The sequence below is a fragment of the Pelmatolapia mariae genome, linkage group LG23 (assembly GCF_036321145.2).
Source record: "Pelmatolapia mariae isolate MD_Pm_ZW linkage group LG23, Pm_UMD_F_2, whole genome shotgun sequence".
In the NCBI taxonomy this organism is placed as follows: Eukaryota; Metazoa; Chordata; class Actinopteri; order Cichliformes; family Cichlidae; genus Pelmatolapia; species Pelmatolapia mariae.
Window position 1 is genome coordinate 48,168,707 of NC_086246.1, and position 144,179 is coordinate 48,312,885.

Consider the following 144,179-nt stretch of genomic DNA (forward strand, 5'->3'; position numbering starts at 1 on the left):
AGTCTGCATTCCATTATCTCCCCGTTTTTAATGAGTACTGGTGTTTGAATGATGATCTGTTCACCAGGTGAAGTCCGGTTGGCTACATGATATCTGAGGCCAGGAGAGAGGGCGGGCTGTTTAAACAATTTTTTTTTCCCTAATCAACACGATCATAACCCCAGCAGAACAAAGGCATGAATATCCATTTCCAAGGAAAAGGGTGAGTGCCCTCTCCATGCCCCCCTTTCACTCCTCCTCCTCTGTCTACTGTACTCGTTACCCTGGTAACCCCATGGGCAGAATGCAGATCAGGGGGACCAACGAAGCGGCCCCTTGTCTCCCCTCACAATTCACCCTGATGATGACTAACACTTTTGTTCATGGAGAGGGCAGGTGGGAGTGACAATACGCTTCAAATCATTGCCCACCCGAGATCTCCCCTTAGCTCTTCCTCTCTAACCCCCTCCGCCCTCATCTTCTGTCTTTCTTCCTTTTAATTTTTTCCCAACATCTTCTGTCTTTCTTTCACTCAGTCTGTTCCTGCTTTTTGTTTGTATTTTTCATTCTGCCATTTCAATTTTTTTGTCCATCCTTTCACTCAGCGATGACAGCGAGTCCCACAAAGCTCACTCACAGCAGATGTGGCAATGGTTTGTGAGAGGTCAGTGTTATCTAAACAGACCCATTGGGCTATTTGCTATAGCACCCTCCATCAGGCAGGAAGCTCTGAGGAATCAGCCCATCACTTCAATCAGCCACGACAGCATACAATGAATTTATAATGGCCGGATCAGGACGAGGAATGAAATCAGATGAGCACAGGGAGAAAGAGAGAGAGAGAAAGAAAGACGGGGACAAAGAGAGAGGTTTGTGAAAAGATGGAGAGCATGGGAGTGTAAAGCAAAGAGCCAGAGGAGGGTTCAGTTTTGGTCTGTGTCAATGACCACTATGTGGGGGAGTGTGCTGTTTGTATGTGGTCTGGAACAAACAAGTGATTGTTGAGGGGTGAGGAGATGAACTGTGACTTTGTTTGACAGTAGATTGTACAGTCTGCGTGAGGTTACAGTCATTCATGCTCTACAGTAAATGTGCACGTATTTGTTTGCACACAGTGTTTCTTTTTAACCATACATATATGGTAAAACATATGCATGTACAGGTGTGTACACTTGTGTATCTACTGGCCTGTGTGCAAAGAGAAGCAGTAACCTTATCGCTGTTTAGAGGGTAAGTACATGTGACAGTAGATTTACACAAACTCTTGATCAGTATCTTGACAGATTGTCAGATAATGACTCTTCACGCAGATATGGACAATTGCTTCAATATGTATGTTTTCTTGGCTTGTGTGCAGACAGCTTGGCTGAGAGCCACCATCTACAATTCATGGTCCAAAAACTGCTCATGGTCCAGTTTTAGCTTGGACTATCTGCAGAGAGTCTCCCCACTCCCCAGCACAGCCTATGACCTTTGACCACATTAACCGGTGCAGTCAGACTCATCTCTCCGTCTTCTCTTATCACCTGGAATCAAACATTAAAAGAGGGAGGGAGCCAGTGTTACTCATAAAGTCAGAGAAATATGGGCACTGAAGGGGGAGCGGGATAGATAATGACAGTAAGAAAGACTAAAAAAAAAACTAGAGTAACTATAATCAAAGTCTGAAAAGTGAAAAGGAGTAAGGGAAGCAGACAGAGGACTTGGATTAGTATAAGCTGGGAAAAACTGCAGTGGGCTAAAACATTAAGTATAGAACGAGCAGCATTACCACACTATAGCCTTATACACTCTTACTTCCTGTATCTCCAAGTTTGGCATCTAAAACAAGCAGGGCGGAGTTGAGCTGTAGACAAACAGGCTGTTTTACGAGTACCATTCTGCAATTACCTGTTACCTTGACTGTTGAGGTTTTAAGAGCGGCCTGGCCTTGGAGTTACCTGGATACACCTGGAGGAGGGCGATAAAAGGAGCTGGGGGTATTAAAAACACAGGGTGGGAATGAGCTCCTATCTGAGCAGCATGCACCCAAAACTCCATCTGTCTGTCTGCTGCGCTGCGACTGCTGGCGCCCACACGCTTACCCTGCCTATCTGTCTGTCTGCCTGCCTGTCTGTATGTCCTTCTGACTCTGTATGCTCTAATAAAGCCAACTTGGCTCAATAGTTTGATCAGCTAAACCTGTATAGGTTGCTGCATGCACACAAACGCACACACACGCACACACACGCACACACGCGCACACACGCGCACACACACGCACACACACTTAAAGATTTCAGGCAGATGGTTTGCTGATAGTGATGGGAAGGAAAATATTTGATGTCCCAAGCCTGGCCATTTAACATTCTCACCCCACGGTCTGACCTTAAAGACTGTGGATTCATGCATACAGCGTGCATGACTTTGTGTGTACGTGCGTTCTCGTGTGCTGATGGCTGTGTGTTTGTTCCCTTAGCTTTTAGCCCCAGTTAGCTAGTCAGACCCACACAACCCCATTCAGACAGGCGTGTGCACGCAAAAACGCGCACCGTCCTATTAGCAGGACTTATCAGAGCCCATTTGACCCCCACCTTCTCCCTGACCTCTAGCGCCATCCCTTGGGAGAGCCAGTCAGCAAGGCGAAAGTGGTCGTGGGATGAGGGGCTGCTACACCGTCTGACTGTGAGCAAACACTGATGGTCAAACACACAGCCTCCCCCACCCCTTGAATTCTCTTATCCACTAGTGTCTCCCTGCTCCCCTCTTCAGTGACATGCATTGCATCAGGTCACGTCACTAATTTCCACTCTAATACGACCTTAAAATATTGGAGTAGAAAAGTAGTTTTGCTGCAGGGCTTTAAAACTTTATGTGTACAAGTGTGGTATTTATTGTTTTTCTACCTACACTTGCTATGCATTAGTCACATTTGTTAAAAGTTAACACCTAGATGAATGAACAAGCTGTTTAAGTTTGTTCCCTATATATATCGTCAAATTACTCTCATGCAATCTGTCTTTATGTGCAGAGAAACCAAAAGCAAGTTGTTCCTCATTCATCTCCAGCAGACCTGCTGCCAAACTTACAGTTCACCCAGAATCTGCCACAGTCAACTGCCTTCAGCACAATCATAAAGCTATTTGTGCTGTCAAAACAAGTAACTGACATTGTATCGAGCTCTGGGGTCTCTTTGGAAATCGGTTTCTCTTAGAGAATGAGTGAAAAATGCAAGCCTTTTGCTCAAATTTCCATTGTGTAAACTTTAAACACAATACTTTCCTTTACATGTCAATCACATTACCAGTTTTTCCACCAATAAGTCTCCTAAGTTGTGTTTGATTGTGCCAAGTTTTACAGTCTAGATTAGGTGGATTTCAAATAAAAAAAGAAATTAATAAAAAAAAATACAAATCTGCTCCTGCAAAGAAAATAGCCAAAGTTAGAACAGCACAGATAGCACTCATTTGCAGGGTCTTTTCTTTTTGACACATCACCGTCCCGTGTTCTCCAGCAGATTGTGTCTTCTATTGAAAGCAAACAATAGGGTTCTTAATCAGCGGACCTTTCCCCCTTGCCTGCTCCTGGGTCAACTGATGGCCCACACTGCTTTGTAACAATTGAACGGCATAAAATATATGTTTATGAAAAGGAGAATTAATCACAGTGGGTATCTTTGGATAAAGTCATATTTGTTTTTTATTCCCTTTCTCCAGCTCTGTTTAGAAGAGCTTTCATGTGGCTGTAATTACCATATTTCATTAGCGTGTGGAGTGTCACCGCTGGAGCATCAAAGCGGTTGGCTCTTCCTATGTGCGGCAACCACTGCCAGGGAAGTACACAACTATCTGTTTTTTTCCCCAGAATAAATTCGCCCTCGCCTGTTTTTGAGTGCACTCTCTCCCTCAAGCTGCTGTCGATATCAAAGAGAACCCATTCCGCATGTGAAGTGCCCCTTGTGCAGAATAATAAAGCAGTGCATCATGGCAAAAAACTGTGAAACACAACACTCTCACCACCATCCTTCAATGCACACACAAGGACACACATGTACATATACACACGGACATACGAGCACACATGGTATTCCTCTTTCCTTTGTAACTACTTTGCTCTCCTTGGTACGCATTCACTCCTTCTACCTCAGCACTTAAAAACAAACTATTTTGTCTTACGGTGTGTTGCAGTGGAGAACGAGTAGTGCAACATATCAGTTTACTAGTCTCATAAATTACAAGTTTATTTCTATGCAGCACAATTAACAATTCTCCATTGTTCTTCTTTTTTAAAATGTATACATTTTTCTTACATTATATTGATTTTTATATTGGAATACAAGAGAAGAGACATTTAAGAGAAAGTTGTGTTGCCTTTATAATTATTTTAAATAAAAGAAAATAGTTTGATTTAGGTAAACCTTTGTGCTGTACACCAAAACAAATAAAAAGCTGTAGTGTTGCGATGATTATCCTCCTTCATCGCAGAGACAGTGACCAATGAAATAGCTTGATTTGTTTAGAAACATTTAAGCATGTATAACTTGTATCAACCAATTGATATCTGCCAGAGATTGCAAATGAAATCACAGAGTGTGTTCCAGAATAAGAAACTTTGGTTGGGTTCAACAAAGGAAAGAAGAATAACCTCATCCAAGCAAGATTTGAACAGTTTTATCTGATATGTCAACATTTCTTGTCACTATAGTTATAAATAAAATTTCAGCAGGCTTTAGATCTCTTTGGGTGATTGATTAAAATGAAAATATAAAGTCAAACCTTAGCTCTGTAGTATATATATATATGTGTATATATATATATATATATATATATATATATATATATATATATATATATATATATATATATATATATATATATATATACACATACATATATACACACACATATATATATATACATATATATATATATATATATGTATACGTATATACATATATATATATATATGTATATATATATATACATATATATATATATATATATATATTTTTTTAATAAACATCACCAGATGCCGTCTTGCCTTTAAGACTTGCACCTGACCCTTGTTAATGGAATACAAGGCCATGGGTTCAATCCTGCGGCTCAAAGTTACGCATCTTCAAGGGGACTTGGACAATGAGAGAAAATAATGTCTCAACCAGCACAAACACAGATGAGCTGCGAGTTAGCTGAGCTGTCTAAACAGCGCTGCTTTGCCTCCACTATCAGCAGGATTATCTAAAGGGAGAAGAGCTATCTGCCCTCGGGCTAAGCACGCTTTTGTTTTCCCAAAGCTTTATGGCTGCCCTCTGCTAGACAGAGAATCAAAGCTCTCTGTGAAATATGAGGTCACACTCACCACACAGGACATGGTTGTGGTAGACAGACGTTTCCAGTGACTCATAATTACAGATCTAGTGTTAAAAATTAAAAAACATCCTTCAGCAACGACCACACAGACCTGCTGTGTGTCACTGCAATGTACTCGATTGACTGAGAGAGAGAGACAGAAAGCTGAATGCGAAAGGCATCTGTTGTCCTGACTGTGTGATAACAAAGTCCTCCATGCGCTATTGCTGTGATCAGTGTGCAATCTGCAGCTCGACAGTGAAAGCAGCGAGGACTTTAAATGCTCTTTGAAGCTCCAGCTAGCTCAGATCAATGTTCTCCTTGGCTCCTGTGACTTCACTCTTTATTAGGTATCGATCAAAGAGGAGGCTTGTGACACTTGTACCTTCTGCCATTGTGCATTTTATGCTTTCAGCAGTTATCTTCACCACATGAGTAATTTACACTGCAAAGGAGAATATATACATCACCTACAGCATCGATGTCCGAGACCTTGAACAGAAGTTAACTAGTGGTCCCTTATTATGCTCCTATTTTTTTCTCCCTATCTGTCAGTGAGTTGGAACTTATCGGTGACCGTCTTAACGTCCTCTCAGGGCAAACGCGGCAGTTTGATTCTTAATCCTTTTACCAGAGGTGATTTTTAACAACTTCCTGGTTGCCTTTGAGTCAAGTCAATGGGTCTGAAGTCTGATACACTACAGGCTTCCTCAGGCGCACTAAGCCTTAACCTTGGAGCCCCCACCCACCCTCCCACCTCCCTAAGAGGCCTAGGCTAACAGGGAAGAAGATGGGGAGGGGGGCAGCGGGCAGGCCAGGGGGTGCCTGAGGTGTGCGGAGAAACCAAGGACCTGCCACATTATATGCTTTAACATGACTGGCAAATCCACCACGGTTAAACAAACTTAACCTTCATTTGTGAAACGGTGCAAATCAAAGGCCAAAAAACGACTTGTGCAAGTAATTACCACCGGGGGAGAGCAACAGGGCGAAGGATGGAAGAAGGGTGGGAGGGAGGGGTGGGATGGGATGAGGCAGCGGTGGTGGTGGTGGTGGTGGGGTGTGGGGGTAGGGTGGTCGGTTTCAGGGACGGACAGCAAGGCGTTAACAGGTTGAATGGAAGGAAATGGGAATCATTTAAGGTGAGGGGCATTTTTAATGAGTTTGCTCAGAAATTGATTTTCCACTGTAATCTTTTATTTATATGCGGCTGGCGGCGTGTGCCCAGCAGAGTGAGGGTCAGCCCTCAGAGCACCCTGTCAAGGCCCCCACTCCCTCAAACAACACCCCAAAGCCCAGGGAAAATGGTATTCTAGCTAAGGCAAATATTGTCCTGCCTTGGCTTACGGGGCGAAAAAGCTGTTTGTTCTAAAAAACTTGCTCTTTTTTCTTTTTAAAAAAAATTGCTTATGTGAAGACCAAGAGAAGGTGTAGGCTACCCTAAAAGGTAAGCGTGAAGTTACAATTAAAAATACTGTCTAGTTCATATTATTTTAATCTTTTAATTAAAGGTTTTTAAGTAAGATTTAAGCTGTATAAAGTACAGACATATTTGAATGATCATATTTTCATTTCTTAGTGATTTGTTTGTGAATAAATATCCAAAAAAAATTGTTTTATGTATGAAATTGGTCATATATGTTGGTCACTTTTTCAGACGACTGACAATAACTTATGCGAACACTCAAAATCTTCCAAATTTTATTGTGTTTTTATACAAATATTGAATTTACATGTTTTATTTTAAAAGTGCTCAGAAAAGTAAACTGAATTAGAAAAAAACTTTTAAATTCATGTTTTACATAATTTAGTTTATTTATTTATGTTTTGTAAAGTTAATGGTGCAACAATTATAGAATAATGTCTGGCAATAACAGGTTATTGTGGTCAGTAGAGCAAAAAAGTTTCGTTTAAATCTCTCTATTTTTTTTTAAAATAAATTAATAAATATTATAATATTTCTAAGAATAAATTTGGGTATATTGTACTGGGTGGTATCATTAACCTTGAATTAAAATAAAACATTTTATTACCACTGACTTAAAATTTACAACTTGACAGTTTGTTTTAAATTATTTATTACGTACCTGTATGGACTTTCTTAAGCCATTGTAACCCAGTGCCTGCCCGCCTCTGTGCCTATCTCTGTGCTCAGGCTCTATGCGGCCTCGAACCAGGTTTTTAGCTTTATGTGCTTTGTTGTTGCTCAAGTTTTTATGCGACTCTAGCGCCATTTAGTGGTAGAAGTGCTAACTGCAGCAGTGCAGTGCAGCCGCTTAGTGTCTCTAGAAGACAGAAGCATTCAAAATGCATAATTTAAATTATAAGACTGGTATGAGACAGAGTATACATATACTCTGACATCTGATAGGTTCTTTAAGTTCAACACTTCATGTTATTATTTTTTACAAGTCTCAGCTTTTCTTTAACTACTTTCACCGTGTTTACTCTCAAAGTGCTGCCTTGTTTCGAAGTAGACAATCTTGTTACGAACTCTGGGAAATGTTATGTTGAAGTAAAACTGAATTCCATGTAGATAAGCTCATTCAACATTATTTGTGCATTCTGGTCATCATACATAATTAAACTGGGGCATCATTAATGAAACTTGTCTCAGTTGCTGCTGTGAGAGGTCAGAGTGTGTGGCAGTTTCTGCTGAAAGTTGTCTTTTTAAAAATTATTATATAAAACAATGTTCTTCTGTTTTCCAACTTTTATTGCACTTGTAAATGTCCTTGTAAATCACACGGTCTTACTGCATTTACATTTGCTATGAGATAGCAGAGGAGGAAGCTGATCAGGAATCAACAGTTTGCACAGAATTATTTTGTTCCCTTGCACCCTCGCAACAAGCAAACATGATGAACTTTACTGATATTGTGAGCACTGCAATATAATACACTGCAGTATCATCATCATCATCATCATCATCAACAACAATTTTATTGAAATGAATAGTCACTTTGTCTGTTGCCAACGACTCCTTTAAGAGAAGTTGTAATCTAGTTAATCGCAGTATGTGACGACTGAAAGGGCTCTTATGTTTTATGGAGCTTAGAGTAAGTAAGCATCCAATTTTAAAATATTTCAAAGTGAAGCTTCATCATTCAAGCAGCTTCAAAAAGGGAAGTGATGGAGTTGGCTATTTCTGGTTAATTGTTAACACTCAGAGCTCAGCTGCCTCCGTATTCCTCCTTTTGTTAAAATGTTTAAATGTAGTATGACCTTTGATTAATGGCTAATATCCTTATTTTTGTTTTGTCCGTTGCTGTGTGATAATATATATTTTTCACATTTCTCAAAGTTGCATTTTCACAGTTACACAGTCCTGTCTGTGAGCTTTATAATGGAGACACAACTGACAGAAGACTCATTATGAGGTTTGTTTTCCCCATGTTTTCCTTGTAGTAGCCAGCAGGTGGCAGACTCAACTCACATGTTACTTGTTTCCTTAGTTAAAAACGTATAGTTCCACTATAGTTTCCATTCATTTTTCCAGATAATAGTCATATTTGAATGTTTTTGACAATTCCGAAATATACGCTTCATTAGATTATAACAAAAAAATATCCATAATTTCACACTTTAAATAAAGAACAGATGGTGGTGTTATAAACTTATTCTTAATCACACAGTTTATGTCTGCTGAAAGAAAGACCTCTTGATGCACTCGGTTAGTTTACAGACTGTATTTATTTACGTTTTATTTCAAAAAGCAAGAAAATATACTCTTTCTTCCAGAAATAATAAATATACAATATTTCTTTATGAACAAAATGCACAATTTACAAAGTGGCATCTGAGTGCTTCTCTGTGTGAAGGTAAATGCCTCACACAGTACCTTGTTTATTCAACTCATTTTTTTCACAGAGTTATAACTGTTAGTATGACCTATTCTCATTATTAAAGTCAGTCTTATTTTTCTACATAATATTACAGTTTTTATAGGTAAAAGACTCCAGCTCTTTAAATTTACAATTCTTCATTGTGCTATGTGTTTGTTATTCTATCTCAATACTTTCAGGAGGTTTGGACTTGACCCCACTGCAGTTCAACATAGTCCACGTTTTGCTTTTTACGCAGCACAGAGCTTATTCCACACATTATGAGACTTGGCAAGTTTTTAAAGACATTGGCATTTCAGCAGCCTGAAGCCGATCTCGCTGTATGGTGGAGACCGGATCGTTCCACGTTAAGACGTCTTATCCTGACTGAGATGTTTCTCCCTGACAATCACTCCTTGTTTGGCTTTATCAGGTACACTCCACTGCTCTGGTGTGGATGAAGTATTGTCCAATGTTTCTCATGAGGTAACACTTTCTTTTGGTCAGGAGGTGAACAATATGTGCGATAAAAGCCACGCTAAAGCACAAGACAGCGTGACTGTGCTGTGAGCTAGCTGGGCTGAGCTGGGGCTCGGTGAAGTGGAGGAAGGCGAACTGGGTTCTCGATCTATCTCGTAGATCTCCATCCGCCTGCGATGCTTTTGATAGGTCAGCGGAGGCTCCACTGTCACATAGCCATTGATTATCCTCACGTTTGGTGGTGGGGTAGTGCTGAAGAAAGGAGGGGGGAAAAATTAGGTTATGAGGAATTTAGCTAGACTGGAAAAGAACTGAGTCTTACATGATCTCCGAACAATCGCATGCATAACATTGGCTGCTGAATATGTACTGGAAATCTCATTATGGTCTTTTACTTAGGGACATCCAGAGTTTATTAATAATCTTCATCAAGCCAGTACAGTCCTTACAGACATTCAATTGTTAAAGGATTATTATGTTTTGTTTGAAGAGGTACAACTCAGCTGCAGCCAAACTAATCATAATAAATATCTCACCCATCTCCAATGCGAACCCACAGGTCACTGAAGAGACGGGGTCTACCGTGGCCACGGTGAGCTTTGCGTGGCCGTTTATGGCGTCCAAACTCCTCTAGCTGGCTCAAGCTGTCAGGGAGCAGCATGTGAGGCAGCTCCTCCCCTCCAAGGCCAGGCATAGGTTCTGGGTCCTCGAGCTCCAGCTCCATCTCTGGACTGGTTGGCCAGCTAATGGGAGATCCTGTGCTAGTGTCTGTATTCTCCTTGCTGGACCCTGCTGCTGCAAGCAGGTCTGGACCTGGTGCCCTGGAGCAAGGGAAGACAGGACAGACAGGGGATGGACTCAGTACTATTAATACTCACAGAAAGACTTTTACCCAAATATTAGATCAAAATAGTTTCTTTTTGTATTTCTGTACGGTTTCCCTAGATTTCCAGGGTGCTACCAGCCAGTGTTGTTGTTTGTGGTTTCTGACCACCCCATGGCTTTCCACTTACACGCCGTAACTTCAGTCAAGGACATGAACACCAGAAGGGCGTCCTTTAAAAGTTGAAAGATCCAGCAGACAACGTAAGAGGAAGTTGGAACTCTCATGGCAATATATTGTGCATCAGAGCTGACATTTGACCAAGAAGACCACCCAGAATCTCCTGTCTTCAAATATTTTTGCCATGCTGCTCTTTCTTCCAGCCATTACTCATACTTTCTTCTCTCTTGTTCTTTTCCTGTCAATATGGCTCGCATGTGACTTTGTGTTTCAGTAGAGCATCAAAAATATGTTTTACACATCATTCAAGACCTTTCAAATGAAACAAACAGCAGTAGAAATTGCATGCTTTAGTCCCGATTTCTTTTGAAATACTTATAATTAGTTTTGTCTCACCAGTCATGATCAATTTCTCGGTTTGCCTTTCTGTTTTCACAAGCTTCAACAACCTTGTCTCACCCAGGCCCTGATGGCTTGGTCAGTGCGATGATAGCTCCAGGCCTGCGGTCAAGCTACTGCACAGCCAAACCCAGCTCTGGGCTGCTCTGTCAGTCATATAATTGTGCCAGTGGGTTCAAAACACTCCAGATCTGAGGCTAACAGCTTTCATAAACACCTCTCATCCAGCCATCCTGTGGTGTTTTTCCTTGCCTGTCAGATCACCTTGTATCGGGGAGCTAGAAGTGTCAGCTTGCAGGCAAGTGTGTGGTCATGTGTGTGTGTGTGTGTGTGTGTGTGTGTGCGTGCACGCGGTAGACACAAGTGTTTTGTGACCACAGTAAGTCAGTCCACTTGTCAGCTTTTAAACCATGAACCACTGGCTGAAGCCCACAAGCCTGGAAACAGGATGGAGGGAGATAGGGAGGCTACATTTACAGCTGTAATTTGCAGTGAGAAGTTTGTAAAAAGCTCCAGCTGGAGGGATGAGTTGTTTTTACTGTTAGAAAAAAGACTGTTCTTGTTATGCCTTGTTTTTCCATTTTCACCCCGATTCCAGCGACTGCTCTTATTATTTTATAGGCCCATGGATCAAACCCTTAGGTGAGAGTGGAGGTGCTGTGTGCCAGTGATTGGGTCTGAACACTAACAGACATGAAGAAGAGTTGTAGAAGGCCACAGGAGCGAAGCCAAGACTCTTTCTGAGTCATGTATGTTCTGCATAATTGTAAATTTGACTGTGTGCAGCCCAGCCAATCTTTCTTTTTGCGCATCTCTACATTTATCCTGCATACATGCACGCATGTGTTTGTATGTTGCAGTGAAAGCAGACAGAACCACCACTCTGGCAAGTGGCCTTTGGCAGCCACCAGAAAGGGGGGGGGGGGGGGGGGGGCAGAGGCAGGCAGGTGAGGGAGTTGATGAGGTATCAAAGGATTCTTGCATAGCACAATTTGGACTGTATCTGCACTTCAATAAATCTGCTGAGGTTAAATGCCTCAACTCTCAAGAGAATTAGACGGATGTTGGGGGGGTGGGGGCGGGGGGGGGGGGGGGGGGGGCGTGGGGTGTCGATACAGATACATGTGGATGTGTATCTGTATCCCTGCCAAAATCTACAGTAAGAGTGCACAAATGTTCTGCTTCACAGTCTGCACTGCCATAACATTATCAATCTGATGCACATAGAAAATCACATTCTCTTTTTCTTTTTCCATTGAGTATCTTGTCTGGTTAGAAAAAGTCATACTTTTAACATGTAAAGAGTTTTAAATAGCTCTAAAGTGCCCGATTACTCAGTCAAAACAGGAATCATCCAAAACTCAAATTTAATTAGCGCAATTTATGTGTCGTCATCAAGAACTCCATAATGTCAAACAACTGCTTTTCTAAAGAGTAATCCAAGCAACCACTTATTTTTTCTATTTTTCAGCAACTTATTTTTGTTTTTGTCTTTGTAACCACAGTCATTTAATCAAATGACATGCTCCGTCATCTGTTACTGCACACTCTTGTCTGCTTACTCACTCTGTGGCTGGCTCTTGATGATCAGAGGGCATGTGGATTATCTCATAGCCCTCCTGCCTCAGGATGTCCAGCACGCTGTGGTTCCCCAGAAAGTGGCCTAGCAGTGAACAAAAAACAAAACAAAACAAAAAAACCCCAGAGGTCACAAAAGACTCAAAATCAGCTTATTGCGGCGCATGCATTTGTCTTCAAGAATAAATCTAGCCTGGATTATGTTTCATGGATATTTACTTACGTTGAAAGCACTCAATTATTATATAGCGAACAAAACTTCCATAAATTTTAGCTTTGTTTTCATTGTGGTGCTGAACATACCAATAACATGTTTGTGTGGCCCACTATCTGAACTCTTATTTTCTAACAACTGTAACAGACTATATCTTCCTAACACAGGCAACTATGAAATGTAAGCAAACCTAAAAGTGCTTCTATACATTCTAATGTCCAGATTTGTCCGACAAATACCAGAGAAACCGTGTCAGTCTAAATTTCTTGCATTTTCTTGTGGACTGCCTCATTAAGTATGATCTTTTCTCAGCCATGTTTTAGAGACACTAATGGATTTTGGTGACAGTGACAACTCAGACATAGAGTGAAGTGAAGAATCTGCAAGATAACAGGGATTGTTCAAATGAAAACTTGGTCTATCTATCGGGCACTCAACCTCTTGCCTCCCTTCCAGCCCTCTCTCACTTTCCATCACCTTGCATATGACTCCTTCAGTCTAACATCAAACATTCAGGCCCCAGCGGCATGCTGATGAAAGCTTTTTTTTTTCTTTTTTCTTTAATTTATCCCATCAGCCGATAATCCTGCATGTCAGTCAACCCAGCAATAAGCCATAATGTAGCCTGACATCACCCTCACCAACACGCACTCCCTAAGAGAGGAATTCATATTTGTGCGCAGACGTATACACATACCCACACACGCGCAGGAATTTTACACACTCGCACACCTCAGCTCTCTTATTAACAACACGCTGACAATATTCGAGCCTCTTTCTTGCTTTCTGTCGAGGCCTTCTGCTCCCACTCAGCTCCTCACCCCCTGCCAATTTTATCATTATAATGTTCCTGATCATTCCTGAAAGTCAAAGAAAGAGGCACGCGGTGTTACACTTTCTTGGCAGCTGAGTTCAAAGGCAGCGCTGGGATAGGCCGTGGAGTGAGAGGAGGCTTCTAACAACAGAGCGTCGGTGAGATCAGATGGGATTACACAGAGGGCCGAGTGTGAGTTTTTTGTCTGTGTGACAGTGGGTGTATGTGTGCTTGTGTGTGCTTGTGTTCTTCTTTTATTATACTTACATATTGTCATAAGAAGTGATGACATTTTCTCATGTTCATAGGCTTAAAGTTTTTATGGAAGAAAGGTACACTTCAGTACTATTTAAGTATTTGTTGAGTCAGTTCACATCCTTCAACTTTGACAACTACTGTGAAAAAGTCTTGAGCCACCCCTCATTTATTTATATTTTGCTTCCAAGGAGCCAAACTTCATTGGGTTTTTTCCTAAGTATTCTTGAGCAATACATATCCAGGCTTTCTTAAGCTATTTCAAAGTTTTTCTTTGGACATTGTTTGCTTTTTAGTTCTTTTTTTCAGTCCAGTCCTTGTGCCCAACCATTTTTAAGGGAATATTTTCATATTTGGTAAGCAATTTAACAGTGACCTGTGAATCATTCAAGCATAAAAAAGGCAACAGAATTAAGAGATGGACCAAGAGATGGAGTCTACATGTAACAATCATGCAAAGTTTTTTTTAATTTTGTCTTTAGATACATCCATCTTCTTCAATTGAGTCTATAAAAAATACAAAAGATCACACAGTTTGACAGACCTAGAATCTTATTTTTGCACAAGCAATTCAAAAACTGGCAAGGCTAGACACATGGGAACCAAAAGAAGAAGTGGCAGGACTGCAAAGGATCTACAGCAAATAAACACTGAAAGTCATGTCCTTAAGAAATACGGGGAAAAAAATCCAGCAAAGCTCTGACAGGAAACAGGGACAAACAGCTGAAGTGTGTGAAATTATACAAAAACTGGACTGTAAATTAGTGGCAATGGGTCTTAACGAGTGTTGAATCTTGATTTGAAATCTTTGGTTCAAACCGCTGTGAATATGTACAGAGGAGGTCAGGAAAGTGGCACAACAGTGAGTGTTCACAGTCATCTGTAAAACATGGTGGAGACTCTGTCAATGGGCTGGATTTCATCAAGTGTGTTTGGGATCTTGCCAAAATGGATGGAAAAACCAACGGAGAAAAAAACTGTCGGATTTTGATCAACCATATAATACCATCTACATGTTTCAATAAACAGCTGCACGTTTCCTCTTTTGTCAGCAACATACCGGTATAAAGAAATGAGGGATGGCACAAGACTTTTGCACCACCATTAGGTCAAAGGATAATTATACTGACAACTGGGAATATTTCTACACTTACAAAAGCCAACTGTATTGTTATTTGGTAATGTACCAAGATAAACAGATAATACTGTTGTTCCCCAACCGGCTGATGGCCACTGCTCCCTGAGCTTTGTTCTGCTGGAGGTTTCTTCCTGTTAAAAGGGAGTTTTTCTTTCCCACTGTTGCCATTTTTTTGTTGGGGTTTTCTCTGTATTATTGTAGGGTCTTTACCTCACAATATAAAGCGCCTTGAGGCAACTGCTGTTGTGATTTGGCGCTATATAAATAAAACTGAATTGAATTGAAAAGAACAGCATTCTTCTTTCTTTTTTCACCCTTTCCTTTAAACAAGATCTTGGGGCCAAAGTCAGCTTGTTCAGTGACTGCATGCTGACAGATTTAACCTCCTTCATGTCTGTGTCAAGCAGCTATTTCGTTAAACTCAGTGGGCTCGGGGCAAAGAAGAGCATGTGCTGTGTGTTTGCTGGGTGTGAGGTCAAGCTGACTGTTTCGTGTATTGTCTTGATTTCCTCTACTCTGCCATCATTCATAGCACACCTAGACAAAGTCGTGTATATTTATGCGTAACTTTGTTTGCATGATGACATAACAAACAACCATATGGGTTCCATTTTTACACTTGCTGTAAAACTGCCATTCAGTTTTCTGAGGAGGGAGAATTGGTTTGGATGCTAAACTTGCATCCACTGCTTAAACAGCCTACTGAGCAAGCAATATTTCTCACAATGAGAACCAACACTTATGAAATGTTGGTAACTTTCAAGTGAGGGACTGCACATTTCTTCATGAATTGGCACAGTTTGTTGAACAAACAAAACGTTTTTCCAAGTTCTTACAAATCCATTCTTTTGGAAAATGTTAATTCACAAGCTTTTCATCTGACAACAGTGGCATGTGCATTGTTTGTTTCATTGTAGGTTTGTGGTTCGTGCCTGTGTGTGGGTGAGTGACTGGGTAGAGAAATAATAGCTCTTTCCAAGCAGATGAAGGTGTGTGTGGGAGGCTGAGCTAGTGTGTTTGTTTGTGGAGTATTCAGACAGTAAACAGTGTGGTGCTTCTGAAGCACAGAGCAGTCTTAACAAACAGCTCAATTAGCTTAAATGTAATAAGAGGTCAGCTGACTCCTAATTGCTCCCCTGCTGTTTGTAGTGCTCGTGGGCTGACCGCACAGGTAGCTCACTGTAAACATGCCACTCTGTTTTAAAGTTACAGTACTTAGTGACACCCTGGCACAGAATATTAATCATTGCAGTGTAATGCTAGCTATTAATGTTTACTTTTCAATTTTTTACTGAAAGACCTTAAAAGAAATGTAAAAAAGAGAAAGCAATGTTTTTCTTTTTTCCAATGTCTTTAGCTGTCTCGCCCCCATCTGCACATTGTTTGAAGATACACATCTGTGAACAGTTCCTTCTTTTCCGTAATTACATTTTTTATGGTTATGTTCAAGCAACCAGAACTCTTGGATAATATTGAGTAAAGATTGTGGCTTTGGTTAAAAATTGGTAATGGCAGGTAAACATGTCCTCATGACAGAGGATAAAAATATTCTCTTTAATCAAAGGATATTTGATGCCTAAACACGATGCCTAACATATTGGACTGGACAGCCTTTTGCATTCGTTCATGGTGTAAAATCAATGTGGCACTGGAAACATTCCTCAAAGATTTTTGGTCCATTATGACGCAAAGTTGCTGTGGATTTGACGGCAGCAGATCTGTGACGTGAATCTCCTGTTGCGACACATACACACGATGGATTGAGATTTGGTGACTGTGAAAGTTATTTTATGTACATTAAACTACAGTAAAATGTAAGAAACCAGTTTGAGATTATTTGAACTTCGTGGCATGTTATCATGCTGGAAGCAGTAAATAGTGACCCTACCATCTGAACGTTGCAGCAGATTCATCAGAACAGGACATGTTTTTACAGTTTTCTACTGTCTCACTACTGGTGAGCTGTCTACATACACATACATACATAATATTATCAGTTTGTGGCATCTCAGTGTCTGGTTCTTAGCTGATAGGTGGCATCCATTATGGCTTTGTGCTGCTCTAGTTCACCCAGCCAAGCTGCTTACATCTTCATCACTTTGTAGATTTTTCTCAGTGTACTGTCTCAGTGTAAAGTCATACTTTAAAAATGTTTATCATTAATATTAACATAGAAGTGGAACACAGCTTCTGTTTTCATCATTGGCTTCATTGCACTCAAAGGAAAATATCCATATTATAATCCATATTATTTACCCTTCTCCTTGTACTCATACGACATAATGTTTACTTGAAAAAATAATGAATACTTGTTTCTTATGCATTTTCTTATGCATGAACAAAATGCCACTTTCATACATCAGTCGAGGCAGGAATTTTGTTTAAAGATTTAAAAATACACAAAATACATCTACAAACATAAACATTTACTAAATATTCCTTTAAATTCTTTTCCATATGGGTAGTATTTAATCTTCCAGTAGACAAGTTGCTCTGTCTACGACACAAAAAGAATAGCTTGTGGGAATGTGGCTTCAGCCCAACTGCAACCACTACCATATATCAGCCAACCACCTGCTGTCATTTCTCCAACACAGCAGATATGTGTTTTTCAAATATTTTATTTACTTAATAAATATTTTTTTTTAAGTAGGAGCAAGTTTTTGCTGTGTATACACCCTCTTACAGGGTGTTTCCCCTCTCGTGGCTCCAGAGAGCAGAGTTAATAAACCAGCAACTCCTTTATTTAATAACCTCCCCATCCTGATTTCCACTTACAGTAGCAATGACTTAATTTACTCCACTTGCACATTCACCTTTCTATGTTTACCACATCTGCCTCTATACATAGACCTGTCTCTTTATCTGCCACGTCCAGGCTTCTTAAGCATCTTAGCTTCCATTTTTCAGTTTTTCTCTTTTTTTCCTGCATACAAGTTTTTTTGGGCGGGATGCATTAGTGTGTTTTGAAAAGAAAAAAGAGATATTGCAGCATGTCTAGGCATTCACGCTCAATTTAAACCATGTCAACACTTGGTCTGCACACATCCTTCTCTCTCTTTCAGACCTTTCCCTATTTTCCCTTCCAAGTTAAACCTCACCGAGCCTCGCTTTATGCGTGATTCTCCATCCTTTCTTTCTATATGCTTTTGCACATCAGTCAGAGCAAAGAGACACTAGTAGCAAAGCAGGAAAAGCAAGGAAAATGGAAACACTGAGCAGTTAGGAATTTGACATTGTTTCAAGAATGCAGAAAGCGCACAGGAAGAGAATTATGTTATTTTTCAGTTTTTGCACAAACAAATGTGTTTGCAATTACTTTGTGTAAACAATGCAACAACTGATATGCACTAGTGGTTAAAAAAATCCCACATGGCTTACAAGCAGACCACCTCATATGAAAATTGCACAAAAGGAACACAAAGGAAGAGAGAAAACAAGAGAAGGAGAATAGAAATAGATAATTGGCAAGTGGTTTGAGGGGAGATGGAAAAGAAGGAGGAAAGGGTGGAGGACAGAGAGGACGATCAGAGGGAGAGAGGGATTGACGTACGCCCTCAACCAAGCAGAATGCCTGGTGGGCATAGTTGCTACATTATGGTCCAAACAAACACAAGCAGTTCCCTTAGAGCAATTTAAACAAATGGGTGATCAAGAAATTGGAAGATGAGTTAAAAAGAGAAGAAACGCGAACATCCAGGAGACATACCCAGTGAATGGATGAGAAAGAAAAAAGCATATTAGCTGACAAGGGTGTGTTCCACTTTTGGTTTGTTTGGAAATATGTTCCAGGATGAGGGCAAGCGCAGACAGAGATAATGTGGAAAATGTTACTCTCATCTTCACATGTTTGTAAATGTGTGTAGGTGTTAAATAGGTGACAAATTAAAGGAAAATATGTAAGGTGCTGGGCCACCATGACTCTAAGGAATAACTTCAATGCTGTAATAAAGTATGTGAAGTCTACTGGACTGAAGGACCCCCCCCCCCAGTATCCCCCAGTGTTTTGATGATGCTGGTGAAAAGCACTGTCTAAACATTACAACATCTCTCATAGTTGTTTTGTTGACTTAGGAAACAAAATTACGCAGAGCCAACTCTGGGGGTGGTGGAGCTGGGTGGCTCTGAGCAAATACTGTGCTGGAAGTGCTCCACAGGTACAGAAGAATATGATCTTAAAGAGGAGATAGACTAAACAGAAAGCTCGCTTTGCTTTTGTTTTTCATTGGTGGAGGATCTGAATTTAAGGAGCTCCAAATCTGTCAAGTTTGTTTAGATGTTATGAGGATGCTGACAATTTTCCCAGGAGAATGCAGCTCATGCTTCAGTGCTTTTCTTTCGGCATGCGGGCATCATGGGCATAAATACACACACTAGCAGTGCGATCTGCTTGTGCGTGAACCTGTGTGTGTTCGCATTCTCCCAGCAAGTTGTGCTCATATAATGTATATGTGTGCACCTGTTTGTGTTTTAGGGGAAAGTCCCTTTTTCCACTTTTTGTACTAAGACTATTTCCTTGAGCAAAATATGAGTAATGCAACAAAGATTTTAATAAGGTCGGCATCCCTGGGCTTCGCTGTGCATTCCCATCTACCGTTTAACAGGAACGGGATCCCTCTATAAATCACACAGCAGAATTTGAATTAACAGAGCGGAGCTACAGAAACAGCTACCCACAGTGTTCAGGAATAATTTCCTTGAAAACAGACCACGGCTTTTACATGATGTGTAAATTCCACCTCTCTTCTCAGGGAGCTCTGAGTTTCTAGAAGGAGAAGTAAAGGCAATCTGGAGCTCACCGCTCTCACCCATTCCTCATCTCCATAATGACTTCATTTCCTATGCATGCAGTAAGACGTCTGTCTGTCTTATTGCACTACACAGACACCCCGAGGTGTTATGAGTGACAGCTGTTGACAGGACTGTTAAAGGTTGAAATTCTGGTCATATACGGAGATCAAGAAAGTTTCAGGGATCAAATCCAGAGGCTGACCGCTGCATGCAGTGGGCTTGACACACATCCATGTTAGAGACTGGAAGGTTCACTCAGCTCAGTGGTTGAGTGTTTAAAAGCCATTCCTTGCTTTCAAATATTTAGACTGCCTATGCTTGCTGCTTAAGTTTGAAAAGCTCTCCTGGTGGGCAGAAAGTGAGAAGCTGGGTGTGGTGAGGAAAAAGTAGAAAAGCACAGAGAGTTAAAAAAAAAAAAAAGGAAGTAGTGGAAAATGTAGAAAACAAAGGCACAAAGAAAGTAAAAATCCCCCTGCTATTGACTGTTTTTGTTTCTGTAAGCTGTAGTCTCTGATATCTCATCGTACATACATGTAATGGAAGACGTGGCATTGTCTGCTCTAAAAACGTCTTTATGATGTCCATCTTTCACCTTTCACACTGGTTTGTTTTTCCCCTCTTCATCCATCAGTTAAAGTTACAGAGAGAAGGAATGATAATCTATAAATTATGATCTAAAGGAGTGCATATGTGTGTGCTGCTGGCATACACCACACAGACACGTAAGCTTAGAGATAAAAGAAAGTGTGCTGGCATGCTATTATGGATCCAGCTTATGACATGCATGTGAGTAAATGTGAGTGTATCTTTCTGAGTTGGATCCGTTTGTGTTTGCAGAAACCAAAGCATCACATCACATCAGGCCATCTGGTGCAGCACTCCATCACTCTCCTTCTTGGTCAAATAGACCTTGCACAGCCTGGAGGTGTGTTTGGGGTCATTGTCCTGTTGAAAAAGAAATGATGATCCAACTAAAGGAAAATCGGATGGGATGGCATGTTGCTGCAGGATGCGATGTGGTAGCCATGCTGGTTCAATGTGCCTTTAATTTTGAATAAATTCCCAACAGTGTCACCAGCAAAGCACCCCCACAATATCACTCCTCCTCCTCCATTCTTTCACGGTGGGAACCATGCATGTAGAGACCACCTTTTCTGTGTCACACAGACACGGTGTGTGGAACCAAAGATCTCAAATTTGGACTCATCAAAGAACAGATTTCCACTGGTCCACTGGTCCCATTACTTGTGTTTCTTGGCCCAAACAAATCTGTTCGGCTTGTTGCTTTTCCTTAGTAGTGGTTTCTTAGCAGCTATTTGACCTGATTTGCACAGTCTTCTCTGACCAGTTGATGTAGCGATGTGTCTGTTACTGGAACTCTGCGTGGCATTTATCTGGGCTCTAATTTGAGGTGCTGTGTGACTCAGATGAATGAATCCTCTGCAGCAGAGGTGACTCTTGGTCTTCCTTTACTGGGGCGGTCCTCATGTGAGCCAGTTTCATTGTAGCGTTTGTGGGTTTTTGCAACTGCACTTCGGGACACATTCGAAGTGTGAGCAATTTTCTAGACTGACTGACTTTCACTTCTTAAAGTAATGATGGACTGTCGTTTCTCTTTACTTAGCTGATTGGTTCTTGGCTCAGGCAAGACACTAATCCCAAAGTTATTCACTGTGACAAACAGGCAAATGGCATTTGAGATGCACCCATACTGGTGTGTAAACCCATGTTTCTACAGGTCTCTAAAACTCTCAGACAAGAACACAATTCTACCAAAAAGTACATTTTAATGTAGTGTTTTAATGTCAGTAGTGGAAAATCTTCTTCATCTTTCAGTTGGTCCCTTTAGGAGTCACCAGAGCAGATCATCTGCCAGTTTAACTCCTGCATGGCAGCCCCATATTCAGCATAGCCTATATCCCTCAAGTGCCCATGTCCAAACCCTCCCAATCTTGCCTCTATAACTATATCTCCATCTCATTATTAATGATTCCTATATTTCATTTGGCATAGATATGCCTGGCATTATGTGTCTGTCTTGTGACCCAAAATCTTCCACATCTTTAATCGGATCGAGATCTGGTGACCATAAAGGCCATAGAAAATAATTTTCTGCAGTAATGTTTTAATCAGATCTGTTATTTAGCTAGGATAACAGTGAATATAGTCATTCACCATGTAGAAAAACCTGCAGCATTATGAGTCTCTAAACGGGGACGTTAATATTCTTGCATTCCTGGGGCTACATAGTTTCTGTTGTGTGCATTTAGGTCAATTTTAACACTCAAAAGATCAAAGAAAGAAGCATTCACGTGTTTATGAAACGTAGCATTAAAGTCATTGGCTCTTAATAGGCAGTGGGATGTTCTTCCAGCTGCTAATGAAGTGTGTAATCTTTGAACAAGCTAATGAGCTATACTGATTTAATTACGATGAGAAATGCAGCCAGTGCAGTTAAGAGTTACCATAAGATGTTTTCACGCAAACTCACAGAGTTACATTCCTGAAAATTTACAAGACGGCATAACCTTACATGGATACAACAACAGAGCCTACTCTGTTCCTACAGCAGTTGAATGCTATTGTAACTGGTCACAGTTAAGAGATCCAAATGAAAAATGATCCTTGTTTAGTTCTGAATTGTATTAGGGATTAAAGTTATCTGGCTTTGAGGAGGAAAGACATAAGTATCCTTGTGCTCATCCACCAGATGCCCCTGTAAAAAACAACGTTGGCTTCAAGGACAAACCACGCGGACGTTAAAAATAAATTTAAATGTGTGCTAGGCCTAAACTGTCAGCAAGGAAGCACTTCTAATATCTTTCTGTCTCTATCTGTCTTCTCCACAGAAGAGAAAATACACACCCAACATCCAAAGCATGGCATGTCTGTCACTTCATAAAATAAATCCGCACTATGTGGAAGGAAAGACAGTATGAAGCAAGAGGGAGATAGACAGCATCAAGGAATGGTGTTGGTTTAATAAAGGAAAAAGAGCAACAGATGGAAAGGACTGACAGTGCAGACCAGAATGACAGAGGCAGAACAGAGAGCTGGGGAGAAAGATGAAATTAGAGCTATACAGACAGACTGGTGTGCAGGCAGAGACAGTCAGATGAGGGGAAGAGGCTGAGAAAAACAGATACGGACTAAGATGGGAAGAGCCACGGAGACAAAATGACATGCACGCCAGGCAGGCTCTCTCCCTCAGTCATCACTTCGACACCACAACACCACAAGTGACTGCAAAACACATGGGTCCAGTCTGCCTGCACAATGGGCTATTATAGGTCTGCACATCAGAACATACGCATAAAAATCAACTTTCAGCAAACAGATCCAAAGTGGCTTAGACTCCAAAACAAACAGTACTACATGTGGACTTTTGACAGTAACTGCTCGTTTGGGTGATAAATATCTGCAGATCATGGGACTTTGTGTCACAAACATAAACATACGTGTAAGTGTGTGTATGTGTGCAAAGTGGTGTCTAGGCCGTGGCAGCGTCAGGAAATTCCATGGGATGTTTTTAATAAGAACGGGCAGCGGCTGCCAGGGAACTGGCAAATGAAAACCTGCTGAAGCACACCACAGAGCTCGAACAACACACGGCCATGCTCTCACAGCACTCCTCAGCACAAATGATAACTCTGCATGTAGTCTGCTTAAGTGTATGTTTTTAGTTTGTGTGTGACTGAGAGGAAGGCGACAGAGAGTGCGTTTTGCCGAGTGAGTGATGGAAAATAGTTAAGGTTTGTATCTGTTTGCAATAGCAACAGACCAAGTATTCTGTGTGTATGACTTGTCTGTGGGTATGCCTTTCCCTTTATTGCTTTCATCTGGGGCTGCTGTGTCATTTTGTCCATGGGGGAAACTCTGATGCTTTTACTGATCCTTACAAAGAACTCTACGTCATGTTACAGTGGGTGCCCGTGATTGGTCCCTATTACATAATACTGATAGTAATAGTGAACAGCAGTGACCATAGTGGTGTTTAGGAGCAGGATGGGAGACGGTGAGGAGACAGAGGGGAAGAAGAGAGCATGATCAGTTCATTTAGACATAGTTACTAAGTTAAGCTAAAACTCTGTTTGACATTTCCCAACGGAAACCTCCAGAGCTGGAAAATGAAGCCAATGCTGAAGTGGGAATAACTTCAGGTCCACTTTGACGCTGGCTACAAAATGAAGGAAGTTAGTACACATATCTAACGTCTCAAAAGTATCTACAACAGGTAAAATGGAACTGCTCTAGAACATTTATGTGTATGTGAGTGGGAGACTGTAGACCAGGGGTGCCCAATCCCAGTCCTTGAGAGCTACTGTCCTGCAGCTTTTAGATGCATCCCTACTCCAACACAGCTGAATCAAATGGTTTGATTACCTCTTTAGCATGCCATCAAGTTTGGCAAATGCCTGATAACAAGCCATTCATTTGATTCAGGTGTGTCGGAACAAGGATCCATCTAAAAGCTGCAGGACGGTAGCTCTCGAGGACTGGGGCTGTGTCTCAATTCAGGGTATGCACGCTTGAAGTACGCATTTCAAGTGCGAATACGTCACCGCCACGCGACGACGGCTGTCCCAATTCAAAGGCCGTTTATCAATGCCCAAGTACGCGAGTACGTACTCGCGTTCTCGGTGAGTACGTACCCGCCGAGAACGCACGGGAGTACGTACCCGCCGAGAACGCGAGCACGGACTCGTGGGCCGTTTCTCAATTCTCAAGTACGCGAGCACGGACTCGTGATTTGTACAGTCGGAACACCAGCGTACGTGATGATGTCACAGGTCCGGAGTTTTTACTGACGTCCCCTCTTAATTTAACTGTAAGTAACATGTTATGAAGCTTAACTTTAATCACAGCCAAACCAGTTTACTCAGGAACAAATAAAACACTGAAATAAACCAAACATTAACATTTAGAAGTGATCTAAGTGACTTATATATCATTGTTAACCTCAGTAGTGAAACCTCTATTAATAAAAATAGTGTACATGTACATACGTGTACATACCTTAATAAAAACAAGCAGGTGAGATGTTAGAACGCTTTTATTTCTATTCTAGTGGACACTCAATACTATAGACAGCTGCTGGGGTTTCTTTAACCTGAGTAGTGAGAAGTCCGCGAGCGGTTTGGGGGGGGGGGGGGGGGTTGGAAACGATGTGCCGGGAGTCCGCTGTTCTGGACGAAATGCATTCTGGGATATTTAGCTGTCCCAAGTCTACACCGATGCATGCTCGATAAAACGGGCGGATCGAGAACACATCCGGGACTTTTTCGCGTTCTCGGCGTGATGCGTACTTCGAATTGGAACAGTACTTGGTCTCCGACTGATGACGTATCACGAGTACACGAGAACGCAAGTACGCACAAGTACGCATATTGATAAACGCCCAAAGTGTACTTCAAATGCATACTCCAAATGCGCCGTCGATTTCCCCAAATATCAAGCGTGGTCCGGTGCACGCTTCGTGGTCCCGTATATCCCACAATTCATAGTGCGGCGGTGGGTGTGGATAATTTTGCCGCAAAATACGGCAGAAGGGAGCGGCCGAAGAATGAACTGGCAAAAGTAAGTACTGAATATTATGTCACTTATTTATGTGCGAATGTTTAATAATGAAGAAGATTAAAACATTACTGTTGGCCACATGTCGGCAAAGTTATGTGACATTAGTGATGTTTGTACTTTCAGCGTTAACTTGGTTTTAAAGCCTTTACTTCTAAACATATATATATAGTCGACCTTAATCTTACAGAGAATGTGATGATTTTATGGATAATTAAAGTCAGTCATATATCCACAAACACAACAAGCTGAAAGTCAATGAATGATGCTCGGTTTGCAGTCCTGAATATGACGGCACAAGCAGGATTCACTGCACTGTTAATGTTAGCTATGTTATATTGCTGCCTCTGTTCGGTGGTGTCGAGCCAAACGGACTTTAACGCGTGTTTGAACGAGTTGTCGGTTCACTCGTTAAGCTGAAAGAAAGATGCTTTAATCACAGGAGTCACACATGTGTCCACTGTACCATCTGGGAACTCCTCTTGTTTAGCACTCGTAATAACACAAAGACTAAATCCTCCTTCTCTTGTGCTGTTTTGTAGCAGTGTATACACTTGAGACTGTCACCTGTCTGTCTGTCCTGCACTCTCTCTCTGTTTCTTTCTCTCTGATTGTGGAATAAAAGTATGAACATGTATTTATAAGTTACACTTGTGTTTGAATCCTGCAGCTTATCACACATTTGATTTCCATGTGTGACGACTGCAAGTGTCCAGAGTGAGGACAGACTGAGGGACCCACTGCTGCACATCATCTGTGAGGCTTTGCACCCCTGATGATCCACCAGGACAAACTCAGCAGTGTGTGAGGAAGAGGAAGAGCCAGCAGCAGCTGACAGATGGAGAGAATAGACAGACTGTTCCCTGTTTGTGAAGGACTGCTAGGAAAGTTTAAAATAACTAATTGTCTGTCCTGAATCAGTCTTATTAGGTAATGTTCAAATAATGTTATCATTCCAGTGTTTTCAGTGTGGGAGAAAGTACTCAGGCCTTCAAGTTACACACTATGAAAGGCAGCAACAAGTTTAATATTCAGAAACCTAAAGTATGTATCAGCAGCAGAATGGAGCTAAAAATAAATGTTTGTTTCAGTTCTATGAAGCTTTGAGTATTTTGGATTAGTAGCACTGCTGTGTTTGTTGCATCATATTGCTGTAATTGTTTATATGCTTTATATATTCTGAGGTAAGTTGATCTATAGTGTTACATCATATTCTATAAGGATGTTATGTGTTTGTTTACTTTCTGCCCAGTTTGACCCATTTAGCAGAAGTCAGCCTGTTTAAGGCTCTGATATCTATTCTGTATGACTTACAGCAGTTATGACGAGGAGAGGCACTGTTGAACCATGTGTGAAATAAATAAAGAAATGAAATGAAATGAAATGAAATGACATGGTCTGATTTTCTCACCCAATAAAGGAATATTTAATATATCAGTCTACTCTTCATTCTATCAGAAACAGTTTTCACAGCTCGTACATTTTCCTTTTTACACATATATGTAAGCATTGAGCCAAATGTAATAATGCCAACATATTAGACGAACAATATTTGTCTCTTATGTATAATACATCTATATATACACTGTCAAAGGTACTTGTCTTTGAGTGAAGATTTAAGGTGATAGGAAATATAAATAACTGCAACTTAAATCTTTGACCCAGAGTTCAAGCTCACTGCTGTAATATATCCTGTAATATATATATATACCATAATAATCTGACAATACATATAATATTGGCCATATTATATTTACATTACCACAGTGAGATGATTTTAGTCTCATGAACAACATTAGCTGATTGTTATTTACTAACTAATCTTAAAATGACTGTTCAGTACAGAAATGAAGCCCAACTATCATGTTTTACAGTCCCGTGGTCTCAGCCTCAGATACTCAACTAATCAAAGTGATGTCATGACAAAAATGAAGGACCAACAGAACATTTTTCTCCTTCATTTCTGTCACACACTGCTGTATGACACGTTTCTCGCGGTTAGTATCATGGTTGCTAGGCAACCTGAACAGCGCGACGAAGGCTAGACCGTCCCATTTCACAAGCCTCTCACTTCCGCACTTCCCGTACTTATAGTACGCACCGTCCGTAGTACGCGTAGTGTGCGTACTTCAAGCGTGCATACCCTGAATTGGGACACAGCCTGGGATTGGGCACCCCTGCTGTAGACTGTAGGCTATCAACACAATTCAGATGTTAGAATCAATACTTAGGTTTATTGTGCTGCTTTTTTTTCACTAGCTAACCAAAACCCAAAATTATTTTTCTTTAGACTGGGAAGATGTACTGTTTAGCTATGCTGAACTACCCCCTTCACATAGCTAGAACCAGCCTAGTTTAGTGCTGTTTCAGTTTGGAAGCTTGTTTTGGCTACTGGAAAAAAAAACCCAAAAAAACAGAATATTGCTATCCATCAGTCAAAATAAACATTTTGGGTTCTTATCTCAAAATTTTGACTTTGCTCAGTTTTGGGTTCTTATCTTAGAAGTTTGAGTTAGTAAATTAAAATTTTGAGATACCTAACTTGAAATTTTTATATAATTACCCCATATTTTGAGATAACTTTGCAAAACTTTGTGGATTTGTTTTCATTGGGGGAAATATATACATACTATAGTTACAGTAAATGATACATTTAATCAAAAAGACACAGCTTTAATCATAATCAATATGTATTGCCATTGAAAACAGGTTACTAATGAGTGTTATTAGTATATTATATGTCTACAGTACAGTCATTGGTTAAGAATCAAACAATGTACGTGTATTTTGTGAATTATTTATTTGGAGGTGTCATTATCAACCACCGATATCATAAAGTCTTGGCCCAACAGTAGGCTTCAGTGAGACAGTAAAACCTCTCAGTCAGTTTCTTTTATATTGCCTGGGATAATTTAATTATGCCTGCTGGAATTTATATAAATAACCTGAAAAATGTCCGTTATAACATGCACTCGCAAATGTGTGTGCAGAATTCAAAACTGAGAGCAGAGCAATAGAGGAAAAAAAATCTTTTTGCAGTTAAAAAAGCGTACATTTTATCCATAAAGGAACTTGTACTACAAGAAGGTGTAGGTGTGCAGTGAAAGCAAGGGCATGGGGGAGGCTGAGAGGTAAGGTGCTGAGCTGAGCAGAGATGGATTTCCTGACTGAACCACTTAATACACACATCGTATACTTTAATTACCCTGTGAAAAGGAAAAAAAATAACTATGACATCTGTAACTTTAGAGGGGCTTGACCTGAGAGGTGCTCTTGCTCGTTCTCACACAAGTTCTGTTTGTCCACTACATTCTAGACATAGTTAATGCTAGAAGTAAGTGATCCAAGGCAAATGCTGCTGAAAACGGCTCCTAGTATGTATCTGCTGTAAAGCATAAATATGAAAACACCCACTCGACATGAACAGACATGAGCACACATCATAGCTCTGTCAGAAACAGTTCCATGTTAAGATTATTCCATTTTGTCATCCACAAAAAAAATGCTGTGAAGTAAGGCATATAGTCCACTGCCTTCAGTTTTTTCAGTTTAAAACACGTCATGTTAATGCGAATTTTGAGATCTAACCATAAAGATTGGATTTTATGTGATCGCATTATTGCACGCCCACGTTTGGCCTGAAAGTAGCTGTAATTCATCTCCCTGGGCTGACTTTATTTTATATGTCTGGATAATCTTAACCCTCACACCCCCCGTCTTCTTAATTTCCCTTTATTACTCAAACTATGGTCTGTGGTTAGATTATAATTAGACCATAAGCAGAACACCATTCACAAAGCAGGCCTGCTCACCTCAAGAGGTTTTGAAAATCTTCAAGGGAAATGTGGGCAGGGCCAAATTTCTGGGAGCCAGTGTCGTCACTTAATACGTTCTGGCATCACTGAGTGATAAAATTTCATGTTTGGTTACAACCAGTGGGAAACTGGGACTAAAAGGGACAGTTACAGGACTGTAAAGACATGAGTCAATATCCTGAACACAGATATAAGACATGAGGATGTGGAAGCCTTCTGCTTAGAGCATGAGAAAGGTGGTTTGTTGCCTGAAAACAGAACTTAAGTCTTATTAGTTGTGGTCACTAGTAGCAGTATTTATGGCCTGTCACTATAAGAGTAAAAATTTGTGTGGTGATATTATTGAAATATTTCGGTGGAAAATATTTAATCTTCATAACGTTCTTTGAAACTCAATACTGAGTAAAAGTTTTGAGCCATCCCTCGTTTCTTTATATAGTTCACTGGGATTCTTAAAGGACATTCAAAGCTCTTCTTTTGATATTGGCTGCCTTTCGTTCTGTTCTCTGTCAAGATGATCCCACACTGCTTCAATAATGTTAAGGTCCAGGCTCTGGGGAGGCCAGTTCATAACTGATAGTCTTCCATTGTGTGTTTTTCTGCCCAAGTATGCTTTTACTGCATTGGCAGTGTGTGTGGGATCATTGTCATACTGGAAAATAAAGCTACTGCCAGTCCGGCACTTTCCAAATGTTAATGCACGGTGAATCCAAATTTGACGATACTTTTCTGTGTTCATACTTCCACCAATTTTGACAAGATCCCCAAAACCATTGGCTGAAATTCAGCCCCAAACAATGACAGAGCCTCCACTGTGTTTTATAGAGTGTAGTTCCTTTCTCCTGATCTCCCCAGCACATGTTGATGATGGCTTGTTGACAGCGACCCTTCCACTGAGACCTCAGTGACCAGTAGATGCATCATCTGAAGGGTCAGATTCATCTGTCAGGTCCTCAGAGATGCATCTGCTGGATTTTTTCTTCTACTGTAACATTACTGTAGTTGCCGATCTGCTGTAGATAATTTTTAGGCCCAACATAAAAAAACAAACAAACCAAAAAGCACTCATCTGAAAAAGGTCAGGTACAAGGACTGAACTGAAAATCAGTGAAAAAGCAGTCAATTTGCAAAGAAAATCCTTTAAGCACCTTTATAAAGCCTGGAGAGCTATTACCTGGAGAAAATCCAAAAAGTCTGGTCCCTTGGAAACAAAATATAAAAAAAGTGGGGGTGGCTTAAGACTATTGAACAGTATTGTATAACTTTGTGTCCTATTGAACTCCCCTTTATTTACACATACTATATTTATCTAAGTTTCAAATAGCATCTATGTTTTATGGCTTCCACTGTGCTAGGTTTGACAAATTTCTCTAAAAGTTAGTAATAATTCATCAAAAGTATTCTGTAACGGTGTGACGGATGGAACAGTCCTGTAAAATTCCATACTGTAATTACTCAGTATTTCCAATTTAGTGTCACTGTTTTTGAAGAAAGGATCTGTAGTACGAGCACATAATTAGCTGCTGCTATAATAAATCAAACACTAATTACATACAGATTGTGAACAGCAAATTGACGTAACATACAGCAGGAATTTCCTCTGCTCTTTCACATACATATATATGCTCTTCACGGACTGATACCTGTTTTTTTTCCAAAGCCTTGACTGAGACTTCTGTGTTTATTGTATGTGTGAGTGAATGTGCTTATTTGTACATGTTATAAAGTACGCACTTGTATACATGTCCACTAATCTTAGTGTATGCATGTTTGTGGAGTGTGTGTGTGTGTGTGTGTGTGTGTGTGTGTGCGTGTGTGTGTGTGTGTGTGTGTGTGTGTGTGTGTGTGTGTGTGTGTGTGTGTGGACCCTGCAGTCTAACTGTAATGGTTCCTATCACTTCACACCTGCTGTCACTTTGTTACACACAAGCCTAAAGCGTGCAGGTGACCTGAAACACATGTTCACCTCATATCTATCCAGGCCACGTGGAACACACTGGAAAGTTAACACAAAATGTTTAATAGAGACTAATCTTGAACCTAAAGCTGCATTAAAAATAAATTTTAATTGACTTAATAGACCAAACATGCACATTCACAATCGTGGCTTTAACTGTCCGAGATAATTTAAGACCCAGATTTTCCTCAACATCCTGGAAAAGATATATATATGTAATAAATAGCATTATTATATAGCATTAAAGCAGTGAGGGATGAATAATTTCAGTTTTATGTGCTGCAAACCAGTGTTTTACTCTTATTCAGAATTCTTGCTATGAACTGCTGGTAGTCTGTTTAATGTAAGCTGGCTTAGTCTGACACTCAGCCACACATGCTGACATATTTAGTTACAGATGGCTTCTTTACTGAGCACCATCATTTTCTCAGCACTGCCCCTCTGCTCATTTAGTTACTGTATACAAACTCACGTCGAGGAATTCCTTTGTGAAAAACACTCATTTTAGATGGTGAATTTAGAAATATGTGCCTTGGCAGAGGTTCACTCAAACGTTGGAAAATAGTTTTCACATTCTCTCACTCTTTTTCAATGTTTTCTATACACAACATAACAAACTGTGACAGGTAAAGTGAATGACATCTCTTTAAAATGCAATGTTCTGCTGAGAAAGCTTAGATCTACTTTAACATGTAACACCTGCCAAACTGCTCAGAAGTAGCTAAAGAAACAAGAAGAAGAGCCCAGAGATTGACCCCTACATTTCCTGAAAACCCCAATCCACAACCAAAAAGATGCATTGCCAACATCCTGTGCCAGACACCACAGGACAGCCTTCAGAATTCCCTGGTCCATGCCCTGAGGCTTCAAAGCTGTTTTAGCACCACAAAGGGATCTGCACAATGTTAGGCAGATGGTTTTTAATGATATGACAGACTGCTCTATATACCAGTCGTGTTGTGTCGGGGCAAGGCAGGTGGGCATTGCTTGCCCAATGAAATCTACAATTAAATATAGACACCATAAGTGTCTGCCATTGCTCTTTTGCATCCACCCTTTAAATTACTGCCATCTTGTGGTAACAATTTGTCTCATCTTTCCTCCGCTTGCCTCCAATTCCACTAGAATCTGTAGGGCATCTCAATTTTATGGGTGTTCCCCATTAACAGTAGCTTGAATTGGGCGAGATGAGAGATCAGCAGCTTCTTCTGGTTATTTGTACACTCACATTGTGGATAAACCTTTTCTTTAATGGATGACTGATGGGAGACTAAAATGCAGTATCTTTGCTTCTCTTTTTGTAAAAGTCACCACATGCCACTGATATATTTTTTTTCTTCATGTATGTACACCATTTATTATTTAGTAATATTACAGAAATTCCTTTCTCCACAGAGTCTGAGCACAAATACTAACTTACAGTGTTCAGCCACATCTGCACGGACACACACATATGGTGCAACAGTGGCCCTGTCCAAACTGCACAAAGAGCAGAGGGAGTAACAATGCTCAAAGAAAGGAGCTAGGCATTCAGTATTAATCATTCACTGTGGCACACACACTCGCATGCATGCACATACACACATCCTAGAGGTAGCGCCACCCTTTTTCAAATGCACGCAGGCACACAGCCGTACAGTAAACAAAGACCCACCACCTGTTTCTGTGGGCAAACACATGTGTTTGTATATTCTCACACGTACACACACACACACACACACACTACAGATGTATACACACACACACACACACACACACATTTTCCTTAGGACACACTACACTATTCAGGAAACATTACCAGCATTAGCCAGGAATGCTAATTGAAACAAACAACTCACAGTTTCTTCATTTCTGAGATGGGAGTTGGCTGTAATCGAGACTTCTGTGTATGTGTGTGCACGTGTGTGTACACTTGGACAGATTCACAGTTTGAGAATGCCAGAGATCTGGGAACTATTGTACACTATTATTGTCCTGCTTTTTTTCTCCAGTTTTGCTTTCAAGCAGAAAAGAGAGCAAATTTGTTCACCATAAACACACATTAAAACTGACAGATTCTCTGTTCCAGACCAAAGTAAACCTGATCTATTCCATTTTTCAGTTACATGCAAATGCCTACTCCCTGGAGTTGCTCTCAACATGTAGAATAGAGAAGAATCTCGTAACCAGCAGATCAAAGGTCATTGCGTGAGTTCCTATAACATTAAATTTATTTCTGCAGCATTAAACCGATACTATCCTACAAATCTAATCTGTCTAAGAGTCTTACCTGCACCGAAAGCAAAAAAGAAAGTCTGGTTGGGATTTCTCTGAAGCAGGGCAGAAACTCGTCGTGCCATTCGTTCATTGCGTTTGTAGATCAGCTCCTGGCGGAAGTAGCTGTCAATCTGCTGAGCCGTCATGCGGTCATGAGCTGGCAAAGAACTGTTGATGAAGTGAGGCAGCTGAAAGAAAGAAAAAGACCGTGAGAAAAAGGACTTTCAAAGCCTTTGTGGTAAAAATCCATGGCAGAATTAATAGTAAATGAATCACTCAAATTTTAAATAAAACATAAAAAGAAAGAAAGAGCGTTAAAGAAAAGTGGGATGGAAAGAAAGAAGAGGGCTGAATGGTGGTGTTGGTGCCCATGTGAGTGTGACACCTGGCAGCCTGAAGTGTTTCTGATGTGACAGCTTGACAGAAACTGACCAGCGCAGCGCCCTGCGCTGTAGACTGATTTTTACATGAGAAAGCATTAATAAATGAAGGAGTGGGAAGGAGAAGTGTCAGCGCCATCTGTGTGTGTATATAGGTTTAACATTTCTGTGTGCGTGTGTGTGTGTGTGTGTGTATGACGAAAACTGTTTACACAAATGTGTTTATAGGTGTGGTATGTGCGCTACATGAAAGACACTACAAGTGTGTATGCCTATGTGTATGTGTATATATTGTGAAGTGTAAATGTGTTTAATTACTGTTTGATACATTAGGAGCCAGACAGACAGAGAGACCTGGCTCTGTTCCACTTTTTCCTCCATCAGTGGATTCATCAGGTCGTTAATCTGTGAAGATGAGTGGGGGGGTTGGAGGTGGACTCAGGATTTGAGATGTCCAGTTCCTTAAGCCCTAGGATAGAAAATGTATCTCTCTGTATCTTGCCCTCCTTATATGACTTGAATACATACTTTTAGATTGATTCCCTCTATAGATCTATCACACACTGACAGTAATAAGGATATTTTTGTAAATGTAAGCACTATTGTCCTAGTGAGCTAGATTTTTTCCCAATTTCTCTCATTACATTCCAAGGTAAATAAAAATCTGCCATTACAAGAAAATTGGAATTCCATGGAAAGGCTTTTCTCCTTGGCTGGTTATTTACTAAGGGTCTAGTTATAAGCTCTTCTTTACTTACAGAGGACACAGTGTAAGCAACAGAGATCAAGTGATGAAGATCTTATTTAGTTAGTAAAGTTGTTAGCAGTTTGTGCCACTCAGCGGCTGATTTAATTACTTAAGAAAGTGATTACTATGCAGTCACACTAATATAAACTAATCATTACCTAACAGTTTGTTATTATATCTTCCAGTCTGTTCTGTACAAAGTCATTGTATATAGCCCAATCTTACTTTTAAGTAGGACAGATTTAAATAATGGTGGGAATGTAGAAACAAAGAGGTTGGTTTTCATACTCTCTCTACACATATGCAGATGTGTTTAATCTGGATTTGTATTTAACTGTGACAAGGAACACTCATGCAAGCATACTATTGCTGTCTAGAACTGAGCTACAAGTTTACACAACAGTAGAACAGCTGCAAATGGTGCGTAAATTAGCATGTGTATGTGTGTGTGTCAGGCCTGAATACATGAGGGGATTTATTGTACCACATGTGAACGAGGTGCTCTTCAGAATCCATCCAAAATCTATATGATGTTTCCTTTCAGTCATACCGTCTCAGTCTGTTTTGATTCATACTTCAATTATCTTAATTTACAACAGAACATTGGATAAATTTCATTTGTTTGTTACACAAATATACATTTCCATTAGTAAACATTTTCTCATGCCAGGATTTAAAGGTTTGTCATTTTTTCCATAGTCTACAGTTGGAATATATATTACTCTGCTTTTCTATAAATGTCTCATACTATTATTAGATCCACAAGCAAGATCATTTTTGTTCTCAGCTAAAAAACAAATCTTCACTGCTTCATTAACCTTCAGGAAGTTATGGAAATTTTTGTAAATATATTTTACAAATGTGATAAACTTCATCATGTACTACCACTTCCAGTGGCGATATTTCTTTATGTACTGTTATATTGTAATATTAGTAAAAATAAAGGCCAGGTGCTGAAAGGAAGTTTTACGTAAGTGCTGTCCATAAACCTAAGTCATTTCCACACATGTACTGAAGCCCTGATCTTTTCTAGGTCTCGCAAGACGGAGCCACATGTGAGAACTCAAATGTCTCACGCAGTCAAATCATACATTTGTTGTTTTCAACCTGCCAGAACACTTCTACAGAGTTTGTACAATGTTGGCCTGAACTGATGTATAAACCAAGCAGATCATATCAATACTTCATTTACTGCTGGTAAATTGGTGTCATATGCACTGCCTCATACATGAATACATCTATCCAGGCAGCTACCTTAGCTAAACCACACAGTGTATTTGCCGCAGCGCAGTGGACTATTCCTTCGGGTTTGCTACATGTGACAAAGGACAGCTTTGGAAAATATCTTTGCCTCATTCTTCAGAAACTATGAAAAGTTTATGTGTGAAAACAGTTTTAGAATAAAAGAACAAGAAAAGAACCTTTCCCTCAAATTCAGGGTCTGATTAAATTTGAACGGTTTGTATGCCACTGAATTAAAATATGTGCTTTTTGTTATAACCCAGCAGTAGAACAAAAAGGCAGAAAGAAACAAAAGCGCATTCACACAATTATCTGTAGCCCAAGGCCTTTTTTATCTGTGTTTTGTCAGGGTGAATGACGCAGGTTTATCCAGATTGACAGCTCTACGTGATTCATAAATAAAATAATGCAGACTTGGAAGAAAGTTATGGAAACATTTAAAGAGAGAGCTGAAGAAAAAGGTGCAGAAAGACTTCATGGCTGATGAGTGAGGATCGTGTGAGTGTTTCAAGACAAGGAAAAAAAGGGTTCGGTCAAGGTAGGAGTGTAACGGTAAACGCAGATAAGTTATCACATGAAAAGCCATTAGCTGCTCTCCATCCCAACGTCCACAGGAAACACAGAGTGACAGCAAGATATTTTCTCCCTTCCCCACCACTGGTACTGCTCTGCACTCATGTTCTCGTACATATCCTGCCAGCCGTTTACTTCTATTTTTTCCTTTCCCTTCAGATTCAGCTGTTTGAAATCCCCTTTCTCTTCTCTTCTGTTCTTTCTTCAGTTTTTCTTCTGTCTCACTTGTACTCTGTTTTTCTGACGAATTTGGGACCAGTTGAATGCTGAAACACATTAACCTCTCTTACACCATTTCACTCAGTTGTGGTCTCTGGCCTGCCATCGGCCTCTTTCTTATTTGAAGAAGATTGAGCTGAAAGAGCATCAGGGGTGTTGGTGAGGGGGCCACTGGATTAAGTCCTATCTATCAAAAAACACCTGTCCTTTTACAGCTCTGGAAGCTCACATTCACACAGACACACAAACCTGCAATAGATCATTAGGCTACAGAAGTGGGCTCTGAAGTCAGGTGTCTGATTGCTGTAGCATATGTTGGGGAATGTTAATACATGTTATTATGACATGAGGAGCAGGGGCAAACTGGTATGAGTTAAACTGCAGGTGAAATTGTGGCTAACAAGCCCTTCATGGCTCACAGGAAGACAAAGGTGTATAAAAGCAGACAATGAGAGAGACAGGCATAGAAACACGGAGAAAAAAAAGCAAACGCATGTCATTTGTCAGCACTGAATTGTAAAGGCATTGTGAGTTTATGTGTACAGTAAATTGTGTGTATTTTTTCATATAGTGTGTGTCTCTAGTGGATATGATGTGGAATCTCCGCAGTCGAGCAGTGAGTTGAGGTTACATGGTCTTTTGGGTTTAATGGGACTTAAGGATCAGTGAGGGAGGTTGACACAGCATAATTGACTTATGAGGAGAGCTTTTGAGCAAATCTGCATTCAAGGGCAGAGATGGATTGAGAGCCACTACATGTTGTGTCTACCACATGTATGTGTGTGTGTGTGTGTGTGTGTGTGTGTGTGTGTGCGTGCGTGTACTTAATACCGAATGGCCTCTTGACAGCTGTGTATGAAGACTGATTAAGAGACCATCACCAAAGGAGCAAAGGCTATGTTAGGAAATAAGTTGGAGGAGGTTAGATGGTGTATTTACAGTGGAGTCCAGAGCTATTAAAGTGTCAGACTATCAAGTAACTTGAGGCTGAGAAGGATTAATATGGCAATGTGCAGATTTGTGGAATTGATGTGTAAGCCCAAAAGTTTGAGGTGACGATAGTGTAATGGCACAGAAGTGGGTATGAGAAGTTTGCCAACTCAAATCGAGGATCTGACAGATTCAAGTTCTGAACACTGTTACAGATGTTTTGCTACCACTAGCTAGTATTTTCTGTGAGGATTTTTAGTGAATCAGGAACGATAAGTAGACGATTCCCTTTTCCAGCAAAACATAGCTAACTTAGAAGTTCAAAGGTTCACGTTTTCTGCTTTAAAAAATTGCAAAGTTAATGAATAAATATTTTGGTAGTTTAAAATTCTGCAAATGAATTTAAGAAAGTTGTCTTTGATGGTTAAAAGTTTACACCAGGGTATCAAAGCAAGTCTCACTTGCATGATACCTTAGGTCACTATTAAAAAAGAAAGAAAAAGTCAGTGACATGACCTAAAACACATATTCATATAGTTTAACATATTTTTATGACTGGAAGCAAACCTGGAGCCATTCATCATTGTTTGGCAGCGAATGCAGGTTCCCATTCTTTTCAGTTCTTTCGATAGAAAAAGAATGAACGTGTAAGTCTGCAGCTTAAATATAGTGTGCAGAGGATGATGTTACATGCACAGGTGTGATTAATCTGGTAAACTGTACTGCACTGAGTATGCAAGTGAGTGAACTAAAAATTGAGATCAGTGCAAAGTCTTCAAAACAGTTAGCTCTTAGTTTGCCTAAAACTGGCTGAGAGAAATTAAAAAACTATGGATTATGTGACAGTACATTTTAGGTCATGTTACTTAGTAATGCAAAAGTAATCAAATTAGTTACTTTGTCCGATAAGTGATTATGTAATGTAGAAAAGTAACTTGTAATGTGTAATATCTTACTTTTTCAGTCACAATCCTAACATTGGTAATGTGATACCAGCATGAAAGTAACTTATTATCCAATCTTTTCACTGTAGCCAAACATTACAACTTTACCAGTATGTTGCTCTGGAATTTGGAAATATGTGAGAAATGTTGTAAAACTTTGTAAGGTTTGACAAAGTGGATTAACGGTATTAGATCTTTTGTATTATGTTAGGCAGGTAATTTATTTTAGAGTCTTTATGTTGTTTCTTTTTGGCACAAAAAACTTGTTTGAACTGGTTTTGAAGAATTTTGACACAAAGCTATTGAAATCAGTCCTAAAAAGTGAACAGGAAGTGATGATATTTTTTACAATGGGGTGAGCAGTCCTTAAATGAATCAACCTGTGAGGTGTCATGGTTTAAGATGATAGCGCTGAGGTCACCACAGTTGTAGTGTGTAATGAGGTCCTCTGTGGTGTAGGAACCTTGGAGGCTGCCCGCTCGAACACCCTCGTGCTGCAGCAGCGTCTGGTTCAAGGCAAACAGCACCTACAGGTAGAGACATGGAAACATACGAAGGGTGCTGTTACTTTCTGCATCCACAATCTCAGTTTCCTCTGCTGTGCACCCAAGAGGAATTTGCCACAAACGTGTAGAAATTGTGCAGGCGTAGCCAGTGTTCCTCTTTAAAAATATATTGACCTTAATATACAATGAAGCTATTATACTCAGTGTCTGCTGCAGAATACTTATTCTTTTGCAGGGTTCTCATTTCTTTCAGGAAATTTTCATACGCTTTTCATACAAGCTGACTACAGGTAAAAGCAGACCACAAAATGCATGGCAAGGAGCCATTGACTTTTTCCTGAAGGAAAGAAAGAACAGGGAAGAAAGGTAGAGCTGAAGAGATTGAAAGAGAGAGAGGCCCTTTAAAAATAAGCCTCCTTTCTCTTTCACCAGCACCAGGTTGCAGAAAATTTATAGCACCCATTAAAATCGAAAGTAAACCCTCTTTAGAGAGAATTTATAGCGTGCAGCCGCTAGCCAGCCCAAAACCTCCACAGCTGTCCTAGACACCAGGGGTTAATCTCCCTGCTCCCACCCTCTACAATCTCACGCCACTTCTGACTGGCCTGGCAATCAAGACCGACCTGTCAGTCAGTGCTAAGCTCTCTTACAGGAACCAGAGGTGCATTTGAAAGAAAAAACTTTTTTTTCCCTGTATTGTATTGCAATTCACATAGTTCTACATTGCACCCAATAAGACAGAGGTTTCAGCTGATGTGATTACAACATCAACATACCTTCAAACTAAACCAGACTGATCCATGCCTATGATCCTAATTGCCAAGAAACCTGACTAGTGCTTTGGAAAATACTGCAGGAAGAACGTCAGCATCCAGCCCCAGATGATTTGTAGAGCAGCTTAAGACCGATACAGCTGCACAACTGATTGAGCCCCATGTCAAAAGTTTTAAGTCGTAATTCCTGCAATTAAGCAGTGTGTTTGCAATCATATATGCCCATATTGGGCACATTGCATGTTTAAACTCCATGTAACCTTTACGTTGGGATAATCACAACCAAGCTCTAAGCTCAACCTTGTGACTCTCTCTCCTTCTCTCTGAGGTCATTGTGTTTGCTAACAAGTCTTGTGGGCTCCTTTTCACTTTAATCTGCTTTTGTTTCATAATGCAAAGAGACAACTGATGAGCTAACGGCACACATAACTCTGTCATCATCCCGTTTTTTGTCTACTGCATCCTCCTCTTATCTCTCTGCCAGGGCCTGATCTCTGTGCCTTTCTTCCTGTTGTATAGCAGGAGTCAGATCTTATATATTTGCTTTGACATGTTTCATCCAGCATATTCTTCAGCTGTATCCAACACCGTGCTGTCACCCTGCCAGAGGCACATAAGAGTGCCTTGATCAAACCTGTGACCATTTCAGTTCTGTAAACATATGACTTCGAGGCTTTCTTTAGCTTATATTTTCAATTCAATTCAATTCAATTTTATTTATATAGCGCCAAATCACAACAAATGTCGCCTCAAGGCGCTTTATATTGTACAATAGATCGCACAATAATAAATACAGAGAAAAACCCAACAATCATATGACCCCCTATGAGCAAGCACTTTGGCAACAGTGGGAAGGAAAAACTCCCTTTTAACAGGAAGAAACCTCCGGCAGAACCAGGCTCAGGAAGGGGCGGGGCCATCTGCTGCGACCGGTTGGGGTGAAAGAAGGAAAACAGGATAAAGACATGCTGTCTTTTTTAACACAAGACTTCTCAAATCCAGGAGCCCCACTAGTAATGACTCTATATAACTCAATTTTTGTTTGCATCAGAAGTGAGGTTCATTGTGCTAAACTCCGGGTAATGTTGAGGTGTGATGCCAGACCCAGAGGAGCTAATGCTATCTGGTCCATCGCCAGACAGGCTAATTTTGCTGCTGTGGAAGCTGATTTTGTGCCAGTAAGTTGCCACTGCCCCAGGTCCTTGACCCGTAGGGCTCTTGGCCAGTAGGTCCTGGCCAGACTCAGGGTCAGAAGCTGGCAAACCTTGCACACCTGCAAGAATTTTTGCTATGCAGCCAACTTCAATACTTTTCTTTACATAGGGCCAGACAGATCTGGACACAACTGGCGAGATGTCAAGACCATGGTTGGTTGCGTTGGTAGGGGAGATGTTATTTCAATATTGTCCCCCGGGAAGGGAAAGGAACATCTCTGCAGCTGTAACCATGGTGCTCAAGTTATGTGCTGGACTGAATGAAAGAGCACGTCAGTCACCACAGGGGACGCGAAGACGGAGAAAGAGGCAGTGAGAGGAAAAACGCAAACATTCCCTCTGTGTGTGTGTGTGTGTGTGCGCGCGCGCGTTGACTGACAGAGTGGGTGTTCTCACACTGAAGTGATCCACACACTCTGACAGACCAACTTTTTTATAGCCAGACCTTTTCAAAATAACGAATACTGACCGTTTTCACCACATAGTTTACTACTGCAGGTCTAAGTTCTCTTTTTTCTAATCTCTTCTAATACATGCGTGCGAAACTCCAATTGTAATTAAATAAAAGCTTTATAAGAACAAAGCTGGAAGGAGAAGGGCACATGGATAGTCTTGGAACCTGCAATCTGAGTTCAGCACTCCAAAAATTCATTAGCAAGCTTTGGAGGGAAAACAGAGAGCAGGGGTTGGGAAGGATAATGAGCATTAAAAAAAAATCCCAGAGATCTTTTTAAGTTTAAGAAAATGCCGTTTATCAACTTGTGTGTACATTACAACAACTGACCTTGAAGTGCATTAAATCCTGGCTGTTAGCTAGCAATAGTGTTAGCTTGTCTGAGGGTTTTATGGGTCTGAAGCATATAATGAGTAGGTGCCGATGACAAGGTACTGGAACTGAGAGACCTCAGTCTTGTCAACTACATCACTCCCCTCCTTTAATCTGAATTGAAGAATGTGAGTAGTGCTTATAGCTAAAGAACTGCAGAAGGAAGTGTCAGAGTGTGGAGGCCAATCTCTGAAATCTGGCAAGGAAGCAAAATATGATTTACTTGAGAAGTAAGTACACAGGAGTCACTAAAAACAAATGAAACACAGAGCAGTCATTTTATAAAGCTAAAAAAGGAAACTTGATCACATATTCATTCTGTCTGCTTCCATATTTTCTCCACCTTCTTGTCCAATCTCCTCAACTCCTTGCGTTTTGTCTCAGTAAAGCAATGACACATTGTTCCATGTTCCTGCAAACTCACAGCGAGACAACGAACAAAGGGCGAAAAGAAAGAGAGCTGAGTACAAAGGCCAAAGAGAGCTGAAAGTGTGAAAGACGAACAAAGCCTTGTTCTCTGTGATGAGCATGTGTTGCACATATGGAGGTGATTCTTCTCCAGTTGTGTAGTGGAGAGTTTGGGAAAGTGAGCATGAAATGTATGGGTAAGGCCTGGCATGGGTGTTGGCTATAACCAGGCAGCAGTCAGGTGTATTAAAGCTTAGCAAAGCCTTGCCAGCACCAGGACAGAGAGCTGAGATAGTGTGTTCCTTCACAGTGTTTCCCCTTTTTCTCTTATGTTTGTCTCTGATTGTATATAGTTGTATAGTTATGTTTTTGGCCTTGTGAACAAGGAAAACAACTCTCTGAGAAGGTAAAAACATCTAAACAGTATATACCCTACAGTTTACCATTCAGATCGCCACCAAAATGTAATGAGTTGTCATTTTTCCTCTGATAGATAATCAGAATACTTTAATAATCCCTAAGGAAATTATGTGAAGTAATTCTGTGCAAAAACTGCCCCATTTCTTAATATGTTGATTCACTCCTTATTCTGGACCCACATCAGAATTTCAAGGGTTCTTCTCCTTTACCTCTCCGCCCAATTTTATGAAATCTTGCTTGTTAGTTTTCTTTAATCTTGCTGACAGATAGTAAGACAGGCAAATGGCACTGAGAACATACCAATTCCAAGAAGAAAGGCAAAGAGCAAGGGAAATAGCAGAAAGTAATTTCCTTTTTTCCTATTTAGTCTTAGTTTCCTGCACATGACTGCTTATTTTCTAGTAGTTAAATAATGTGATTTAATATTATCCTGCGACATTATCTTTGTGAGTGAAACCAGCAGCTAACAAGAGTTAAAGATTACATAGATAAAATGACTAAAAACACATGTTGCTGCTGGTCTGTTGGTTTTGTGTGGTAATTAAAATAGAAAAATAGCAAACTGGCAGCATGCTGCAATGGTTATTATGTCACACATTCTTCCTTGTCAAAATCAAATGTCTATGTTGCCCACAATGCAACTTGACCACCTGCAGTTTGGTCTGAGGTTTGTCTACATTTCTGTGCATTGATGTGATGTCAGTATAATATGAAAAATGAGTTTCCATGAAAACCAGCTGAAGTTGGGAAAAAAAACAGCCCGAGAAGCCAGAAAATTCTGCCGCAAGAGTTGCTCTGTTTTGGCATCATATCAAAAATATGACCAATCAAATTAGATATTGTGGCTGATAGCAAGAAGATTGCGATTAGCTCGTGATATCAGTGTAAAGTGATCTAGAAGTTCAATGAACGACTTCCCGGCTCTTGAAATTGGACTATCAGAAGGGTAATAGGCTAATACAGATGCAAGTCACATTTAGCCCATCAGATATGTACGAGGAGTTCCCTTGTAATTAATTTATTGTATTAGTAAATAACTAAAAGCTTGTTGTACCTTTGGTATAAACTCAAGCCATCAGAAGAGAATGGAAATTCAGTTATTTCACACTGCTTTTATTACTGCCTGTTTAAACAGTTCCTTATAAAGAAAACAGTTCAGAGTGGTGTGTTCCCCTTGATCAATCTCTTCTCCCTGAGAGCTGCTTGTGTTTCATTACCTGAAAGAGAAGAGCTAGACCCCTGACCCAGGACAACACTGCTGGGTTTCTCTGGGCCAAGCTGGCTTCCTCCTGTGGGTTTCAGCTACTGAATACAAAAGGGGATTGGGTTCACAGCACCCTAGGGTGACTGAACGATAAAAGTAAGCAAGTTGAAATAACATCCCTACAAGGATAAGTGCACTGTCTCTTCCCTGTTCCCCAAAGAGAAGCTCCCAAAAAGATAAAAAACAACCCTTCACCCATTTTCTTTTAAACTGCACTGTATGTTTGCATGTGCATGCAGTAGTGGCGGAGCTATTTCAAAGGCCTCCAGTTGTTTAAAATTTTACCCCCCATCCAAAATCCAAAAGCACCTTGAATACATTAGTGTGGAAACATAGTGTCACACAAGACCACATCAAAGTTGTGTGGATGTTCTCGTGTGTTAGCTTCACTGTTGTTTCGCAGTTTTATCAAGGAGGCCCTCAAGACCTGATCCCCTCTTTTTCATTCCTAGAGAATCATGTAACCTGTCAGGGGCTGTAAAGGCAACATTCAAGCATAAAACTCTTATATGTAATCTCCAATGTCAGAGCATTGCCAAAATAGTTTTAATACCCTTTGGCGCCCTTTTTTTGTTGAATGTATCTTTTGCGTACTTGAAGGTAAGCAGCACTTTCAACTCGTGACATCTGGCATGAGCTACAGCAAGCCAGATCACCGCTTTCTTCCAAATCTTTATTGCAGTTAATACCCACAACAGAGACACATGCATGAACACTCCAAAAAAATATACAACCACCCATAAGCACAGATGCTAATGATTACACACACCACTCTTTGAGCAATACCTGTATACAAACCACACATTGCAGAAATCACAACACAGCACCAGTGTTAGGAATATTGCCTCTCCTTTGTCTCTGCTTCTAGTCCCACTTCCTTTTGCTCTCATTCTCCTTCTGTCTCACTAAGTCTCTCACCGTGCCTGGTCTACCTCCTGTCTCAGCCCAGGAAATCCAGGGATTACCAGAGGGACAATCCAAGTGGCAGAGGCCTGCTGCTTCCCAGCTTTCCCCTCCTTCTTCATTCCATCCCATCTGATTTCCTTTCTGAGGCAGAGGGTGGGGATTTAATCATGAGAGACATCTCTCTTTTAAGTTTGGTAAGGTAAAAAAAGAAAATAGTCTTTGACATCCACTAACAACTCGACTTTTTCTTCTCCTTCCTCCAAAGACTAGCTCAATTGTTGTCCTTCCTTTTCTTGCTCTTCTTCTCTTGTTTATCTTTTCCTATAGGCACCCACATACACACTTATTCTATATACACCCCTACAGTCTCCAGCGCCTCCTGTCTCTACACTTAATAAGCGTCTCCAGCAAATGGGGGGGTGGGTGTCGCCCCTACACTTGTCCACAAATAAACCCTGCTGTTTGACTTGGCAGCACTGCAGCTGCGCCAGTCATCCCAGCTTTCCTGCCTCCCCAGAAAACAGAGAAAATAATAAAGTATCACTTGATCCTAACTGAAAAAGCAGACAGCTGGTTCCCTCACTGTGAATGCCCACTGGTAAGTAATGTGGGGTGTGAAAGACTGTTGGAAAATTACAGAGTGAAATTGTGTTGATTTTTGTTTTCTATCAACATCAAGGTGCTGTTGAACAGGAAGACATTTGCGTGCAAAAATATGAGCACAGCACACAACAAGATTACAGGAATAATTAAAGACAGGTGGAGAAGGGGAAAACTGTCCACCCATCTGATTTCTGTCTGAAATTAATACATGTTCAAATATGCTTAGAAATTCAAAGTTTTGTTTTGCAGCTCCAACTCTGAAATGATTTACTCTCACTGCTCTCGTTTGTATCACATGTCTATGCTATCACATTGTTTGATCTGTGAATTTAGTCTGTTGAGGGCACTGGCCACCCATTCAAAATTTGTTTGCCCCCCCAGCTGCCCCACCTGGCAAGACCGCCTTATGTTGGTAATAATATTAAGAAATGTGAAAGAGAAAGAGGTAGACACCCTACAATTTAAAAAATCTTGCTTGGTTTTCATACGCACCTTTATCAGTCATATCAAGTTTAATAGCAGGAAATTAACTACACGTATATTTCTTTTCATTCCCTCTTTTTTGCCTTGTTTTTTTAAGTAACCCATATTTGACAACAGCATAATAAAACTGGAAATTCTGTTTTTGGTGTGCCACTCCAGTATTTTTAGTGCTCACCGCTATGAAAACTTGTTACGTAGTTGTTAATTAACATCATAATCTTGTCATAATGTGTCGTGCGTACTGTGGATTTAAATGAGATGTTATTGTTGTAAAATAAAAAATGAAACATTGGCGGTCTAAGGTGTCACAGGTGCACAATGCTCCAAATTAATCATTTTAGCCTGGCAGTAGGCACTTACTATGCCTACTGGTGCCGTAATATATCATACATAATTCAGGTTCTGTGGATAGAAATCGCATGCTATTTTTGTGAAATAAAAATGTCACTATGTTTTTTTGTTGGTGCTCAAAAGTTACACAGGAGTCTTTTTAGCCTGTTAACAGGTAGTCACAAGGCAACCTGATGAAGTCATAACATCTGATATGGATCAGAACATTCGCAGACCTAAGATGTACCTGTGTTCCACTTTTGGTTAACAGAGTTTTTTGTGTATTATAGTAGGTTTTCAAGCCTTGGCAGGCATCCATTTACAGGGGGTCAGAAAAACAACACACTGTTCTGTCTCTACTGAATGTTAACACCTGTTTGTGAAACAATTTTATAAGGTGGTTAAATGGTAGTGCTTCACAAGTACTTAGGACCAAAGTGGCTGAAAGTCAGTTCATGCTGTTTTTATGTAAATAAAATAACAAATTAAAATTTATATTTTTGTGTATTGAAAGTGTTCAAAATGATGTTATATTTATTGCAGCTTACATAACCTGCTAAAATGAGGGCTCTTCTGTAACTGTTAGGGTCCATAAATGATCTCTTTTGAATTCCAGTCCCTTTATAATCATTCAGAACTGGAGAAAATCACCTTCTGTATGTTTATGAGGTGCTGGGGAAACAGGTGTTGACAGCTGTTCCTTTAATGAAGCCCACAAAAGGCCTTAAAAAAGGTTTTAAATACAACTTTATTAGGCAACAAGTGAAATTGCTAATTTCATAAGTCACATAAATGTTGGAAATGAACTATATCTGAAGCGAATTAAAAGAAGCACCAACCATCAGATTTGGGTGTAATATAATAATGTCTTATCTGACTGGTAAATTTCATATGAACACAAACTGAAATGGGAAAAACAACACTGGAAGTCAGGTTGGCATCATAACATCAGAGTTATTTAGATGACAATAAGTACTTTTGATTGGTTAATTCTGACCATATAGTGACCTAGAAGTCAGATGAACAACTTTCCAACTCAGGATTTTCATGAATGTAGGGTCATGCTAATAGTGCCTAATCTTTGCCCAGGACTATTAGTACAATCAGCGAAAACCAAAGAGCTGAACAGGTCTGGTAATTAACTCATTTCTAAAACTTGTTTTCATTTAAAAATGTCTTGTTTCTGTAATTAGTCTTGTTTAAATGTGAGCGTGAATGGTTGTGGCAGATGGAATAGGCTGTCTTAGGGCAACCTATCCCTGTGACCCTGAATTGGATAAGTTGATTAAGAAAATTGATGATGGATGGAGTTAAACTTGTGAGAGTTGCTTCCTCAAATAAATTAAATCATCCACTTAACATCGGGTTTCTTAATTTGTTATAAAGAAATAAAATGAAAAGTCTTACCCTACTTAAGATGTAGACTAGATGAAGTCATTGTAACCATATCTCATCTCAAACTCACAGTCCACTTCAAACTTCACAGCCTCCTCTAATCCTAACACATTTTGCATTCACATTTTTTCCAAGGGGAAAAACTCTCATTGAATTCCATTGGATTTATCCGGCTCCATTATGATGTGTGATGCTATACAAACCAGATGAGCTGGGTCTTCTCCACAGCATGAGAAAAGAGCCGACAGAAACAGCCGTGTATGTTTAAAACATGCCTCCCCGGCCTCAAACCAGGACCCGACTACTCTCTCTTATCTTCTCCAGTCTGCTTTGGTTGGACTAATAGCTTTAGACAGTATAATTCTCTAAGAGTGATTTGTTCCTTGCAAAGTCCACATCAGAGAGCCGGCTGAAACACGAGAGCAGCAAATAATCTGCTGCATGAACATAAATTGTGTATTGGGCGAAACAATGCGTCCAGACTGAGAAACGGCAAGTGTCTGTACAGCTCGCAAGAGCTGGTGCATGTGACTGAATTCATTTCAAGAAAAGATTCCTTGCAGAGGTTTCTGTGGTTGCGTGCTCAAGTGTAGCCCTCAACCATCACAAATCATTTCTGATATTCAAATACTGTCATGCCAGGTTTGTCTATTTGATTTTTTTCCCTGTTTGAGAAATAAATTACTACTTCAGTTTTTGTGTGTATGTACACCTCAGTAGGCGTCCTACACTGACTTGTTCATATTTGCATTAGTGAACAGGCAGATTGTACTTGCAGAATGATGGACACTTTAGAGTTTAATGCAGTAGAGAGACTGGAGGTAAGTCGAGGAAAATAAGGTGGAGAGATGACTTAATGTGAGAAGAAAACAGTAAGAAAGGGGGGGAAAGGGCAGGAGGCATAATGTTAAAAAGATGAAAAACAGGACAAAAGGCCAGATGTTTACAGTTAACCAGGAGAGGTAGAAAGAAGAAAGGAAGGAGCAAACTTACTGCCCTTCACCTCCTCTTCTTTTTCTAACTCATCTGAAGTACGGATGGCTGGTTAAGTTTTCTGCTGTCACCTTCTTTTTATCTTCCCACTGCACCTCCATCCTCAGATCTGTCCCTCCATCCCTCCATGTGTACCTTCATCTTGGATCAATTCTCAAACCCTCAATCACCAGCCTTGCTCTCTTTCCCAAACCAGGTTATGTGCTTGCGGCCACAAATCTCTAGATTATATAGTTCTATCCTTCATCTGTCTCCCACACATCCCTCTCACACTCTTTCACTCTTTTCTTTCATTTGATGCCGGCTCTCCTTCCACCACTGTCACTGATCTATGTTTATTTAGCTTTCAAGTCCTTCTTCCTTCCTGTGCTTCCACATCGTACACACTTGCTCTCGGTTAAGGACCATGCACTTGTAATTCAATGCTTGTGTGTGGATGCTGTGTATTTGTGTTTCCATAAATGTCTGTCTTCACTAAAGAGTTTGTCCAAATTGCACAGTGCTCTGACTGTGTAATAGACTGGAGCAGCAGAAGTAGCAGTAAGTGGACCAGACTCTCCCCCTCTTTCTCCCTTTCGGTCACGCCTCCATTAGACTTACTGAAGCTAACGCAGCATAATCCCACACAAGCACACCATTTCATGGTAAATCAGCAGGAGAAATGTTCGATTTCATGCAAGCGATTCACTCTGCAGGAAAAACAGAGGGAGACTGTAATGTGAAATGTGCAGGCCCAAAAGAGACACAGACTGTGAACAACTGTTGTATGTGGATCGGTTTGTGTTGAATACAGGGGTGGAAATAACACTGTAAGGGAAGGTCAAGCTGCTTGATCGCTTCCAAAACTTCTGTCAGCGCATCCATGAGGAAGTTCAAATGATAATTCAGTGAGAAAAAGCTAACTTACACAGAACATGAATGAACCTCCCACCCATTCCTAACACACACACACATACACGCAAATATTTACAACCCTCCCAAATACTGCCAACCAAGGTTTGCCAGTGCTTAAAAACTGTGGGACCACCAAAGAGATTTCTGATGTGTCTGACAGACAGAACATGTGTTTAAAGTGTTGGAAAATGTATTAACTGCATCTTATCCATCACATTCTGTCCATTGTAATTTTGTGTGTGTGTGTGTGTGTGTGTGTGTGTGTGTGTGTGTGTGTGTGTGTGTGTGTGTGTGTGTGTGTGTGTGTGTGTCATTGGGATGAATGTCTTAGTTATGCTGAAGGTGTCCTTTGGCAGTGGTGCGTGATGCATGTGGTTATAGCATAACATCACTGACAGTGCTGTCTCTCCAAACTTGTAATTCTTCAGTGAGGAGACAATGACTGTTTTTTCTAGTTGTGCCAAAAAGAAAAAGGGATTTGAACCTGGGGGCTTCATCAAGGCACCAGTTTGAAAAGACACCTTGCAGCAGAATCAAGGAACTTCATAGTTATATAATTATAACAGACTAACAGTCTGTTTTCATGTCCTGGATTGACTGGGAAAATCTTGTTACAGCTAATCCACTAAATCCATTTGCACAATACATGACGAGAGATATGGCACAAACACAGACAAATACACCCACACACACACCCTTAACCAACTTCACACAGTCTTTTAAATGGCAGCCAACAACCTCCACTGAGGAGTGAAAACTCTGGTGATGATGATCAAATGAAAAGTATGGGGAAACACAACATGAGACGTTGAGTCAAACTGAAAATGAGGTGGTTTAACAGCATTTCCTGATGTTCCTACAAAAATCATTTCACAATTTCAATTATAGTGTTTAATGTCCCTCCACAAAAGCTTTCAGGACATGTGCTTGCCACTTTAAAAACTTTGGGCTAGATGAGAAAAATGAAAAAAAAGTGATGGATATCGTGCTCGTGTGATTTTGTTCCATTGTTACCTTTTTAAAACACGATTGCATTTGATGAGCTGTACTGTTGTAATGGTCCCTTATCTGATATTAAGAAAATGGACAACAACAAATCTGTAATGTGACCTCCAGCTTTTTGCATTTGGTCCAAAATCCATTTTCTTTGTTCTCCTGTGATCAGAATGTGTTTAACAGTCGCAATTTCGAAGAGGAAGATGTGATTTATGTAGTTTGTACATTAGCCAGTCGTCCCTAGTGCTACTCTTAATTACTGAGTTTAAGAAGCTTTCGCTTTTCCACACCACAATTAATTAACAGTTTCTGTTCATGCTGACAGCTAAATCAGACATAAGGCCTGCGCTGGAAATTGTACCAAAGAGGAATTAATCATGTTTACGAGCAGCCCATAAATAAGCCCCTGCCTGCATCATCAGAGCAATTCAGTGTTGGGGGAAGCGTGTATTTATATGAGTGTTTAAGTGTGTTTGTGTGGGACAGAGAAAAATAAATGTATTTTGTGTTTGTGGAAGAGGGAGGGCAGAGAATCAGAAAGGGAAGCCAACATGGAGACAGAGCAAAACAGACAAACAAACAGACAGGAAAACTCACTGAAGCACCAAGTGGGAGGCAGTAAAGGGGAAGAGGGGAAGAAAGCCCAGTGATAGGATATGGGAATTAATTCCTCTATGCTGCCAGTGGTTTTGGAGGTGGAAGGCAGAGTCTGGATAGCATGTGGCGGAGGAGGTTGCAGTAATGCTGGCCATAGATTAGTAGCTCCTCGTCTAGTTGGCCTTGACTTGGAGGGATGCTGGCTGTGACATCAGAGACCGGGCATTTAACTACTCTCATGAGACTCTAATTATTTCATAAATCTGACGTTTAGGCACTCAGTGTTGTTGATTTGAGCCTCAGCCAGGGCTTAGAGTATGTTTTTACAATCTCCTTAATTTATTAACAACCTTGATTCATTTTTCTGTATGTGTGTGTGTGTGTGTGTGCGTGTGCACGTGTGTGTGTGTGTGAGTGAGAGAAAATCACAGACTAACAGCGTACGGAGAGAGATCTAGGTGAAAGCTTACCAGCTTTGCTTGTATGTATTTGTGCACCCCATCAAACAGGAGCTATAATATGATAAATCTTGCACAGGACCAACAGGGAATTAAATATGACCACATCTGCTGCCCATATGAAATTAATCGTTCATGTAGCTGAGACACATATTTCATCTACCAGTTTTATTTTGCCCTGTCACATTCTTGGCTGGTCCTTTATCTTGGAATTGTCTTTGTTAGATGTCTAAATGTCTGACTCTCCACAACCAAACCCCCCTTTTGCATAAAAATATCATCAGAATCTAAAGTATGCATATCAACAAACAGATGTAAATATATACCAAAACAGAATCTCAGCTCTCCTCTCATGCACAGTTTCCTGTGTAATAAAATGTACAATTAAAAACAAACAAACAAACAAACCTGTGGCTTGCTTTGCTATCCATCCTCACAAGTGAAAACCTAATGCTATATATCATCATACATGTACAGTATATATTATTTCTTTTGTCTTGATTTCTGTTTTTTGTGCTTGTGCGGCACAGACAGTTGCTTACACTTCACATCTGTATTCATCTGTATTCATCGGTCCTACAGCCTCCCAGGGAAAGTGCTTGGTATGAAGAAATCCAATATGATTAAGACTATTATTGCTGCCTCTAATAGTTTTAGCGCTCATACCCTCTATTAAGGAAAACATTGGGTTTGGACCAGCGCAAGTTTCTGGCAAAGGGGATCAGTCTGTGGGAAGTAACCACAGTTGAGTATGTGTGTATACGGTAGGTATGAGTTCTACATATGTAGGCACATATACACGTGTCTGCGCTTTCCGCCCCCCCCTACATCTTTCTGGATGTATTCGAAACAGCGAGCGCGTGTTGGTGTACGCATCTGCAAAGCCCTCAGTGGCTTAAAAGCAGACTTGGTCAGCCATGCTGAGGTTTTGTGGTCACTTTAACCAAGAGATCACATGATTGTGGCTTTAAATGGGCCACAAATCATCAAAGAGGCCACACCGATAGAGAGGAATGTTGAAGCAGACGGGAGGAGTACTGGATAAACAAGATTACAACTTCTGCACTTTGTCTTCACTGGAAGGCAAATAATAAAACCCTTGGATGAAATGGCTCGTAGCAGAGATTAGTACAACGTATAGTGTTACACCTTTGAGTCGGAGTCAAAGTCACCAGTTTGGTTTTCTGCTTTTTGGGGGGTAAAAATGAGTGAAAATCAACTAAATACATCATATTTGTTCAGCTTAGGAAACAATGTCAGTTAGTTTTCTGCCATTTATCAGTGTTCTTAAGTTTAATATCAATCTTAAGGCCTGTTCACACCAGGAAGCTGAGCTGCTAAAATCACTGAACCAAGTAGTCAGTTGGGCTGACCCTAGTCAGTCACAAAAGCAAACAGAGATTCTCCCAAAATGTTGATTCTAGTCCAGATGAATGATGTGTTTGAAAACGCTACTTCCAGATGAACCTAATCAACTTTTTGGGATTTCCTTACCTGGATGATTGAGCATGCATCAAAACAGAGATTCTCTTTCCTTTTTAGTCCTTTTACCTGTGCATACACATTCATTAAAAAACATTGAAAATGGACTGTTGTAGTCATGTAACAAGCATCGAAAGCTTCGCTCATCTCTTTTCCCCTAAAATGTCATTCCATTGAAACATATTTTCTAGTGAGACAGCTTTTCTGATAGCACCATGTCTCATACACTTCTCAAACACACTCAGTCATACCACCAGCTAAGCAGAGGAGATTGCATTGAGCCTAAGTTAATTGTGGACTCCTCACTGCTGCTTATCTGTGACCAGAGCACAGTCCAGATAGACTTGACATGGGCAAAAACACTGACAATGACGATCGATGGGTGTCACGAATTGTCTGCACTTACATCCTAGTGCTGCTAGTTTTCATTTTGTAGACAGAAAAGAAGTGTTGTTCCTTTTCTAGGATGCATTAATGAGATCATCCTGCAAAATAGGAATCTCAGCCTGGTTTGGTTTCATTGTGTGGCTACAGCTGAAAGTCTAGGTTATGAGGCTAACACAATTAGCCATAAGTAATCCACACGCAATATTTAGAGTATAGGCAAACATCCTTAACTCATAGATACATGGAACTATTTCTCTTTAAAAGAACATTATGAGAAATAAAAATCAGACCTTATTTTCTTTGAATACTCTGCCCAAGTGGCAAATAATAATGTTGCACAAATGTTACATCAGGTATTTATAGTAATTGACATATTGTTGGATTTTTATTTATTTATTTATTTTTTGTTACATAGGAGCACAGTTTTGCCTTTTTATTTGTATTTCCATGTTAAATTTATGCTTTTTCCCAGATTTGTTACTGTGACATTCAGATTTTTGTACAGTGTATAAATCTGTCTGTTCCCTTCAAGCGCCTCTGCTGCTATGAACTTTTTAAAATACTCCAGGGGGGTATGAAGACCATGTGGAGGTGTGACACCCGGTCCACTAAATGTGCACTCAATATTTACTTTTTCAAGAAACTTTCCTAAAACAGAGTTTATTTTCATCTGTGGTACTTAAATCACTAAATCTATTTGAGATAAACAAATGCATAAATAAATAAAATTACAGCAAATTAGGACACACTCTTATTCGTTTTAACTACCAAAGCTGGAGTATAAAGTATTTTATAAAGTATATTGTGAAAAAATTAAGTACTTTTGACAACATTTCATAAATTTTGCTTGCATTTGTTTATATATGCTTCAAATTGCACAGCCCTGCACTGGAAGTGATGGAAATTCATCCAGTGTTACATGACTGCATCATGTTCCTTAGATGACCCTTGGGGACTTAATGAGTAATGAAGTAAGTGAAAGACTAAACTGTATAAGGAATATTTTACAGATCATTTGTGACATTTGTGTCACCATGGGCTCTTATGGGTTAGCTTTGCGGTGTATCATTGTCTATTTCAAATTACAAAATATGTTTTTCTTTAGTAAACTGTGAGGGATTGGGAAATCTTTTCTTCTTTCGGGGGAGGGAGAGCTGAAGTTAGTTCTCACAAGTAAAGCAACTAATAGAACTAAGAAACACATTCTTTGCCATTTTAAATAGTGCTCTATGTATGCCTTTGCTCTAAAGGAGGACAGGTAAAGTCCCCAATTTGGTCGCAAAACTGAAGCTTGTGTATTACAAAATAATAAAGGCATTATGACAGACACAACAACAGAATAGTAATTGGTTAAAAAAAAACAGGGAAACATTCCCACAGACACATCACGGGTAGTAGGCTAAATTTCAGGGCACAGGAAAGAATTTCCTATCAAAGCTGCTGTGATTTTCTGGAGCTGTTTATTTGCCTTATTTTATCTTAAGACGTCATTTGCCCTCCCTGTGTTTTCCCCATATTTTTGTCTGAACCTAATCTTTGCGTATTATCATTTATTTATATGTATATATGCATTACTGGCATTGTCTAAACATACAAGAGTCTCTTTTTCCACACCAAGCTCTGAGCTCTCATCTCACCACACACCCTGCTGGGCCAAAGCCTATCTTAATTAACACTGGGATTTTACTAGATAATTGTTGGTTTAGTAGGACCTACACGCTGGTTTTGACAGTAATTAAGTGTTGAAGTTGAGGCTGTGGCCCCGGCGCGTTAACTAAAAGGAGAACGTGTCAGAAAAAGATGATGTTATCGACTCAGGGTTAACTGAAAACGATATCTGTCATGGTCAGTTGAGTAGAAATTGAGCCACATCAAGCAGTGGCACAGTCTGTGTGTGTTTATATGTTCTCCTGCATGCCTGGGTCTGAGCCAGTGACCCAATCGTTAGTGTGGTTATGGGTGAGTAGCCGTGGTTTCAATGGCTCCACACTGACACATACACACAAGGGGGTTGCTGACAGATGCTTTACACAGTTCAGGGTTACAACAGAAGAATAGAAAAGAATGATTGTACCCTGTCCACCGCCACCATTGTTGTGAAAATACCATAACAGGCAATTCAACACACACTGGTATAAACATACATGCACATTCAAACAGATGCTGCACCTCAACGACTGTTTAAAAAGCCCATTGAGAGACACTGAAGTTTACATTTAGAACAAAAGGGACAAGTTAAAGAACGTGTACCATTTCAAAATAATATCCGCCCCTTTTTTTTCCTAATCACTTTAGGTCACTAACATTTTCTCTACTCACCCCTGGGCTCTCTTTCCTCTCTGCCCACATAACCTCCCCCACTCTCATCAGCACCCCCACCTGGTTCATTTCAGGCCAGGCTGGCAGTGGCTATGGAAACGTTCCAAGAAGGTGGCTGAGTCAACAGAGAGCCACAGAGGCCCTTCTCTCAACCTTAGTCTTTGGGGGGTGAGATGGTGGAATGAGGCAACCTCAACTCCCTGAATGAACGAAGAGGAAAGGGTGAGAGCAGAGAAAGTGTTTGTTAGATTTTAAAGAATTATGGAAAACTAAATGTTTTGTTTTTGCAATGCTGGCTCGTGTTACTTTTAAAGTGATTTGAACAACCTCAAAAACGCCAAATCATCAGGGTTAAAGCTCTTGGCAAAAACGTAGGATTTCCGTATTAGAGAATGTGGCTTATGGTGTATGTCAGTGCTCACCTCAAGACTGAGTTGTTTCCCTTTTCACAATTTGTCATTTCCCGCAAAGAGACTTTGTATGACCTACATTAAGTTTAGTATCTCTGTGGAAATTGATTGTAAAAATACACTTTTTCTGTATTTTGTATATTTGAAGGAAATGAAAATAAGCACAATTTTAAAGTGACACACACTCCAATATATCCATCCATCCATCTGCTTAGTTGTAATTGGATCAGGCTAAGTAGGTTATTTCAGACGTCTTTCTCCTCAGCAATGTTTTCCAGTTCGTTTTGCAGGATCCCAAGATGCTCCCAGTTCAAGCTCAGGGTCTTGTCTCACATGGAGCAGACTAGTAAACCACTAGGCAGATGTCACGAAGAAGGCATCCAGCTCATCAAGCTACATCAGCTGGATCCTTTCAATGCAAAGCACCTCACCCCACTGTCAGATCTCCTCACACTTTCTGTCACTTTCACAGGGCTGACTGCTCTCACTGAAAATTCTCCCTGCTCGTTTCTGCAATGGCATTCTTAGAGTCAATACAGCTCATGGCTATACTGTAGATGAAAGCTAAGATCAATCTTCAGTAAAACAATACCCATGATTTCATGCTAACATGGTAACCTAACGTGGCTGAACTTTATATCTCTGGTTGTTATTGAAGTTTACATATCCCATGATTCATCACATGAACATCAACTGAAAATGTAGGTGAGGACAAGACCAAATGATTAAGTAGGAGTAGGGAGAAGAAAAAAAATGTAACACTTAACTCTCTGGTGTTGTGCTGAGGGTAAAATAGCCCGTGTCCATTAACACACATACAGCACGAGTGTGACTACTACAAGTGTATATCATAATTATCAGTGTCAGTGTTAGAATTCACTTTGTCTCACAAATACACACATACATAAATAGAGCGGAATCTCGCGATGGGTGATACAGACACATGTTTATCATTGAGGGGATTGGTTGGATTCCTTTCATCTGAAAATGGCTGCCTGTTCCCTCGCTCCAGACCTGACCTCTCAGCTGCCTTTATCTTCCTCTTGCTGTCTGTCGGTCTCTCTCACTTTCTCTTGAGCGCTCTCCTGCTCTCTGTCTCTTACATTCTCTTTAGTACCCTCTCACTTTATCTCTGTCTTATTTTTTGAGGTTTTTTTCCCTCTCCAGTGTCTAATTCTGACCCTTTAACCTGAATCTGACTTTACGCCTGTTTTATTCCTCTTCATGTATTTCATTTTGTGTCTTTTCCACTAGACTCTAATCCATCTGCTTTTCATCTGAGGCCAGATAGATGAGAAGAGAGAGAAGCTGGTGGTTAAGGCAATGATGCAGTTAAGTGGGAGGTGTGTGTGTGTGTGTGTGTGTGTGTGTGTGTGGGAGGGAAATGGAAGGGAGTGGGGAGGGGGTGTTATCCCTTACATTTCCAATCAGATTCCTAAATATTATTATCCCTGACTGATTAATGCCTGTAGACAATACGCCTGTGTGATTGTGTGTGTGCAATTTACCCATCATCTTGGAGTGTGTTTATGTAGGTGCATTCCTGCATGCATGTGTGTGAAGAAATAAGTGAGTTATTAAGCTTCACCAGGGATGTTTGCCTTCTCATAATAAATGCACACAGATATTTGGCACGCTCCAACACCAACCCCCAACCCTCGCACACACACATGCACACAGCAGTTCTCAGTGCGATGAGCTGTCAGTCCCTGTTAGGCTTGGCATTCTTGTTAGCACGCGGTTTAGATCCCCTTTCAGAGGAGCTGAACTCAGGACCTTTTCCCCTCAGCACTTCCAGAGAGCGTTAGACGCCAGTGCTGGCAGAAAAGCAGCGAACATGAAGGAAAGAGGACAGACAGGAAGTGAGAGCCAACGAGCTCTCATGATATCGGAGAATTTGTATTTAATCATTTGTTGAAATAGCTTCCATTCTGCGTGAGTTTTACAATTCCTGGTGTTCAGTCACAGTCTCAGAGCCCACTTCCATTTTCTGCTCAACTAATTGTGTCTTCACCCAAATTGCTGCAAGTTCACCCTTGAGTATATCAAAGGCCAGAGAAAGAAATGAAGCTTACCAAAGCACATTTACCTTATGAATAATGTTACCTTAAGTTTCAATTACATTCTTTCCAAATGAGCCCCTGAAGAATCCACTGCTGATTAAAAAGAATTTATTTGTGTTTCTCTGGGAGACAAAGTGGACTAGAGTTCCTTTTTACAAGAGCCAGATCAGCAAGTCCACCTGGGTGGGCAGTGGTACCCTAAAAAACCTGAATCCAAACCAGACATCCTTCAAAATGATTTCATCCACAGTTCCTTGTGCACTGATGACTGCAAGCGATCCAAGATAAGCATCTGATTTGCGAGAAATGTGATTCAATTGAAGGGAACATCTACCATCCCACAGACGTGCCCAAGAATCTTTCCAAAACTTGGCATGCTCCCAAACAAAAAAAAAACAACAAAATCCCATCTCCACAGTCAAAGCTTAGCCCAAGTGAAGACAAATGGAATTCCTGAATCAACTTGCAGACTAAAATCAGACCTCGTGTTCCGAATCTCTCTGTGGGTAAGGTGAGGCGTGAAGAGATTTGAGGGCTTTGAGGATTCAGGATTCTTTATTTTTTCACACATAAATTGAAATAATAGGATACTGACAAAATTCCACAAACTGATGGGTTCAATTTTGTGTTGTGATGTCGAACCCCTCCATAAAGAATTAAGTTAATTTACTTTAAAGCCCTAAACCTATCAATTTCTACAATAAGTGATTTAGTAAACACCAGATAACACTTCTTACTATGCACAACTCAAGTAATATGGAGAGTAAGAAATTTAGAAATGGTTGCATAAAAATCTTTGGAAACTAAATATAAAGGTAGAATTACATGAAAAGCAAGGAACTACAGTTCAGAAAACTTAACAAAGTTTCTATTTGAGAATCTGAAAAATCAGAAACCAAGAAAAAACAAAGACAACTTTTTCACTTTTAGTTTTCTTTCTTTAGCATTTTGACTTCTTCCTGTAAATTTATGTAGTTTGATTTTTTTTCCCATCCTCTTTCCCATCTTCATCACTCTAATCTTCTCTTCACATGGTTTCCAAGGAGCATTCCCGCTTTTGTTTGAGTCAGGGGCCATTTTATGTAAACACCAGCAGGGATGAGGTAAGATAGTGTAGTTTGTGTAGTACTGTATATATGACCTGACCAGTTCCTTTCTTCAGAAATCCTCTTCTGATAAACATAAAAAATGGATTCTGGCTCTCTTTCAGTTTTTAAACATTTGGAATGAAGCGGTATGCTATTCCTCAAATATGCCATTTTATGACACAAGGGTCAATTAAATAGTTTCCAGATTCATTTGTTGTTCCTTCTTCTGTCTTATATCATTTGTAGCATTTGGACTCAATAGCTCATTATAAAAATCTATTGATCATGTTCCAATTTCATGACTTTTTAAATGTTTCTTGCAGAGATGCATGACGCAGATTTACAAATAACAATGTTCTCATATACAACAGCAATTCCATCACTGCTCCTGTTTGTATCCAGAACTATAATTAGTGGGCGATGTTTCAATCACCTGTTAGAAGCATACAATCCAGTTTACTGCTAATAATGATATCATTAATAATGAAAGTGCTAGATGTAATATGGAGTCACAATGGCATTGGTGGACTGAGACAAGGTGAATTTAATGTGTACAAGAGCAGCAGGTTGTTGCTTACTGGCTTGTTGTTAGTGTCTGGTCTGTTGTTAATTACATCTTAATATGATAAAGTGGTTTGGGAACATTATAAAATGATGTATTAGCAATTGTAAACTGTGAGAAGTTCAAAGGATCAAAAATTGTTGGTTTTTGTCATAAAAGGACGAGCTCCCAACGTGGTAATTTATAATGTTTACAGAGGTTCCTATCGCCACACGAGAGGCAGTTGGAATAAGTGAAAACCGATTAGGGCTGGCATCAAGATCCAGATGATGTCAGTATGTGCAAGGGATCAATGTCTGCCAAAAGCACGGACTTCATTCTGCTGTAAATGCTCAATTTTAGAAAGTGTTTAGCTAAAACAACTTGTTTTAGATGTTGAAATGCTGCTCCAAGGCCTAGTATAAGATAAACAAGTAGTCTTTCGAACCGTGAATCATGAAATTACTTTAGTTCAATAATAATATGGAGCTGGAGGTTATTGTAATAGGTTCTCTTTGACAGATATGACATGAGTTTTGTCTTGCTGTAGGAAATGGTGGACTCACTATCATGAAGGAAAAGATTCGATCAAACAAAAGTTTAGTCTAACTGCAGAAAAAGGCAAGACAGTGGCACTCCTTTTGGCCATCAGACTTTCTCTTATGTTTGCATTGGACAGCACTTGTCAACAGCATATTCACTCAAGTTTAGTCTGACTGAGTGCATAACCAGCCGGCTGAACAGACATCTATAGATAGAAGAGCATCACTGGCAATTACGTCTGTGATTTCCACATAATTGAAACGTCATTTGTGTCAGTCTCAAGCAAAATACCAAGACCTCAAGAAAAATATGAGGCATGACCAAGATAAATGAGGTTGGAGTCAGAGAAAAGACCACAATGTTAAATCTGTGATCACTAATAGCACAAAGCACAGGATGAACTTGAGTCCTGCAGCTGTACAGTGACTGGGCAGCAGTGCTGCAGCAGTGGTCAGCTGGGACCTCTTGTCCAAACATTGTCGTCACTCATCCTTTCTCCATCCCTCCCATCCTTCAGCATATCCCTTCATCCATTCCCCCATCCCACTAAATACCCTGGCTGTTAGCAGGCATTAAAAAGCCATTCACACTGCTCTCAAGTGCATAGGTTGGCCGTCACCACGACTCACTACAGAGGCTTTGACGGGCCCTGGCCTCTCTCTCGCTCTCTGTCTTTCTCTAACTCTCTTCCTCTATGTCTCTCATGTGCTCTCCCCTTTGCATTTTGGCATCTGATAAAATAGCCTTGTGTTTCCATTCCAATACTCACTCGCTCTCCATGAGCTTTTCACAAAGATCTAGCTTTTGACTGTCAACAATGGCATGCATGCCTGCACCGCATGTCTGTCAGGCTCCTGTCGGCTGCCCCGGGCACTGACACTATTACCTGTGAGAATCAACAGCAGAAAAACCAATCAAAAACATTGGATTTGTTCATGTCAATCCAGAATTGGCTCACACGGAGAGCAGACCATATTTTCTGTATTATCAGATTGTGTTATGTTTCATAGCAACGTGACGATGGAGGCCTCATCCATTAGAAACTGTTCATTTGTTCATCACTGACTGATGTTTTTTTAACACTGATACGGCTGTCAGGAGGATTCAGAAAAAATCTGAAAACTGTGCCCTGTGTTGTACAGTACTAAAATATCACATTTCTGTTTTGGAGATTGTGAGTGAACTCTTTCGTGGAGTGCTGGTAAGGGCAAAAATCCTTCAATAACAAACCTCTGCTCTGCGTCAGTCATCTCTATCAGAGGATAGGGGGTCTGTAAATACAGTATTTCTAAAGCAATTTATAATTATAATGATTTATAATATATGTGCTAATCTAAAAATATGAAATAAAACTAACTCTGTCTAACAACAATTAATTCACAGTCTGGACTTTGTAATAAACTATCAGTTTAGCAGGTTTTAATTACATTAAATACATCATTTGCAGATGCTTTTCAGTTCACTATAATAGCAAAAATAATATGTTTTATATTAATATAAAGCATTATAAGGAATATGACGAGCTGTCCTAAAAAGAAATAAGTAGAACGTTTTCCATTCTAGTAGCCGTTAATACACTAGACATTTAAAACGTGTAAATAATTTCTGAACAAGTTAAAACGCCATTTTTTTTAAACTTCTGTAAGTAATGGTTTATTAGAAAGAAGTCTCAGAAAAATAACACAATCCTACGCTATAAGACAAATGTGGATTTACACAAACTAGACACTTCTAGCTATGAAAGGGAATATACATGTAAAGGGTTTGTTTTTTTAAGGGCAAAATACTATGGCCACCCACACTTGGTGGTATATTATGTGATGTTGTTACTACCTGAAGGCAGGTGGTTTGGCACTGAGTTGACAGGGGCATCAGAAACCAATAACGGCATGTGCTTACACATCGACTTTCTTCAGCCAAGTTAAACTCATGTATCTGAATGGGCTCGTACAGTGTGTCCATGAGATTTCTTTGCGGCTCTTATTCTACCTAACAGTCTTTGATTGTCTGTCTCCTCAGCTCAGCTCCAGGAATGCTTACTTGTGCATCATCTCTCTGTTCCCACAGTCAACTTTAGCTGAGAGCAGTGCTCAATGGGGCAGTTCCTTTACATTTTTACAATGAAAAGTTGCTATTTCAGTGTCAATATTAACTTTAACTACTGATGATGGCAATATCTTGAAATTAAATGTAGTCTCCCAGTCTACAACTAATCCTAACTTAAGAGTGACGTATCACAGTAGGACAGGGCGCCTCTGTATTCTGTTTGTTATAGAATGTGGTCAAGCTGGTAATTACATACATTTTGTTTGTGATGTTAGCATGATTAATTGTAATAAATCACAGACATTTAGTACACTGAATAGAAATTCCAGCCAAAACCTCATAGATTTGAAAAAGAAATTTGGAAATTCCTCCACTGTAGTTGCTGCAGGACTTAACTTGCTTTTATATAGGAATAGAACCAGAATACAACTACTTGGCAACCAGCTGAGGCATGTCACGTCCCCTATTGCGTTGACTGAGTTGTACTCATTGGTGCAGAATAGTTATTTGCAAACCTTTGCCAATCTGAACGTGACTGCAGTCACACCAAGTCAGACCCCAGTTGTTTGGAGTTGGCCCCCACTTGGCAACCTGTGCAATCACTATGCAATTGAAAGTGGTCGTCCAGGAGTTGATGGTCTGGCACCCTCAAACCGCAACCCGGAGGATCTTGCACTCTCAACTCAACAACCAGTTGGTTGGTGTAATTATTTGTAATCTGTCTCTGACAGCTGAACAAATCCAGTGGAGTCACGAGGCTACCACCGATTTTTCCTAGTCGCAATGAGGTTGCCGTCCTATTTTTGTTCTCGTGTGAGTGAGCCATAACCAAAATTACTGTGGTCAGATGCCCCAAAACTGCAGTGTGGTTATCCCAGAGAGGACATTGTTTCTGTGTCAAACACTGGTCCAACCGGGCCCTCTCTTGCACACCAGAAAATGTTTATCATATTACTGAAGTGAAAAAGGCAAATTCATACGTCCGCATTTGAACGGCAGTTTATTTGGCTGTGAAACGGCTGCGATGAGACAGGCATACGAAATTCACCCATGTATAAAGATGCATGGGGTTTAGATTTAAAACTCTAAAAAAGGATATAAGCTGGTATTGGCAATGAGCTGCAGACTTAATATGAAAGTTTTTAAAATACCAGGCTGATCACACAATGAACTTCTGTTGAGTTTCTGCAGTGGTGGGCTTTATGGCAGTGAGAGGAAGGCTTGTAATCTCCAGTGTGCTTAAAACCACACTGAACCTCTGGAATATATGAGTACAGTGCAGACATAATTCAATTTAGTGAATGAAAATGAAGCATTGCAAGTCTTTGTGTATGGATGCATGTGTTGGTATTAATATATGTGTGTGTAACTGCGCATAAAGACTGCCCGGGAATTCTAGACATTTCCCAAGTGCCCACGACAACAAATTTGTCTGTGACAAAGTCAACTGCCCCACCTGTTCACCATTAATATAGGTTTTACTCCATCAAACCATTTCCCACACAATCCCACATCTGTGATTCACACAAAACACACATTCACCTCCGCAGCCCCTCAGGCTGACATGTTTCCCTGCTAATCTGTTTGCACAACTCTGGTGTGACCACAGGCCAATTACACATCGTCACATGATGCACACCCACAAGAGAGCCCAAGGAAGAAAAATGAGAAAAAGAGCCACCCACTGAGAGAGACCCTCTTTGTCAGCTTCTTCCCCTTCCCACTCACCCCAAATATTCTCCTGGGCTTTTCCCTCCATCCTCACTGTCCTCTTGGTTCTCTCAGTTAAACCATCCCCTTCATCTTCTGATCTCCCACACCAGTTTTGTGGCTGTAATTACAGCTGCCCGTCATTTAGGCTCTCCCTAAACAACGGCACCCCTCGGAGACCACAGTCCTGCTACATAAATTTGATTTCTCATCTCATTTACGTTCTGTAAACTCTGCCATATGTTTGATATTATATTTAAACTGTTCCAGTGGACGCCAAGAAAGTGTGTGCCTTGGGAAAGGTAGAAAACTTTGCTGGAAAAACGGTGCAAGTGACTGACAGGTGAAATTAACCGTGATGTGAAAGAACACTTCAGGGGGAAAAAACAATCAAAAGCAAAAATGGAGAAGAGAAAGTTACTTCACAGCAGCATCCAGTTTTTTATTGTTGTCTTTTATTTTGGCACAGGGGAAGCTATCAAGTGTAGAAAGTATTCCTGTGTTACTGTTGCAGTTCTCTCTCCAGTATCACCAAATTGAGCATTTTTATTTTCCTCTTTACTCCCTCTAGTTTGAATTAGTGACATGGAGACTCCTTCTTCTCCTGACTCACTGGGTGTCCCTATTCCTTCAATTTTCTCTTTCTTCATAATCGCCTTTTCCATGCTTTCCTTTCTTTTTGCCCTTTCTCCCGTGATAAGGATTGACCAGGTCAGACGTCAGCAGCAGGGCAGCCAATTTTTATTGTATGCGCATATATATATATATATATATATATATATATATATATATATATACATATATATATGTATATATATAATCCTTTTTACACACCAAATGGACAAGAATTTCTCTATAAGCTTGCAGAACGAGAGCCAAGGAGTTCAGCAAATTATTTGGAGATTACGTTCACTTTCATCATTGTCCCAATGCTGTACTTACCTGATAGAAAAGAAATATAATCCTCATCCATTCATGTACTTCTTAAACAGCTTATCTTGTTAAACCCAAACTTGCAAAGGCTACCTGACTCCAGCCTGCGCCGTTAGATAGAACTAAAAATGTCACGTTCAACTGCAGTGTGAGGGGCACGGAGAAGGGGTTACTGGGCCTAAGGCAAAGGAATGGGGTCATCCAGAGGGCAAGTGCAAGGCCAACCTAGTCCTTCAGTCAGTCTAGCTCAGGAAAAGTTCTGTGAACTCTAACTGGAAAGATGGAACAGAGACCGAAATCTCATAGGAAAATAATATATTTATTGATCGGATGCTTATGGTCTTTGCTGAAAGCTAATTTTTGTATTTTACTGGTATAATCTATTCTAACGAGTTGCAGAATTTGACACAGAAGCAGATAAATCCCGATGACTCAGTTTGGCTATTCAATACAGTTTTTAGTCTAATTACATAGTAGCTGTGCATCAACCTTCAGAACCCTATACCCAGGTGTGTTATAAAAATACAACTCAAAAAGGTGGTTAGCAAGGACAGACACACATAGTCTAGATACTTTTGTTACGTGTAACAGAAAGGAACCTGGCCACAGTACTGTGAGTGGCTGAGAACAGATTTGCAATGGCGAGAAGAAAGTTTGGACAGAAGGTAGCATTTTTCAAATTAGTGGCTAAGCTTAGTTTGACCTTTGGAGCTCAGTGTTTGTGCTTTCGCTTATCTCTGGGGTAATCTATCCCTGCAAAATGTTGTTAACAACACTGCAGACCAGAGCATCTGCAGTGTTGTTAATGGTACTGGATCCTTTCTCCTGCTTCCCTGCTTCTTGTCTTTCTTTCCTGCCTGCTTGCCTTTCTGATTATCTGCTTTCTGTCTTGTCTGTTTATTTACCCTCTGGTCCTTACCGCTAACTTACTTCTTGCATGCTTTTCTCTCTGCTGGTTTCCGCTTCAGCTCAGAGGTACTCCTCTAGAGGTGTGCAAAGGGAGTAACTGTATCCAACTGTTCAAGGGATGATAGGACTATAGGATTTATGTGCTCCCTAATAAAGTTTATGAGTGGAGCCTTGCTTCAAGAGAGCCAACTGGTCGTTTCACCTTGGCTGAGAGACATTCTCAGTCTGAGACAGAAAAAAATAGCATTAGAACGAAATTGTTCTGTTATTTGTTTTTGTTTTTTGACAAAAACATTACATACCTTATAATTGTATAATTTTTATTCACTACAACCCTGAACTTTTCTACACAAAACCTGACTGATGTGCATATAATGTAACAAGGGTCTCAGAAAATACACAGTCTTTAGCCTGACAGCTCTGTGTTACAAAGTCTGTGAGATGTTCTCATGTTAGAACAGTGCAGGTAAATGTCTTTTGAATTCACAGAATCAAACTGTAATCATGTCCCTGCCTCCATTATGCTAATCAGAGAGCTTGACTATGTTTTTGAAGCAGCTGAATTTTCACAGACAGGATCATTTGATGCATTATATTGTTCTGCTTAGTTTACAAAAATGCCACTGTTGTCAAAGAAAGCCGCTCAACTGCCGTCTTACATCTACATTATTGAATGGAGGTAATCTTAACTCTCACAGGTCACCTACTCCCCTTGAACCAGAAAGTTGGAGTGTGAAAATTGTATTTTTGCTGCATACAAATGACTGCTTTCTATATGAGACTTCTAGCAGAAGGAAATCTGTTTTACACTCCACAGAGCCAAATGTGAATATGTGCCATGTGTGACGCACAGTATTGCCAAAAAATGACGTACATGTGCCCCACAAGTCTGACTGCAAAAACACATAAAAAGCGGGACTACAAAAATATTATTTGACTTACAGGATAATGCAGGTAAAGGGTGTGAGAGTGAAAATGAGCTTGAACATGTTTTTCTGAAGGGGGGTATAGAGAGGTGAGCGTTAGAGGGGCAGGGTATAAGCAGAGCTGAAGTGCTCCACTGGGTTGTGTATAATGGGGACAGGGCATTGGGGGTAGAAAGGAGGAATGGGTCACATTAAAACTGAGTTCAGTGAGAGGGCTCCGCTAATGCTACCTAATCCTGACAAGCCTGCATCACACAACACACATTCATACACACAGTTGCTCCCTACTGGCACCTATTTATGATTGTTGGCCACCAGTGTGTGTGAGAGGTGTGTGAGGTATGTGTGGCTGATGTCACAGGCTGACTGAGAAGCTGAATTCATCCTGGACCACCAAGTATCTGACATGGAAAGTTGCATGCCATGGCACGCTGGCAATCTATTTTTCCATGTTCACCTCTTCAGGCTGATACTGACATGCCACAATGTCCGGTTAGTTAGTTGTCAGGCGCTACTGTTTTACGCTTTGCATGTGTATGCACTTACGCAAGATATTTTTATAATGTCTAATTAGATTTAAGCCCTCTGTGTTCCCGCTTTCTTCTGTGAGGGATTCTGTTTTGAGGATTGGTGTGTTTTTTTTGTTAACTTTTTTACTAAACTGAAACTTTAATTTATTTGTGTAGACACACATGTGACATGAACCATGCCGCAGAACACAGGATTCTTTGCCTAAGCTAATTTGCAATGCCAATTCCTAGATGGGCATTAAAATTAAGAAGTGGTCTCTTTAAGGATGGCACTGTTCATATCTGAAGGCATATGAGGGTCAAAGAACAGGCTGATGGCTATAAAAACAAATGATAAGAGTCATATGTTATTCCTTTCACAGTTCCCAGATCTCAGCCCAGTTAAATATTTATGGGGGATTTGTACCACCATGTTCAAAACACCAGGAAATCTCTTTTAAGAGAATTGTTTGTGGCACACTAAAGGTACCTTTAGAGCAGGTGGTTGCCCAACACCCATAAAATCCTTGAGTTATGATAGAAATCATTATAAAATATTGTCTGAACCTTATAAAACTAGCAAATCTATTTTGTTTTCTGTTTTGTCCCATCTCGGCATGAAGATTAAAGATATGCATTAGGAAAGAACAGAATTATGAGAGAAATTTCTACAACAAAAGTGTAGCTTTTTGTGCTGCTCACACCCTGATCCTAGCAGGGCTAACCTGGTTAAACAAAGGTTATAAAACAACAATGTCCCAAAAGACAACAACATTCCAGAGGGGCCAAGTGGGTCTCTGAGGAAATCAGTCGGTCACATTCCTGTCTGTGATCAATCAGCCTCTGGCCCAGACAACCTGAGATTAACTTCAGCCACCCTGGAAACTACCTGCCCTTCCCATAGAAAGCAACCTCCAGCCTTATACAAATCAATTTTCCCTTATTGTGATGAGAAAATATCAAAGCTTAATATGTGTGCTTGTAAATGTGTCTTTGAGTGTACCTGCCTGCAGGAAAGTATTCTCAACCGCCGTAAGATTTACAGCAATTTCCACAGTTAGAATGACAAAATAATTATAGAGAAGCTGGCTATAGTGTGTGTGTGTGTGTGTGTGTGTGTGTGTGTGTGTGTGTGTGTGTGTGTGTGTGTGTGTGTGTGTGTGTGTGTGTGTGTGTGTGTGTGTGTGTGTGTGATCAGCATCATTGTTCTGAGTGAAGAAGAGTGTGGAGTTTAGATGAATTCACAGTATGACATGAGGTCTCTACAATTTACCCTGACAGAAACCCTCATTTCTCCACCAAAGGGAGAATGTGGGCGAAGGAAGGAAGGAAGGCTTTGGCAAAATGAACTCAAAAGTATGGAAGAGCGCTTCAACCTGCCGTGCTTAACTCACTGCCTCGGCTTAGCGACAATGTGGTGGAATCATTACCTCAGGTCTCTCAGGTACTCAGAGGGAGAAGGGACGTGAACTCTGTTGGAAGCAACGAATAGAGATACTGCACCGAGTTAATAGACGAGCACATGGGTTTACAGGTTTTTTTGGTTAGACTGAAGTTAACAGTACACTGTTGATTAATGAATCTTGTTCATAAGTCCAAGTTTTATAAAATAAAACCTGGAAACACATGCGCTTTGGGGTATTCTTATTTATTTAGTAACAAGAGTTTGCTTAACTTTCTCAACTTAAAAGAAACACTGAAATTGTGGCACTTAAGTTCAGTGGATAGATTTTTGTAGCAATATTCTCCCATTAATTCTTGATTGCAGCCTGCTATTGAACACCACAGAAGAAACATTTTCTCTTGCAAAATGACTGTAAAAATATGAATCACGTACAAGAATTGTGATCTATTCTGTTGTCAAGCACGCCGCTCCTGTTTTCACATTGTCCACATCCTGCTTCTGTACCTCCCTCAGCCTACAGAGTTCTGGCCTGTACATAATTGTCTAAGTGCTTCTAGATGGCAGTGGGCGATTTGGTCATTTAGGGGCCTATTAAGTCATTAGTGCAGCAGAGGGACTGCCGTCTGCCTGCCGATAGGACCAGATGATCAGCCTGATATGTGTTGCCTTGCAGTTTTTCAACAGATTCGCGCAGGTAATTATAGCTTCAATGTAAACCACCATCAGATGTCACGCTTAAAGAGGGAATGCTTTAAAGACAATCTCCATCTCTGCTTTTCCTCCTCCTCCTCCTCCTTCTCTCCTTTTTCCACTCAGCCTATGCGTTTGGATTTGTGTGTGCGGATGAGCAATAGGTTAGAAGCGGGACAACCAGAGCCTCGGGACATGTCAGAGAAAAGGATAGGGAGTGAAGAAGAAGGCAACAGAGACCCAAGTAGAGTGAGGAGGTCAGAGGAAGTTAGAGTATAGTGCAGACAGTCATCCTCTGTGGCCAACACAATTTCTTTAAACCCAAACTTACAATGTAAATATTTGGATATGGCTAAGGTTGGTTGTTACTTAATTCCACCCTTTAAAGATGTGCTGTTTAGGTGAACACGGTCCAAGGAACACAAATCAAAGTATCATTCATCATTTAATATGACGCATGAGAATCTTATTTTGATTTCATTTCTGTAAACCTCGCCCAGCTTTTGGAGCCATTCATTACCCTGGGTTCTCAATATTATATTCACCGTCTATAAATGCTCATCATCTAAGTGCCACGCACAGCCAAAAACCTCAGTATCTCCACAGAAAAAGTCATTCCCCGTGGAAAGGCTGTATTTTATTTTTACTATTTCACTGCTTTTAAATCATCTTCAAAATTGCTGATTTGTATCAGTCTGAATTGGAAAACCAAACACAAATCAAATTTAATGTCATATAAAGTAGTAGTGACTTATGGGAAAAGTCTAAACACTGTTAAAAGGAATGTCTTTTTTTCCCAGACAGACAAAAGTTTCACTTTATGGTCGCTGTGTGTAAACTCAGCGGTTGCTATCGTGTATTTTTTATTATATGTTTGCAAGCACATGTTGGAAAATCTTAATGTCATCACTTTGCACATTATTTTACCATAAAGAAATACATTGTTGTGATACTTTGGCCATCCCTCCAGGCCTGAAAGTGCCCCACTGTGACCACAGCATGTGTGAGGCTGCAGCGTCAGCACAGCAGAAAGCCTCAGGCTGATGTCTGCTCTAGCAGAGGAATGCCACAGGAGCTGCACTGATTGAAATAGACACATCAGACTGTCACTGCATCTGTAAACAGGGCGCCTCCTAATCGGGAGGAGAACGCCTTCTTACTCAGAGGAAACCGGATTCACCAACCACCCTCCCATCTCGTAATAACATTACCCAATCTCCTTTCAAGCCCTAAGGTGACGGCACTCGAATCTGTCACCGGTCATCTATCTCTCGCTCTCTATTTGCGCAAGTAAGTAGCTTGAGCTGATGGAAACTAATGGTCAGAGGTTGAACAAGGGACTCCATCAGACTGGTCTCTGTCTGCCTGCTCAGCAGTGCCCAAGCTGACCTCAGCAGACTGCCAGTCTCCTTACCGCTCTGCTGCTTGTGGCTCCGCTACCACCTCCCACCATGACCCATGACCCCTGCCCAGGAGAAAGGCGCCACCGATACGATGCAATTTCTCTTTGACATGGTCCAGTGGTCTCGGCTGCCAAGTGACCCAGGTAAAATAAATATTGTTGCTTATCACAGGCCAGCACCACCACCAAATTTCCCAAAAGAAGTGTTGCACTAAATCAATTTTTGTTCCATGTCCCAACTCCAAAAATGAACAGACTCTAGGTGCAAATAAGCCAGTGGAGTTTGATGTTGTGCATTAATAACCCATGGTACAGTTACTATTATTATGGTGATAGTGGCATTTACTTGATAAGTCATTATGTAATATATTTATCTACCCTTGAGGGAAGAAAAGACATACAAAGAGTTTTGGTTATGCAGTGTACACTCTCTCTGCTGACTGCGCTGTCTCCAGCCTTTTCCAATCTGCGCTGAAAGCACTTGGTACCGCCCAGCTGTCAACCTACATCGGCCTTCAAAGGACTGGAGAAGAACCATGCACCCTGCCTGCCTTTGTTTCCACAGCCTTAAACTGCCTCTCACAGAGATATCCACACCTCTCTGTCATCTAAAAAGACCAGAGAGAGGTCTCAGACAGACTGCACTCTTGTTAGACCACAATTGTCTAAAGAGGGTTCTGCTATACTTGATATCTCTCTGTCCCTCCCACGCTACCACAAACACCACCACTAAACAGAAGATTACTGCTTTAAACATGCCTCCTCCTCCTCCTATTCCAGAGAGGATGATACATTTGCCGTACCACTTTTCAGCCAAAAACTGCTTCCTCTAAATTCATGAGTCACAAAGCAGTGCTTCGAGACCACCCATCTCCCAGGAGTCCACTGTACTGGTACTGTAACAGTGGGACCGGACCCTCCACTGAGATATCTACAGTGTGATAGGCGATAAATTATCAGTGATCACGTTTTTAAGAGCCTCTCTGTAAAGTCAGAGTTATGGGATGGTGTTAAAAATGTACTTTTTATTGGGACCAAATTATCTGTGAGCCAGCCAGGTTTAGAGTAACTCCCATTTTAGCTCTCCCTTTGCTTATGTTTCAGATTAGCATTAGCAGCAACAAGATGCCGGTCACTCTCCATGCAGCTCCCCCGCCGTCTTTCCCCTGTTTCTTCCTCCTTAGTCAATGTATCTCTGACTTTCTCTCTCTGGTGTTTCACTTCTCTTTCCCCTGATTCCCACCCACGCATTTTCTGTTCAACTTTTGGTGTATCCATCCTTCTGACCTCATCGCTGTTATAGTCAAGCGTAGAGGGATCCAATCAACCATAGTGTTCAGATTAAATCACAAATTATTATAATTGAGAATAATGGTTTCCATGTCAGTTTCAGTTCAGCTCTGGATTGTTCTCATACATGTCTGGAAGCAAGGGGGTTGGAAGCTCTGGAGTCAGTGGTGCCTATGCACAGGTTGGGTGAAATTCAAATTATTTGTGATAAAAGTTCAATTTAATGTGCTTATCTGAATTTGAAAGCTCGTCATATGATTTTGTTTAAAGCCTTTTCATGGAAAAATACATCTCAAAGATTAAAGTCAAGTCAAGGTTCTTTAGAAACATAAACGCTATTTTCTAAAACTGGACGTGTGCTGCTTCTCAACCATGTTTGGGTGTAATTTAAGCAGTGTTGTTTTTAGGGGCAGTGACTGTCGCACTAAATGCAGATCAACATTAAATACACTAAAAACAGGAAACATGGATCCCTTAAGGTAATAAGAAAATGACACCTGCACGGCACATAATAGACAAAAACACTGAAGAAAATTCCCAAAGGCATTGGCAATATTCTCTTCAGTCCCGAGAAACATAGTGTGCATGCCCTAGCTTATTTCTAGGGTTAGTAAAGCTCTCAGGCATGTGCAGGACATGCAACGCGACTTTGACAGCGTAGTTAGGAGGTGATGATGAAAGAGGAGAGGCTGGAAGCCCGCTGCGTCTCAAATTAGCTCCTGAGCCCTCCGTCCTCCCGCATGGAGGTTCAGGCCCTCACAGATTCTCTTGCATTACTCAGTGAACATGGATGTATGAACCTTTTACATGTACAGCGTGCCTTTGTGTGTAGGCAGTCCACGCAAACATGTGTTTGATTATGAATACTTTGTGAACACACATGCAGATTTCTCATTTCAAATTTTGTCAAAAGGCTGCATTAGGGAATAAAAACTATTAGATCATCTTGCTCCTTCTTTTGAGGCTCAACGGAGTTTTGTCTGGGAACTCACATGCCTTGAAAAATGTTTTACAACCTCTATTTTAAGTAAACTGCTGACTAATTCTTTAAATAGAAACATATTTCCATTGCTTTTTGCATGATAAAATCAATTAAAAATGCATATACACCCTGTGTTTTTCTGATCAAGTAATTTGGTAATTACACTCCTCTCAAATTGCAGTATGAGTTTAGGATTACTGCAGAGAGCTAGACACACAGTCTGCATTAATAAATGAGAGAGAGCGCTCCTCTCTTCTCACCTTCTTCAGTGTGTTATTGTGTACTCTCTCACACCCTTTTTCCAGATTCAGCAGTTAAGTATGTTTGTGTAGTGAGGTGGAGGGACATTCATAACCATAAAGCTGGCTACAGCAGACATGTTTTAATCACTTCTTTCTCCTTATGTTGTCTTCTCCCACATTCTCAGTTTCTTTTCAGCAAAGGTGCAACATGCAGTATATGTGTATATATTTTCATGTATTCAGGAGGATAAACGATGCACCAACTTCACCAAATTGTTCTTGTAATTTCTTCGGCTATTCTGGCTGTGTACACACAGGAAAATAAAGGCAAAGACAGTCATTTCATCCTCTTACCTGAGAGAAGTTGAGTCCATTGAGGGGATGACACTGCTCCTCCACTTGCTCAACTGCCCCTGTAGTCTTTCTCATTCGCTCTGCCTCTTGAGCTAGAAACAGGTCGAGCACTGGTGTCCCCCTGGACCGGACGTCCCATTCTGTGAGTGAGTTTACCATCAGCATTACCCACACAGGCCTCTTCCTCTCCCAGTTCCCTGCAATAGCATTGAACAGGTAGTCAGCATACAGGCCTCGGCCTCGCTGATCAGCTGTCATCCAATAAGGCATCATGTGTTTGACGTAATCAAGATGGCGTTTGAGTCGGCGGTACAGATCTCGAGGTAGCAGGGTCTGCAGGTTTTCCCCGTGGGGCAGTAACTGGCAGCTGGTCAGTTTGGAGATGGTCAGGGGATCAGTCAGGTCCAGCTCAAAGTAAACATTATTGCTGTCATGGAAAGCCTGCTTGGAGCTGTTGGGAATGAAGTCCCAGACTCGGGTGTAGGGCACGTGGATGGTACCAAATAAGTAAGAAGGTGGGTGAGGAGGTGCCCGCTTTACTCTCCAAAGGAAAGAGTTCATGTCACTTTGCTATAAAAAAAATACAAAACAGAAGAGAGGAAAAAGATTTTAACAATAAACAGAAACAAAAACACCAAAACCATCATGTTAGAGCTCGCATTAAAACTAAAAGTGACAGATTCTTCCTCTGTTGTGGTTTACTGGCTCATGGGCTCAGGTCAACAAGTTAAAATTTGAAATACTATTTTAAAATTACACCACGGGAAGTATGAAGTCTAGTCAGCCTGGGGCTGTGCTGCGAGCACTTGCAGTCAGGGAGTTTATAGAGGGGCCTTCTGGGCTGTAAACAGACCCCCGTGTATTGTTGAGGTGCATACCTCGGTTGCCAAAGCCTCTTTCGGCCTGGGAAGCATTTTCAGGGCTGTGGTGCAAATATACTACACTGGAGCTCATAAAAGCCATGAAAGAAACCTGCACTCAATTCTGACCTCACTATGATACTTATATTTGGGATTTTACTTTCTTTTTTTAACATCGGCCATGAGGATGAAATGCTGACAGTCTCAAGTACAGCACTGATTTTGTCTTCAAGGTTTGTGTTACAGCTTTTTACTGTTGTGGTTGTCTTTAATAGAAAGAAATGTCAAAATTGAAATTAAATAATCACAGTCGTTCTAAATGAATATAAGGCTCTACTGCATTTAAAACATGTTTCTTATTAGCTGCTCTGCAAATGTGCTTTGCATGTGCTATGACTTTGATGTTGGCATTATTTAAATATGACAAAAAATAGCTTTTATAAACAATATCAAACTTCTGGCCTCTGAGACACAGTGCAATCAGGCATTTGAGGGATGAAACCCATTACTGTAAAATAAAGTTATTCTTAGAAAATGTTTATTTCTAAAATTTAATCAAGATTTTCTTCAGCTGTGCTCCACTTCATACTGCCAACGCTGCCTTTGTCATTTCAACTTTTCAAATAGCGGTGCTCTTGTGGTATGTTTCTATAATCATCATAATTAATTGCAATTTACATACCGTAATTACTGGCACCAACTTGTGCTAGACAAAATAAATCAAAATGACCATATTTGATTTCAGGGCAAAATTCGGGTTTTGCAGACACACTGCGTTTGTTTCTGTGTTTCTAACCTCATTTTCACTTTGGCCAAGGCCACTCGTCTGCGAAGAGTAACGGGAAAGGTTTGGAAGGGATTAATATCATATTTTGGAAGGGCGGAAACTAATAAAGCGTTTTGCACGTCCACCGTTAACGACGTGTACTTGGGCCTAACCCTAAACGAAGACGTTTTGACGTGGAAAGTGAGACGGTGTTCGTGTAAGACCTGAAAAGAGGCGAGAGCCTCTCTACTAAGGCAGCTTTGACTTTTCTGGCGAGCCTTGACGCACGGGGTTCCTTTTTTATGGGGGTAATTACTCTTAACAGAAAACAGAGACCACTGTACTGATGCATTAGAAATCACATGGAGCAAGCCTTCAGCCATATCTGACAACAGTACTATTATAGGACATCCTAATACAACAAAGTCTGTGATCTGTAAACGACTCCTTAATGATATCTTCAGCAACAACTTGCACACTCAAGCGCCAAGCGTTTCGTTTTTGTTTTGTTTTGGACTGTTTCTGGGCTCTTGGGTAGTTTTCATGTGCTGTATTTTTTTCCAACAGAAAAGAGTGTTGGATATGATTCTTGAAGTCACGATGGCCATTAACTTTCCCCCCGCTCTTTATGTCGAAAATGCAAGAAGTGGAAGTCAGACAGCCGGCTGGGCAAGCACATTAACCGAGCTGGAATATGTCCGGGCTGCACTCCGGCACTTCCTCACGGTCTGCGAGTTCAAGCCACATCCATAATTTTACCAATATGCCCGATAAGTGTTTTAATAAGCCGCCACAGTACTGAAACACGATCACTTCTGAAAGGTCAATGAAACTTTCCCAAATGAAGTAAGTCACCCGTGGGTGTTCCCACTTGCGTTTGTCACATAAACAGCCATAAAGTTGGCAAACGGTAACAGTTTCTCTTGGCAGTCTCCTTCATGTTAAGTCCCCACTCCACAGTTTTACTGCAGTATAAGGGTCTTTCATATATACCTGAACATTTACATAAACATAACGCACAAAAAGTTATTTTCCACAAAGCTGGTTGGCGTATTATTATTATTATTATTATTATTATTATTATTATTATAACTTTAAGTTATTGTTACTATAACTTTAAGCATAAGTAATAAGAAATTGTAGGCTGTTTTCTTTAAAGTCATATCAGTGTAAGCCTTTGCGCTTGTTATAGACAAGTGTCTAAGTCAGAAAAACAGCCTAATGACAAACTAGACTCTATCACTGCGCCCCCCGTCGTAGAATCTCCCTCCAAAATGACCCAATGCTTCAGTGGAGTTTCACCATATTATTCAAAAAGAAGTTATTAGAGAGAAAGGGGAGTTTAGGATGAACAGACAACAAGTGTCACAAAGCCGTAGAGTTGTTATTAGCACCATTCAGTTCTGTGGGCTAAATAACGACCTTGTCGGGGCCAAATCTTTGCTTGGAGTAGCCTAGATTATTATTAACTTTCAAATACATCCCGGTGCACACGGAGAGTCACTGACTTAAGAAAGCCCTCCCAACACGACTCACCGACTTTGGAGCGTCGCACTGTCTCGGTCTGCCCGGTCGGTCTGCGCCCCAGGGTGCCACAGCGTGCAGCAGCGCGCTCAGGAAGACCCAGCTGATTCCAGGCAGAACGACCATCCCGTCGATGTTATTGGACACTTGTAGGAGTCAGCTCACAGCGGACTTTTCTCTCTTTTCTCCCCACTCTGTCTTCTCTGTTATTGCCCGGTTTCCCGTCTCCTTTGAAGTACAAAAAAAAAAAAAAAGTTACCGGTGGCCTCTGGGCTCACATGTGCAGGTCGGCGAGAGGACCATTCCGCCTCTTCGCCATTCCCGACGCACTCCACTTGTGAATGTATCTGTTTCTGTTCTAAACTTTTCTTGGCTCCTTCCAACCCGGTGCAGTCCTGAAGCAGGAGCTATAAACTCTTTGGAGAGTTTGCGCTCCACGAACTTGGAGCGTCTTGACTGGGAAAGAGGGAGGTGGGACGGTCTGAGTGAGTACCCCACCCCACCCAAAATACACACAGCCCAGGTTCTTTTAAGAGGAGGGAGCACAGGTTCATAGAGAGATGACAGGCTTCCGCGAGTGAAGCAGCTCTAGCCACGCAGACCCCCAAAACAGTGTAAATCGGAATTAATCTTCTCATTAGCTGCTTGTTAAGTTTATTTAGTTCACATTTCGATGTTCCTGACATTTTTTTTAATAAACCGAACTCAGGAACTCGTTGTTTTTTTTTTTAAATTGATCCCAGTGAGCTTAAATGTGATTTTATATTCTGTTATTGCAGGGCTTCCTTGATATTACCTGTTAAACTCTTGCAGATTGCAGCTGCTGAAAGGCATGTTCTCATTAGGAGATGGTATTCTACATCTTCAGTGTCTATATGTTCATTATTTTTTCTTATATAAAACTATCAATCTTTGCTATAGTGGTTTATATACCACAGCCATGCACTATGATTGGGTATATGTACCTCATTATTATGAGGGAGGCTGTCACCACTAACCAAGAGCCCAGAGGGCTCACAGTACTAGCAGTCCAGAGGTTTGTTTGCTTTGGTTTTCGGCAGAGTCATTTCAAAGATGTAAATGAACACTATTTGAAATGCTGTCATGTGCTTCCTCACCAGTAGGATCCCATTCATCTCTGTCCTTCTCTGTTTGACATGCTTGCAGCAATAGGCTGCATTTGAACTGTATGGATAATCTTAGACCTTATATGCATGATTAATGGATGCAAATAAACAGGTCTAAGAAAAGACAACTGTGAGAAGTCTTTTATTTATCTTCATTCCACCACTCTTCTTAAGATGTATTAGTCATGATGAGGAGCAGACATTCTGAAATCAGCGCATGTGTTGAGAGATAGTGGCCCCTCTGTGCAGGCACCGATGTCAACGCTCCACTACTCTACTGTGACCTCAGTTATTGTCCAAGTGGCAGACAGCGTGACAGAGTCAAGTAGTGGAAATTTATCATGGGGACCCCTCAAACAAGTGGCACCGAGCCCCTCCCTGCAGGCTGGGCAGACAGACCTCAGACAAGCAGCTCTTTGTCCTCTTTCATGTTCTCCCCTCCTCTCCACTCCTCTTCTCACCACTCCATGTTCACTTCTGTTACCGGGCAGCTCGGTCCATCTGCACCCTTATTGTATTTTCCATTCAGATTGGCTGTTTGTGTTGAGTGCCTTTGATCAAGTTGTCTTTTAACCAAGTTTCACGTTGTAAAACTGTGACACGTCTGCCCTTTGACTCTTGACTCTGACTACTTTCGCTGGAAGTCATTTATCAAGATTTGAGAGTCTGACAGGTAGAAAAGTTAGCATGTTTTTGCTTTATGGATTTGCACAATGGTCCACTTGAATGCCACCTCATATTTTCGCATACTTGAAACAGAAGGAACAACTCAAGAAAACCATGCTAAACAAATCTAATCTCTGCATCCTCACTACTCGGTTTCTCCCTTTTGTGGCTCTTGCTCTGAGACAGGTGTGGGACTTCAGTTAACGGTTTCATCTAGTCTAATGTGGCCACCTGTAGACCCAGGTACATGCTTTAACCACGCCTCGTAGAAGGCTTCTCTTTGAAGGAGCTTTCCACATTCTTGGCCGGTTAGAAGAGGGCTTATGAGCGGCTGGCTGCAAGATATTCCTGGACTGGGGCCAGCACTTACAGCATGGTGCACGTATATAGCTGGGGACGAAAGAAGACTTTAAAGTTAATGTTCTGTTAGCAGATCGCGGCAACGTCCACTTATAGAGCGCACATCTGGGGAGGTGTTGGAGAGAGAAGGAGGCAGGAAAGGGAGAGAAAGAGAGTCGACTCGGCTGCAAAAGTATTTTTGACATGTTAAACAAGTCTGCAGCTGAATCCTGCCAATAGGCCTGTCCACACTTTTACTGGCTTTGCATATTTTTCTTTAATATGTCAATTACATACAGAAGAAAGCATACAGATAGAGAAAGAGTAAAGATGAGATTGAAGGCGCCCTGTTAATGTCTGTAACCCTGCAGTTCAAAAGATCCTCTGTCTGCTTGTCCTTGTGGCCGTCCATATGTCTGATATTGTGCAGAAGTCCTGGCACAAAACCCCAATTTTAACTCTGCACCTTTGCCTCAGAGTCATTACTTGTCTTTTGTTATGTAATGCAAGAAGTATTATTTCCTTCATAAACACCACCGGTGCTCTACACCACATGAAAAGAGAACATCCATTTATATCCACTGAACTGTACAGAGATGTGTAACTGTAACTGAGGCTGGAAATGCATGCAAACTGTTTTGTTTATTATGTACACAGGGACCCCTAGTGGTGTGAAGAAGAATTAAGCATGTGCACATTGTGGACAAAAGTAAGAAGAACAAGGTGGGATGGGTACCCTGAGGGCATAAAAATTGCGCTTCAAAGAAACTGGGTATGATAAATCTGAAGGAGTGGCTTATAGCTTCAGGCTTCCATACCTCAGAGTCTGACTGTCAAGCTCGAAGGCCCCACTGGACACTCCCTCTCTCTGTCTCTTTCTGGTGTCTCAGCTGGACTAAACACGCATTCCCTTCACTACCTCCACCCATTTCTTGCTCAGGGTCTAATATCCTCTGTCCTCCTTTGAAGAAGTCGAGTAATAATATTGACAGAGTCTCTGGTGAAATGTTATTGTGGTTCCCTTTTCCGGATGTCCTGGGAAAAACGGGGGGTAAAATGTAAAGGTTAGGAGGTGGTAGAGAAGAAGGACAATTTTATGTGGTGAAATATATCAAAGAATCCAAGGAGTGGGCCCAAAAGGTATCTTTTTACCCTAGATGAGTTAAGCAGAGATAAAAAGGAGTAAAGGAGTTCAACCAAGTCTAATGTCTAACGGCTATTTTTGGTTAGTCTCCAAGAATTTCTGCTGCCATTGGTGGGTCATGCAGACACTGATTTGTTTGGTGACAGCACATTTGTGTTAAATAGTTTTTCCTAGTAGGTGCAGTGATGTCTCTTGTTGCAGGTCAACACATGCAACTGATGGCTACACGTCTATCTTCATCCAGAATGAGCAAAAGCAGAAGGGGAAAGATGAGAGGAAGAGATACAATGGCAGAGGTCACGGCAAGGGTTGTTTTTTCAGAAGTATTGTCTCATATAGATTTTTTTTAAACATCTGTCATTATTTTGGGGGGAAGTAAAGAAGAAGAGACATAAGTCTGAGTCGGAGATTGAAACAATTCAGTTTAGTTAAATGAGATCAAGATTTGCATTTAGGATGTATTAATATTTCAAAATATACCTTTTAGGTTCTTTTGTCATGCTGTATAATAGTTACAATTAAGTCATGGAAAGAAAATTCACACTTTCACAGTTTCTTGAGATGCTGAATGAATGAATGAAAGCACACAGCCACCCTGTTTCCAGTTATTTGTGTTAAGTGGTTGCTGGCTCTCGCTTCACATTCACTGTGCAGACATGTGAGTTACAGTCGTCTCCTCATCAAGCTCTCAACGAGCAGGCAGATTAGTATATTTCCAAAAATGTTGAACTGCTTCTTCAAAGGAAAAAGCCTGACTGAAAGAGTGGGAAAACAAAGCAAATGTACAATAATTCTAATTTCTACTTGGGGTCACTGAATTGTTTGATTGTCTGAAAATGATTTGAATCATCATATGGGTGATTTTGAGACCGGCGGACGGTCTCCGCCATCATCATCAAGACGCCTAATAAGGGAGTATTTTTGGGTGAATGGAGTTGATGCTTTTGGTACATTTCCACAAACTAGAGCTGTTTTGACAGCGTGTGGTGTCCACACACCTTACTAATATGCTTCATGTTGAAATTTCCCTTAATATGCGTGCCACCTGTTGATCACTTTCCATTTAATGATGAAGGAGGCCCATCTTATTAGTAACAATGTACGTCTAAGGTCATTGTGGAAATGGTTTCTATGCTGAAATTTTGGTAAAGCAGCAGTTTTGATCATAATTTGTATTTTTTTTGTGGTCATTTTGTATATGTGCACACACACTGACGCTTTCACAGAGAGCCATATCTTGTGTTTGTTTTCTAGAGCCTATAATTCTCTTACATCAAAGGCTTGGCTGGCAAAGTCACCCCATGATGCACTGCACTCTCTCCCACTGATCACTGGCATTGTTAGTAATTGTATTACCCATATCTGGAGCACCCCCTGCTATCTTCCCTCCTCTCCCCCATTTACCCCTGAAAGCCAAAGCTGAAGAGTTGGAGGAGTGAAAAGGCTCCTCCTGCTGTTAAGAAGATCTGTCTTTTGGCTATTTGAATGGTAAAAAAAAATAAAGTATGGACAAATAATGATGTTTCTCCTCTTGTCATTTAAGCATACATAGTGGCTCTGCTCCAAATCTCAGAGCTGGACAATGGATGCCATTAATATCACAATCTTATGGTAATACAATATATATTTTGCCAGTGTTAATCTCTATTATACTGTTGTTGTTCATTGTCAGTGTCCTGTTTGGGGTTTATTCAAGCAGGGTTCAAAGAAGGCCGCCAATGCCAAATAAGGAATTTTTCATTGACTGAGGAGCACAAACAACATGTGTTATGATATCATTAAATCAAAGCCTCTGGTCTGCACTGGTGTGCAGGGATCAGATGAGCTCTTCTCTAAGTCGACAGAAATCTGGGTTTGAACTTGACCTTCTTTTGAAGATGGTCATCTGCACTAATAAGGTCTTTTGAAGATTATCATATTGTCCGAAGATGCTTTATTGCCGCACGTATAGTAAATTTGTGGCATGGAAGGTTAAAAAATAAATTATGCTTAAAGATCAATAGAGAACAGGAAGCATTGGTTCAACCACTGTCTGCTCGTGTTGTTTTTCCACACACAGCTTTCCTTAGTTTCTGTGATTTTACACTGACTACAGAAAGCAAAGCCTGGCCTTGTGCCTGAGTCAGCCTTTGGCAGGGAGTTTAGTTTGGTGGCAATGAAACTCTGTGTGTTTATCCTGTATTTATCCAAGGTTTATTTGGTCTCTTGCACATCTCTCTCTGTGGTCGTACTGTACGCCAGCTGCTGTGTTTGAGGGGGTAGTCTTAGTCATAGACTGTCTTGAGCTTTGTTTACCCACATCTGTGAAGCTAGGTGTCTAAAATACTACATAGTGTGTACCTGGGTGCTTTGGACAGACATGTGGTTTGAACATGTGTTTGAAAGTATAAAAACAATTCAGTGGCCGGATCTGCAGTTTGGGTTCCTTTGGGTTAGAGGCAAAGAAACAGGCTCAGAACGATAACATCTTGACTCAGCTACGTTGAGAACTGTGCGATTCCAGAAAAAAGCTCTTTGATCCCTGTGACTGATAAAACTGGACTTCAGCTATGAGTTCAGAACCAGTGCAAGGTTGGGGGTAGGGAGGGGCTGAATGATGCGAAAGCGGTAACACAATATGACATTTCATGCTTTCTTTCTATCATCTGTTCTTTTTGGCATCTTTTTTATATCCCCGCTTTTCCCACCCCGACATATCCTTTGGTTTTCAGCTCTGTATATTTTCAAAATCAGTGTGCGCTTCTGTAACACTTGGCCCATCAAATTCAACCCCCCAAACTCAAGTTCATGTATCGGTGCAGATATACATACACATTCATCTAAATATGAGACACTGAAAGAAGGAGGGCGCACCAGTGCACAAGGTGGAAGAAGAAAGGAAAAAGAAACACAAAAAGAAAAGGTGTTGATGGAAAGCAATTGATGTGAAGAGTCACAGGAATGCTACAGAGGGAGATGATTAGGTCTGACTGATGGCTCTGTATTGATACAACACAGACATAATTTATTGCCTTAAAGGCCATATTTCAAATGCCTAAAATTAATGGTTTGTGGAAAGAGAGCAGTGGAGGATGAGAAGTAGGAGGGCATTTTCAAGATCTGTCTCCATAATAACAACCTGGCTCAGATAAACACACAGACTCAGACATGCATAGACACTGATACAGGTACGCACACATAGATGCACACACACACAAACCCCAGACTTCTTTCGGCTTTCTGGGCAATGTTCCTACTGCTACTCTTCACTCACACATAGAGCTGTTCTTGTGGTTGACAGGGAGCGGTGGAGCTGTCAACAGGCCCAGAGCCTGTTGAGAAGCAGACTGCGCTACTAAGCTACACACACACACATTCACCCACACAGCCGCTGATATAAACACACATCCATACATGCACATGCTTTTGAAATATGTCAAACAGCATGGCTTCTATGACAAAATACACACAAACACACGCACTAGGTCAGAGGGAACATATTAAGCAGTACTGCGCGTATGACTGAACTGAACACACACAAAGAACAGAAACACATTAAACAGCATGACCCTTATGACTAAATACACAAACACACAGGCACGCAGGCACAGACAAATACACAAATAGTTCTCTCAGGAAAAATCCAGAGAGGTAATTTTCTGCTTCTTCAGCTGATCCTGAACATGTGTCACGGTTTATACTGTAATCTACAGTATGAGACTGAAAAGGGAAAATACACCAGCTTCGCCCCTGCTTTCATGTCTAGATTTATTTATGGTCTTGCCTGGAGCTCTGTTTGGGCTTCCAGGGGATGTGAGTCTGTTATGCTGTGATGTGTATAATAATATCATTAACCACTTACCTTGGTAGAATTGACAGTGGGCCTATAATTATTAAGCATTGTCTTAGATTTGGAATCTAAGCAAGCTTCATATTTTTTTGTAATATTACTGTATTGAGCAAAGACTATTTTTACTTCCTTAGTAGCAGTCTGAGCCAAGAATATACCTTAAATGCAACACATCAATAACGTTGCGATGACAGCTTCCAGTCTCCACCTGGTCTCACAGAAGATGAATTATACTCTGAATCTGACTGAGCCCCGATGCTCAGGTCCCGGGGGGGGCAAACTTTGAGCCTTAATGCCCCAACAGGGAAGTCAATAATACAGTAACTGAAATACAAACTGTATCAGTCGACATGTAAGCGTTTGCCAGCACTTTCTCTGTAAGTGAACACAATTCAGTGGATCTGTTGTTGCAGTATTTCATTCTACAGTAGTATTTAGTTTAAAAAATAGGACCAACTTTATAAATAATCTCTCTAGACAAGTGCAGATATGTATGGAGAAAAATGCGATATTCTGCTTTTTTTAAGCCAAACGGGGTTGATCTCATATGTTAAATGTATCAACATTGTTAACATTTTTGTGATTGGCTAGTGAGCCCAGACCTGGTACAATCAGGCCGATGTTTGGTTGGTATTGTGACAGTATTATCATCATCGACAGCTTAGCATATTAGCTAGTAACATTTACAAACAATTTATAACATAAAGTATCACAAGTTGATGGTGAAGACAATGTTTTGTAATGGTCATAACTAGATAATTCAAATTTCTCCCCTAAATTTGCTATGAAAAGTTAGGAGTTACTGTAATATGCGAGGCTTTTGTCTCTGTGACAGGTCCATTTTTGACCTGCACATGCCCCCAGAAAACCTCACCAGTTTAACAAAGTAAGTATTATTCATCCTTAGGGCACCGTTAATGTTGGTCCAAAAGTACACAGTAATTCGATCAGGTATTGAGCTGTTCAGTCTAGACCGCTGCTATCTCTGGAGCTATAAAACATTCAATTTATAAGCATTTTCACACTCATTACCTTTGATATTTAACTTGATCCCTTTCTAGTAAAATTTGCTGTATGAACTTGGAAGGCCATTCATCTTAATATGTATACACTGTACATATACAGTACAGTGCAGACATAAGCTATGCAATTCATGACAAAGGGAGACTGCCGTGATGACCCAGTGACTATGAAGATGCCTGACAATAGCGGCCTGGTCTGACTGCAGAGAGTTAAAAAACATGCGTTACACTCTGGGGAGTTCTGAGCTCTGCAGTCGAAGCGAGACAGTCGGTTGATTTATGAGCCAGAGTTGAGCCTAGCATAGTCTGCTGGGCTGAAGCACATCACCATGATTGAAAGTCACATCTAAACCAATGTGCTGCCCTCTCAGTCACCACACTGCACATGCCCAGAGATGACTGAGTTCTGTTTTGATATCGGAGGCTCTTAAAATGAGGTTGACAGGGTAACATTTACAAAGTAATTCGAGCACACAGGAAACAGTGGTCCTCTGGTCTGGTGAAGAGGCTTTTGGATTCTGTTGCTCATAAGTCTCCCTTTCTTTTCCTTCTTTTTTATATTTGCTGCTATTTTGTCTTGCTCCCTTATTCCGTCGCTCCCTTATACTGTCATATCCCTCCAGTCACATGTGGGTAGTCATACTGAATTTGTTGCTCGGAAATCTTACAGCCAAATCAAATGATGCACAAAAATTGAGGTAATCTAGCTTCCTGTATTTATCTTTATTGCCTCTTGCATGACCTTCTAAAGACAGAAGTCTTGTCTGACCAGTAAACAGACAACAAGATCAAAAGTATGAGGTCACTGAGAAATCTTCTTTGTTTTTGGATATATTTCGCACATTTATTTAAAAAGTAACTTGAAATTGATAACAGATGGTTTAATAAATTAGGTGGTGCACTGGTTAGCACATTCATCTTACAGCAGGTTCAAATCTGCTGGTTGGGGTCGTTCATGTTCTCAATGTGCAAGTCCATTTTCATGTTAGGTTAACTGATAATTGATTGTTCTGTGTTGGCCCTGCAATCGATTGCATCCTGTCCAGGGTGAAACCAGTCTCTCACCCACCGGAGGGACACGAAGGGACTCCATCCTCCTATTACACTAAATTGGATTAGCCAATCATTCCCATGTTTCAGTTGCAAGCTGTATTATCTAATGTAATTTTATCATGTTAAAGGCTGGTTAATCTTTAGAGAACCTCCCATTCAATTGTGTCTTGCTGAAAATTGCTGTGCTAATAAAAGAATAATTACATTTACCTAGTTGAGTCATCGATGGCGTCAAACATTTGGCTCAAAATGGTCAAAAATCAAAAGAACTTCTTGGTCAAAACTAAAGCTATTTCATGGATGAAGTTGGTTCAAAAAAAGATGGAAAATGAATTTTGAATATACCCATAGACTCCTGTATCACCTTCACAGAGCAGCCAAACTGGCTCTGACTTGAAACAGAAAATAGAAACAGAAGTGGGAGGTCTCTGAAAGTGAAGGCAAGCATAGCGTCATGAATTTTTACCTGCTAAATGTCCCATTCACATTTCAGACCATTTTAAAAATAAAGTAGAAAAAAAAAACCTTATTATATTAATGCTTATACTGGTTTTGCCACTAGCACAAATAACTGCATCTTTGAAATCATGTTTGACATGGTTTGTGGTTTGGTTTAACTTCATGCTGTAATGCCACATTGCAACCGCATGATCACACAAATTATCTTGCTACTCGCCCTCGTTTCCTGAGTAAGATTGTGGAACACTGTGTTTGAATGGTCAGACAGCAGTGTGTATGTAGCAGCATTCACTGATAATATCGCAGAAGATAAATGAGGCATGGCTTGTTGCCATCCATTCCACTTTGCAGAGAGAACAGGAAGATAACAATAACAGAATGATGCAGGTTTAAGTCATTCATTAACACTGCCAAGAACATTTTTCAACACCAGTGACCAAAATGAGCCTGGTGTTGTTTGTGGTTCGAACTGATGTTGTCGCCACAGTAAATTAATCACTTTTTTGACAACATATGAACCTGATGCAAGATGAGTCCTTGCTGGGTAAACAGTGCAGTCATAACTGTAACGATAACAGGAGGATAATTAAAGAAAAGTATGCCAAGTTGGTCTACTGCTACTTCTGCTGTGCACATTTTATTACAGCTAAACTATGAATGCTAATTACAAATTTTGACTCGAATAATTGTTGTTTGTCCTAGATTTCTCTCGGAGATGCTCAGTTTCATATCGTAGCACAGAAAACCTTTACTTTTGTCCTTGCGCTTGCCTTTCACATCCTCTATGTGTTACAACTTGTAACATCAAACATTACACATAAAAGCCTTTTTGCGGCACTGGAAAGAGAAATGTGTTTCTCATTTCATGTTATTATCATATCACTGGACATGTCCACATGCAACTTTGTTCTGAAAACCGTGGATCCGGAGAGTAAATGAGCCACAGAGTCAGTAATTTGAGCTCTAATCCCACCGTAAGCCCTGATGGAGCTCAACTGTTTAGTGGAAATATTTACAAAGCCAGACATCATTCGGGGAAGGAAAGTGAACAAGATGTTGATAAAAATGACTGAATAATCCGTGTGTTCCTGTTTGTCTTGGCTTTGTTGGTTGCTATGTGATTATGAAGTATGGAAAAAAAAAAGGCTGAGCGGGAGAGAGAGTAAGTATCTGATAAAGGAAAAGAAGAAACTTCTTTTTTAATAAAAAGGAAACATTAGTGCATCTTCTCATATACTGTGATGTCAAACATAACATACTACAGTTGAAAGGGTTAAACAACATTTTCCCCCTAAAGATATTCATCCTTACTTTCAAACAAAAACACAAAAACATACACTTACACCTAAAGAAGTGTGTTTTTTCTTTTCAAAAAGAATTTCAATCATTTGTGCATTTCTTTAGTTTCAGTGATTTCAGCATTTTGTTTAAACAATGAACACATTTAAAAAGAATTGATCTTTGAAAATTAAATATTACATTTTTAAAACGTGCAGAATACCCTCAGAGAGAAGAAATCTTTATTGATGAAAGCAATGCAGTGGTTTAGAATTACTGTGCACTAAATCATTTTTATGCTAAGGAGTAACCCCAGCTCCATCAACACATAGCTGTTGGTTAAGCCTGGGTTCAGATGAGGGCTTATGATTGCGCCTTAATGGGTTTAGTGGGAACAAGGTGTCACAGAAAGCATTGGGGGATTAGCAATTACAAAAATGTCTCCACCAGCCCAAAGTTTTTGAGTGAGCTGCTAATTTATCCTTCACCTGGGCAAACCGAAATCCTCTCAGTACAAATTAAATTGACATGCAGTCAAACTTACCAAAGCTGAGGTGCTGTAAAACAGACACCTGCTGATGATTTTGTGGTAAACTCCTATTGGTGTTTCCAGGGTTAAAATTGTATTTGCTCCCACAAAGTTTCAGATTGATTTTCAAAGCGGGCTAGTGTGAAGTTTGACTAGAAGCTGGCCTTTTGGGCTCTTACTACAGCGGCTGTGATTTATCAACAAGCCAACCCTGATCTTCTGCTGGTGGGGCTTCCAAGCCCTAAACAAACGTTTCCAAGTTTGTCTAAACCCAGGAGACCATTCAACTCTTAGGCAACAGGGCTGCATTGCGGTTAACCATCACTCTTTAAAACAAATCTTATAATGATCCATGCTCTGGCTGCTACAAAGGCGGTGGATTTGGATCAGAGCCATATAAGCACTGTTATGCTCAATGTCTGACCTCTGGTTCAAGCCTTACCCTCGCAACTTAAAGAACCAAAGCTCCGGCCCTAACTATCAAGCATCTTTCATACAAACAACAGAGGGCACCTATGGAGCTCCAACAGAGACTGAGATGTGTTACCTAATTTTTACCTTTGGACCATATTTGGAAAAACAGTGACATGTGAGACTAAACTATATCACTACAGGTTTACCACCATTCAAAGCACGTTCTAACAGTTACAAGAAGGCTTTAATTTTCTCAAAGCGATCCATCGATTGCAAGAGAGTAAAGTTCTGGCACACTGTGCGGTAAACCCACACATGGACACAATGAGCAAGCATAATGAAACCATCTATCTTCTTGATACTAAAGTCTAGCCTACAGAAGGAACTGACTGTCTTATAAATCTTTTTCATAACCCCAGCCAGTTTGATCCATGCAGTTATTAGGATCCAGATAAAATGCACCATGCTGTCTTTCTCATTCTCTTTCTCCAAGCTCTTCCTTGTTGAGCATGGAGGTCCAGCTGAGACACTTGGCAGAAGATGTGAGGGAGATGAGACAAAGATGTGTAGCAAAGCAACAGGAGAAGAAGTTGAAGTTGTCTTGGGAACCACCCATTAAGTCCACCTCTGGAGCTGGCTCCATTTAACCCATAAAACTGGAGACCTAAAGTTCACTTGGTTAAGGATCTACAAGCACACAGGGAGGGCAGTGATGTTCGCACAGATACGCTTTGTGTCACCAAAAAAAAAGGAGGCTGTGCAGAGAGAGACTGAGAGACAGACACCAAACTAATAAAAGCCATTTATATATTTATGCATGTGCATGTGTTTTGCATCTGTGCGTGATGTTGTTGACCAAACCCAAAGATAGTCCGCACATGTTTGAACTGATTTGGGAGCGTGCGTAAGTATTTTTTTTTTTTAATTATTCCTAATATGTGGCTAAACCAAAGCCTTTTGCACTCATGTGTTGTTTTTGTGCATGTCTGTGTATGTGATTATGTAAACCAAATCCAAGATGGCACGAACAGAAAATCCCCAAATAGTATTTACAAGTTTGTGAGGTTTGTGTGTGTGCATTTATACGTCTGCTGGTGTGTGAGGGAGTGTGAGATAGTGAGGGGAACTCAGTGTTCAGCCAAGGACAACAAGAAGTTCCCTTTGGACAGAGGAGGCAGTCATGAATCAGGTGCGATACCTGTGACCCTGTGTTAGCAGAAGGCCAAAACAAACACACCCAAAGTAGAGCCGCACTCCAGCTAAACTTCTCTCTGTGTGGAAGTAATTACCGAGGTGTTGAAGTTGTCACTTTTCCTCTGCTGTTGAAAATGGATTCATGTAAATCTCTTACACAGAACCCCTTTCATTTCATAGGGTAACAGGCGCTAATGTTTTTTGAGACGTGCATTATCCTCAGTATATGTAGATGGTTAATGACACGTCTTTATATCAGAATAACAGCAGGCTTTCCTGTTCTATAATGTATGAATGAGCATTTCTTGCATGATAAGAAAGAGACGTGAAGATCTTGTTTACTGAGAGAATATATTTTGGAATGGCCAGCAATAGAGAGAAGTTTTGAAAAGTTGTGGCCTGACTGAATTTTGCTATCTCACCTGTGTATATCTCAAATTGTATATGTTCTAGAATGCTAGCAGTGTAAAACTGATGCTAATTATCTATTATCCCAACAAAGATGTAACAAATTCATTCAGTTTACGTTTTGTTACTTTAAATTAGATGTCATTTGCTTTGCTTTAAATCTTCATGTGTTATCTTCATTAACTAGATACCTAACACATCCAATCACTTGTTTACATTTATTAGAAATATGCTGTGCATTGACAGTACCAGTAATGATGTTGCAGTAACCTGAACCATCTGCGTTTTACTGCACTGACTGAAGCTGTAATTTCACCATGTCAGGACAAAGTTGCAACGGAGTTGTCTCAAGATGGTGTTTTTCATGGATGTGTCTAGAGGCAAATGTCTTGATTAATGTGCTGGTCTGAGCCAAAGTCCTGTTTGACAGTTATGAGTTCAAAGTTTCTTGGTTTACTAGGTATGGCAGGACAAGCCAAGTGTGACCTGCAGTGGGGCTGTATGGATCTGGACAAGACTCCCCTCCATCCCCATCAGGGGTGGCCAAGCGGACACAGTCATTTTACAGGAGAGGAGGCGAGTGTTGAGTTTCAGTGTCACACAAGGGAAACTCTTACAACTACACTCCTCAACCCCTGCCCTCCTCACCCTGTGTCCCTCAGCACCAGTATCCATTATGTCCCAATATACTCCCCACTCCTTTTCCGTCCCCCATTGAGCGCTAGCTGCCATCTCATGGCCCGGTGCACTCCCAGACCGTTCGTACTCTGTTTCACTGCTGTAAATGTCACCTGCGTTACACTCTCTCTGCTTTTCACAGAGTGTGCTTTATTCAGCCACCATTTAGAAAAGACCCCTGCTTGCATTTCATTTTACTCTTTTTAAAAAAACGTGCCAAAGGGCAATTTTCCTCCCTATCCTCCATAAAATATTGTAGAAGTCATACGATAACGCCTATATATTTCTGTGAATGTCAGATTTCATTTAGTCACACCAGATTTTTGTTTCCCTGCTTTGAGACTGGATAGCTGTGAGTAATGTTCACGTGTTTTTTGCAAATCTTAATTTAAACTGTTAGTTTACATTTAGTGCTTTGAAGCCATTAGTGGAAATATAGCATTAAATTACGGATTTTTTTTCCATTCATAACACAGTTTTGTCAGTGTTAGGTCCACAAATAATAGCAATCATTTGTAAAAGTGCTTCATCCAGAAAGAGATATGTGTAATACTATCATATGACAGGGTGAAATTTTACAGTTTACATGCCAAGGTCTTCAATCAGATCATATCCCAAGATGATGTTCTGTGCATGACTCATGCTGGAAACACAGCAGCAAATGTGTCAGGCATCTTCATGCATTTCTAAAAATCATTATAGTAAGTCCTTGGTAGCAATCTGGGCAGAGGACTGTTGGACTACTAAACACTTACAATCGTGGATTTTGACTGAGCATGACACAGTCACAGTTCTTCCATGATGCAAGGTCTATATTCTGTAGAGGCCATAAGGGACCTGTTCTGAAAGTGATGACAGCATGATTAATGCATACCTCCATTCCCGCTAACACACTAACATCACATGCAAGCCCAAGTGGCTTGCTTAAGCAAAACTTAAGAAAGCTCGAAGAGTAGCCAGTGTTCATCTGAAGATCACTGATAAGATAAGACACAGTTTGGCACTGACAATAACACTGAACTCATTATTTTAGGGATAATAACAGTGAAAACATTTTGGCAAGTTTGGTAATACATAATACTAGAAGAAACTAGCCTTCAATTTATTTAGCTAACTGATTCTTCAGTCAAAAATTCAGCAAAATTCAGATATCAGATAAAAGCAATTTGGCTAAAAAATAATTAAAGAAGAAGTGAATATATTTAAATACATAAGTTGTGATAGAGAATTCAAAAGCTTAGTCAAAACTTTGTCATGATGTGATTCTGCAGAACTGATTACAATATTCACATGAAAGAAATCTGTCTTCTATTAGAACAACAGTACATCCCAACTGGGCTGCAAATGCTTCACCGTCATGTATCATCCGCACCATCTGCCAATAACAAAATGAGCCCAAATACATCGACAGCCTAAAAAGCATTAAAACACTTTGTGGTTTTGTCATCCCTCAGCAGTCAAAATGAGTTTCTAAAGAGATGCAGTGATGTGAAGGAGCTCTTTCTGAAACCACCTTTGTTAACCTCACCACCTCTATTAATCTTCCGTGCACAGCTATAAAAGAGCCTGTGTGGAAAATGAAGAGGTTGTCTGAATTCAGTGCACGCCAGAGGCCAAGTGGTCAGTCAGGGTAAGAGGAAACTCGGGCTGGCATGCCGATTCAGTGCCAGTTACTGCCAATACAAGCTATCAGGCCACATAGACAAACACCTTGACAAACTGTTCCATACTGCGAGAGAGCATATCTGGACTGCCAAGTCTTACGGCAAACTAAGGGTAGCTTAATGGAAAGCGTGGACTAAAACAGCACATATGTGTTATTCTTACTCCACCTATAAATTTTGTCATCATGATGTATGAAATCCCATAAATTTTACACCAAGCAATACACCTTTTAGAACCATTCAGTCCTCACATTTATTTTTATAAAGGGGAAAATTTGTATTTTTCATAACCATCTAATTAATTAGGTAACAATGTTAGCATGTTCCCTTCATATAATCCATGATCAATGTATGTTTTTCTTACGGTTACATGCTATTTATCATGTAATTCACCGTAATGGTTTTTAAATATGATCTACTGAGAATTTGTATATACAAATAGAACAATGAATTGTAATGTAGGGACCGTACAATTGCTTCATTTTATTTTGTCATTCATACACAGACGAGACAGTCTAAACTCAACAAAGATAGTAATGTAGCATTTGAATGTTTTGTTGTTTTTGTTGTTGTTTTGTATTATTTACATCTTACTCATGTGCAAATCTCAGACAAAGAGTTTGTCAAAGCAAGCTGAGCAGTATGGTTTCCCTTTCTGCTCCTTGAAGATGCCCTGGCTGAGCTGCCGCAGACAAAAGGCACACACAAAGTGCTCGGGGTGAAACTTGCGATCCATAGCAGAGATGCAGCGGCCGATGATGGGCTTTCCGCAGCCACCGCACAGAGTGCCTTGCCTGGAGTGAAAGTGAAGCGAGCAGAGGGGACGACCATTGAGCTCCATGAAACTTCCATCAGTGAAAGGCTTCAGGCAGTCCTGCGTAGAAGAAGAGGGGAAGTAGGGAGGATAGAACGTTATGTAAAATTAGGCATGGTGTTATGGAGGAAGAAGTTTAAACTTCCAACAGTTAAACTTTCTTGATTTTTCTATAACAGTTTCAATTAGACACAGTGATGCCAAACCCAACCCACTCGTTATACCCAACACTGCTTAACATACAGCAGAGTGATAACTTTTAGAGAGAAAGTAAAAGAATTTAAATCCATCATTCATTTTAAATGTCTACAATGTGAAGGGAAACCAAGCGCCTGGAAAATGGTTGACTGTTACAGCCGGATAATGAAGTGACAGCGCCACAAAATCACATGGCATGGACCTTTAATATGAAAACTAAAGGAGTGTTACAGCTGTGTTTCTTTTAACAATCTGTTAATAACCGCTAAAGCATAATTGAAACCTACATGTACAGCAGCGGCACTGAATTTGATTATGGTCATTTCTCTTGGCCGACACTTTGACTTGTCATACCGTAGCAGTAAAAGCACAGGTGTAACTCTTAACATCACCAGTGGCACTGTTCCATTTATTATGCACTGTAAGCAATGACTGTGGACCAGCATGAACAGCTCCAAAGCCTTGGAACACCTGAATTATCTGTGTCCATCAAAGTGCTGGTTTGTTCAGTGTTGGTGACAAAACAAACTAAAACAATAGATATTGTGTCACAATTTTAGCCTGATTTCATACAGATTACAGTCAAAATAAAGCAATTAATGACTAGCAAATGTGTGATGAGAATAACACTGTGACAGCCTTGTTAATGACTGCTCTTTCAGGGGAATTTCATCTGGGGTTTACAGGACGCAAATGACTCATGGTATGGAAATGTTTCTACTGTTGCTGTGAAACAGAAAAAGTGGCGGGGAAGTTCAAGGGTCCTAAATTGTATGACCTGTTTTATTTATTTTTATCAGTAGGCTGATTAAAAAGTCTCCACCTTTGAGTGTCCACTTCATCCTTTTTTATGGAGTGTCTGACCTTCAGCCCGCTGGAATTAGTTTTAGGTTATTAGGTAGCAGGTACAACTGACCTTATTGATAATGACTGGTTTGTATAAAATAAGTAGTTGTAGTTGGTGTTTGTGATTAATGATTAGCTAAGATATGTTAATTAGAATTTTAAGTGATAGGTATTAAGAAATAAAATGCCCTTTATATGTTTTATGGTCTGGTTTATGGACCTCGTATTTCAGTACCTGCCAGAAAAACAATGAATACATTCTTAACATTGCAGTTGCTCCTGCTTGTCTCTTTCTACTGAGGGCATTTTATATTTTACAGTTGCACATGTTAAGTAAAGCAGAGCTGCACATTGAACCATTTTTGACCAGATGCTACATACAGAAATAGATTTGAAGAGAATGTAAAAGATACCCACACTGAGGAATACACTTTCCTTGATTTATCTGCATCATTTCTAACGGCAGGGTATTCATCAGGCATATGGTTTTCATCAGCGTTGAGGTCAAAATGTTGCAAATAAAGCAAACGTGCGGGTATCTTTTCTCATTTATTCTCGGGCTCATATGCAAGCCAGAGCTGTGTGTGTGGTCTGAGGTAAGAGGCTCACTGCGCAGACGAAGCACTCTGGATGCCAGGTGCCATTGGCTGCAGTCAGGTAATTCTCCCGCACCGACTCCCCACAGCCTGAGCACTTTGGAGCAAAGAGGTAGTAGAAGTCCTTACAACAATATGGCTTCCCATCCTTCTCTAGGAAACCTAGGATAGGCATAAGATGCAGTGAGTTATTTGCTAAAGTTGTGGTTTCAATTGGAGAGAAATAATCCACAAATCTCTCACCTTCCGTTCCAAACAAGCCTCCGCAGTGTGCGCAGAAGAAGTGCTCTGGGTGCCAGGTCTGGTCCAGAGCTGTCACAATGTTCTAAAGCAGCCCAAAATATTATATCATAAATTTACTTCCTTTGAGGATTAGTAAGGTTTGTCTCATCTCACATGTTCAAATGTCAGGGAACGCAAAAATGTGAATTGTGAAGCACACAAAGTGAAACATAGAAGAAGCTGCATTAGTTTCTGATTAATGACTTTGGTGTGCAGCAGAATCCCAGTATGGTTTTGTGTTTTCTTTATTAGGATGACATGTGGGATATGTTGAGAAAAATTGATTACATATGTCATCATCCAATCTTCAAAAGATTATTGTGTAAATAAATTGATGTACTATATGACAGAACAAATTATAGCTTAAATCAAACAACAGTGCAGCTGAATTTGAGTGACATTTAGATACCAGAGAGTTCCAGATTTATGTATTTTGGTCATTTTCTATGTGCACTTTCCACCAAAGTGAATTTATTAAAACATGAAATTTCATACTTTAGTGGAGATCATATTAACACCTATTTTTATTTTAATCTTACTTTCTATGTAGAGGCAGGGTTATATATGAATACAGTTCTCCTCACCTGCATAATAGGCCCCTTGCAATAGGCACAGCGTGGTGAGAAGAGCTGATGGTAGTCTTTGTCACAGTACGGCTGTCCGTCTCTCTCAAAGAAGCCTGTGGTGCTCAGCTCCATCTTACACACCGCACACACAAAGTGTTCAGGGTGCCACACTTCACCCAGTGCTGTGATCATCTGGAGAAAGGAAATGTCAGTGAAAGAGGGAACAAGAGGTTTTGATCTCTTTCATCTTGTTTGAATTTCCACAATTTGGTACCAGTGTGACAAATTCTCTTCTTTGTGTCCTGTAGGTCCAGATTGTACCTTTCCTACAATGCATTTGTTGCAGGAAGCACAGTGGCCCTTGGCTGTGGTCCGTACACCAATCTTCTCCAAGTCAGTGCTCAACCCTCCCAGCAGGTCATCTATCATATCTGTTTTCTTTCTTTGCGTTGAGGCTTTTCCATCTGAAGCCGCTGGAGTGTTGCTGCTGCTGCTGCTGCTGCTGCTCTCCTGCTTTCCACCTTCTGTTTGCTTTTTTTGTGTAAGTGATGGTGGGTCGGTTGGAGGTTCTAGATCCTAAATTATGGTACAAAATGTAGGAATAGCAGTTTATGTACATATTTCATCAAAATATATTAGCTGTCTGTTATATTTATTTTATATTTAATCAGAGTATTTTTAATGTTTAAGAACAAAATTCTTATCGGTCCAAGAGCTTGAGTCTGATATAAGTACAATGCTGCCCTCTGTTGTTAACCATGTCATTTTACTAATGTTTGAAAATAGATAGACAGTTTTTCAGGCTTCACACTAAAATAAATAAGATCAAAGGGGCAACACAGATTACTTTCAATATTTTTAAAATATGTATTTCCACACTAGGGTAGTACTAACCCCTTGAGCTAGACCCATCAGGTCTTGCAAGATTAAGTCCAGCTCCTGAGTCGGTGAGTCAGGTTCCACAAAAGCTGGCACGGGAGTTGGAACATCACTAAATCCCAGAGAGGAAAAACATGAATGTTTTAAAATGTAAAACTGACATCCCATAACATTATTAATAATTGAAATGGTTGCATTTCTGAACCATAGCAAAAATATAACTGGAAATTCTTAACCCTTTAGACCTTAAGAAAATAAAGCACATCTACATAAAGGCCAGAATATGCTGAAGAATGCTTTAATTTTGACTGTATTTGCTCTTCTCTTTTTGGGTGTGGTCTGAATGAAAGAAAAACCTTAGCCTTAAAATTTTGAAAAGAAATACATAAATTAATTAAAATGTATTATTTAAATTATTAAGCTAATGATCTTCATGCAGCACCACTATGAATCGGGTTCAACTTTGAACTTCACCTGTACACATTTGAGGAGTTTGAGACTTTTCCATTTTTAGTAGTTCCAACACAAACTTCACTTGGCACCTGCGAACACAACCAACATATACTGAAGTTTCTGTACTTAAATTAAATTACATGTTAGGTTTTAAGTTGTTTTCTTTAGAATTCCAGGTTCATCTACAAATGAACTAGGGGATAAAGCAGAAACATGATAAGCTCATGATTAATGAGTTTTGTCTTTTTACTTCTCTTTTTGTTGCATCATTGCTCTTTTTCTCAGGGACGCTGTCTGAACCCGCTGGATTCAGGGCCAGCTCCTCTAACAGCAAATCTGCGGCAGGACACACACACAATAAATCTTTAAACCTCAGACAAATACTCATGCAACCAAATATTCATATTACACAACATTTGTACGGCACACATTGCTCTTTCACACTTATCGTCCTTTGTGGGTGTTAACTGTTAGACTGTATGCATATAATTTATGTATAGTGAAATATTTTCTATGAAGTAAGTTACAGTGGATTTCAATACACAGATCAAGATGCTAGCAGACTAAGGTTGCTCATGCAACTTGCGTTCTCAGGAAGTGATGGCATACCACATTGCAGAAGTGAAACTTGTGATAATGTCGCAAGAATCTGGTGACATTTGTTACAGCAAATACAACAGTCCTTCACACAGGGCAAACCACACATCTAGGGAAATGGGAAGCTTTTGTATGAGTAAGTATTTTACATAGAAGTAGCAAAAAAGACAAAGGTTCATTTTACAAAGTTAAAGACATGACTTTAACTTTCAATGTCAGTAAGTCAGTAAAGATCATCATCTTCAAACATCATCGCACCTCAGAAAAATATTTTATGACATTGTGAAATTAAAACAATTTCTTTTCTTTTTGTCTTACCTTTTGACCATCACCCTTATTTCATTTCCAGTATGGGAATTAAACGACTTTGTTAAGACTTGTAAAGTTCTACTGTATTCTAAATGTTACACTGTATTTGATTTGTAGTGAATCGCTACATGTACAGCACTACGAATCAGAGGTAAAACACAAGAACAGTGGTATACAAATTCCTTCTAATGAGCTGGATCATTAAGTACACTAAATATTGTACTTAGAGTCTGCTGTATAAATCAGTCTGAGAACACACAAGACTGTGGTAATACTCCATAAGCACTGGCTGTGCTTGATCTCATCTCACTAACTCCGGATTTTGCTAACATTTTCGACCTCAGTTTAAATTGTACCATCGATTAGTTTGAGGACATTCATGAAGGTAAAACATGACAGAAAGTTCTTACCGAGCTCATCCATTTTGGTTCCTTCTGACAGCATAAAACTTGAACGTGAGTGGGTGGCTTTTTTTTCTTTTCTTTGTGTGTGTGTGTGTGTGTGTGTGTCTGCTGGTTAGTTGCTAAGGCAACTGAACTCATTTCTGATCTGATCAAAACCGTCGCTTCCTGTGAGGAAGGTGTGTTTTCGGTTGCTGCTGTGTGAAGAATTGTCAATAGCTAGGGAGAGGTTTGGCTGTTTCCTGAAGATGAAAACAGTGAGAGTTTTATAGCAGTGCAAGTGTGATACCAACAGAGTGAATTTTTCACTTATTAAATTTGTGCTTTTGTTAAATATTTATTGTATATTTCTTCAAACAGTGTGTGTTATGTTGTAACACTACCTCCACTGCAAGTGGTAGAAAAGCTTTTCTTAATTACTGATTAACATGGCGCTGATAAAACTCAACATCCTTGTGTTACTAACACAGAGTCAGACTGACATTTTGGTTCACAGATACAGAAAATAGTACAGAAAAGATCATTTTGAAGCTGTGTCATGACAGTGTTTGCCCAGCAGGGTTTGCTCTGACTCCACTGTTCACAGTTCTCTCAGCAGTGCAAGCATCACATGTAGCAGGGGAGAGTCAAGTGAGGTCTTCACCTTAAGTTAACCTCACTTAAACTTGTGAAACACATTGCTGGAAAGTTCCTAAATAAACTTTTTAATGTAACTTTGCACTCTGTATTTATACTCATAAAGAATATGTGTGATTTTTATTCCCTAGAAAATGCGCAAAAGAAGGAACATTTTTTTAAAAAGAGATCTATTTTCTGTCGCCTACATTGTAGAGGGCGACTTTGCCTCTAAACAGAAGATGAGTATAGCCTGGGGTTAAAGTGGGAACCCTAAAATCAGTTATAATGGCTCAGCGTGGGGAAAAGAATCGCAATTTCTATTGTGAGCTCTTGTAGATCTTCTTTGTGTACAGGCTGTGATCAGATGATCTGGGCTGCTGCTGCTCTGAGGTTTACTGCTCTTTGTGGATTAACACAACTGAATTTAACAAGATGTGAGCAGGTGTTTCATGAGTTGTCCTGTTCCATCCTCCACACTGACACTGTTTACGCTGTCTTTATACTAAACAGTATGAAGGTGGAATTCAGTGAATGAATCCAAGTATAATCAGCTTACCTTCAAATTCATCTTTGCAATACTTAATGTAACCTAACTCTGAAGACCACAGCCACTTTGCACCAATCTAACACAACGCTTTATTTTAAATCCATCACATTACTGCAAGCGAAACAGCTTATCCTGCACTAAACTCCATATTTTCATGCAACCTTTAAATAACACAGTTAGTCTGTGTCAGGTTTTTTTCCAGCACATTTTACAACATGAAAAAAATAACATAACATGTACAAACCTGATATTCAAATTTCCAGTTTATCAAACACCACCGAGCAGAGGTTAAATATAACCTCTCTTCTTCCTCTCCTGCCCTGTCTTTATTTCTCTCCATCTCTGAGTAAAATTAACATCTTCACAGCAGCTCTACCTCTCTTTAGCTAGCAGACACACAGTGCGACAAACTGAACACACAAACAGTTTGTGTGTTTGCTGACATTTGTTGAGGTGACAAAAACGGTGCATTTGAAATTACCTGCTACTTAAAAAATATCACTCCTTTTATGCTTCTCTTGGTCCTCTTCTGTAGTGCCAGCTAGATGCTGAAGTACAGCAACTGCAACTTACGGACATGTGCACCCATTCCTGTGTTGTGCCGAAAAGTGGTTATCTGCCAAAAATTGATTTCCAATGTTTCGATGTGGTATTTTTTATGTGTCATGTCTTTACTTATATTGGTCAATAGACTTTAGTGAACAGGATTTACAAAGGGGTTATTTATAGAATTAAAAAAAATACATGTTTTTCAAGTATCTTTATGACTCTGGGTTACTGTACCTACATTGTAACCAATCCAGTCCATTTTGGAAGTATCTTTATAGAATTATTGTTATATTTGTTGCAATTCCTGCTGTCCTCTTGGCCAGATTACTCCTAAAAAGACATTTGTTAATGTGAATTAGACTTTGTAACTGGATAAATAAAGGATATATAAAAGTCACTTTGCCAAAAACTGATTGCGGCTTCTATGTTGTGATAGGAATGTTGTTTGTGGCTCAAGATGACTTGATATCGTTCATGAGGGATACATTTGACATATGTTTTAGATATCATAGGCCAACAAGTTATTTATGGCAATTTAAATACAGGCAATCACTTTTTAGCAAATACCGGAAATCAGTTTTTGGCAGGCAATCACCTTTTGGCATTTTAACCCCTGATTATGGTCTCTTTCATCTCTTTTTATGTGACATATCCTTGTGAATAATACACGAGTAAGATTGCCTTTCATGTGTTGCTGTTGAGGCTCAAATTTTGAAAGTTTGATGTTTGAAGATGCGCACTGACATGAAAAAAAAGAACTCCCCTCAAATGTCTTAAACCAAAAGTACCGAGTCTGTTTTGAAAGTGTAAGGAGTAGAAAGTACAGACATTTGGTTAAAAATATAGGTAGTAAAAGTAAGAAGTTGTTAGAAAAAAATTAATACTTATGTAAAGTACATATACCTGAAAAGGCTACATACTTACAGTAACGAAATATTTGTACTTTGTTACTTCACACTTCCACTTTGACTTGTGCAATTTGCTGTCATGGTGAGGCTAGATCATATGCCAGCTGACATAGGATGAGAGACAGGATACAGCCTGGACAATTCACCAGTCTGTCAGAGGGACAGACAACAGTTCACTCTCTCATATGCATACATGTTTTCGGATTGCTTACGGAAGCCAGAGGACCCAGGGAGAACATTTGAAACCAACACTTTCTTGCTGTAAGGTGACATTGGTAACCACAACACAACCCATTAATTCCAAAAATCCAGTAATGGTGGTGGTGGTAAGGATGGAAGCAGTTTTAATTAACAAGCAATGTAAAGCATATCAGAAATATATATATATATATTTTTAAGAACCTTTTTATATTTAACATCCCATGATGGCTTTACGTGAACTGATAGTGTTTATATGGTTTATTTTATTTAACCTAGCTGTGTTTGGGAGTCTCGTATATTATGCATATCATCATTATAATAAACCGGAATGAACTATGAAACTATGCTTTGACAGCTTTTTAGTCAAAGTAAACTTTATTGTCATCTCCGCTATATCCAGTGACGAGGCTCCGGTTACATCAGTGCAAAAAACCCTAATAAATAGATATAAAAGGAATAAGAAAATAAATATACACTTAAGACTTAAGGTGATTTTAACTTTTATACCTATGTGTTACCCTAACATTATGGACAGCACACCCGCTTTTCCTGAGAATGAAACAGTGTGCTTTTCAGGGTTTCAGTAAGACAGATAGTGACAGTTTCTATTTTCACTTCACTCACCATATGGCGCTCAACTCTCCGCTGATTACTTGCGTTATCTCGCACCACTTTAGTCGCAACCATTAGCTTACGGGGTGGGGTGTTTGTTCTTTTGTATCAATGTATCAACAACAAATAAACCTATTAACGAATTATTTTATGATGAAGGGATTTGAAACCTGTATCTGTTGAAAATAAAGTTGAAAAACATTAAGTTATTCAACCAAGTGAGTAATTACAAGGAAGTACCAACCCCTCCTCTGTGGTTTCGTCTTTTACCGGAAAGGTCCTTGTTTACTGCACAGCTCTTGCTCCACGTTAGCATCGGTGATTTGACAAGCAGGAAACGGGATTTTTTTTTTTTTTTTACTTTTAAAGCAGTTCGCAAAACTCATTGAATTAATCTGTGGGTACACATCGACTGGCATGATTGTTTGGAGGCGGAAAAGCTACCGACAAGGGCAGCAATGACAAGCTTGCTAACGTAGCGCTAAGGTTAGCCTGCTAGGCAACTGACGCTAGCTAACTTGTCACTAAGTGGTGCATCCAGTTTACTGAAACAGGTACCGGTATGTCAACTTAACTCTATAACAAGTACTCGTGTCTGTTTCTTTACTGACAGGCACTCGCACTGCCACGTATCACGCCTGGCTTGCTTAGTTTATGACCTGAGTGGCTGCTCATAAGAACGACCGCGGTCATGGGTGCGGAGAGCAGCGCGGTGCGGAGCTGCACCCTGGAGGAGCCGCTCCTGACTCTGCCCACCGGACCCACCATGTACTCGGCGGTGCTCCAGGATGGGAAGCCCGCTTCTGTGTTTGTTCACAAACGTGGCAATGAAGACAAAGTCAACAAAGCTGCCACGGTGTGTAATTTCCAGATGTCGCTGCTCGCCTTTGCCGTCGCTCATGTGTATTATGCATGGAAGTGTGCAGCCAGCACGCTGCCATGATCATGTTGGACACAAAGTAGCGTTGCATCGTTGAGACATTTTTACCAAACTTCTCCAGTCGGTTTTCTCTCTTTTCTAAAACTCTGTAGAAAAAAAGTTCTTTAAAAAAGCGAATTAATGCATCACGTGTGATTGTGTGTGAAGTTGAGCTGTACACACAAGTGTGTAATGTGGATGTAACATTTTAATTAAGAAAAAAATTTAACATGGTTTTGTTTAGTGGAAGAGCCCCCCCCCCCCCCCCCCCCCCCCCCCAACTTCAGTATTCTCTGTTGTGACTAGAATTAAATAAGTGGAAGTATGAGTTATATTGTGTCTTAACTGCCGGGTAATTTAAAATACTAATTATTTGCAATTCTTACACCTGCTTAATCATCCACACATTTCACCCAGCACCTGAAGACACTGCGACACCCATGTCTACTGCGCTTCCTGTCCTGCTCAGTGCAGAATGGTGGCATCCACCTGGTGACAGAGCCTGTGCAGCCCCTGCAGCTACTGCTAGACAGTCTCTCCCCAGAGGAAATTTGTGCAGGCATCTATGACCTCCTGCAGGCACTCGTTTTTCTGCATGAGAGGGTGAGTGTTTCTCCAGTCTCTGCATGTTTATATTAAGGCATGTGGAAAAACAAGGTGCCCTGTAGATGAAGATGGAGAAGGTGATTGACCCTTGGATGTCTTTCTGTTTGCATTAAACATGCATGCATATTCATGCACATTCCAAACTTGTCTTGCTCTTCCACCAGGGTAAGTCGAGCCACAACAACGTCTGTATTTCATCTGTATTTGTCAGTGATGATGGTCATTGGAAACTGGGAGGGATGGAGACTGTCTGCAAGTTCTCTGAAGCAACTCCTGAGGTAAGAAGTGCATTAAAGCCATATGGGCAGTCATGTGAAAAAGAAAGTTTGAGAAGAATTCTTTACTGTCCTGTGGAAAAACTAAGTAAATATCATGATTCAGTAGCTTGTAGCTTTTTCAGTCTTTTACATCAGCGGTCCCCAACCTTTTTTGCGCCACGGACCGGTTTATGCCAGACAATATTTTCACGGACCGGCCTTTAAGGTGTCGCGGATAAATACAACAAAATAAAACTAGTACCGGTACCGAAAAAAAGAAGATTTATTCATAACACACGTGAAAAGACCCAGGAAAACCGAGTTAACGATAAAAACGATAACAAAATAACGCTGAAAACCGATAAAAACCCTGAAAACCATACATTTCACACCTGAGCCTCAACTCTCGCGGCCCGGTACCAAACGACTCACGGACCGGTACCGGTCCGAGGCCCGGGGGTTGGGGACCGCTGTTTTACATCATAGTGGAAGAATATTGACCCACTCTTTGTACAACTCTTTTTACAACATTGTTTCAGTTCATTGAGGTTTGCAGGCATTGGCTTAGGAGATGATGTCAAATTTCAATTGATTTAAGGTCTAGACTTTGTTTTTGTTGTTTGTTTGTTTGACAACTACTTGAAGTTTTAGCTGTTGGATAGAGTTGGTCTTTGGTACACAGAAAAGCTCATGGTTGACACAATGACAGCAAAGTGCCAAGGTCATGTGGTTGCAGAGCAAGCCAAAATCATCATCCCTCCACCACTGTGCTTAAAAGGTGGTTTGAGGTGTTTGTGCTGATGAGCTGTTTTTAATTTTTGCTTGATGTGATTCTGTGCATTATAGCTAACCATTTCCACTTTGATATCATGTAGCCAAAGCACATAATACTGGTTAAGCTGTTTTCTAATCGTGCTGTCATAACATGCTAACTGATATTTGAGAAAACATTTTGTATGACTGTAATACCACAATTCAGTCCGTGTGTGTTCACTCAACTAATGCTAAGTTGGCAAAGATTTATCCAAACATTGAGCCATTTTGCTTGCAATGTATCTACAGTTCAGCAGTTTTAATGCACTTTTTTAGACTATTTGAAGACTCACTATGTAAAATATCAGGTTTATGTTAAATTTTGGCTATTCCTAAACTCCTTAGTTCCTCACAAGCATCCAGAATGCAAGAGAGGCCAGCTATATTCCTCCAGAAGAGCAGGTAAGCAGGTTAAAGTTAATGATTGACAAGAAGCACTTCCCACTGTGTTGACAGGTTTTCAAGAAACATTTTCTTGACAGGTGGAGGATTTTAAAATCCTTCCTGATAAACATGCTCACTCTCGGGACTGTTACTCTTTTGGGATGATGGTGGAGTCTCTTATTCCTCTCCTTAATGGCTATGGTAAGGAGAGGTGACCTTGAATATCACATTTCATTTTTTCAGGTTTAACCTGCATGTACATTATCATATGCTTGCACTGTTGTTTTCAGTGTCACAGGAGCTTGCTGCCAGCCTGACAAAAACACTGCAGGCAGGCCTGCTGAACTCTGACCCCATGTCGCGGCCGCCACTCAGTTCCTTGCTCACCAATGACTTTTTCAGGTTTGTGTGGTCAGGTTTGATTTGTAGTTATCATTAAATACTCAGAATGGTTTGTTTTGGGGGTTTTTTTTTAAGCAAACATTATTTTTCTGTGAACAGGAATGACTTTCTGGAAGTGATGAATTTTCTGAAAAGTCTCACCCTAAAGACAGAAGAAGAAAAGAATGAATTCTTTAAGTAAGAAATAATGTAGTGATCTTGTTACATGTTATATGTGGACTTTTTTCACAGATAGAATTTTCTTTAACTTGTATTATGGTATATATATTCTCCTTTTTTAGGTTTCTTCTGGACCGAGTCCAGAGCCTCCCTGAAGAGTTGATAGCTACACGCCTTGCTCCCAAACTCCTTAACTCTCTCGTTTTTGCAGAACCCATGGCTGTAAAAAGCTTCCTGCCTCATCTTTTAAGGCCAAAGAAAGGTGAGATTGCATTTGAACAAAAATTGGATTCTGATTACCAGATCTTATAATCCCATTTTCTGAGAGAAAGCCAGAACTTAGTATTTGCCTGACAGGCACAAATGTTATATGAAACTTTCTTTATTTCACCTTTGTGGACAGATAACAGTGGTGGTGGTAGCAGTGAAGATTGCCTGCTGTCTATGTCCTTTTACCGTAAGCATGTGATTCCTCAGCTTCTCAAACTCTACAATGTCAATGAGGAACATGTCCGAATCGTGCTGCTGGCCCACATCCACCTTTACGCTGAGTTTTTCTCCCACGATGAACTCAAAAACCAGATCCTACCTCAGGTGGGGTGTTACTTTAGAAGCAAACTTTTTTGTTGTTGTTCTTGTTGTCAAAAAACTAAGACAGTTGAAGCTGAATAGTTCAGTATTTTGGAAAATGTTTAAACCAATAAACAAATTTTTTCTTTAGTCTTACTCAAGAAGCACCAGACGGGGAGATTAGGTAATAGCTTAAACAGGGTGAAACAGGCAACCCCAGAAATTGTAACCAATTTAATAATGATGATAATAATAATAATGTATACTTTACTGCTCCCCGTGGGGAAATTCCTCTCTGCATTTAACCCATTCACTCAGTGAAGCAGTGGACAGCCATTGGGCGCCCAGGGAGCAGTGTGTAGGGACGGTACCTTGCTCAGGGGTACCTCAGGGTAGCTGTTCAGGGGAATCGAACCCCTGACCTTCCAATCACGGGGCCACCACTTTTATCACACCAATTTTATCTAATGTCTAAAGCTTGAGAACAAAATTCAAATGAAACTATCTCTTAAGTATATTATCTTGTCTTTTACTCTCTTTAGGTTTTGTTAGGAATGAGAGACACCAATGATTCTCTGGTTGCCATGACGCTGCAGAGTCTGGCGGTGTTGGTGCCCTTGCTCGGGGCTCAGGTGGTTGTTGGTGGAGAGAGAACCAAGGTCTTTAAACGCACCACACCTAACTTTACCAAGTCTACAGAAGTGACCCCTGAAAGTAAGCAAAGCTGTCTGTAAATGTCAATGAAAGCACCTCTATCTAAATAATAACTAAACAGTGCAAGACAGCACAAGTCTTGTATTGCAATAACTAATTTATTGACATAATTGTATGTCTATAAGTTTTTTTGATAAAGACACTTTTTTTTTTTTTGTAGTTATGCCTCTGCAAACCACTGCAGTGGATTTGAAATCCAACAGTCAGCTGCAGATTTTCAGCTTTTACAAAAGTATTGCATAAACTGTTTAGTAATTACTGGAATATTAAACGTCGACCATTTCCAGAGGCTCAAAAGTAAATGGACAAACTAAAACTGCAGTAATTTTAAATATAAGAGTTTGTTTTTGTAACTGGACAAAAATCCTTTTGCAGTCAATTACTGCATGAAGTCTAGAATCCATGAACATCATCAGATGTTGTTTTTCCTCCCGTGAGATTCTCTGCTAGGTTTTATTGGAGCTGCCTGCGGTGCCTGGTTGTTTGTGGGTCTCCCTGCAATCAGTTTTGTTTTCAGTCTTCATGCTGTGTTCCGTTGGGATTAGACTGATTAGACTGACTTGGCCACTTAATGTTATCTTTGCCTTGAGATAATCTTGCGTTGTTTCAGCATCATGTTTTGAGCCATTATCCATTTGCACTGTGAAGTATCTCTATTTTCAGATGTGTGAGTGATGATGTAGCCACCTCACACGTTTTTGCTATTTCACAGATAGGTTTGTTTTGGTTTTCAGCCTAATGATGGCTTCCTTTACTTTTATCAGTATTTATTTGGATCTCATATTGAGAATTTCAAAGGGAAAAACTACAAAATGCAACAGTTGAGATTATTTCCTATCTCTTATCTGCTTAATTTGTCACAAAATAATGAGAAAACAGGCCTCACTTGGCCATGAAATTGGTTGTTAGTCAATTGTCCTGTTACTTTTGAACCTCTGAAAGTGGGGGATAGTTTAAAAACAGATGCAATTTGTAAACAGTTAATTCAATACTTTAGTTAAACCCCTTGAATTAAAGGTGAAAACCTTCAGCACTTCAGTTGCATGAAAAAAGACTGCAGTGGTGTATAGAAGCAAAATTATTTAAAATGTGAGTGTCCAAAACCTTCTGGACCGTATATAGAGTACATTTACATTATTGATACCGTATATCAAATAAACTGAGGCTTTTGTTGTTGTTGTTTTTTTTTTTGAGAATTTAGCTATACCATATAAAAGTGGTGCACAGAACCTGATTGTGCATTAAAGGTCTGGCATCATGCACAGTTTACTAAATAAAAACTTTAATTAAAATGCTTCATTTTACAAGTAATCTTTAAAAATCAACCAGGAACCATTACAAGAACATTTTATATGCTGGAAGCATTCCTGCAGCAGTGTGTAGTAGTAAATAGGTCCCATTTTTGTAGAGGTGCGTTTAGCATGCCGTGACTATTATTGTCTCGTCCAAAGAAGATTACTAGTTTAGTCAGACTACCAGTTCAAACTAGAAAATCTGGATTTGGAAATGTCACTCTAGTAATCCTTTAAGATCTACAGTCAAGTGAGCTACTCTCAGCGGAGAGTATTATTATTATTATTATTATTATTATTATATATATATATATATATATATATATATATATATATATATATATATATATATATATATATATATATATATATATATATTTTTTTTTTTTTTTTTTTTTTTTTTTTTTTTTTTTTTTTTTTTTTTTTTTTTTTTGGTGAATGGAAGGTGAAATTTGAACATTTTTCATCTTACTTTTATTCTTTAGCCTCACCTGTCCATATAGTTGGAAGTTTCCACCCTCAGATGGCCCAACCCTCCAAAGTGCTGAATTTATTCCCTAGACCATCAGGGACTGAAGACTTAGTCCTTGATCACACGGGTAGCAAGACACCAAGGGTTATCAAGCCAGTATCGGGTAAGAAACTCCCTTTATAATATTAATTCAAATGAATTTGTTCATTTATTTAAGGTCCATTGTATAATTTTTTTTTGTTGTGTATTCCAGATGTTAGTAGAAAGATGTCTCTGCCTTTGAATGGCTTTCATCAGGACAGTGAGATGGACCAACTTCCTTCTAGCCCAGAGCAGACTGACAGACTAGAAGGCACTGTGGAAGACTGGCCTGACTGGAGTGACCCTGATAGTGAGAATAGAGATGGGCATTCGGTCCAGATCCACATTCAGGCCTCAAAGGGCGTAGATCCAGTTAGCAGCCTGCCAATCACTCATCAGAACACAGATGAGGAGCCGTGGGATGACTTTGAGGACACTGAACCTACCTCAGATCTCTCCCCCACAGCTCCTTTATCAGACTCAGTCATCCCTGCACCACCCAAAGGGGGTGCTGCTTCCCCATCTTCAAAACATGGTCCTGAACCACTGAGACTGGGTTCCTCTAAACCCCTTAAGTTGAGCTCAACACTGCGGCAGTCAACAGAGACAGAGGCCACTTCCTCATGGGACAATAGCTGGGCTCAAGAGAAAAGGGACTCTCAGAAATCACATAACCCCTTAAACCCCCAGTCCAAACCTACAGTGCCACAAAAAAGTAGTTCAGTAGGAGGTCTGGGGGAGGAGTTTACTATAAGGGTGAAGAGAAAGGTAGAGCAAGACCCAGAGCTGGATTTGTTTGCAGACATGGTGCCGGACATCAAGTTGTCATCTCCAGCAGTGCTGTCACTACAAGAGACCGGCGAGCGTGAAGCAGAACTGTTCACAGCATCTTCGGATAACACTAAACCTCTGCAGGTCGATTCATCCATCGATACTTTAACATTCACTGCCAAGTTTGCAGCAGTTGACCTGACTGAGGTGAGTGTCTGGTGAAAGGATGTTTTATATACTTGAATATATTGGTTCTCAGTCACAGCTGCCTAGCTGCCTGAGATTTCCCTGATTTCTGAAATCTTGATTTTGTTATACTTAATGCTGGTAAAATAAGTATTGAACATGTCACCAGTTTCCTAAGTAAATATATTTCTAAAGGTGCTGTTAAGATGAAATTCTCACCAGATGTCAATGACAACCCATCCAGTCCACACATGCAAAGAAATCAAACCATAGATCTCCGTAAAATAATGAGACAGGGAAAAAGTATTGCTGATATGAAGAAAAGAAGGCACACAACAGGGTGCTCCCCACACGATTTCAGACAACGGACTGAAAATAATTATCAGTAGAGTTGTCCAAGATCCAAGGACCGCTTGTGTAGAGCTACAGAAAAACATGGAATTAGCAGATACCACTCAGTATCACCCCAAAACGTGTTATAGGCGTGCCGGTCCATCATGTTCACTTCTCACTTTGCCTCTCCAAACAATGAAATGGACACGTGTGCAGAAGTTGCATTACCAGCAGGGGGATATAATATATTTAAAGTTACAAAGTTGGTAATGAGCAAAAAAATGTATTAGTAAATTCAAGGTCCTTAATTGTCAGAATCAATTAAGCTAGGCGCCTAATGTGTGTATGTATATGCAAATGTGTTAATGTCTGTTTAAACACTTTCCCGTGGTTATTTTCATGCTGGCTTGAAATAAAATATCTCCCTCTGCTTTTACTGCAGAAGCTTCAATTTGTACATGCGTGTACATTTCACGTTTTGGAGAGCAAAGCGTGAAATGGTCAGTGTGTCTATTACATGCTTTGCCTTGATATCGGATTGCAGGAACAATTGTTTATAAGAAAACAAGTAATGTACTCGACCACCGTGGACTGTATGCACACTCACCATGCCATAATCTCATTTCTGAAGAAAAAGCATGTTGAAACAAATTTAAAGTTTGCTGAACAACATTTAGACAAGCCTGGGAAATAATAGGAGAATATATTCTGGCCATGTTTGGAAGACAAAAGGTGTCGCATATCATGGCAAAAACACCTTGCCAAAAGTGAAGTTTGGAGATGGGAACGTCATGGTGTGGGGCTGTTTTTTAGCATACAGCATGGGCAGCTTTGTGTAACTGAAGGAAGTATGAATGGGAAAATGCACTGAGATAAAAATCTGCTGCCATCTGCCAGGATGATGAAGATGAAATGAGGGTGTTCAGCAAGACAATGATCCCAAAGACAGTCAAGGAAACGCAACTGGTTTCAGAGAAAGAAAATAAAGCTGCTAGAATGGCCCAGCCAGTCACCTGATGTGAATCCCCTTGAAAATCTACAGAAATGGTGCTATGGTGCTGTTTTTGTGCTTTCTATTGCCTTGTCTGTTATATGTCATGTAGCACCAGGGTCTCGGAGGAATGTTGCCTCGTTTCACTCTGTTCTGTACGACTGTACATGGTTAAAATGACAATAAAAGCGACTTGACTTAAAAGAACTAAAGCTCAGAGTTCATAGAAGGGGCCTAAAGAACCTTCTGGAAGAATGTTTGTGTGGAAGAATTGACCAAAATCACGTGCGAAGTATTCAATACATTTAAGCAAGCATGTTCAATACTTTTTCCCTGTCATTTCTCAGTATCACACACATTTTTTGGACATCTATGTTTTGATTTTCTTGCATGTGTGGATTGGATGGGTTGTTATCGATAACTGGTGAGAATTTCATGTCAGCACCTTCAGAAATATATTAGAAAATTGGCGACGTATTCAACACTTATTTTACCCGCTGTATGTGAAGCACCATCTGTGTACAATCAGTTATAAGGCATGACTCTGTTTCTTCATTTTACTGTGTTTGGAGGCCTTGTTGGTTTGTAGAACTTTTAGATATGCAGACTGTAACAAGCCTGAAAAGACAGGCTTGTTAGGCTTGGGGTGACTGTGGCTCAGGTGGGTAGAGCAGATCAGCTACTTACTGGAAGGTTGGTGGTTCGATCCTTGGCTTCCCCAGTCTGCATGCCAAGTATCCTTGGGCAAGATACTAACCCCAAGTTGCTCTCCGATGCATCCATTGGAGTGTGAATGTGTGTGAATGCTTAGATTGCACTTAAGTAAAGAAGGAAGTGCTTGTATGAATGGGTGAATAAGGCATGTTGTATACAGTGCTTTGAGTACTCCAGGAGAGTAGAAAAGCGCTATATAAGAATCAGTCCATTTACAACTAGATTTTTTTTTTTTTTTTTTTTTTTGAAAGAATAACTTGAAATTCTTTTGACAGTTACACTTCTGTGTATAACTTTGGAAATTACTGCAACCTGTAACCATTTAACACAACTGTCATGACTTTGAAGAACCTACGAGCCAGAAGACACAGAAGAGATACAAATGCATACGCAGTCTTTAACTTTAAAAATACTGACGGCCACAAGTGTTACCTCTCAGCTTGCAAGTTGATGCACATACAGTATAAAATTCAAAATCCAAGGTGATTTTCAGAAAAACTGACCTTGAATTTAAGGTCACTGAGATGACCTTTTTTCAAGATTTTTAGTAGATGCACCTATTGTATGAATTTGAAAATCCTGTCACCTCATTCTCACATTCACAAACATGGGTGCCCATGCCACCTGCCACCTGTGGGGACAGTAGCCCTTTAGCCTTTAACAGCTGAGGGGTAAAAAGTGACCGTCAATGACAGTCATTGCAATAGTGGGAAATTCTTAATTCTCAAATATTTTTCCCAGTGGATGATTGCACCTCTTCATTTACTTCTCTTCTTCTCTCAAAGACTGCACCAGATGGCTGGGGAGATGAAGATGACCTGAACTGGGAGGATAATGCCTGGTGATTACGTTTGATCCATTACTTCCATGTGCAGTAAAAGACTTGACCACTGGAAAACTGAAACCCATGCACCACATCTGGAGTGCCACTTCACCAACAGACCAGTAAACTGGAAGTAGTTTCTCATTTAACATGATGCAGTAGGGATGGTAATGACAGGGATGGCCTAAGGCTTTTTAATATTATGTTGATTTTATCATTATGTTAATTATGAGAACTTGCTTTTAAACTGGAACGATCAGCTCTTCATCAGATGGTGCTAGACTTGGACAAAATAAGCCATTTATAATTGTTTGCCAACTGGTATCAGAGGTGAATGTAATCCTGTTTCATCTGCTCTCCTTTTTTATTTTTTTTATGGGTTAATTTCACTAGTGGCATAAAGAAACGTTTCGGAGACACTGGGTCTTCCCAAAAAGAGTCAGTTTGATTAACTGAAGGCTTGCACTTTGAATGAATGTGAAATCAGAATTGCATAATTTATTAGTAGCTTTTGGGTTGATGGTGAAATAAAGTAAAACTTACTGTATCAAATGTGTTTACTGTTTTGTTTTACAGTACAATATTTCATATTAGGTATTTCATACAGTGACCCAGCCAGGAAAGACCATTGAAGCTATAGCTAAAAGAAATAAAATGCTTCAAGTTTCAGAAACAGGTTTAATAAAAAAAGAACAAAGATGAACATTTTTTTTAAAAAGAGAGAAACCATTTTCAATAGCAGCAAAAGTTGTGGGGACATTTGTGGGTTTTCCATACAGAAAGCAAACATCCTGAGATGAAAAAACTATCTCGAGCTGCTGGGTCTGACTGTAGTGATGTGGGTTAGGAGAGTCTGGAGCTCCTGTAGTCTGGAGTCCAACCACTGTGGAGGTGGTGCACTACTGTTAGTTTTACCATCAGTGAGAGCCTGAAGGGCTTTTAAAGCACTCTCAGCCGTCTGGATATAGCGGCTGTATTCCTGCTCTGCGCTGTTCTCCTGTCGAGCTCTCTTAGGGCATGGCTGAGAGGGATGAATAGTTAAAGAGAAAAATACAGGTCTTGTTAATTAAACTGTCTTTTTTATAACATGATTCATGTTCTATAGTACTTCATAGGACACAGTTTGAACCTGGAGAGCAAAATCTTGTGATAAAAATATCAAAAACACAAATCTTACCCACTGCCATATTTATGAATATCTGACAAAGCTGACTTCCAATCAAACAGTCACACTGAAGTTGGATGCGTTCACTCAAATCCTTTACTGCTAAACAAAGTATTTGGTCTTTTATGCTTAGCATTTTAATAAAAATAAAACTGATTCTGATCATCTCTGACATCTAATAAAATATGAGAGTCAAGGCTGCTTTTGTGCAATGAGCACTGTCTCCTTATGCTCTGGTAGCTTTCATTTAATATAAGCCTGCAACTACTAATCTGAAACGTGTATGTGAGACAAGACTGTGCACGAACATGCATATTCAGAAACACTGAATACATTTCAAGTTGATTAAACTAACCTCTGAGTCTGGAACAGCTTCAGAAGGTGGTTTGTTGAAAGGCTTTTCTTTGCTACACTCCAGCTTCTCATTGTGTTGCTTGATGTGTTGCGTCTCATGTTTGAGCCTCTCGAGCCGTAACTCATTGCCTTCCTGCGCATTCACCGTCTGCAGCAAAAGAAATGACGACTTCACCATGCTTCATTTTTATATACATGTTCATGAACAAATAATAGATTTCCCTTACCTTGCTAAGATAATTAACCACTTTGGTTTTGGTTTCTTCGACACTCAAACTCTGAGAGATTACTTCTTCATGGTTTGTATTCTTTGACGTCAGAAGGATATATCAAGGTTACGTTTAAATTCATACACCGTTGAAGCTTAATGTAATATGAAAATTATGTTAGACTTATAAATTAATACCTCTGCAAATTGAGAAAAGGCCTCCAGGGTGTGCTGGTGCAACAGCCAAGACTCGTCAGCCAAAAGGACTCCAAACAGGCCGCTCAGCCTTGGAAGAATTTGACTCTGGAACCAAAACGGGTCATAACTGAGAAAATGCTTAATTTGTTTCTATTATTTTTATTTTAAGAAAATAAAAATGGTTATTATCATTTGCTTCTTATCATGAACTTTCCTTTATACAACAAAATGTGTGTATCTATAGAAGGAGGGAAATATAGAGGAGACTTGCAGGCTCAAAGCTTTAGGAGCAACTACAAGCAACAACAGCAGGCTAAAGAAGACAATAGAAAGACAAGTAAACCAAAATTAAAATCATCATTTGTAAAAAGTCTTTTATCACCTGGCTGTCAGGAGGGACAAAAATCTTCCCCAGAGAGCAGAGAAACTCCAAAGCAGCCAGCAGTAACCAATCTGCACACTTCTGAGAAACCACAGCATCCAGACACACCAGAGCCTGGGATAACACACACACAGAGACACACACATCAATAAATTTATTCTGCCCTCTTTAAATGTTAATGTGACGGCTAACAACACACCTGACAAATCATGTGAGGTTCAATGTGCTTCACTAAAATGGCTGACAGTGACAAGAGAAGCTGCAGCGTCCACTGGAGCACAGGGTGGGTCCGCAACTACAGCATGGCAGGTTACAGTTTACTGGTCTTGCATCTTCTCATTTACTCCATCTGTTTGTGCGTGTACTGTTTGTTACCTGGTCTGGACTTATTCGTAACCAGAGCTGTGTGACTATCCTCACAGAAGACAACACACACTGCTCTTCGGGAGAGGACTGGCCTCGAACCACCGATAGGAGAGACATCAGCACTGCATTCTGGTAACAGGAGGAACTTTGTAAATACGTTTCTTTCATTCACAAAAGATTATGTTTTCATGGACTGATCAGTAATAAAAACAACCATTAACCATTCTGTGTTAGTAATCTCAGCTGCGTAACTATTACTCACTGGAAGCTCTGAGTTCATAGGCCAACAATGGAAAGGTCACTAACAGTCTATTGCAGGAAAAAGGTTATCACAGTCCAAACATCATTTATTGCTGATATTTATAATCAAGCTGCCATCACTGCACAAGTACAACGATGCTGCAGCCTTGCCCCTAATGTTTGTACATCAAATAACTCTGTCTTTGTTGCATGCAAGGCTATAATAATAAGGATGAATGAGTACAAGTTTTTTTTTTATTTTTGTTTTGTCCTTTGCACAAACAATAAAATGCCTTCACTTGATAAAACCATGCTAAAAAGATTCAGCGATGGGGTGCAAGACTCCCATTACATCCCACTGCTAAGGTTGTCCTTACCACTTTGCCGACTTGTCCCAGTTTGTATCCTCCACTCTGCCAGTCAGCCAGCACTTTTTGAGTTAAACCAGTGATTTCTGTCACTACTTGCCGGCAGATGTCCTGAGAAAGAGCTCTGAGGAGAACATGGTGCCAAACTCGAAGGTTTTCCATCTCAGAGGGTGGAAAATGTGACACCAGCTCCATCTGTGAAAATAAATACATAAGATTACGGGAGAAGACATTGTTTATTAAGATTATTTTTTTATTCATTGAAGTTGTTTCTATTGATTTCTTAAGCATCATCTAAACCCAGAAAATGGCACTCTACTCTGGTAGTTGGTGCCATACTTGATAATGCAGTAAACCTAAGTTTAAAAAAAAAAAAAAAAAAAGACAAAATACACTAAATTATATGGATGGTACAAGGATTCACTGAACTTATGTTAACAGGGACTACATCTTAATTCGACTGAATGTGGGACTTCAAACTCATATGTGAGAATGTTGCTCATCACTCCGGTAAAGTTTCAGAAGCGTGTGTGGCATCCGTGCTGCTCTGCTGGCCAGCATTTTACATGTTTGTCTTTGCCTCTAAATGTTGTAGGCCCCGATAAGAAAAAATACCAGCTTTTCACCCATTTTAATGTTTAAATATGAATCCATGTATTTCATTATTTGTAAATTACGCAAAAGTCTTTGCGTAATTTGCTTTAATACAGTGTGGGCTGACTCTCTAGCATAATTCATATTTCCCTGAAATCTTTCCCCACTGCTCCTAGGGATTCTAACCTGGTGGTTCGGCGTCATAAGAAAAACCATGCGTTTTAGCAGCATGCCCAGATGTGATGACTGGTAACAATCGGTGGCACACGCTTTCACCTAAAAGAGAAGAAGGGGAGCAGCAGGGAGGGGTGATGAACAGCTGAGTGAAAGCACCGAGACAAACAGGTAAGAGAAAGGTGAGCCTGTGACGTCTAGCTTAATCTGACAATCTGCCTGTTTAAACAACTGAGACATTACTTTTTGCATGAGACAAAGACTGAGAGGGGCTGTCAGGCCACAGTTAAAGTATTTTAGAGACTCCCCAAACTAATGAAGGCAAGCTTCAGATGTAGGATTACACTCCTAATCTTGTGTGTTCTTTTCCTTTACCGCAACTGCATTTAGATCTGTGCACTACTGAAAGTGACACATGAATTATTATGATTGAATTAATTAATAATTGTTATTATTATCAGCTCCAATCTATTTCATTAGTTTCAAAATGTTGTGAAGTACTGTCTGCTGTGACGTCTCACTTTCAAATCAATATGTTTGTGCATTCTGCATTTTGCCGGTCTCTACATACCAGTTGAGCAATAAGGAGGACATGATGTAGGCAAAGCTCTGCTGTCCCATACCTGTCAGCACAGATTTAAAAGAAAAAAAAGAAGCATTTGATTCAATGAATAAACAAAATCTTCACAAGTAATATCCGAAATTAGTCTAAAGGTCCCTCATAGCAAAACAAAAAGACCCAAAAAGTAACATTACTCTTCATTCTCACCGTGCTGTAAAGCACCACACATCTGCTGCCAACACAGCTGTTTCAGTATCAGCCTGAAGTACAGCTTCAACCAAGCAACATTCCTGAGAAGGGAAGATAAAGAAGAGGGGAAGTCAGATAAACCAGAGAAGGGTGGGAAAATTGAAAAAAACAAAAACAAAAAACACGCATAATACTTAGCTATCACAGAAACACGAAAGAATAACAAGTTTTAATCAAGGGAAATCCTGCAGTGAAACACTGCTAATGGTCACCACGAGATTACACACAACCTAATAATGTATTTTCAGTCTTTAACAGTGATTAATATAAAGATCTTATGATCACATAATGTTTTAGAATAAAAATTAGTTTAAATACGAATCCTTTTATTTTTGTTTTTATTTGGCAATTTATTCTATTTTACTTTATTTTTTATGTATACTGTAAAAGTAGATCTATTGCTGTATATTATTGTTAGTATGTTTAAATATAAATACTTGGCACAATCACCCATGGCTGCGTATGTCTGGGGTCAGGCTAGGTTCAAGTGAGGCTTTGTCCTGATTGGATACTTTCTGAAATCTTTCTTCTTGACCAAGCTAATAAGGTCCTTGTTGTTTGCAAGTACTGCACCCACAGTTCACGTAAGTTCTGTTTGTATAAAACATGTTGATATTTTGACAGAAGCAGCTTGTATAAACAACACATTTCACTCCTTGGCAGAGGCTGGGTTTGATTTATTCCTAGGACTACCGGATGGAGATTAAAATGATACAATCATGGTAACATCTGTCAATTCTAAGGTTCTATATATCAGGGCATAGCAAACATAATTTTGGTCCTTAGAATGTCTTATTACCTGTGGTTTGTTTTGTTTTCTCACACACACTCATACACACACACACACACACAAAAAAAATCCAAGTGAATTCCAAGCGAACCAAAATGCATCACTACAAACCACATGAGAATGTTCCCACCGCTCATTGGCCAGATGTATCTGGGGTGGGAGCAACAAAAGTAAATACAGGAAGATGGTGCTGTGTTGGGGACTATTGGAAAACACAGAGAATTGCATTTGAACGTGTATTTGACTCTGCAAACCTCAGTCCGGATTTTAAATTTTAAAGTCCACAGAAATACGGTCACAAAAAAGCTGAACAAGTATGTATTAAACAAGTTTGTTTAATATTGAGAAATTGTCTCTCTTAAAAGAACATTGCAGTATGGCTTCGGTTTGGAAAACGGCACCTGAACAAATCATAAGACTTCTGAAAAACTGGGCATTGGACAGACAAGCCAAACCAAATGGAGATGTTTGGCCATAATGGAAAGCACCACATTTTATAAAAAACAAACACAGCATCACAGCACTCTCACTTTATACCAGCTGTCAGGCTAAAGTGAAGGAGTGATGAGTTGGGTTTGCTTTGCCAGACTGCACTTCTGTGGTGTAATGTCATGTGCTGTTAATCTCAGGTTGTATTTCATTTTTAAACCTGTTAAGTACTAGCTTTTTTTAATTATTATTACTTCCTGATGTGTCACACCATATCATTAACAAATAATGTAATTTATTTTCCCATGACTGTATGCTACCTCGTGGTCTGCATTAAGTGGAACAGTATAAGAGCCATTCTGCTAGTACTGCTTAAAACAGTGTGTGTTGTTGTGTTGACCTCACCAGTACACGAAAGTATTCAGGTGGAAGCCAAGCCACACTGGCACAGAGGTGCACACAGATGTGTTGATGCAGAGTGACTTGGACTTGTGCCTGACCCTTCAACATTACCCCAGGCAACAGCACTGGGACCTTACGCTCAGTATAGCAACGCCGGAAACTAGTGAAGATGGCCTGGAAGAGAGGAAGCCTAGGGACAAAGATGACACAATGAAGGACATAAAAACACTACACAACAAAAGAAGCTATTTTCTACTTTAAATTCAGCACACATAAATGTAACCTTGTCAAGGCTGCTAACTAATACGCTTGTTCCTAACAGCTTAAAAGAGATTGCTCCATGTGGGATGTAATTATTATAACATTACTGCATATTAAAAATGTATTGATAGTAAAACCGTAAAGGCTAAATTGATATTCGTAATTATTCAGCTACACTGGAGTTGCATTTAATTGCACTGTGAAAACAGGAAAAGTACAATTAACTTTGTGAACCAAACAAGTCAATAATAGATCAATATCAATAACTCATAAAACTAGTAAACTTCACTAATAAGTCCTCCAATAAAACAATAAGTGTTATAAAATTTTTTACTGTTCATTAAATCATCCGAAACTATTATTACCTGATATTTTCTTCTGAAAACTGACTCCCTGCATACCAAAGCTGCAGCACCTCCTCAGGTTGGCCGGCCAGCTGTCCCATGACGCTCACCAGCAACAGACAGTGTGGAAGCTCATGTTCAGGACTTAAACCTGCAGACAGTATTTTGTACAATCTCTAACAGTCAGCATCTACAAACATTATAGCGACATCACAACAAAATACAAATGTAACAAAGGTCAGCTTTCAGTTAAAGTTTTGAAGGCAACCGTGGTGACACCCTCATGAAGTCTGTTTCTGATTTTTTGGGTCAGAGACATTCAGATCAGTGTGATATTGATCCTGCTAATGGGTTAAGATTTTCTACGCTCTCCTAGATAAACTGCCTGTCTTCTGGAATCTCCACCATGCTCTTGAGACTGTGCTGGGTGACACAGCAAACCTTCTGCCAATGGCACACGTTGATGTGCCATCTTGGAGGAGTTGGGCTACCTGTGCAACCTCTGTAGGGACCAAGTATCACCTTGTCCTACCAGTAGTGACACTGACCCTAACTAAACTAGTGAAAAAAACTGTCACAAAAGATGAGGAAGGAAAAAATGTCAGCGTCCTTCACCTGTAAAACTATTCCTGTTTCGGGAGTTTTCTCATTGGTGCCTCTCTAGTGCACCTCTGTTAATTTCATTGACATCAAAGCAGCTGAAACTGATTCAACAATCCACTTCTTAACTGACCATATCAATATCACAAAGTTTAACTGACTTGATGGTATAACGTGATTAAAAAGTGTTCCTACAACCTTTTTGAGCAGCATACTATCTGTCATTAGCCAGTGGAATGTCATTAGTGCACAAACTGTAATTGTTGAGTTTAAAAAGTCATGTTTCCATTACATTAGGAAACAGGAAAGCATTTGTCAACTGTGCTACTGTATCATGAAAACGTCCAAGAAGATAAACCTTTCACTTACGCAGGTCTTGTTGGAGGACAGCTTCAGCAAAAGGTCTTAAAGGCAACAGCTGAAGCAGGAAGGCATCCATGGGAACAAGAGCTGCTGCATTTAGCTCCTGAGACAAAGCTATGGGCAGTTCTGGAGTGCACAAGCTGGGAGGGAATTTACTGAAAGACACCAGGCACATTGTTATAATCAGTATTAAACATAAACTAAAAGAAACTGTGATTTGTATCCAGTTATTTTTTTAAATGACACGTAAACAACCGATACCTCGTGATCTGGAGGTAGAGCTGGTGGAAGCAGCTACAAGATTTTGTTAGAAAAAATTTGAACTCCTGTTAAAAGGATAAAAAGAAGAAATGTGTTTTAGAGATAAGATACAAGACAGCCCAATGTTTTTATGCTGTAAAAAAACACCTGAAATAAATCATAATTTTAACTACCTTTATGTAATGAATCAAAGTGTTGGCAAAAAATCTGCACATCTTTGCACTTTTTTGGAACAGCTTGTATTCTGGACTTTGCGTGGCCTCCTATAAAAAGAGAACAGCATCAATATAAAAGGTCCCCAGGGTGACCCTACACTATTACAAAGAAACCCAAGTCCTTCTTTAAGTACAAAGGGTTACGGCACAGGAAACACTCAGCATTTGCTCTGTCATTGTAGTGACTCCAGTTGGTATCAAGTCACTAAAGACACAAATATGCTGAGCTGCAATCTTTTCATATAATACAAACTGACATTATTTTAGAGGTAAACAGAGAGAGAGAATTACAATATACATATGTTTATAATTAGAGGTTTTCTACCTGTAGGCCAGCATGTTTAATCTGTTCAGCCAGCTCCACACAGTTGTGGAAGGATGTCAGCAGGTTGTCAACAAGGCTGTTGCTGATTTCACTGTGATGTAGATGCTCCTCAACCAATGACTGGTACTTCAGACTCGTTCTGAACAAAATAACAGCCCGTTCAAATAGTTATAACAACCAATAAACTCGTCCCAATTCTTAAAACGAAAAAATTCATCGAGTTAACTGTAAAGTTTAATGACGCTGATTGCACTAACTTGATGAGGAACTTCCACGTGTTTGCATGCAATGCTACATCAAGGTTGGAGATAACAGAGCAGATATCCAGCAGACTATGAATCACTGAGGAAGATGAAAAATATGTCAAATGAACTGAAGATTGCATTAAGATACAAGAGCACAGAAAGTGAGAAAATATGAAACACATAGTGATGTTTACCTGCACAGACAACTGAACACACCTGTAACAATATCAGAGACGTCCTCATCTGAGGCACTGTTGTCAAGGCAGATCTTATCCAGCAGCTCTAAAAGACCCTTTTGAAGCGAATAAGCCTCCTTGAATAATCCCTGGAGCAAGTCAGCCACAAGGGACAGACGGCCACAGTAGACCACCTCACTGTCCTGTGGACAACAGACAGAATATGCTTGACCAATTCTGTTTTCTTCAGATAAAGCTCTTTAGGGGTATAAATCAATTTAAAATTAACTGTAACTACTTTTATGTTCTTTTGCATTGCTAAGTGGTTACATTTCTTGCTGCAGTATGATGGGATGCTTTTCAAATCTGTTTTCAGTCAATTTCTTGCACTGATGACACATTTGGTGTAAACAAGATGAGGAAAACTTAAGAGCGTTCTGTAGAATTATTTTCAACCACTTAAATTTGACAGATTTTGTGTTTGAAACAAATATTAAAAATCCTAATTGCACTACTCAGATTAGCGTCAGCATTTAGCTGTGTATAACTGTAATATAAAAATTCCTGTAATTAACCACTTAGTACATTCTCAGCAGCCACTAAAACATAGTCAGCTTGGTTATTAATATTAATGTTATAAAACTAAAACACATGCAGTGACTTCACAGAACACCTGATTTATAAAGATCACAGCTACCAGCAAACTAAATATTCTGACCTTGCAGTGCTGAAACGTTTCTTTCAGAATTTTTAGGATACAAGCTGGTAGCGAGCGGATAGAATCCAGGTCAGGGGCTTCCTCCAATGAGCCAACATGACGCACACAAGTGGATAGCGCATCAATTATCTGCATCATTGCCTGAAAAAGAGAACAGAATCTTGTCACAATATAATCCAGGGTTTAATTTGGGAGAAAATTTAGAGCAATGTACATTATATGGCATGTAAAAAGTTGTATGGGTTCCACTGTACCATTTTGAAATGCACTGTGTAGCAATACCTGCAGTATATTCCTCAGTAAGGCACAAAGTTCAGTGTTTTGACTTGAAAGTCCACCGACTTGGTCCATGATTTCTTTCATCATGCTGTCAAACATCGTCACAGCCTGAAAACATTTGAGATTTTTTTTTTTTCAAAAAGATTAAAAAAATAAATTTTTAAGGAAAAAATATGGAAATACAGCAGTTATTCAAAAGAAAATAGTTACTTGTATCAACAATCTGATAATAAAAGAGCACTGTATCTACTTTTTTTTTTAACAAATGCCATAGATGGTATTCACATATTATGCAATTATCAGGATACCTTTGGTAAGATCTTGGAGAAGCATTTATCCTCCAGGTCTGGTAAACCAATATGAGGGAGGAACATGTCTGTAATTATCTTCAATATACCTGTAAAGGTGTCATATTATACTTAAACAGCAAGTCATACCAAAGTTTGTAATTATTAAGTGTGTAATTAGGAAACTCACGTATGTGATCATCCCAGCTGTCAGACTGACAATGCAAAGAGTGAACACAGTTAAGGGAAAAAATGCATTACAGGGTGATTTCCAATATAATGCCGACCTACCTATTTTATCATTTCAGCTACAGGATTAATGCTATTTTTTGGTTATTTTTCCAGGGTGTGTGTTTTTCCAGTGTTCTAATAGAGACAGGTGACACTATGAACCATAAGTTTACAACACTGAAACAACAAACATTAGAGAGGATATAGTGAGCTTTGGCAGGACGGACTTGAGTTCCTGGCGACAGGTTTCCTGACTCCACTGCACCACCTCGTCCAAGAGAGAAGTGTTGGTCTGGGACATGATGAAATCTGGGGAAGACGTGCACTGCGGTCCAGGGAACAGATCTTTTTTCATCCAAGTTATCACTGACTCAGTCACTGAAAATGACTCCCAAGCCCTCTTACCAGTTAGCTATTCAAAGAAATTCCTTTTTATATCCATTCTGATCAGTTACAAATAGACAACTTTCCCTACTTCAGTTACTCTGCTTTGCCTAATTGTATTATAAATATCTTAAATGTCATGCAGACAGGCTTGCCTGCAAAGACAACGTTACCAGTACTTTTGTACAACAAGCTAACGTTATAAATTCACTGAGTGCAAAGCGTCAGCTAGCTTGTCTGTTTACTGACATGTTTTGCTAACGGAAACAGGTAATGTTTTCGATGGTTAATACGTATGGTATCCTACCGCAAATACAAGTCCAGCTTCTCTTTAAGAGGTTAAAAATTCACACCAGCGTTCCTAGGAGTCTTGAATTGTTGTCATTTTACGTTTTTAACGACTGAAACGACCAAGCGGATCGGTAACTCAATCTGCAAAACATTAAAGATAGCGCGCGCCGTAGTTTGAGTCGGACGTGACGTTACAACCCACGTGACTCGTCTACCCTCATTGTCATTTGTTAAAATCTTAGCTTTCAAGGAGTTCACCCAATCAGAGATCTGCTGAACTGCAAAGCGTTCGAAATAACAACTCTGGTTTGGAGCCCACAGAGACGAAGTTAAAAGACAGGAATTTCAACAATTACACTTTTGTCGATCTTTTCTGTACACATACACATACTAACTGTGGGACATGTTACTTATAGGTTAACATTTATAAAAATCATTGCCGTTTCAAAAATCCTATTTGTGTGTTGGAGAAACTGTCAAAAACAAATACAACAACAATGGAGTAGGGTCACAAGCCAGCGTACTCCTAGTGCTGAGTGCCAAAAGATTATTAATAACTTGTTGACTCCTAATCTGTCAAACATGTCTCTCGTGAATGATATCAAGTTATTTTGAGTCAGAAGGAAAATCTGCTCACGAGGTGGAAGATACATTGAGTTTATGGCAAAGTGATGTTTATTTATCTTTTATTTATCCATGCAAAAAGTCTAATTGAGCTTAAACATTTATTTACTTATTTCAAGAGCGATATGGGAAAGATGACAACAAAAATTGCAACAACTATAACTTAACAGTTCTATACAGATATTTTAACTGTCCAAAAAGGACTAGATTGATCACAGAGTAGAGATAGTAATACAGATTCATAAGAATACTTGCAAAGTGGGTCATTTCTTCTTAATAAACCCAGCTTATTGTAGCATATTTACCACTATCAATAAGAATATTAGCCATAACACATACAAGCATCTGTAATCATTTTTTGGCAGACAATCACTTATTGGGAGAACCCTGGTCCCAAGCCAGGGATCAGGGACGGTGGAAGGGCGTCCGACATAGCAATCTTTGGCAAACCAAATGTGGATTAAAAAATGAGATTTCCTACAAACTGTGCTATTATTGGCCAAAGACAAAAGGAAGATGAAAGGGGGGAAGACGTGTTTGCAGGCAGCAAGAGAGATGAAAAGAGGGATCTGTAGGTTAGAATAGGGACTGTCTGCTAAATTGTCTAGTAAATGTTGGCTCCAGCACACCAGGTAAACGGGATTCAAGTTGTTATACAATGGTGTAGATAGTAATGGGGTACGGGTAATCTTGAAAAGGAAGAGTATGTGAATAGTGTTGTGGAGGTGAAGAGGTTTTCAGACAGAGCAGGACTTTGTAGCTGGAAACCAAAGAGGTGTTGCTGAATGTTGTCAGTGCATATGCCTCACAACGTGTCAGTTGGAAGAGAAAGAGGATTTCTGGAATAATTTGGATGACGAGGTAGGGAGTATTCCTAGGAGTGAGAATCGTGGTCATTAAAGCAGACTTCAGTGGGCATGTAGGTGAAGGAAACATGAGTAATAAGGAGTTGCTGGGTGGGTAAGGTATTAAGGAGAAGAATATGGAAGGAACGTACAGCTGGGAAAGTACAGCTGAAGTGGTGATGGAAACTAATCAGGGAAATTAAGAATTTAAACAGGAGTACTGGGAGTCTCCATACCACAAAGAGAGAAGTGTCAAGAGCAAAGGAAAAGGCTTATAGTGAGTTGTATGTAAGGCTTGACCCAAGATCGAGCAGTAAAGGATGTGCAGCAAATTCGGATGATTAAGGATAGACATGGAACTGTACTAATGAGTGATGTTTAGGAAGCATCGATCTAGGAAAGACATCGCCATATCAGTGGACTTTTTAACCAAATTGTTTAAAACAATTTTGGAGCGTTAGACGATGCCTTTGAGAGTGTTGATGGAGAACTATAGCTAAAAACATCTGATAGGGTGTAAAGAGAGGAATGTGATACTGCATGAAAAGAAGTAAAGAGTAGCAGAAAAGTATGTGAAAGTGGTGCAGGACATTCAATTCAATTCAATTTTATTTATATAGCGCTAAATCACAACAACTTTCCCTTGAGGCAACTGTTGTTGCCTCAAAGTGCTTTATATTGTAAGGTGAAGACCCAACAATATCACAAAGAAAACAGGGAAAACACAACAATCACACAACACATATGAGCAAAGCTAGTCAGTGGTGGGGCATGTGGTAGGAGTGACAGATGTGTTCAGGCTGGGGGTGAGATTACACTGGGCATCGGCTCTGAGTCTGTTCTTGTTTGCAATGGTGATGGAGGGGTTGACAGATGAGGTCAGGCAGAAGTCTCCATGGATTTTAATGTTTGCAGTTGACTTTGAAATTTGTAAAGAGAGTAATGAGCAAATAGAAGAGATCCTGGAGAGGTTGAGGTATGCTCTGGAGAGAAGAGGAATGGAAGTCAGTAGAACCAAGACAGAATACGTGTATTAGAATGAAAGGGAGATTGTGAAGACACATGGAGCAGAAGCCATTTGAAATACCTGAGGTACCATTCAAAGCAACAGACAGTTCACAACACAGGTGAAGAAGAAGAGGTGATCAGGATAGACAAGATTAGAAATGAGTATGTGAAAGAAACAGCTCAAGTTAAGTGGTTTGAAGACAAAGCATTATGGAAATGTGAAATAAACTAAGGTGCACACAAACAGGTTATCTTTATGAGGTTTTTTTTTTTACCTTTGCAAAGGTAGATAAGACAACAGTGCAAACAGCATGACAGCAGTCTGCATGCTCTTTGACAAAGAGGGACTGTAATCCTGGACTACTAATACAGAGTAATCCATCTGCAGTTAGAATATTGTGTAATAAAAGAGAACTTGTACATCAACAAGTCTAAAAGATTATATGAAAGCAGAATAAGAAAATATGGAACCTTCTAAGGTCCACTTGACACATAGAAGCAGCTTAATCTTAAAATACTTCATTACAAGATGCAAAAATTAGATACTCTGGACATGTACGAAGGCGGTATAGTGGATATATTGGACAAAAGATGCTGAATATCAAGTTTACATCTGCTGTTGCAACCCCTAAAGGGAGCAAGAACAAGAAGAAGACTTCACTTAAGAAAAGAATACTTTGCAATCAACATGAAGATATTTCTTGTAAAGTTTTATGGCAAATTAAACCATAATGTAAAAATAAAACCCCCATTTTCTTGACCTTTGTAGCTGTTAAGGCCATCTACAGCAATTTATAGCCATATACCATCTGCTATATTATTAGATACAAGCATTTTCACAATACAAGTATGCTGGTATTAGAGACCATGATTTAGATATTAAGACTGCATATGTAAAATTTAGAAAAATAATTACATTAATCTGAAGGAATCTGGAATTTCTGTAGCCTCTGTTTTGCAGATAAGATCTTAAGCATTGAAGTGAAGCCATGCTGTTGCTTGCTGTTGTGTCCTTTCCTAAAACTTTAAAGTGGGAGCTCACTTTTTGTTTATGAAACAGGGCTCCACACTGATGCTTATCTCTCTTTCTTCACTGCAACACTGCTTGAAGTGTACTCGGAAATATAAACATATATGGGACAGTGGCGCTATGACAATTTTCCTCCACCACTAAATCATTTCTTCTCTTTAAGCATTCACTAATTACACATGTATATCATATTTATAATATAACATAAACATCTGACTCAAAACTCCAAATGGGTTCAAGGTCCTCATTGTGTATCATACATAAAGCATGCTAATGTTTTTGCATTGAAGAGGCATTGTTAGTGTATAGCAGTATTTATGAGAAACAAAACAGAGACTGTTTCTGGGAGTCAGGTGCACACTGAACCTTCTGGCACTTGGAGGTAAACAGGGATTTATGCAAGGCAGTTATTTCAGATGTGTACTGGAAGATGGGCATGCATAACATCCACTGAACTCTTTCCACAGGAAAAAAAAATAGCACAGAAGATTAATAGCAGGATTCTCTCTCTTGGGCCAGATGTCAGGACTGGAAGCAACTGCACAGGAGAGAGCGGAGTGAGTCAAAGAAAGCAAAAAATCCAAAAAAGCTGAACAAACACTAATTATGAGAGGCATTCAACTGGAGTACACTTGGTGCAGTTATCTTGCATCCACTGAGAGATTTATTCAGCTTTAAGTGGAAGGAAAGTTACGGCCAATTGCACAAAGGTGAGTTAACAGTTTCCAGAAGAGAGACAAATACAAAACGGGGGACCATAACAAAAAATTAAAAAGCAGTTTTAGATTTTCTCTTATTCATCATTACACTTAAGACTAAAGTCAAATTTTCTTTTGCATCTTCTCCGGATGCAATGAGAGCATGAACACAGTTAATACTAACTTTTGGAGGAGTTGGAAATTCAGGTGTGTAGCACCTGAATCAATAAGGAGGGTGACTTGCTGGCTATGCATCATCAAGTCAGACTGATGTATCTGGCATGATAATTAATATATACATTCACAGAGAATCTGACTTTATCTTCAAGTCTTGTGACAAACTGAGTAAACAGATGCTATTGTATGTGTAGGTGTGGTACCTCCAACCTCCTGCATCAGTTGAATCCAAGCAGTTGCGTGTCTTCCCCAGTTTCAGTCCACCTTGCCAAATTTCCAATCATCAAGTTTATCCTTGTTGAGGACTTCTCTAGCACAATATCACCCCTGATAGCGTTTGAAACAGAGGGCCTCTTCTGGAACCACCTCTTCCTCCAACTAGAGCTTGATAAATGGTTGGAGTCAGGGTTTCTGGCAAAGAGCCTGTAGCCTGTACAGATTGGTACATGGTTAGGCCTGTCACGTCCTAGTCCATTTATTTTCCATTTTCTTCTTCCATTAGGCTCTGAGGAGATTGCTAATGTGCCATAATGTCTGCACAGTGCTATCATGGCCTGCCTGTACACTTTATTGTCATCATCGTCCCACTTGCGATGTTGTCTGTTGATGTTATTAACTATTTCCTGATCACAAGTCATGGCTTCAATCAACAGTCTAGTAGGTTGTCCATTGGGAAAATGGTGTGGTGGACTATGTGAGAAAACTCTGATGTGGAGGTGGATGTTCAGTTAATCAGCTTGTTAATGTGAAACCTCCGGTGTTAGGTCGTAGTCAGTAATGAATCACTTTAATTGTCTGCTGGCACCGTGTCCTGTCCTGTGTCTTTGTTGTACAGTGACGGTGAAGGTCAAGGTGGAGTACATGTAGCCTTTGGAGCAGCACAGTCGAGATCACGATTCACTATAACACACTGAGGCTCTGAGGAGAGATGCAGACTTTCTCTGAGAAGATTTCTCTGTTTCATCCTCCTTTTCCCCCTTTTTTCTGCCTCACGCTTCCACACGTCTAATGTCAATTTCAACGAAATCTTTTCATTTTCTTTCTTGAATTTTATCTATTTGTCTCTATGATCATTATTCTCTTCTAACTACATCAGCTGTCAAATGTTGACGCCTTGTGCAAATCCAAAATGGTTTACCCAAACATACATAACACCGACAGCTTTGTCTCCATACTTTCCCTTCTGATAAACTACATCTGGTGACAGGAAATCTGGCACTTCATAGAGAATGGGGCTTTCTTTACCAGACTTTTTCCCATGTTCACAAATTTCCATTTTTTGCTATCTGGTGTACTTAATCACTCCTTGAGACTTGATCCTCACCATAAATTCAAATATTTTTTGACACAATTTGGTGAGGCAGTAATTACAGTAAGGAGGACCCAGTCTGCAGTTACTCTCTTCTCTTCCTTTGACAGTAATTCACTGAGTTCCTGGAACCTTGTGTTTACCTGGCCCAGTAATGACCTCTACACTAGACATGAACACAAGGAAACAATGAATGTCTTTCTTTCCTTTAAACCCCCCCCCACAAAAAAAATCCCCTTTTCTGTATTTTCCCCTATCGCATTTTATTTTAAATCTCCATATCTCAATTAAGATACGTAGAGGCTAGAAATGCATTTTTCAATCAGCTGATTTTTCTTTCAGCTGATCTTAGACCCCAGATTTAATCAAAGAGGGAAACCACAGAAAATATTAATTGATGTGGGAAAGGACAAGCAGAGGGCTGATGTGACAGAAGAGGATGAAAGATGAAGGATAGTGATCCACTGTAGTGGCTGAAAGAAGATGCCTTCACTTTAATAAAGTGCATATTTATTGAAAAGTCTTATGGGCATAAATGAAAATTTTCTAGGGCTTAACCCTTATTTTATGTAATATCAGTTTATCTTCTTTAGAATAAATAAAGTCCTATATCTGGAAGTGTTTTCATTCGGCCTAGTTGGAAGCAGTTTCTGTCTCGATATTTGTAGCTGTTCATGTCTCTGCAGCTATTTCTAACATTCAACCAACTGCATTATTTTTATACACAAATGTTTTAACCGTGCAAGCATGCAGGTATTAAAGAGAGTGAGTTAGATGAATAAAACATATTAATATCACTCACTTATAAACACACACACACACACACACACACACACACACACACACACACACACACACACACACATATCCAAATGTTTCTTTATCTGGAACATCTGGAATTTCTGTTGACTCTGACCTGATGGAGTACCGGCTATTGTTTTGGAGATAAGATCTTAAACATTAAAGTGAACCCATGCTGGTTATTCTTGTGACTTCTTTTCCAGACACCCTGAGGTGTGAGCTGGCGCTGCTACAGGAAGGGACATTCTTCTTCTTCAGGAAACGGGGCTCCAACCTGTTTGAAGTACACTTGGAAGTATAAAAATACACGGGACAATGGCAATATGGTGGTTTTTCCCCTTACTACTGTGTTATAATTTTTTAAAAAGAAAAAAAAAAACCCAGATCGACAGTGAGGTCAAAATCCAGCAGTCCTACAACTTCTTCAGTTTCTTGACCTTTTCTGTCCAACCCATTGCACTTAAATATTAAATTTTGGTTGCAAACTACACACACACACACACACACACACATATATATACATATATATATATACATATACATATATATATATATACATATATATATATATATATATATATATATATACATATATATATATATATATATATATATATTAACACATGTTGTTGTTGTTACCTAAACTACAGTTTAATCTCAGTCAATTAGACACTTTTACAGTCTAGTGAACTTTCAAAGCAACATGCATTTAAATAGGGTAATTTAAAAAAAATATGCTTTAAAAACAATGGAAATATTATGATGGTGTCCTCTAATAAGATGACAAAGAATTTGCTAATTACTTACTGTAAATTATTCATTTTACAAGAAAAGGGCTGAGTCTAACTCACTTTAAGCCGCCTACCTCCCACGCAGACCTCCCCATACCTAGATAATGGAAAGGTTATCAGTTTAAAGGAAACCGGTTGTGGATTGGAATACAAAGTGGAAGGAAAATGGCTTTTGTTATTCTTTTTGTTAGGGTCATGGGGTATTTGGCAGAATTTAGCCAGTAACTTTTTTTAAGTCTTCTGATGTGACTCAGTGTGAACTAAGGTCTATTCAGAGTGTTGACATGAGCTAATTCCAATCCTGTCTGCAAAGTTACATGGTGCTCTCTATCTAGATGTTTTCTTTGTGATTATTTAAGCACTGAGTGAGTCAAAGTGAAACGGAAAGTACAGGAATGTGTGCCAGTGGTGACATTTAGCATGCTGCCAACCTAAATATCATCGGAAATATTGAATAGTGAATTTCATGTAAATGCAGTCTTTTATAGTAAAAGGTCTATTACTTCTTTCATCATTATAATGAAAAATAAAGCTACTTTTTAAAATTAAAAACAACAATCAACTGTCAATGTAAAGTCACTTATACACCCAAAGTATTTTCATGTAGCGCTTTGTGTTCTACTTTAGGATAAACACACTTAAAACACACACTGTGTCACATTAAAACTAAACACCAGAATGAATCTTGTTTCTTCACAGTCAGTACCACTCATTTCTTTATACTTTTTAAGTGGTCTTGAGCAATGTCTTTGTACATGACGACTTTCAATGGTTTTTTGGTTAATCAGGCCACTTGACCTATGAATCAGTCATGCATTAAAAAGGCGCCTAATTCAAGGGATGAATGAGTGTTGTGACTACACATAACAGACATCTTAGTAAAGCAGCAACTTTGAATTGTATCTTTAGGCCTTTTGTTACTGGCAGCCTGAGTATCCTTAACATATTTGAGGAAACTGGTGAAGTGGAGGAGAAGTGGCAGGCCTAAAAACTACAACATGTTCTTAATAGAAAGAAATTCAACAAAGACCTGACATAGGACCTGAGAGATTCAGTTGAACCTTAAAAACTGTGTGTATGATGAGTTTTTACTGAAGACTCATCATATAGTCATTCTTAAGGAAGGAAAGAGGGGCAAAAAGCTAAGAGTGCCAAATTATACAAGCACTGGACTGAAAATCAGCAGCAACAGGTCTTATGGAGTGATGAATCCAAATCTAAAATCTTTGGTTTAAATTGTCAACATGTACAGAAGAGAAGTACAACAGTGGGTGTCTTTAGGCATCTGTAAAACATGGTGGAAGCTTGGTGGAGATAAAAGTGAAGTGACTACCTGACTAAATGACAAGAAAGCTTGCCTAAGTGAGTTCAAGCTCTGGAAAAGAATAAATGTGGTCATTCCATATATTACCTTTCAAGCTCAGTAGAAATGTACAAATTATAATTTTTTTACCCTATAAATTGTATTTATGTGTATTTTTGCACATATTTCTTTTTTGTGTGCAATAAACAAAGAAATGAGGGGTGGTTCAAGACTTTTGCACAGTACCATATCACAACAGGGACTGGCATAAAACAAAAATCATTCATGTGCTCATGGATCACGTGACACAACTAAGTGGTTCCCTTTAACACCACTATAAAATTTACAGTGCCGTCATCAAATTAAAACATCAATTTATGCTTAAGTTAATGACCCAGAATCTGCAAATGACCTTTACTAAATACCAAAGTGTTTGCATGCAAACATGCAAACTGAAGAAGCTGATCACAGCAAATACTGTGCCTGCTAAATATTACCATGTGGTCTGGTGTAAGTACCACCTGTTTACTACAGATTTTAAAAGTGCATTTTTTTGGTAGCATAAAAGTAAAAGTGAAATTTGAACTGGATTAAAGCCATAAAATGCTGAAGGCGGAAGAACTTTTCATAATTGAACGTGTGACTTAAAATATGACTCAGCTCGGGCTATTTTCCGACTCTTGAGTTCTTGTTAGTTTTTTGATTGGAGATATTTTACCACAGGCTTTTATTTATTATTGCACTACCGTTTAGAAAGAGTTCTGCTGAATTTAGCTTGATGTTTATCATTATCCGGACTTAAACAAAAACAAAAGGGTTAAATGAAAGTGTTTGTTATCTCTCTTTTGGGTTTTCAACAATAAACTTTCCCTCCTGTGTAACAGGATATGTCTGTGATTCCAACAGACTCACCCTTTCCTGTATGGACTTTACGCCTGGCAAATGTACTCCTATTCAACTGAGGCCAATGGGGACTAAAAGTCAAAAAGGTATTTACAGGAATATCTACAGAGTTCATATACACGATTCAATTCTGAGGGACTAAACTTTTTACAACTTTGCATTTAAAAACATGCAGAGAATCAGAATTTGTGCTTTCATTGAGTAAGAAACCAAATGTGAACTGCAGAAGGACTGTATTTGAATGGTTGCTTTACAGAACAGTTAAAGCATCATTATGTGGTTTGATTCACAGAACTGGTAAATAAAGGCGGATGTTTGAAATGTCACAAAGGTTACAACTATTTTTTGTCGTCTGACCAGGTGATCTCATAGTCGCTGAAGAAAGTCTTCAGCTTCTCCACAGAAACAGCATGGTCAGCTTTTCCAAAGGCCTGCGAGTGAGCAAGAGACCTGACATTAGTGAATTAAATACTACTGAAGATTTTAATTTTTCATTCAGCTTTTAGTTAACTTACAGTGGATTCTCCAAACACCCTTATTTTTTTCTCTTGGTTGTTGTGCTCAATCTTCCCTCCTCCAAGGCATTTGCACTCAATCCCCAAGGCCTCCATAGCAGGGTTGACCTTCTCAAAAATATGATCTGAAAATTTATGAAGACATTTAGAAGAAATTGAGATTGTAATTCAGTTACAATTCAATAAAAATAGCAATTAGAATCAAATACGGAAATTTAGTAGTTGTCTCCAACGACTAGGTTGGCATGAATTTTATTCCTCTGCTCTGTGCAGTATTTATTCCGCAATGCACGTCTGCAAGATCCACCAAAGGGACCAAAACAATGAGACAACACTGCACAATAGACTACACGCTATAGGTTTTCATCTGCGCCAACAGTCACCGGTCTGCACGATATCTCGCGCTGAACTAACGCAGTTGACGCTCTCCTTGAACTATAATAACTTACTGTGATATTCGGCATTTTTTGTGCCACGGACAATGTCTTTATGCACATCGCCATCTTTCGCTTTTACTCTGACCAGTATGTACTTAAAAGTTCCCTCTGGATCAATCTCTACATCGGGGATTTTAGCCAGAGCGTCTGCCATTGCGACTGTAGATTTACGCAAACCGCCGTAGACTCTCAAACTGCGCAGAGGTCTACTGACCACAGAGAACATGAGTAGCTCTCACAGATACCTTTATTTGGGTCAGGATTTCTACTTCGCTTCTTAAAGCGGCAGGACATTCGCGACTCGTTGCCATAAATGTGCAGGTTTAACAGCGTGCTCGCACTCTGGCGCCTTCATATGGCAGTAAGTGCGAAGTGTTTGAATTTGCGCTCCTTGCAGTCTCTGTATACAGTGGACTTGCATTAGAAAACTTTAAGTTACATTACTCAGACGCACAAGTATGGAAGAAATATAGTATCATCAGAATCCAACTATTTTTAGACATTGAATTTATAACACTGAATTTTTATCCTCCAAATTTCCCTGCAAAAATATTCACCTGCACAAAATTCACCTGCAAAAAATTCACGACAAGTGAGATCGTTAATATAATATAAGTTTGGTACGAGAATTTTCTGCTTTTGGCCATTTCCTGCAGCATGTGGCAGATTGTCCGCCAGTGTCTATCAGAGAGATCAGAGGTCAAGATCAAACCTCAGAGTTAGGTTTGATCCTCCCTCTGAGGGCATTTTGGTTCTTACCCCAAAGGAATCCTATCTTTTTGGATTCACATCAAGAACGCTTCAGCGGGGAGCAGGATGCATGGTTTTGCTTTGCGTGATTAGACTCCCGTTTGCCCTGTGACTTCATTAAGCAGTAATTTATCATGTTACCTTAAGCTTGGAGCCAAAGGACACAGAAGTTTTAGGACACACAGAGAAAGATAAACCTCTAAAAAGACAAAGGCTTTCCCATATAACCATGCCAAATAAGACAGGGAAGTCAAATAAACATTTAGATTTTTTGTAACTAATAGTGATGAGTTGTGTAACTGTCTGTTCCATTCTAGTTACAACTGTGTAATTGCTCTACTATTCATAGCTGTGTTAGTTAATCAGAGAGTTTGTTTTATCTAATTGTGGAAGGGAGTAAGGTTAAGATGTGTCAATAACAGTAGCTACGATCCCATGCCTCAGGTCAGACAGGAAGGATGTAAACTGTCACTTCTGGAAACGCAGGCAGCCAGCAGGCACCTCTGCTCCTATGTGCCGCACATTTTCCATCTCTGGACACTCGCAAACAAGTGACTGTCGTGATCTTTCCTACAAAATCTTTCCCTTTGCTTTCTACTTACACCTCTTTTTCAATGACATGTCAGTTCTGAACTGTGAAAAGCATGTTTTAGTCTATGCAGTGTCTGTTAGCACACTTTGTACTGTTGTTGTGTGTTAGTCAGAATGATTCATTGCATACAGTTGAGGTTTAGACATGGGCCATGAGAGTTCTTGAAACACAAATGCAAACACAAGAAATCCTCATTAGTGCTGATGAAGATAATATTCTTTCCTGACATCCAAGAAAACATGTCAGTGGCACACAAGTCAATCACAGATAGACTCTTATCAGCTCCCAGTATTTCAGAGCTTTGAAAAAGAATTTCCTTCTCAGTGGCCTTATATGTAATCCGTGTATTTTTGTGTGTACTCTGTACCATTGTTGCTTCACCAGGAAACGCTTAAGTACCCTATGTCATACAATTTGCTTTGTCTTTGAATTTGTCCTTCTTTTCCCCTCAGGCGTTTTTTTTTTTTAAATTTTAAAACAAATTACAATTGTGGCCAAAAAAGTATATGCTTTCACAAAGTTTACTGCTTCTGCATTTTTAGACCTTTTTATTGGCTGTTTCTATTGTACACTGTACTGTACTGTATTGTACACTGAGGATACGTGTCAAAATGTGTTTTATTGACAATCACATTAAGTTTATGCAAAGGGTCAATATTTGTAAAAATATTTGGCCTTTTCTTAAGACCTGTGACATTTGCCCTGGCATCCTGCCATTCTTTCAAGCAGCCTCTGGGTTACATCCTGGCTGATGGCAGCCTGTTCGTGCATAATCAGCGGTTGGAGTTTGTCAGAATTTGGGGGTTTTTGTTTGTCCACCAAGCTCTCAGTGGAATTAAGGTCTGGGGAGTTTCCTGGCTATGGACCCAAACATTTGATGGTGTTCCCCAAGCTTAGCTATCACTTTTGCTCCAGCATGCTGGGAATGGCATTGTTTTTTAGCAAATTGTTCTTGGTGGTTGGGAAAAATGCTTTCATGTTTTGGTGCCATTCTTTATTCATGGCTGTGTTTTTAGGCAAAATTGTGCGTGATCCCACACCGATGTATGAGAAGTAACCACACACACGAATAGTTACAAGATGCATTATTGTTGGCATGACACAGGTCTGATGTTAGAGCTCACCTTTTCGTCTCTGGACAATCATTTCTCTGGCTGTCTCAAAAAAATTGTAAAGGGGCTTCATCAGAGAAAATGACTTTTAACACAGACCTCAGCAGTACCTGTAGTTTTTTTGCAAAACATCAGTCTCACTCACACACACACTCACAACTGCCTGCTGTCTTTCCTAAGCAGCTGAATAATTTTAGGACAAGGATGGCAAACTCATTTTACACTGTTGGCCCCATACAGCCCACTTTCATGTAAAGTGGGCCAGACCATTGAAACCCTTTCTATCAATCTAAAGAAGTTTAACTACACATTTAAACCCTGTGATATAAGAAAAAGAAGTTTCAACAGTACATCTCTTTTTGTATTAAGTCTTTGGACTTAAATTGTAAGAAATTAGTTTGTAAACATAAAGACAAAGTCTGGTAGCTCATTGCCCAGTCTGTCCTAAAATTATAAAACATCTTGTTAATTAACAAAAAATGCCCATTTTAATAACGTGAGCCCATGGGAAAAAATAAAAATAAAAAATTCTTTAGTAGACAGTAAAAAAGCAGGAACTTTTCTGCTATTTCAGTTTAGCATGGTATTTTCATAAGCTGTAAAAATATAGAAAATGCAGTTAAAAATCTAAAATGTATCCGCTCATTGACATTTTCAAAACTATCCAATGACCAGATTGGAGTCTTTGGCAGGCCAGTTCTGGCCCCCTGCCTTATGTTTGAAACCCCTGCTTTAGGAGATGGTACTGGCGCTTGCTGGGCTTTGTAAGGTGCCCTGAAAACTTATTTATAACAACTGAACTTCTCTCTTTAAAGTTCTTCATGCTCCAATAATTGGTTGATTTAGGTGCAATCTTCGTAGCATCAGTATCCCTGGGAAGCTCTTTTTATGCAAAGCAGTGATGACTGTACATGTTTTCCTGCAGATGACCATGGTTAATAGAATAAGAACAATGACTTCAATAACCACTGCCTGTTGTTTTAACTCAGTCAGTTTAGCTTGACAGATCTTCTCCTCATCAACATTCTCACCCGAATTAATGAGAGGATCACTTAAATGATGTTAACAGGTGCTTTTGTAGCAGGGCTGATGGACTGTGTGGGGCTTTTTGCATATGTTATTGTTCTCTAAAGCAGTCTGAGCAGCATGTTTTGATGGCATCTCAGTGAAGAACACTATATGCAGTGGTTGTGCATATGTTTAAAAATGCAATATTTGCACATGCAGTGCAGTGTAGTGTGATACTCATATAAGGTAGCACAATATGTAATAACTAGTAACTTCATGAAAATAGTTTGCAAACCCAAGTAAATACACTTGTTTTCTCCTTATGACAATGATACTGAAAGTACTAATGAAAATAGCAACTGTGTTAATAAATAACAGCATTTCATTTGTTATTTTTCTTTTCTTTTTAACTTTTGCTTTTCTTTTTATCTCAAAAGGAACAGCCTCTCTTAGAGTGAAGGAGTATAAGAGTCGGGGTGGAGTTTCCACTAAAAAGCCCAATTGTTATGAAAGCTTTCAGGAAACCTGGACCAAGCCAACCATCTGTATAAAAGCAGGCACTTCAGCGCAAAACCCTCAGAATCATTTGATATCTATCTACACTGAAGTCAAAGGCTAAAGAATCACTTAAAATGGTGAGTGGAAGTTGGATCAGTTTAAGTTCCATTCTCTGCACTGCAGATTTATTCAGTTGTATCTTATAGTCTGTGATTGATAGTATACTATTAATGTATGTTAATGCATCTTTCTAACTTATTTTTTTAGGAATTGTGCTATGGATTATTTCAGGCACGTGTGTCGTGGATCCAGTTCACTTTTATTTGCTCAAGTATGTGCAATACAGACATTGTCCCACCTGCAAGTTTTAGAGCCTGATAGAAACTTAACATTTTTTGCATTTTTGCAAAAAATTTCATCTCATGTGTATCTCTGTTCTCTATCCTTAGTGCTGTGCATGTGGACTAGTGTTGAGTCCTGGTCTTACGTCTACTCAAACAAATCAATGAAATGGGATGATGCACGTAATTGGTGCAAGGAGAACTACACAGACATGGTGGCCATCCAGAACCGGGAGGAGATCGAGCATCTTAACAACTGGCTGCCCAAAAAAAAGGGCTACTACTGGATAGGGATCCGTAAGATCAATGATGTCTGGACCTGGGTAGGAACCAACAAAACTCTGACAGAAGAAGCGACGAACTGGGCAGAAGGAGAACCAAACAATGGCAAAACTGGACAAAGTCGAGGAGTCAGTGAGGACTGTGTGGAGATGTACATTAAACGAGACCAAAATCCAGGCACGTGGAATGACGAGAGGTGTATGAAAAAAAAGACTGCTCTCTGCTACACAGGTAAGCAACAGTTTGGGGCTTATATGCTTTATTTTAGCTGCCTTAGATTTGTTATTCTGGTTCATTATTATCAAGGTGATCTACTGATAAAACATTTAGAAATAGTTTATTTGATATATTATTTTACTATGATTAGCAAGGCTTATGAAAGCATATCTGTTTTTTCCAGCGGCTTGTAAGATTGACTCCTGTTTGCATGGAGAGTGTGTTGAAACCATCAACAGCCACAAATGTGATTGCTTTGAAGGGTTTTTTGGAGACAAGTGTGGTCAAGGTGAGAAAACTAAATGACAGCGTAGTTTAAATACATATTTTAAGTCATGTAAAGGATTTGATATCTAATTGTGTGTTTTATTTGTTGTCAGTTGTGCAGTGTAACAAAAGTGAGGTGATTGTGCCAGATAAAGGACATGTAAATTGCTCTCACAAGCATGGCAATTTCACATATGACTCGTTGTGCCAGTATTCCTGTGAGGAAGGATACAAGCTGAGTGTGCAGACTCCTCTGAGGTGCACGGGGTCAGGAAAATGGTCAGATAAGCACCCTTCATGTGAATGTGAGTTGGAAATCTGCAGTAACAAGATAAATGAACAGATGAGACATTAACCAGTAGCTACTACAATTCTGAGATGCTATATTTTATTGATTGTTATTACTACACAGTGATGGAGTCATGGGCTGATGTTTTTTCTCCTGTTGTCTACAGTGATTCAGTGTGAGAAGATGTCAGAGCCTACACATGGATCCATGAAATGCTCCGATCCTCTGGGCTCATTCAGCTATCAGTCCACCTGTACTTTTACCTGTGATGAAGGTTATGTTCTGTCTGGATCTCCATCTCTGCAGTGTGAATCATCAGGAAATTGGAATGCATCCCAGCCATACTGTGTTGGTACGGCCACATGTTTTTACCTTTCATCATTGTGTAGTTTTTGTTATTTGGGGAATGATTTGCATGATGATTAAAATAAAAGCTTTAATTTAACTCCTTCTGTTGCCTCTCTCTTTTGTAGCTGTCCAGTGCCCTGCTCTGCAAAACTTGACAAATGGCTTTGTCAGCTGTGGAGAAGATGCTGATATGAGGTTCAGCTACAAAAACACCTGCAGCTTCAGTTGTGACCAAGGTTACCATTTAGTGGGAGCCAGTAGAGTGACCTGCACATCAGGAGGTACATGGAATCAGCAGATTCCTCACTGTGAAGGTAAGAGAACACTAAAGGTATAACCCACCCATCTTCTATATAATGAGGACACATTCAATAAAATACACATTTTTGTGTGTTAGCCATCCTTTGCCAGAATCCAGAGAGAGAAGCTCCCCTCATCATGCAGTGCAGTGAATCTGTGACCGAACTGCGACCAAACTCCACCTGCAGCTTCAGCTGTGAAGAAGGTTTTGAACTGCAGGGAGCAAACACCATCAAGTGTTCTGAGGACGGACAGTGGAATAAAATCATACCTACATGCAAAGGTCTGAAAGCCTAATTATATCAATATTTACTACAAACAGTGTAGTAGCACTTTTATTTTAAGTCTGTTTAACTATGATATATTTTATTGATCTCCTTCTGTTTCTCTTTTGTAGCAAAAGGATGTCCTGCTCCAGAGGTCCCAACAAATGGTCAGATAAGCTGCAGCCCTTCTCTTAGTCATGAGACACCCCATCCACTTGGCATGCTTTGTAATTTTACATGTGATGAAGGACATGAGCTGCAAGGTGCACACAGCATGGAGTGTACACATCCAGGCCAATGGACCTCCAGATCACCAACCTGCACAGGTATATGTGAACCCATTTTACTTGGATTACTTGTAGTTCACAACTTCATTTGCTTATTGACACAAAGGTGAGATCACTTTTTTAAAATATATGATATCTTCCTGTCCTTTACAACAGTTGTTCAATGCCCGTTGCTTGAGGCTCCTGAAAACGGTCACATCAATTGCTCCAGCACTGAATCAGTTTACAACTCTCAGTGCTCCTTCACCTGTGACCAAGACTACTCATTAGAAGGACATGAGCTGCTGACATGTGATCATCATGGCAACTGGACTAGAGAGAAACCCACCTGTCAAGGTAAATGAGCAACAACAGAACAAGGGGAACAAGAAGTTAAAATGCATAAACTTTCAAATTTCAGTTCAAAGTTTCACACTATTCACATTTCACCGTGTTTCCACAGCTCCTGCTCCAATTACTGCAGTTACCGCTGGTGTGGCAACAGGGGGCACTGCCTTGTTATCTGGTGTCTCTATGGCTATGTGGGTCTTGAAAAAACTTAAGAAGAATGTAACCAAATTCGACCTGAGCAGGTTAGAGAAGGATTAACCATTTTAATCATCTTTATTTTTAAGTTTATTGAAATTTCAGTGCTAATTTTCTCTCTTTTATTACAGCAGCACTGAGTCTCCCTCACAGAGCTACAAAAACAGCATTGACAGCCTAATATAGGAATCTCTCACATTCTTAATAAACAAATATGGATACTGTAAATTTTTTACCACATTCATGCAAAACATATTGATTGATATACCTTTATTAGTCCCACAAGGGGAAATTTCATATTATGTGCACTAGTATAACACACTAATCAGGCAAAGACAATGTAAGAAAAAGAGCTTATTTCGACACATCCACTGAGTCATTGTATCCCTTTGTAAACTGTAAAAAGATCTGTGATTGCTCTGAAATGTTGTTTCAACATGTATTTCCTCCCAGTGGGAGTTTTATATTGAACATATTGTTCTACAACTTCATGAAAATGCTGGAAAAATGTGGCTATTCCTGTTACTGTAAACGTCACATAACATGTAAGCTGCCATTTCACTGCATACCCGTGAATTCTTTTTAGTGTTTCTGTGGTATTTATTTTCTAAAAGAAAATTGTGCGTTGAATGTTTATTCAGGCGTTTGCTTGTACAAAGCTATATTTTTATTTACTGAGTTACTGTAACACTTTAAAACATGAAAGTTTTGTATCTCGTATATGCTGGAAATGTTCTCATGTACACACAAAACGAATAAATATTGTTTAAAAAAATTTGATTTTGGCACTTCCATGTTTTGTTATAATGACCAATAAAAATATTCCATTAGTTTTGTCACCACAATGATAGAAATGCTTAGCCAAGCAGGGTCTGAAGCAGTCTGCTTTCATAACTTGACTCATCAATTCTGCACGACATGCACCGATTCTCACAGTTTTAGCAATGACCTTCTGCCACCATGACTTTTTTTAGAGGTTGAGAAAGAACCTCTTTTGAAAGCTGCCTGGACCTTTTGTCTCTCCAGCAACCTTTCCATCATAAAGGACATGACAAAGCACAATAAAATTGAAAAGTGAGAGGTAGGAAGGAAAAGCTATATTTCTGGGTATTCTATCCATTGTTTGTTTTAATTGAGTGTCATTTGTGCAAGCACTTTCGTGGGACAGGAAAGGATCAGATATCTTACATAAGGCTGAATATGACAACATGTTGTGAACATCGAGTTATTCTATGCTAAGGTTGCCCTGAATGTAAAAATGAGAGCTTACAAAAACCTGGCAATGACCCTTAGATGCACTGAATGGACGCACAATTATTTTTTCTGCTGCGGCACTTTCTTATCTTATGTTTGGGTTGTTCAGATAAGCAAAGATTTAACTTCAGCAGCAGCTTCTGTCAAACAACATAACATCTGAGTAAATGAGACCTTTTCTCATCAGTCATTTTTAATGATAATATGCATCATAATGGATGTAAATATATCCACCTTTCACCTTGGGTAGGCAACAGATTAATAATATAGGATGAGATTGATATCAATTATTGATATTATCTTTGGGTTTTAGATTTAATGCTAGCAAAATGTGTGACTGATGTCATGGAACATGCAACACTGTTACATGTTATAATCATCACACTATGAATTATTCTGAATGTTTTCAGATAATTCTTTGGATGAGACTACTGTCTGCTGGATACATCATGACTCCAGCAAGACAATGAACTGGACCCAGGCCAGACAGTGGTGCCAGGCCAGATTCACAGACTGATGTTGAAACCAAGAGGAGGATGACTGTCTGGTCTCTATCCTGCTGCAAAGGATATTTTCTCCCTGTATTTCTGGATTCCACTCCCCAAAAAAACACAAGAGTGAAATTTGGACACAGTTTGAGAATAACAGCAGGCGGATCGGTAATGATTCATCAGCAACAAATGAGCCAAATAGCCACAGCGGGTTTTTTTTTTTTTTTTTTTTTAGATGTAAACTAACTCAGGACGAAACTGAGGAAAATGGAATGATGGGAAATGCAGCAATTTAACATCAAGTGGTGAAGATTATTTTAAAGTTTGATATTTCCTATACAACATTTTGCACCATTTTAAATCCTGTTCTTATTTTGTTGATTTTGAAATATTTTAAATTGTTATATGATCGTCATAATATCACTTTCATTGAACATTTATATTTGTATAATTATTTGTCACATCTTTAACTGCTGTAACTATTAAATTTACCAACTTTGGGATTTATTAAGAATATCATATCTTCTCCTGAACTTGATTCTTTTGTATGCAGCTTGGCAAAGGATAAGGCTGTTATCTGAAAAAAGGACTAACAGGAAATATTATTTTGGTAGTAATAACAAGCATTTTAATCATGCTTTGTTTGGGGGGGTTCATAATTGCCCAGGTTGTAAGAAAAAAAAAAAGGCAAACAGGTGAGCAGATGGCTATTAGAATGGGCAAAGAATAACAACTCAAAGTTATTAGTAATTTATTATTAGTAAAGGACAGTATAAACTGAGGAAACTACCACAGTTAGTTAAGTCAGGTAATCCTGGCATATTTATACATCCTTATACACACACTTTCAGATGTCTGAATGTTTTTAAAATATTTCTTTCCACACAACATGCTCTA

The 144,179-nt window shown here is 39.8% G+C and overlaps 6 protein-coding genes across 9 annotated transcripts; 2 read left to right on the top strand and 4 right to left on the bottom strand.

The window, feature by feature from the left end:
- Positions 1 to 9,090: 9,090 nt before the first annotated feature.
- trabd2b (TraB domain containing 2B) lies at positions 9,091 to 77,275 on the bottom strand. The gene is made up of 7 exons (XM_063467135.1): positions 76,900 to 77,275; positions 73,738 to 74,307; positions 38,821 to 38,967; positions 33,418 to 33,592; positions 12,579 to 12,675; positions 10,147 to 10,431; positions 9,091 to 9,862 (listed from the first exon to the last, which is right to left on the bottom strand). The coding sequence occupies exons 1-7, from the start codon at positions 77,011 to 77,013 to the stop codon at positions 9,634 to 9,636; spliced, it is 1,617 nt and encodes a 538-aa protein (XP_063323205.1). The 5' UTR covers positions 77,014 to 77,275; the 3' UTR covers positions 9,091 to 9,633.
- Positions 77,276 to 92,991: 15,716 nt separating this feature from the next.
- lpxn (leupaxin) lies at positions 92,992 to 98,701 on the bottom strand. Its single transcript, XM_063467021.1, has 9 exons — positions 98,642 to 98,701; positions 97,576 to 97,661; positions 97,347 to 97,414; positions 96,888 to 96,984; positions 96,315 to 96,569; positions 96,012 to 96,185; positions 95,389 to 95,470; positions 95,159 to 95,307; positions 92,992 to 93,565 (listed from the first exon to the last, which is right to left on the bottom strand). The coding sequence occupies exons 1-9, from the start codon at positions 98,673 to 98,675 to the stop codon at positions 93,299 to 93,301; spliced, it is 1,212 nt and encodes a 403-aa protein (XP_063323091.1). The 5' UTR covers positions 98,676 to 98,701; the 3' UTR covers positions 92,992 to 93,298.
- Positions 98,702 to 102,333: 3,632 nt separating this feature from the next.
- Positions 102,334 to 113,092, top strand: scyl3 (SCY1-like, kinase-like 3). Its single transcript, XM_063467098.1, has 14 exons — positions 102,334 to 102,553; positions 102,681 to 102,923; positions 103,404 to 103,589; positions 103,757 to 103,870; positions 105,008 to 105,064; positions 105,145 to 105,247; positions 105,337 to 105,448; positions 105,548 to 105,625; positions 105,730 to 105,869; positions 106,011 to 106,201; positions 106,720 to 106,891; positions 108,669 to 108,818; positions 108,909 to 109,714; positions 112,517 to 113,092. The coding sequence occupies exons 2-14, from the start codon at positions 102,759 to 102,761 to the stop codon at positions 112,574 to 112,576; spliced, it is 2,334 nt and encodes a 777-aa protein (XP_063323168.1). The 5' UTR covers positions 102,334 to 102,553; positions 102,681 to 102,758; the 3' UTR covers positions 112,577 to 113,092.
- Positions 113,093 to 113,262: 170 nt separating this feature from the next.
- Positions 113,263 to 124,166, bottom strand: firrm (fignl1 interacting regulator of recombination and mitosis). 3 transcript variants are annotated; one of them, XM_063466810.1, is made up of 25 exons: positions 124,032 to 124,166; positions 123,546 to 123,665; positions 123,300 to 123,339; positions 123,131 to 123,219; positions 122,826 to 122,930; positions 122,544 to 122,684; positions 121,866 to 122,028; positions 121,662 to 121,746; positions 121,405 to 121,543; positions 121,038 to 121,127; positions 120,865 to 120,929; positions 120,610 to 120,758; positions 119,662 to 119,791; positions 119,039 to 119,225; positions 117,373 to 117,455; positions 117,175 to 117,226; positions 116,616 to 116,705; positions 115,845 to 116,030; positions 115,237 to 115,356; positions 115,061 to 115,156; positions 114,862 to 114,975; positions 114,480 to 114,584; positions 114,301 to 114,381; positions 114,075 to 114,221; positions 113,263 to 113,575 (listed from the first exon to the last, which is right to left on the bottom strand). In XM_063466810.1, exons 2-25 carry the CDS (start codon positions 123,639 to 123,641, stop codon positions 113,360 to 113,362), a joined length of 2,769 nt encoding a protein of 922 aa, XP_063322880.1. In that variant the 5' UTR covers positions 123,642 to 123,665; positions 124,032 to 124,166; the 3' UTR covers positions 113,263 to 113,359. The 3 variants fall into 3 exon arrangements, with proteins under 3 accessions (XP_063322880.1, XP_063322881.1, XP_063322879.1); XM_063466811.1 differs by having other exon boundaries at positions 123,546 to 123,685; XM_063466809.1 differs by having other exon boundaries at positions 123,546 to 124,166.
- A 9,554-nt stretch (positions 124,167 to 133,720) lies between these two features.
- si:dkey-51e6.1 lies at positions 133,721 to 134,718 on the bottom strand. Its single transcript, XM_063466275.1, has 3 exons — positions 134,469 to 134,718; positions 134,020 to 134,144; positions 133,721 to 133,935 (listed from the first exon to the last, which is right to left on the bottom strand). The coding sequence occupies exons 1-3, from the start codon at positions 134,680 to 134,682 to the stop codon at positions 133,843 to 133,845; spliced, it is 432 nt and encodes a 143-aa protein (XP_063322345.1). The 5' UTR covers positions 134,683 to 134,718; the 3' UTR covers positions 133,721 to 133,842.
- Positions 134,719 to 138,468: 3,750 nt separating this feature from the next.
- LOC134620547 (E-selectin-like) lies at positions 138,469 to 142,277 on the top strand. 2 transcript variants are annotated; one of them, XM_063466748.1, is made up of 12 exons: positions 138,469 to 138,553; positions 138,684 to 138,747; positions 138,866 to 139,270; positions 139,440 to 139,544; positions 139,636 to 139,827; positions 139,978 to 140,163; positions 140,285 to 140,473; positions 140,557 to 140,742; positions 140,857 to 141,051; positions 141,169 to 141,348; positions 141,455 to 141,584; positions 141,669 to 142,277. In XM_063466748.1, exons 1-12 carry the CDS (start codon positions 138,551 to 138,553, stop codon positions 141,721 to 141,723), a joined length of 1,890 nt encoding a protein of 629 aa, XP_063322818.1. In that variant the 5' UTR covers positions 138,469 to 138,550; the 3' UTR covers positions 141,724 to 142,277. The 2 variants fall into 2 exon arrangements, with proteins under 2 accessions (XP_063322818.1, XP_063322820.1); XM_063466750.1 differs by having other exon boundaries at positions 141,672 to 142,277.
- Positions 142,278 to 144,179: the final 1,902 nt, after the last annotated feature.

Bases quoted from the DNA above. Each gene is read 5' to 3' on its own strand.
- firrm (XM_063466809.1), bottom strand. From the start codon at position 123,695: ATGAAAAAAGATCTGTTCCCTGGACCGCAGTGCACGTCTTCCCCAGAT. The intron at 120,759-120,864 runs GTATCGGTTGTT...GGTGTCTTTCAG, and splicing joins CTCTACCTCCAGATCACGAG to TAAATTCCCTCCCAGCTTGT. The intron at 117,227-117,372 runs GTGAGAATGAAG...CTGTGCTGACAG, and splicing joins GTGTGGTGCTTTACAGCACG to GTATGGGACAGCAGAGCTTT.
- LOC134620547 (XM_063466748.1), top strand. The intron at 139,828-139,977 runs GTGAGTTGGAAA...TGTTGTCTACAG, and splicing joins TAAGCACCCTTCATGTGAAT to TGATTCAGTGTGAGAAGATG. The intron at 141,052-141,168 runs GTATATGTGAAC...CCTTTACAACAG, and splicing joins CAGATCACCAACCTGCACAG to TTGTTCAATGCCCGTTGCTT.
- trabd2b (XM_063467135.1), bottom strand. From the start codon at position 77,013: ATGGTCGTTCTGCCTGGAATCAGCTGGGTCTTCCTGAGCGCGCTGCTG. The intron at 33,593-38,820 runs GTTGATTCATTT...TCTTTCTTTCAG, and splicing joins TAAACCATGACACCTCACAG to CTGCCTCACTTCATCAACAG. The intron at 10,432-12,578 runs GTGAGTAAGCAG...CCCTTGCTCCAG, and splicing joins CATCAAGAGCCAGCCACAGA to GGCACCAGGTCCAGACCTGC.
- lpxn (XM_063467021.1), bottom strand. From the start codon at position 98,675: ATGCTGTCAGAAGGAACCAAAATGGATGAGCTCG. The intron at 96,985-97,346 runs GTGAAGTTCAAA...TCTGGGATTTAG, and splicing joins AACTCCTCAAATGTGTACAG to TGATGTTCCAACTCCCGTGC. The intron at 96,186-96,314 runs GTACAATCTGGA...TCCTTTCTCCAG, and splicing joins ACAAATGCATTGTAGGAAAG to ATGATCACAGCACTGGGTGA.
- si:dkey-51e6.1 (XM_063466275.1), bottom strand. From the start codon at position 134,682: ATGTTCTCTGTGGTCAGTAGACCTCTGCGCAGTTTGAGAGTCTACGGC. The intron at 134,145-134,468 runs GTAAGTTATTAT...ATAAATTTTCAG, and splicing joins AAAAAATGCCGAATATCACA to ATCATATTTTTGAGAAGGTC. The intron at 133,936-134,019 runs GTAAGTTAACTA...GCTCACTCGCAG, and splicing joins GGGTGTTTGGAGAATCCACT to GCCTTTGGAAAAGCTGACCA.
- scyl3 (XM_063467098.1), top strand. From the start codon at position 102,759: ATGGGTGCGGAGAGCAGCGCGGTGCGGAGCTGCACCCTGGAGGAGCCG. The intron at 103,590-103,756 runs GTGAGTGTTTCT...CTCTTCCACCAG, and splicing joins TCGTTTTTCTGCATGAGAGG to GGTAAGTCGAGCCACAACAA. The intron at 105,870-106,010 runs GTGAGATTGCAT...CTTTGTGGACAG, and splicing joins TCTTTTAAGGCCAAAGAAAG to ATAACAGTGGTGGTGGTAGC.